This window comes from Hyla sarda, chromosome 3 (genome assembly GCF_029499605.1).
Source record: "Hyla sarda isolate aHylSar1 chromosome 3, aHylSar1.hap1, whole genome shotgun sequence".
NCBI lineage: Eukaryota > Metazoa > Chordata > Amphibia > Anura > Hylidae > Hyla > Hyla sarda.
The window spans coordinates 180,123,722-180,267,900 of NC_079191.1; the positions used below are offsets into that span (position 1 = coordinate 180,123,722).

Below are 144,179 nucleotides of genomic sequence, written 5' to 3' on the forward strand. Positions count from 1 at the left end.
GGTCATTCGTACCCACACGCTGGGGTCCGGGACACTCAAAGTTTGTTTTAATTATCAAATAAAAAAATTAAGGCGTTGCTGGGCCTGGGTCTGGGAATTTCAAATTTTCTCATAGGTAGCACCCGCTATCCAAAATCTTTTTAAAAAATTTCTAAAATTGTGGTGTTTTTTCGAGGGGATTGTGAAGCCCTGCTGTGTACTCGTGCATCAGCCAACTCCAGGCTGTGTCATTCAGGCAATATTTGGTTTACTGATGCCGCTGTGGGGCCTGGGTCTGGGAATTTTAAATTTTCTCATAGGTAGCACCCGCTATCCAAAATCTTCGGTTTAAATTTCTTAATTCATCTTTTAATCTTAGGGATTGTGAAGGCCTAGTGCCTACTCATGCTGCTGGCAACTCCGGGCTGTGCCATTCATCCACTATATGGTCTCCTCATGCTGCCAACACCACGCTGTGCCATTGAGCCACTATATGGTCTCCTCATGCTAACACCTCCACGCTGTGTCATTCAGCCACTATATGGTCTTCTCATGCTGCCAACATGTCCGCACTGTGTCATTCAGCCACTATATGGTATCCTCATGCTGCCAACACCACGCTGTGCCATTGAGCCACTATATGGTCTCCTCATGCTGCCAACACCTCCATGCAGGGCCGGTTTTAGACTAAGTGTGGCCCTGGGCAAAAAAAAAAATGGGGCCCATGACCAAAGATCACCATGTTGAATTGTGCTGCATCTCAGCTGAAGGCCATAACACAAATGCATCATAGGGTCCAAATCTAAGCTATATAGGGGATGATTTATTAAAACCTGTGCAGAGAATCAGTGGTGGAGTTGCCCACAGCAACCGATCAGAAAAATCAGAAAAATGAGAGTATCATCCTCTATATAGGCTTTCATAAATCTCCCCCATAGTGAAAACTTTTTGTTTAAAGCGCAACTGTCACATAAAAATAGGTCAATAACCTGTCAGCACAGCACAAGCCGATCACTGGTATACTGCAGCCATACATTTGTTTTGGCACTCCTTGTCTTCTATTCTGTTTAAATGACATTTATCTACAGATGCCAAAAGTCAGAGAGGCGTAGTCAGGGATCTGCAATCTCTTTTCCGACATCACAGCACTGCCCCGGCACCACTCACTGACTGAGAAAAAAACTGAGCTGCATGCCAGTCAGTGCTGTGATGCCAGAGAAGAGAGGCTTGGCAGCCCAGGGTATTGTAGATATCTGGCCACTCCTCTCTGACTTTTGGCAACTGTGGGTAAAAGTAATTTTTACAGCATAGAAGACACAAAGTGCCAAAACAGAGAGATGCCTGCAGTATACCAGTGATCAGCTCGTAGGGCGCAGTATACCAGTGATCAGCTCGTAGGCCGGTATACCTGTGACCAGCTAGTAGGCTGCAGTATACCAGTGATCAGCTCGTAGGCTGCAGTATACTAGTGATGAGCTCGTAGGCTGCATTATACCAGTGATCAGCTCGTAGGCCGCAATATACCAGTGATCAGCCCGTAGGCCACAGTATACCAGTGATCAGGTCATAGGCTGCAGTATACCAGTGATCAGCTCGTAGGCTGCAGTATTATCAGTGATCAGCTCCTCGTAGGCTGCAGTATACCAGTAATCAGCTTGTAGTCTGCAGTATATAAGTGATCAGCTCGTAGGCTGCAGTATATCAGTGATCAGCTCGTAGGCTGCAGTATACCAATAATCAGCTCGTATTCTGTAGTATACCAGTGATCAGCTCGTAGGCTGCAGAATATCAGTGATCAGCTCGTAGGCTGCAGTATACCAGTGATCAGCTCGTAGGCTGCAGTATACCAGTGATCAGCTCGTAGGCTGCAGTATACCAGTGATCAGCTCGTAGGCTGCAGTATATCAGTGATCAGCTTGTAGGCTGCAGTATACCAATGATCAGCTCGTAGGCTGCAGTATATCAGTGATCAGCTCGTAGGCTTCAGTATACCAGTGATCAGCTCGTAGGCTGCAGTATACCAGTGATCAGCTCATAGGCTGCAGTATACCAGTGATCAGCTCTTAGGCTGCAGTATACCAGTGATCAGCTCGTAGGCTGCAGTGTATCAGTGATCAGCTTGTATGCTGCAGTATACCAGTGATCAGCTCATAGGCCGCAGTATACCAGTTATCAGCTTGTAGGCTGCAGTATACCAGTGATCAGCTCGTAGGCTGCAGTATATCAGTGATCAGCTCGTAGGCTGCAGTATACCAGTGATCAGCTCGTAGACTGTGCTGATGGTTATGGACTTATTTTTATATTACGCTTTAACCATTAAAATAAATGAGACCCTAAAACAGTCCAGTATTGTGTCCATGTTAGAGCAGCTCTCACCTGATCAGGAGCAGTCACAGCATACAGGACTATTAAATCCAGTGACCACAGGGGGCATCTTCTCTGATTGTATATGTTCTCTTTCCCATCCAGCCCAGGCAAATATGATGATGTCTCCTGATGACTAAAGACTATACCAAGACATCTGTGGCCCCTTCTGCAGTCTACCCAAAACTCTATAGTAACACAACCCCCATCCTTTACACGGACAACCTGCTTTGCTTGCTTCTGCCACATGACCATGTCTACAGCATACCTAGGGGACAGTGTAAAAATCTAATCGGTAGGATCCGACCACTGGAACCCCTGGGTGATTAAAGAAAAAGCACATGAACCCATGTCACTCCATTCATTCTCTATGGGGTCTCCATACATGTGAGTGCAGAGATCAGCAATGCTTATAAGTCCCATAGAGAACAAATGGAGCTGCAGGTGATCATGTGCTGCTGCTCCATTCATTTGGGGGACAAGGGACCTCTCTCATCATTGGTGGTGGTCCCAGGGGTCAGGTCTCACGTGATATTCTGTGTATTGGTGATAACCTTTGGTGTACAGACCCCAGACTGGACCAAAAGACCCTCCCCCTCCACACATTGCTCCCCATGGCCCTCTCTCATATATATACTTTTCTGTATGACCCCATATGTCACATATACTGCTCCGTATGACCCCTATCTCATATATACTGCTCAGTATGTCCCCTATCTCCCATATACTGCTCCGTATGTCCCCTATCTCCCATATACTGCTCTGTATGTCTGTCTATCTCACATATAATATTCTGTATGACCCCGTATTTCACATATACACTGCCCTCTATGACCTCCTATCACATATATACTGCTCCCTATGACCTCCTATCTTACATTTACTGTTCTGTATGACCCCGGATTTCACATATATACTGCTCCCTATGACCTTCTTTCACATATATACTGCTCCCTATGACCCCCTATCACATATTTACTGCTCCCTATGACCCCCTATCACATATTTACTGCTCTCTATGACCCCCTATCACATATTTACTGCTCTCTATGACCCCCTATCACATATTTACTGCTCTCTATGACCCCCCATGTTCTGCTCCCTATGGCCCCCTTCTCCCATTATACACTGCTTACTATGCTCCTCATATACTGCTACCTATAACCCCATATATTGCATATCACATTTTGTCCCATACGGGACCGCATACGGCAGTGGGAGCTGAAAACTTGCGCTCCCGTATGCGGTCCCGTATGTAATTCATTTCAATGAGCTGACCGGAGTGAAACGCTGACTCCGGACTCATTTTTGCCCTGTATGCGGTTTTCCACGGGACCTAAAATCGTAGTCGACCACGATTTTAGGTGCGGTGGGAAAACCGCATACGGGGCAAAAATGAGCCAACCGGAGTCAGCGTTTCACTCCGGTCAGATCATTGAATTGAATTACATACGGGACCGCATACGAAGGCATACGGGAGCGCAAGTTTTCAGCTGCCCCTGCCGTATGCGGTCCCGTATGGGACAAAACGTGATGTGAACCCAGCCTTACTTTACCCCCTATATATGCCCCTCATCACATGTACTGGTCTCCCCACCTTACCCCCTATATATGCCCCTCATCACATGTACTGGTCTCCCCACCTTCCTCACAGCCCCCTCCCCCATGCTTTTCCCTATTACCCCCTCCTATTCCTCTTTGTACACTGTATGAGAAAGGACCTGTGATGGCATTATCAGGAAGGTCCTTTACCATATACCTCAATTGCCCAGGTTGTCCCCCCCCCTAAAACTGGCCCTGCCTCCATGCTGTGTCATTCAGCCACTATATGGTCTCCTCATGCTGCCAACATGTCCACATTGTGTCATTCAGCCACTATATGGTCTCCTCATGCTTCAGCCTCATCCAAGCTGTGTTATTCAGCCACTATATGGTGTCCTCATGCTGCCAACACCTCCACGCTGTGCCATTCAGCCACTATAGGGTCTCATCATGCTGCCAACACCTCCACGCTATGTCATTCAGTCACTATATGGTCTCCTGACACTGATGCCACCACCAGGCTCTGTCATTGTGCTGCTGGGCGGCAGGGATTCAAAAAGCGATGCCGATAATCTGCATGTTATTCTGAATAACAGTATAATTTCACTACCCCAGCACACTCCATATGCGTTTTAGAACACAGCAAAGAAATAGCCTTTTTTAATATAGATTCGTCGCGAAAAAATTCGGATTGAAATAAACTTTTTAGGAAAATTCGGCGAATCGGCCGAATCGAATTTTTTAAAAGTTCGCTCATCTCCAGTTACCACCATTTGGATGGACATGGCTTGCGCCACTGGGGTAGGGATGGTTGGTGCCCATTGGGCATGCCAAACCTCCGCAACAGCATGAGTAGGCCGAGGCACTTCTGTACTGGACTTAGTTGCTCCTTGACTGGCTGCATATTTGGGAGTGTTCCACTTAAAAAGGAGGGGGGCTCAAGCTAATACAATAAGATATCGAAGAGGGGTGCAATCCGGCATACAAAACCATGAGGATGACAAAAGCAACCAGACTGAAATGCCATGAAAGGATGCACACCCTAAACAGTTGTTGAAGAATGAAAAAGCTTTATTATGACATCAATCAAAATAAATGATATGGGACAGCACAACATTAAAAACACTTAAAAAAGCTCCAAAGAGCCACACTACAACAGTGGGGCCAATGGTGGCCACCACAGGACATGGGTGTAAATATGAATTCCTCCTTGCACTCACGAAAAAATAATAACAAAATTAATGACAGTTAAGGAGTGAGCAAATCCAGTGTGCAAAATAACCCCTAAAGCCAAAATATGAATAATGCAAATGTAAAGAACAGGCATAGAGGGAAAAATAAACAGAAATTCAAACCATCAAAAAAATGAAGTGGAATAACTGGAAAGGCAGACCCCAGATGGAGGAAGGAGGAAAATAGCTCAATCAGCCCATGTCCACACAGAAAGTCCCAACGCGCTCCGTCACTGATGTGACTTCCTCAGGGATGTCAATATTTGGGCATATTTGGGAGTGGTCACAACCATCCCAGGTAGTAATGGCTCTTTTTCCAACCCTACCTTCGCCTTAGGAGGTAGAAGACCAAAGGGATCAGAGTCCCAATCCTCAGAAGGGAAAATAAACAAAGGAGAGCTGTGTAGGATTCTTGGGATGAGTCACAGCTCCTGCCCATTCCTCTCTGGCACTCTGTACAGGTGTGTACTCCCCTATCTCCCTGCTCTCTAGGGAGTGTAGATGGGATGGTAGATAGTCCCACAGGGGTTCTCATGCTTTATTCCTCGGTGGCAAACTCAGCCCAGGATCCCCAGGTCCGGTGGTGTGGAGACAACCGCACCAGTGAGTCCCCTCTGGATGAGAGCGGAGTCCCTCAGGGCATTCCGCTGACTGGAGTCGCTTGCCAGCTGCTGTCGCTCTCGGAGAGTGGAACTGTCATGACCAACTGGGGGAGAGTGAGCTCTAAGCTGTCCCTAGTAACACTCTCCCTGCCTACTTGCCCATACACCCTAAGCAGGAAATCGACAACTTGTAGCCGGTCCCTCCATGCGCTACAGTGCAGTGGCATAAAAACAAATAATATACATAATCGGTCACAGACCAGAAACAGAAAAGGAAAACTGCCAGACAACCAGATATACCAGACAGGATACAAATACTAACAGGGCAGAATATAGTATATCAACAAACATTTCATAAACCAGATATCAGATAAATGGCAGACATGATATAATTAACAAGATTAGGTATTGAACAGGTATACAGAAGAATCCAAGAAATGCAGGGGATGAACGGAAGAACTGAAAGCTAGACACTAAACTGATCAGGAACATAGAACACTGTTCACACTGGGACACAGAACAAACAAACTGGAACTTCATAAAAATGGATACAAGAAAACCAAATTCTACAATGTAGAGGAACACTGGTCAGAATACTAGACAAGATATTTCTCAATATTCAAAACAGGATATATTTCAAGATACAAGACAGGATGAATTCAAAACCAAACTTCACTATGTGGAGGGACAGGATTCTAACAGTGTGAACACAGACTAAGCAGAATAGACATACATCCCATAAACCGACAAATAACATAGGCTAAAATCTACAATAAACAAGACTATTCAAGGCTGGGTTCACATCACATTTTCAGCCATACGGGACCACATACGGCTGGGGGGAGCTAAAAATGGGCACTCCCGTATCACTGACGTATGCCGCCCGTATGTAATTCATTTCAATGAGCCGACCGGAGTGAAACACTGACCCCACTACAAGTCTCAGCCAAGGAAAAATGGAGATAGTCGAGGCTGGGATGGGCAGTTCTCTGCAATTTGAGTGCGAAAAGCACCTTTCTTCACTAATGTTTGTTTCTCTGAAGTAAAGTGACTGGTGTGCTGCTTTGTTTTCTCTATTTTTCAGTTTGCAACGTTAAAAAAACTGTGTCTTGTGCAACTTGCCAAGAACTTTTACAGTAACCCTATCCTTAAGTGTATGTACCTGGCTAAGGTCATGAACTACATAAGACTTACAGTACCTAGAACTTTCATAAGGTACTACATTGAATCACAAGGTAAAATATCAAAGATAAATAAATATATATCACCCGCGCTGGAGGATGCTGTGGGCTATATCCTTGCTGCGTTACTCCTGTACGCTTTTCTGTAAGGAGTACAGCTAATGAATGATACAATATTAGAAAAGGTAGGAGTACGCGCTTGGAAAAATAGCTAATTGTGGAATGACAAAATAAAATAAAAAAAAACAATATCCTATCTTCCAATTAGTAAGATTTCATAGAACTGGAACAATAGTCCTCTGAAATATGAATACAAGATTTTTAATGATTGAACGAGTGGTTACAATGAATGATGGAATAAATAATAACCATTCAGGTACCTGATGTAAGATATGCTGTATATTGCTAGCGAATATAATTGTATTGTGGCACTTTCTAAGAGCAAAAGGTAATGAATCTTTCCATAGTGGGCCCCTTTTAGGGGTGCTCCAGCGCTGCAATTGTAATAAAAAAGAGAGGTTCCTAAATGCCTTCGGCACAGGTAAATTGTAGCATTCTAGTAGGAATGAGTACCTGATGTCCGTTGCTGATCGGGAACGTCACTTTTCGGGGTGATGGTCCTCAAGCGGAGGTAGCAGGAGAACGCTCCGTCCGGTAGCGTCTCAACCAGCTTCCGTCCTTGTGGTAAGTAGCTCGGTGTTGTGAGCAGCTGATAGTGACGTCACTATGGGACGTAGGGACGAAGGAAATTCGAAAGTTTCCGAAACGCATTGAGAGTCTTATGGACTCTCTGTGCCCCCATAGTGATGTCACTATCAGCTGCTCACAACACCGAGCTACTTACCACGAGGACGGAAGCTGGTTGAGACGCTACCAGCCGGAGCGTTCTCGCGCTACCTCCGCTTGAGGACCATCACCCCGAAAAGTGACGTTCCCGATCAGCAACAGACATCAGGTGCCAAAGGCATTTAGGAACCTCTCTTTTAATTACAATTGCAGCGCTGGAGCACCCCTAAAACGGGCCTACTACGGAAAGATTCATTACCTTTTGGTCTTAGAAAGTGCCGCAATACAGTTATATTCGCTAGCAATATACAGCATATCTTACATCAGGTACCTGAATGGTTATTATTTATTCCATCATTCATTGTAACCACTCTTTCAGTCATTAAAAATCTTGTATTCATATTTCAGAGGACCATTGTTCCAGTTCTATGAAATATTACTAATTGGAAGGTAGGATATTGTTCCATTTATTTTATATTGTAATTCCACAATTAGCTATTTACTCCTACCTTTTCTAATAAAATATCAAAGATGTTGCAGAAGTGTGCGAACTTAAAAAGAAATCTATCTAAGATGATGGTTAAAGGGGTACACCGCCCCTAGACATCTTATCCCCTATCCAAAGGATAGGGGATAAGATGTCAGGTCGCCGTGGTCCCGCTGCTGGGGAGCCCCAGGATCGCCGCTGCGGCACCCCACTGTCATTACTGCGCACAGCGAGTTCGCTCTGCACGTAATGACGGGCAATACAGGGGCCGGAGCATCATTACGTCACGGCTCCGCCCCCTCAATACAAGTCTATGGGAGGGGGCGTGGCAGTCTTCACGCCCCCTGCCATAGACTTGCATTAAGGGGACGGGCCGTGATGTCACGAGGGGCGGAGCCATGACGTCACGCTGCTCCGTCCCCTGTATCACCCGTCATTACGCACAGAGCGAACTCGCTCTGTGCAGTAATGATAGCGCAGTGCCGCATCGGCGATCCCGGGGCTCCCCAGCAGCGGGACTGCGGCGATCTGACATTTTATCCCCTATCCTTTGGATAGGGGATAAGATGTCTAGGGGCGGAGCACCCCTTTAAGTGTGCCAAAATACATTTATATGGGCCAAATGATAAAAGTATTTAAAGGGGTTATCCACCATAAGGTGATTTTAGTATGTACCTGGCAGGCAGTAATGGACATGCTTAGGAAGGATCTGTGCTTGTTTTGGGGCTAAATGGCTATGTCGTGAGATTACCATAAGACTGTGGCTAGCTTTTTGTGAACTTGTATTTCCTGTTTGACTTTTCTTTTTTTGACTACAAATCCCACAGTTCCATTTTCCTCCCTCCCACACATCAGCCACCCCACCCATTGAAACAAAAGACCTGTGGTTTTCAATCAGGGTGCCTGTAGCTGTTGCATTAGTTGCAGTTGATCTCTCTCCCACCAGGCGATCGCTCCCCCCATTGAAGCAGACAGGCTCCCTGTCATCAGCTGACTAGGGAGTCAGGTCTCAGCTGCATTGCAAGCTGGGAAAAATCCGAGACAACAGTCATTTTGTATGCTATTAAAAATAAATAGTGGGGTGAAAATCACAGAAGAATTGTGAGAAAATCGTCACACACAGGTACATACACTATATTATAAACTACACTAACTTTACAGCCTCTGTAGCGCAGTCAAATAAAAAAAAAAATCCTGGAATACCCCTTTAAGATGGTGTTGATGATTGTAGTACTAATGGGCTAGAACTGTAAAAAAAATGTATATAAAATGTTTATGTAGACTTATAAAGTGTCTAATATCTTTATTTCAGCTGCACAGGGACAATTACCTGCTAGATATAGATAATGAATAGAACTATTGTATATATTTGTCAGTAATAAAATGTATATTACTATAGTAGGATTGCATGTCTATGGTTTCATGTATACTTATGTTGTTGTCAGTAATTGAAAATGTTCATAAGCTTTAAATGACAGTATCAGTAATACAAGGGTTAAGTGTTAGTATAAAGGTATCAATGACCCGTTACCAATGACCCGTTACTTTCCTTTTGCTTTACTACAAAGGACTTTGTTACATTCATCTGAAGTCTGTAAGGACATTTGTGATTAAAAGGCCACATTAACTCTTACAACTGTTTATACCCCTGAGAAGGACATTCTAATCAATGCCTCAGGAATTTCTTCATAGCCCTGTGGAGGATATTCTTACTAATGCCCCAGGAACAATTTTTGATTGTTTTAACTGGGCCCATTAGGCCACCTTATCACCATCCCTCCAGGACGTTATCACCATCCCTCCAGGACAGCTTATATTTAGAGAGGGAGTTTGGGGTGACCCAGTACAGAATAAAGCATCCTGCCCGCCCTGTGTGGCAGATGTTGCCTTCAGTGTCCGTCTTGGGCCCACACCACTCAGGACTCAATATATCATAATGTTATGCTATGGTTGATGTATTGGTATTTTCTATGTACCTGTTGCTTTAAGCCTGTTAAACCTTATGTTAGGGGAGTGTGCATGAGGTGCACCATGTGACTTATCTGCCCAATGGGAGACGTCCAAATCTGCTCTTTGTATAGTTTGGTAGGAGTTCAGAGTTCAGTTTATGCTGAGGTACAGTTTGGAGGAGCCTGAATTGATTCTGTGAGATATTCTGAGGAGACCTCAAGCTTAATCTTGCAACCAATCATCTGCTAAAGAATAACCCCATACCCAGGTGAATGTCAAGCCTAGTGGTAAGCACTTAACCCCTTAAGGACCAAGGACGTACCGGTACGTCCTTGGTCCTGCTATTCTGATATAACGCGGGGCTACACAGTAACCCCGCGTCATATCACGGCCGGGACCGGTCTCTAATAGCGCGCAGCGCCGATCACGGCGCCGCGCGCTATTAACCCTTTAGCCGCGCGCTCAGAGCTGAGCGGCTAAAAGTGAAAGTTCCCGGCTAGCTCAGTCGGGCTGTTCGGGATAGCCGCGGCTAATCGCGGCATCCCGAACAGCTGACAGGACAGCGGGAGGGCCCCTTCCTGCCTCCTCGCTGTCCGATCGCCGAATGACTGCTCAGTGCCTGAGATCCAGGCATGAGCAGTCATGCGGCAGAATCGTTGATCACTGGTTTCTAATGAGAAACCAGTGATCAATGATGAAGATCAGTGTGTGCAGTGTTATAGGTCCCTATGGGACCTATAACACTGCAAAAAAAAAGTGAAAAAAAAAAGTGAATAAAGATCATTTAACTCCTCCCCTATTAAAAGTTTGAATCACCCCCCTTTTCCAATAAAAAAAAAACACAGTGTAAATAAAAATAAAAATATACATATATGGTATCACCGCGTGCGGAAATGTCCGAATTATAAAAATATATCATTAATTAAACCGCTCGGTCAATGGCGTGCGCGCAAAAAAATTCTAAAGTCCAAAATAGTGCATTTTTGGTCACTTTTTATATCATTTAAAAATGAATAAAAAGCGATCAATAAGTCCTATCAATGCAAAAATGGTACCGTTAAAAACTTCAGATCACGGCGCAAAAAATGAGTCCTCATACCGACCCATACACGGAAAAATTAAAAGTTATAGGGGTCAGAAGATGACAATTTTAAACATATTAATTTTCCTGCATGTAGTTATGATTTTTTCCAGAAGTCCGACAAAATCAAACCTATATAATTAGGGTATCATTTTAATCGTATGGACCTACAGAATAAATATCAGGTGTTATTTTTACCGAGAAATGTACTACGTAGAAACGGAAGCCCCCAAAAGTTACAAAACAGCGTTTCTTTTTCAATTTTGTTGCACAATGATTTTTTTTTCCGTTTCACCGTAGATTTTTGGGCAAAACGACTGACGTCATTATAAAGTAGAATTGGTGGCGCAAAAAATAAGCCATCATATGGATTTTTAGGTGCAAAATTGAAAGAGTTATGATTTTTTTAAAGGCAAGGAGCAAAAAGCGAAAATGCAAAAACGGAAAAACCCCCGGTCCTTAAGGGGTTAAGTCCTGGGGATTCAAGTTATTCAAGTCAGTCATACTAAAGTCAAGCATGGGTTGCCATACAGCAAGTCAGTCATACACAGCAAGCTGATAAGCTTCCAAGATTCATCTTGCACCTCTCTTTATACCAATCTGAGCTGTAACATATTTTACCATCTATCCTGCCTCAGTAAAGTCAGTTTTTCCTTAACCTTGTGTCGGAGTACTTATTGCCCCATGCCTGGCCCAGGAGAAACTGGCTCAACCTCGGGTGGTGTATAGGTTAACCACGCCCTGGCATCACGAAAAGGTTAATTGCACATTACCGTTACCCCACACCACAGTGTAACAGTGATTTTGTAAGTACAATGCAAAGGGACAGGTAGGGAGAGGGCAGAGACTCGGGTTTAAGACAGAGGTGGCTTTTGGGCGTAGACCTACTGCGTGCAGGCAGAAGATGCCGGCTTAAGTGATGTCCCAACGTGTCTTTTCCTCTCCTTGCTGAGCACCCACCGACGAGGAGTGCAGCGCACAGCTAAAAGATTTTCGGTGCACTGCTAAGCTGTCTGCTTGTTGAAGAATAATTACAAGGAACTAGGTGCCAAGCTGAAGGGAAGGACCTCTAAGGTTGTGTTCTCTGGAATACTTCCTGTGCCATGCGCATCGCAGGAAAGACAGCGGGAGCTTAGGGAGTTAAATGCATGGCTTAATTCGTGGTGTAAGGGGGAAGGGTTTGGGTTTTTAGAGCACTGGGCTGACTTTTCATTGGGGTACAAACTCTATTCTACGGATAATTTGCACTGAATGGAAGGGGGTCCACTGTGCTGGGGGAGAGAATCCTGGAAGGGGTGGCTGAGTATTTAAACTAGGTGAGAGGGGGAGGATAATAAAGCAAAGAAAGCAGACAGTGGGATGAATACGTTAGAGAGGGGTCAGGACATAATGGTGGGTGGAGAGGAGTCCTGTGGGGGGAGGTTAAGAGCAGTGGATAAGGAGATCCATGGGTTACAAACCAGCCGTAAAAATAAATGTAGCCCGAAAAATTGTAATACCAATTATTCAAAAAATTCCATTAGCCCCAATAACTCAATAACTACAATAAGCCCCATTAACTCAAAAAATACCATTAGCCCCAATAACTTAAATAACAACGTTAAACCCAATAACGCAAAAAATACCATTAGCCCCAATAACTTAAATAATAACGTTAGACCCAATAACTCAAAAAATCCCATTAGCCCCAATAACTTAAATAGTACAATTAGCCCTTATAACTCAAAAAAATAACATTAACCCCAATAACTCTGATAATCCCATTAGTGAGACTATGGCCCTCATTTACTATTCTAAACCCGACCTCTTTTGTCGGGTTTTTTTGTCGCATCTTTGTCTGCGCCATGTCGCAGACATCGTGCGCCAGTCTGCGACACCATGCGACATTTTTTCCCGACGGACCCGATGTGGATTCTCCCAAACCCGAAAAAGGGGCGTAACCCGACATTTCTGAGCTTTCCCACGTATTTATAAAGGTTTCCAACCCGAATTTGTTGTATTGTTGTGGATTTTTTCCCGACAGCTCAGAGGAGTTGGAAACCAAAACCAACAAAACCCACGTGCGACAAATAGGATGTGACATAATAATAAATACCAGGGGAAAAAAGCAGTCGGGTAAGAAAGCAAGATAGACTTACAACCCGATTTTCTTAGTAAATGAGGGCCTATATGTGTAAAACTTAATGGAAATGTAAAGTGTATGTTCACAAATGCCAGAAGCCTAGCAAATAAAATGGGGGAGCTTGAGGCCTTGATACTGGAGGAACATATTGATATAGTTGGGGTCACTGAGACATGGCTGGACTCCTTGCTTGACTGGGCTGTTAATCTGCAGGGGTTTACATTGTTTCGCAAGGATAGAATGAAAAGAATAGGTGGTGGAGTCTGTCTGTATGTAAGAAGTGTTATGAAAGCCAGTGTGAACAATGCCATAGTGTGTGATGATTCTGAGGATGTGGAATCACTGTGGGTAGAATTACAAAAGGAGGGAAATACTGAAAAAATAATACTGGGTGTAATCTACAGACCCCCTAATATCACTGAAGAGATAGAAGGTCAGCTGTATAAACAAATAGAGAGGGCCGCCCGGGCAGGTACAGTGGTAATAATGGGAGATTTTAACTATCCAGATATAGATTGGGGCCGGGGGCTGGCTAAAACTACAAAGGGGAGAAAATTCCTAAATTTATTGCAGGATAATTTTATGGGCCAGTTTGTGGAGGACCCAACAAGAAGTGATGCCTTGTTGGATCTGATCATTTCCAACAACGCAGAGCTGGTTGGTAATGTAACTGTGAGGGAAAACCTTGGTAATAGCGACCACAATATAGTTACTTTTGACTTAAAATGTAGAAAACAAAGACAGGTGGGGAAGGCAAAAACATATAACTTTAAAAAGGCAAACTTCCCTGGGCTGAGAGCTGCACTACAGGACATAGACTGGGGGGAGGTGTTCTCAAATACTGATACAGAAGGTAAATGGGACATCTTTAAATCAACTCTAAATAACTATACAGCTAAATATATACCAAAGGGGAACAAATATAAACGATTAAAATTAAATCCTACATGGCTGACAAATGATGTTAAAAGAGCAATAAACAACAAAAAAATAGCCTTCAAAAAATTCAAATCTGATGGGTCAGCTATAACATTTAAACAGTACAAGGAGCTTAATAAAATCTGTAAAAATGTAATAAAAACAGCAAAAATTCAAAATGAGAGACAGGTGGCCAAAGAAAGCAAAACTAATCCTAAATATTTTTTTAGATATATAAATAAAAAAAAACAAGGACAGAGCATGTAGGACCCCTTAATAATGATAATGGGGAGGTTGTCACGGGCGATCAAGAGAAGGTGGATCTACTGAATGGGTTCTTTAGTTCTGTATATACTAAGGAAGAAGGAGCTGACATTGGACAGGTCAGTGCTGGTAACACATCATGTAATGTACTGAACTGGCTTAATGTAGAGATGGTACAAGGTAAGTTACCGTATATACTCGAGTATAAGCCGAGTTTTTCAGCACGATTTTTCGTGCTGAAAACACCCCCCTCGGCTTATACTCGAGTGAACTCCCCCACCCGCAGTGGTCTTCAACCTGCGGACCTCCAGAGGTTTCAAAACTACAACTCCCAGCAAGCCCGGGCAGCCATCGGCTGTCCGGGCTTGCTGGGAGTTGTAGTTTTGAAACCTCCGGAGGTCCGCAGGTTGAAGACCACTGCGGCCTTCAACATCATCCAGCCCCCTCTCACCCCCTTTAGTTCTGAGTACTCACCTCCGCTCGGCGCTGGTCCGGTCCTGCAGGACTGTCCGGTGAGGAGGTGGTCCGGTGGGATAGTGGTTCCGGGCTGCTATCTTCACCGGGGAGGCCTCTTCTAAGCGCTTCGGGCCCGGCCTCAGAATAGTCACGTTGCCGTGACAACGACGCAGAGGTGCGTCATTTGCGTCATTGTCAAGGCAACGCATCTATTCCGGGCCGGAAGCGCGGAGAAGAGGCGCCCCCAGTGAAGATAGCAGCCCGGACCACCTCCTCACCGGACCACCTCCTCACCGGACAGTCCTGCAGGACCGGACCAGCGCCGAGCGGAGGTGAGTACTCAGAACTAAAGGGGGTGAGAGGGGGGCTGGATGATGTTGAAGGCCGCAGTGGTCTTCAACCTGCGGACCTCCGGAGGTTTCAAAACTACAACTCCCAGCAAGCCCGGACAGCCGATGGCTGCCTGGGCTTGCTGGGAGTTGTAGTTTTGAAACCTCCGGAGGTCCGCAGGTTGAAGACCACTGAGGGCGAATGATGAGAAGAGGATGATGAAGGGGGGGTGTGGGGATGATGAAGGGGGGTGGGGATGATGAAGGGGGGGGGATGATGAAGGGGGGATGTGTGGGATGATAAGGGGATTATGAAGGGGGGATGTGCGGGATGATAAGGGGATGATGAAGGGGGGATGTGCGGGATGATAAGGGGATGATGAAGGGGGGATGTGTGGGATGATGACAAGGGGATGATGAAGGGGGGATGTGTGGGATGATAAGGGGATGATGAAGGGGGGATGTGCGGGATGATAAGGGGATGATGAAGGGGGGATGTGCGGGATGATGACAAGGGGATGATGAAGGGGGGATGTTGGATGATGACAAGGGGATGATGAAGGGGGATGTGTGGGATGATAAGGGGATGATGAAGGGGGGATGTGTGGGATGATAAGGGGATGATGAAGGGGGATGTGTGGGATGATAAGGGGATGATGAAGGGGGGATGTGTGGGATGATGACAAGGGGATGATGAAGGGGGGATGTGTGGGATGATGACAAGGGGATGATGATGAGGATGTTAATGACGGGTCTGGATGATGACAGGGGGGGATGAGGTATTTCCCACCCTAGGCTTATACTCGAGTCAATAACTTTTCCTGGGATTTTGGGTTGAAATTAGGGGTCTCGGCTTATACTCGGGTCGGCTTATACTCGAGTATATACGGTAAGTAAAGTAAATGTAAGCAAATCTCCAGGGCCAGATGGGTTGCACCAAAGAGTTCTTAGAGAGGTAAGTTCAGTAGTATCTGTACCCCTGTTCATGATATTTAGAGATTCACTGGTGTCTGGTATTGTGCCAAGGGACTGGCACAAGGCTAATGTGGTACCATTCTTCAAGAAGGGCTCTAGGTCTTCCCCAGGCAATTATAGACCGGTAAGTCTAACGTGCATTGTGGGTAAATTGTTTGAAGGACTTATAAGGGATTACATACAGGAATACATAGGGGATAATAGTATTATAAGTGATAGCCAGCATGGGTTTACTAAGGATAGAAGTTGTCAAACCAATCTAATTTGCTTTTATGAAGAGGTGAGTAGAAGCCTTGACAGAGGAATGGATGTGGATATAGTGTTTCTGGATTTTGCCAAAGCATTTGATACTGTCCCTCACAAACGTCTGACAGGTAAGTTAAGGTCTTTGGGCTTGGAAACTTTAGTTTGTAACTGGATTGAATACTGGCTCATGGATTGTACCCAGAGAGTGGTGGTCAATGATTCGTACTCTGATTGGTCCCCGGTAATTAGTGGTGTACCCCAAGGTTCAGTACTGGGCCCGCTGTTGTTTAATTTATTTATCAATTATATAGAGGATGGTATTAACAGCTCTGTTTCTATCTTTGCAGATGACACCAAGCTTTGTAGCACGGTACAGTCTATAAAGGATGTGCATAAGTTACAAGATGACTTGGATAGACTAAGTGTCTGGGCATCCACTTGGCAAATGAGGTTCAATGTGGATAAATGTAACGTGCATCTGGGTACTAAGAACATGCATGCATCGTATGTCTTAGGGGGGATTAAACTGGCAGAGTCACTGGTAGAGAAGGATCTGGGTGTACTTGTAGATCACAGACTACAGAATAGCATGCAATGTCAGGCTGCTGCTTCCAAAGCAGGCAGGATATTGTCATGTATAAAAAGAGGCATGGACTCAAGGGACAGGGACATAATACTCCCCCTTTATAAAGCATTGGTACGGCCTCACCTGGAATATGCTGTTCAGTTTTGGTCGCCTGTTCATAAAAGGGACACTGCGGAGTTGGAAAGGGTGCAGAGACACGCGAGTAAACTAATATGGGGCATGGAACATCTTAGCTATGAGGAGCGATTAAAGGAGTTACAATTGTTTAGTCTTGAGAAGAGACGTTTAAGGGGGGATATGATAAACGTATAGAAGTATATAAATGACCCATACAAAAAATATGGAGAAAAACTGTTCCAGGTTAAACCCCCCCAAAGGACGAGGGGGCACTCCCTCCGTCTGGAGAAGAAAAGGTTTAGTCTAAAGGGGCGACACGCCTTCTTTACCGTGAGGACTGTGAATTTATGGAACGATCTACCTCAGGAACTGGTCACAGCAGGAACAATTAACAGCTTTAAAACAGGGTTAGATACATTCCTGGAACAAAATAACATTAATGCTTATGCAGAATTATAAAACTACATCCCTTTCCCTTATCCCCTTACACCCTTCACTTCAATTCCCTGGTTGGACTTGATGGACGTATGTCTTTTTTCAACCATACTAACTATGTAACTATGTAACAGGTATTCACGTATGTGTGTTGTTATTAAGGCACTAAGAGTATATTAACAAAGGAAGCTGGGTGTGCTTGGGTGCATCTAAGGGTGTAGTTAGGGGCATGTCTGAGGGCATGATTGGGGCTATGGCCTCTAGCCCTGGGTCTTTTGGAGAACTAGCAATGCCCATGATTATGAATATGTTTGATATATGTATGTTTGGGAGCTTTCCCAGCCCATACACCAGTTTGGCAAAATAATCAAAATTATGCATTAAGCCTTAGAAACAATTTCAACAGAGCTGCCTTTAAGTTTCTAATTATCTTAATAAAAAGGCCAATAAATAGATGGAAAGTTTTCAGCAGTTTATTTACGTAATAAATACATTCAACATTAATAATTAAATTGCACAGTCGATTTGCATTCAACAAAAGCACTATAAATAATACACATTCCTCAAAGAATTGGTGGGGTAAAAAAAAAAAAACAGAACAAATACGTGTGTATGTTCATACATTCGACATATTAACCCACACTATGCATGTACATACTCTATGTACATATAGTTTATCCCTACATCCATATTGTAACCTTTGTCACACAACTTCTCATCCAAATCTACAAAAAATTATCTAATGTCTCTGAAACTATACCTGTTGAGCAATGCACATATGCAGTCTCTATTTAGAACATCTCCCAAAATTGTGTGCTGCTTCCAGGCACATTTCTGGAACTGACCTGTCTAGGTCTTGGAGGAGGTAGAACGTAGTTTTGCTTCTATACAACACATAAGCTAAATTGTGAAAGTAGGGCCCTCAAAAAGTCACATATTATATTGTTACAGGCACCTTAGGCGTCCTGTGTCCTTGCAGTGATAAGTGTAGCACAATACTGGGGGTTATGAAGTCCTCTAGTTTTGCAGTTAGTGTAACATCTAATTGTCGGCAAAAGCTTTGGTTAAAGTTATAATATTACATAGTCCCATAGTTGTCTAGAAACTAAATTGTCAAGAGAGTTTTTGGCACCAGAAAGTCTTGTAGAATCCCACAAAGTCTGCAGTTGTCTTGAGATGTTTGCCAGATGATTTCACTGTAGTTCTGTAGGAGTTCTGTACTATCCGAAGATGGTTGCAGTAAGCAGATATATCTGCCATGCCATAGTCTTGGTATAAGATGAGTTGAAACAAACTATTAGCTCATTGATTCTATCTTGAGGTTACGGCATTGCAGTGGCCAGGAAAAAAACTGATGACATCACAGTCTGGCAATTGTCTTGATGCTTACCAAGGAAAGATAAGTCCTTCATATGTCATAAATTGGTTACAATTTGAAGGTCCTGTAAAGTGGAGTAGATATGGCATCACATACCACTAATACAATAAATTCCATAGCCACGGTGGAATCAAATTCCAGCGGTTGTGTTCAAATACAACTTTTTGTAGTAATCTTCTCATCCCGCACTGAATAGAGTCCTCCTCTCTAGGTCTAGTAGCTCCATGTACTCCCAGGTTGTTCGTCAGCTGTATAAGAAATATAGTAATGGTTTATTTTAGATAATTAGATCAATGCAGTTTAATACAGAATGGCAACATATGATGGCTTTGTTAAAAAAAATTGCTGCTATCGGCAAAACCTTCCCTTATCCCTTGCACTAGTTTTAAGAAATCGCCCTATTCTCTGCACAAGTGAAAGGAATACAATTTCTAGCACTGGCGGTTGCACTGGTGTATAGACTCACCTTCGCAGTCACTGCAGCAAATGCTGTCTGGCATTTCAGTACACTCAGGATCAGAGCATTTCCATTTCTGCTTTTCACACTGAGGAACCCCATCCTATGAAGATAAATATAACTTTAGATTTAGCTTGTACTTTTTCTTCATAATAAGTCTCATTTCCCTTTTTATCTGCTTTATAAATCCCGTTATTTCTCCTCTCCCACCATTGTTTGCCATTCCTGCCTACTTACCACACAAACACAGGTAACACATTTCACCACACCATATGTTGGCACTGTAGGATTCCATTTTTCATTGTTTGCGTACAGCTGACCCATAACTTTGCACTGTCCTGGTTGATCAGATTGCATTCTGTCTGCCAAATCCAAGGGGTTTTTCTCGTCAACTATGGGGAGAAACAATATATTAGTCTCATATATTAGAAATATTTAGAAAAATTTGCAAGAAATTTGACTACAATACACAACTTTCATCATTTTGTTTTTACCTGGGCATTTCTTGCAGCAGTCCATTGGATTGGCACGGATAGGGTTGGCACAAGTCAGACGAGGACAGGTTTCTCGCACACAGTGCAAGTCTTGTGAGGAACTCTATAATAAGTAGATTAGGTCAGTGATGTCGTGGTACAAACTGCTGCAAAAAACATAGAGAGTAGTACAAAATCTCACCTTGCATGAACAAGTTGCACATAATACCAGGCCAAAGGGTTCAACCACAGGATGCCAGCGTGTGCCAGCTGCTCTCCATAAGCCATTAAAATAACAACCTAAAAGAGAATTGATGAGTTATGAGATGGATTGGTGTGGCAGAAATTACATATGGTTGAGGGGAATTTGAAAGGAGAAAATTAATAGCAGAAAATCTTTACCTTCATTTTGAGGTTTTCCATTTTTTTTTACTTCTTTGTTTTCTTTTTTCTCTGTAAAAAGAACATGAAAAATTGTTGATGTGCCATAAATTAATAAGATGGGAAAACAAGTAGTAAAATAGGCATTGGGATAGCACATCAAAAAGTAGACTTCTCAATATTTGCTAAACAAAAAAAGAAAAAAAAAAAAAAAGTTTCCTTGAAGTCCCAAGTAGAGAATGGCAACACTAACAAACAGGATCTTTATTTAACCAAGAATCAGTTCAGCCTCTATAGGCTCTAGTGTACAAGCCAATTTTTACAATTGAGTTGGTGCCCTTCTTTATATCGGGTCTTAGGCTATGTTCACACAGTGTTTTTATGCAGATTTCATTTGTAAAACAGGTGTCGCCAAAATTACATCTGCTTTTTTATAACATTAATGTGCTCTATATAAGTCTATGGGAAAGTGGTTGTCCGTGCACACATGCAGACAAATTTTTGTAGCCGTTTAAATGTGACATGTCCCTTATTTATCCGGCTGCAAAAAATTTTCCACATTTTTTTAAATATTGTGCACAGACAACCACTTTCACATAGACTTACAAATGTGGACACGATTTTGCAGACGTATTTCTTATAAATGAAAAACGCCTGAAAAAACACAGTGTCATCACTAGCCTGAAAATGGATGTATAATTTAAATCCTTTTATTTCACACTGTATTATTATACAAAAATATGGTTGCTAAATATCCCAGTATCTAAGTAATGTCAGGGTTCACTTACCTTCACAGACTGGGCAGCACTGATCAGGCAACTGGATGGACTGGGTGCAGTTTACAGGTTGGCAAACAATAGGGTCACAGATAACTGTGCGCTTCTGCACAAAAGGAGATAGAAAACTGTGTTTGTAAGGTATGTCGGATCATAGGAAATAAGAATAGCAATAATGTCATGCAAGCCTTAATATAATAGTGTATAGTGGTAATGTAAGCATATACTGTAGCTATTCTTACAATGCTAAAGAAAGTTAGCTTGAGAAATGAGAAAACATAATAACTATGTGCACAAGCAAAGAAACACCCAGACCATAGACCCAGAGACAAAATAAATCTATTGCACATATTTTCTCTCCATTTGGGGTTGGTCCCATATATATTGAGACATGGTAAATATTCTGTAATTGCATTACAGCACATTTAATGTATGCCAGATGCCTGTGCTGACCTGAGTGATGGGGCTTTTACAGTTTAGGAGAGAGAAGCAAAGCTGTTACAGATCACATGGCTCATTACTAATAACTGTATGCAATGAAAAGAGGCACCAAGTTACCTTTCAAAAGAGACACAGAATCATATGTAGATTTACAAAAGGAACAGCAATAGCTTATAGTTGGTTATTTGTATTTACTATAGCTGTAAGCAAAATAACAATTCCTGACTACAGTGCTTCTCCAGTATTGCAGACATGCAATGGTTAACTTGGGTGGATAAAATATATAGTCACATGGACCTCACATCCAGATGTCTGCCCTGAAATCCCTACTGTGATTCACACCAGGTTTGCCCCATTTATCATGATGACTATTCTGTAATTTGGCAGGTTTACCTCAGGATACTGTCTTTTTTGATACACTCAATAACATAGTTGTGACATATGGCTTTTGAATACTGTTGGCTATGAATTGTAGCAGTGTATAAAAAGATGTATATCACAACTGGAGTATAAATACTAAATCTATGCTTTTATTCACAACAGGCTTCCTTATACCATACCAATTCAGATACACAGTGCTGGACAATCCTTACCTGACAGCTGCATACAGAGCACTTTTTGTCATAGTCAGGGGCCCAACGACTTCCATGGGCCCTCAATTTTCCTTCAAAATGGCAGGATCTTGGATCTTTCTGGAGATCTTCAGGGTGGCGAACATTCACCTTTTCAGTTAACTCACGTTCTATATCTTCAGGAGACTGTGTTGCACCTCCTGATTCACAACTGTTCGCAATATGTACCTGTCATAATAAAAATAAAGGAGGGAGCATGAAGTACTAAATAAAGTCCAATGCTTTATTCACAAGTTTACATTAGAAACATTTCTGTTTTCCTGTGTCAGATAATGCAGCTCATTGACATTTACAAGACATGACTTAATATGTTGCCATTTGTAAAACAGGGAGCTAGTATATCAAGTGAAAACACTATATTATCCGAAAGTGTTACTCACCCGACCCCGAATCTCTCCTCGTGGGTTTAGTTTTGTGCTCACTTGAATGAAGGCTGTTCCATCGTTTAGGTGTCTAAAGAGCTGTAGATCAAGGTCCTTCACGCTGCCCTGAGCCTATAAGAAGTAAGCATTGTTATGTTTTCTGTAATCCAATAAATCAAACACTTACGAGTTAGGAATTCCCCAACATTTATTCTTGCTATGAGTTTCAACTCAACATCTTGCATTTCAAGATGTTAAATAAAGTTTCATTTGACAATTATGATAAAAAAAACTGCACAGAGAAATGTTATACCAAAACAACCGAATTAATCTTACCTCTGAACCATAGAAGCCTTTCAAAAGTCTCTTGTGTCCATGGGAGCTCTCACTGACCTCGCCCAGTTCAGCAAAGCCATGTAAGTGAGCATTTAGTGCTGCATCCTCCACACGTCCCAGGCCAGTGACTACAATCTGATAGTGCAAGTGACAATGCTCATCCAGAGATACCCATGCATGCCCGGCTGATCCTGTCTTGAGGGGTGGTGACACAAATTGTCCAGCCAAAGGTATTGGAAGTTCTGCATAAGGAAGAAAAAAAAAGATACAATAAACTCCAAGCACATAGATATTTCAAAACAATGACAGATAGTATGATTCTCATAAACAGTCATGCAAAGGGTTACATGAGAGAGACAGAATTCTTGTCATGGCCCACCTACCTCCCCATGTGAAGGACAAAGAATATGAGATTTGTGTAAAAAGGAAGGCTTGAAAAAGGAGGGAAAATGATGACCGTGTTAGGGAAGGGGTTAGGTAGAGAATGACTAGGAAGGAAAGATCACCAGATGGATAGCTAAGTTTACTTTAAGAAACGTTGTATAGTTTTTCAATCAAAAAAGTTGAGACACAATTGTGAAGGTAGGAAATGAAACTGAACCTGAGTGTAAAGTTCTTCAGGACCAGGATCACAGACACATGTGGCACAATACAATAAAGGAAAACACTTAAAACTTCATATAACTTGTAAGTGACTTCTTTATATATACCGATCTGGAAACTCACCTTCATGTCTGGCCCACAATCCACTGTACGTCAAAGGTGTAATCTGCCCCCTAAGTTCGCCTTCTGGGAAATCCTTTGTGGCTACATTTAAGAAAAGCTCGCTCTGGAGCAGCATATGCAGATCTCTGGCATTGGCACCTGTCCAGAATCCCCAAGCCTGTTTTGTAGAAGATACAAACATTATACATACTGGTATGCATCAACTGTGGTCTCAAGATCTGTAATTTCCACAGAAATGTATGCCTAATCTGTTTCATTTATTACCTATGAAACTGGCCTGAGTTTATATGAATTAGAGAAATCAAATAGTGAGCCCCACCTTAGACAGGAACTTAGGAGGGATAGCTGCCAATATATGGTATTACACAACAGCCATTAAAGCAGGTGTCTCAAACTCCCAGCCCGGAACGAAATTTTGCGGCCGAAATGCTGACGTCCTGCACGGCGCATGTGATGACGTCACCTAACGCGCACATCACCGCAAAGAAGGCTCGTTTTAGGCTGCAGCAGGGAGATGTAAGTACTGTAGCTGTGAAACTTAACTTGCCTAATTACTTGCCTAATAAGGGAGGACCTGCTTATCACCAGGGGCTAACTTATCTTCTTAGGGGGCATAATTTTTTAAATAGGAGCCCTACCTCCCGAGGGTAATATCTATGTGGGTGCCTGTTCACCTATTGGGAACCCCTACCTGATCATCAGGTAGGGCTCCCCAGTAGGTAGACAGGCCCCCAGATAGATATGATGCCCATCAGTGATGGGGATCACATCTTTCTGGGGCCTCTATACCTACTTGGGAGCCCTACCAGATGGGGGTCATATCTAAATGGAGGCCTATCTACCTACTGGGGAGCCATGGGGGCCTGTGTACCTATTGGGAGCCCTACCTGATGGGGGTCATATCTATATGGGGGCCTGTGTACCTTCTCGGGAGCCCTACCACATGGGGGTCATATCTATTTGGGGGCCTGTCTGGGGGCATAATGAGGGCATTATATGTGAGGAGCGCATGATGGGGGCATTATATGTGAGGGGCGCAAGATCTGGGCATTATATGTGAGGGGCGCATGATGGGGGCATTATATGTGAGGTGTGCATGATGGGGTCATTATATGTGAGGGGCGCATGCAGTCCAGCCTCACCCAGCCTCTATCTCCAGTGGCTCGCAGATAATTTGAGACCCCTCCCTGCATTAAAGTCTTGTGGATCGGCTCCCAAAGAGAGTCCCTTAGTAGGCTATATGGCCAGTGGTTGTACTTGGCAGACAACCCATTTACAGTAATTGTCACACCTTATGATCTATCAGATCGCTGAAGTTCCCAGTAAACCACTCTTTTTTTATTGTATTAAACTATACACCATCTGCTCTTTGCTTATACCTTTCCATCATGGTAGTCCTTCGTCAGATCATGCAGAATGTTTCTCTTAACTTTTCTTCTAGGCTTAGTCTCTAAGGTCACTGCTGTCACTACACTCATAATGCCAGCAACTTGAAGCTGTAAACAGACAAAATGAGAATTACTTCAAATTGTTACCCAGAGACAGTGGCAAAAAACATCAATTCTGTGAAAAATGTAATTTAATATAATTAAAAAGAAAAGCAGAGGCGTTCCATGTGGAGTATCGCTAGTATCCAATCAAGAGGGGTGAGGTTAGGCAACCGCTTACCAATACAGGTTGTGTACCCGCATACACAACTATGGAGAGCATTTGTATGGAAAGCACATTCCTGTCTGCAGCCTTTCTCATTGTAACGTATACCAAATAGTAGACCAGGACTTCAGAATGGTTTAGGAACTGTTCGTCACTGACCATGAAAATTATAGCGGGACACAGGATCGTCTGAATGAACACTTTAATAACCACAATGCAATGCGTTTTGCTGCGCATGCGCATTGAAACGCATAGGATTTTGTTCATTAAAGCATTCATTTGGACGATCCTGTGCTATATCCCTGCTATTTTTTTTCTTATGATGAACAGCTCCTAAACCATACCAGTCCTAGTCCCCTCTTTGGTATACATTTAATATAATTGACCATTAATCCTCAGATACACATCTACATAACATACCTGATACTCCAGTGTTCCATTTTCATGTAGCGTAACAGTTGCTGATCCCACTGATCCTGTCTTTGTAGGGTTCAAAGCATCCCCTCCTGACAACACACTCTGTAGCGCTATGGTAGAAGATAACATGCGTTAGTGTCTAAAGGTAACACTTAGCAACAAGGTCAATATGAGAATAAATACATAAATAAGACAGATGACGTCCTAATTTTAAATCATCAAACCGTTTTACAAAGGTACTAAACTTACTGTCACATGACTTTCTGACGGTGATAGGGCCGGATATACGTTGTCCGTGTCTTCCCTCTGTCTGTACTGCAATCTTCAGATGACCCTGAGCAAGCCATTGCATTTCACGGCTGGAGAGATCAGGTAAAACCTCTGCAAAGTCTGGCTCCTAGAATTGGAAATGCAAACATTGAGCAAAGTAAGAACAAAGAGGGAGATTGATCAAGACTTGTGCTGAGGAAAAGTGGACCAGTTGTCCATAGCAACCAATCAGATCGCTTCTTTCATTTTTGAAAAAGCCTCTGAAAATATAAAAGAAGCGATCTGGTTGGTTGCTGTGGACAACTGGTCAACTTTTGCTCAGCACTGGTCTTGATGAATCTACCCCAAAGATTTTATAAATCATACAAACCAAGTCTGAAACCTTTATTTGTATTTTGTAAAATTTGTGTTATATATGTATGCGTGTGTTTTACAGATGTATACATATTGGGGGAGATTTATCAAAACCTGCCCTGAGGAAAAGTTGCTGAGTTGCCTATATTAACCAATCAGATGGCTTCTTTCATTATTTACAGGCCTCTTTAAAAATGAAAGAAGCGATCTGATTGGTTGCTATGGGCAACTCAGAAACTTTTCCTCTGTACAGGTTTTGATAAATCTCCCCCAATATTATGTACACCATAACTTACAAAACCTGTGTATGACTTACCTGTGCTGTAATATTAGCATAGAGCTCTCGTATAACATGATTTTGATGAATAACTTGCACAGTTATTGGAATCCTTTCTGAAATGGAAAAGAAAAATCATGACTGTAACAACATACACACTAACCTTATCCTATTTATTGCTTGATCACATTTAGTTTTCAGTTCTATGATATAATATCAATCCACTCCAATATATATATATATATATATATATATATATATATATATATATATATATATTGATATAATATCAATCTACTCCAATATCAAAACGTCATCTTTTAGAAGCATCAGCATCCTATTAAGCCCCTACTACAGCAGGTACATTGTGCTGGCTTCCATAGATACCTTAATAAATAACATTTAAACAATTTTTACACTTCCAGTGCATAAATGCTGCATTCTCACCTTTTTCTCCTCCTTGCATTCCCCTGAGCATAAGGATAAAGTGCAGATTGTCATCCACATCACTTAGTGTCAGCATAGCAAGACCTCTCTGTATTGCCTCCTCTGTGGAGTCCGGTGTTAGAAGGGCACTAAAAGACTCTGTTAAGAGTAAATTACATTAATTTACATATTATCAACTACTTCTATCCCAGAACATTTATAGTCTATACTAATATTTCCAATTTTTTTTAATCTGTATTTTTATTTATTTTACATGAATATGCATAATGTCTAAATACCTGAAAACAGAGCTTTGTGACGAACAATCTTGCCGGAAATTTCAGATTCAGAAAGTGTTGTAACCAAGGAAACAAGAATGTGCCCCAAACGCAGAAGATGTAATGATGAGCGAGGGACAGACCTCCATATACCACAGATCTGGTTAAAACAATATGTAGTTAATGAGAATGAAGCAAGGTAAAGTAAAAAGGAAATAAAACAAAGAATATGTCATTTACTTACTGTGTCACTTTGCGGGTAGCCTACTCTGTGTACTGGATGCTCAAATAACACATTACCATCAGAATCCGAGAAACGGACACGGGAAAGGCTATCCATCCTACAGAAAGAAAATAGAGGACACCCAGTGTGAAAACAAAATAAGGAAATTCCCTTTCTATGTTTATGTTTAGAAATATTTGAATAATACCACCACTTGATAATGTGGAATAAGATGACACGACTGCAACCAATGAAAATCCTCCTGTGCTGTCACTAGAAATAGACAGCCTGGGTGCTAAGAGGCACTACTACCACATTCTTTTCGGCAGGGTTGTCAGGCAGCATATCCCTAGCAACCAATCTCACATTTTGCAGGTATTATTAAACCTTGGCTTAGTCAGTAGTCAAATTTGTCTCAAACTTTCAGACTTTTTCTGCCATTTGAAATGTTTTTTTTTTGTTTTTTTAGACAGTTTTTCCAGATTTTTTTTCATCATCATATTTTGTACTACAACAAATGCTAATATGCAAAAATGTGCCAATTGTTTTGGCTGTAAATGACCCATTCAACCCATATACCACAGTAAAATTTGCTAATTTCTTACATGTTGATCTTGCTGTCTTGTGTTGCAGATTTTCCATTTTGCAAGACAAAGAGCATTTAAAAAGAAAAAGAACTCTACTGATCTCTGCTGGCGTTCCCATCGCATCACTTTCCTGGATCCTGGGTGGTCTCTGTATAGTCAATCTTCAGCAATGATGCATCATCACATACAACCACTGTGATTGGCTGTGGCAGTAATATGTTGATAAGTCATCACTGTAGTGTACAGAGGCCAGCAGGGGCCAAAGAAGCATTGCCATGAAAGCACAGGGGGAAGTAAGTATAGTTTTTTTTTATTTTAAACTTTAAATAATTATAATTTTATTTTATATTTTACCTTCCAAAAATCTGCAGTGATTGGCCAAGATATACTATTGCATATGTCTTACAATTCTTGCACATTGCAAATTTATTGCACATTTATTTTGCGTTTTAGACACTTTTTACAGCTGCAAATAAAAGTGATCTAATGCATGTGTATTTGAATAAAAGAATACAAAAGATGATTATACCAGTACGTACCCTTTGTAGGTGATGGAGAATAGTAAATTGGAGCGCTGTAAGTTAAATTTAGCCTTAGCAACACCACTGTTAACTGGAGGCCACACCAGACTGGAAGCAGTCAAAAATGCCACATACTCTGTCAAAGTAAACACAAGCATGAATACAACACAACCTGTAAAAGCGTAGTACAACTGAAAAAATAGCAGTGCATTATATCATTGGATAACTTAAGAAGATTGAGGACATTTTAGTGTAAAATTCTAATTTGCCAAAATTATATTATTAAGAAATAAAAAGTAAAGCAACTTATAAAGAAAAAAGAACACTAATATATAACATAAAAACTTCAGTATCAGAATTGTTTGCTTAAAAAAGCACCAAAAGAGTTAATATATGGGATCCGAGCTCTGTTCACAAACCATTGTGCACATTTGGCTCTTGTCCCTAGGCCACACTCCATTTCTTAATAAGCTAAAGCTGTATTAAGTATGTATTCAGTTTAATCCATGAACTTGCATTTTTTTCCTCAACATCTTTGCCGGTTTTACCTGTGCGGCTGTCTTCCACACCGACATCATCCGAGCTTAGGTAGGAGCGATCATTATAAAGATCATCATCTTTTTCTTGGAAATACTCAAAGTCCTCAAATATAAATTCAGATTTTTTTTTCAGAGAAGGAGGGGGAGGAAGAGCTGAATAAAAAACAGGAAAATAAAGTTAACACTGAAAAAAAAGGGTTACACAAGTTGGCAAGAAAAAGACAGTACATAGTTCAAGAGAGAGGCATAGAGCAAAATGGAATGTAGGAAATTATAACAGAATGATGGAGCTAAAAGTACAGAGCAAATAAAGAGAATGTCAAAACTTTACAAATCTTACTTTTTGGGCACACCCGACAGCACTGTCCAGGGATTTCAATGGGATTAGCACAGGTAGGTGAAGGGCAGTGACTCTTAATGCTCTTACAGCTGATCTTCCCAGATTCTTTTCCCCAACGATTTCGTTGCTATAAAACAAATAAACTTTTTTCTTAATTTTTCATTTTTTGTATAATTAAGGTTCGTCCATGCCCTGCCTCGCTCTGTTGTATTGCTTCTGGCATGTTAATACTTTCAGTTTAAGCAGTAAACCCACAATGGCATAGGCTCAGATAGTAACTCCTTAGGGGATACCTTAGGGGAACTACTATGTAGAGAGAACACCATGGGATGGATGGATGTGACGTCATCCATCATGGAACCATGGAATACAAAGCACAGCAGAACACAGCTTTGGAGGGTGCATCTGAAGAATGAGCCAATTAAATGTTTTCTCTTCTAGCTATTCTAAGATTAAAGGTAAAAGAATAAAAGTCTCTGAAAACCCCTTCAAGTATAGAGTGAGACTAAAGGGGTGTCACATGAAAGAGAAGTGATGTGGAGTTGTCCTCTTGCCCAGCAGCAGGTCTTTGTTGAAGACCTTCCAGTATGCCATCTTTAACCAGGAGATAATAAGTTTATAATGACTGACTACATCTTCCTATTACCACTCACTAATTGCCATCACCTAAGCCTTTCAATATAGAATACAAAGCCTTCCTCCGCACACATTACTCATGCTCCTACCGTCCTCCTAATTCATTATGCATCTAGTAATTAACAATCAATGGCCATACCTTACTACGTTCTGAATAGCCCCAAACTACAAGTACCTGTGGCTACACGCTTATGTACATACAGGCATATAAATTCTGTCTGTCACCTGTACTGATGAATTCAACCAAGGAGTTATTAGATTTTTACGTTTTCCCCCACTGTCACCTTGCAGAATATGTCACCACCAGAACCGTTCCTTACCACTTCACACCGGCATACAACACAGTGAGCTACTCCAAATGGTTTTCCCAGGTCTGGATGCCATGTATCTTCCAGGGAGTACATTTTATCTCCAAGATAACAACCTAAAAGAATAAAATACATATATAAGGAAATACAGTAATGGTTCACAGTGTTGCATCATTTTGAACAGAAACTAAAATGTTGAAGTGATGGTTATTATTCCACACAATGCATTGAAGACCATAAACAGTCCCATAGAATAAGTGGCTTGTCTCCTTTCCCTTCTGGAATATATTACAGTGAGGTTGGCTGCTCTGTGTGCACTGATTCCTGGCAGAGATTGCGGGTGTGTGAAAAGAATATGCCAAAGCCTAGTGCTGCCTCTGAGGGTCTATAACCAAACAAAAAACAAAAACAAGTCACTGTGTAAGTCAGTGTTTCCTGACCAGAGCGCCTACAGCTGTTGCAAAACTTCAACTCATGGCATGCTGTCTGGGCATGATGGCAGGTGTAGTTTTGCAACAGCTGGAGGCACACAAGTCTGGAAACCCTGGGGTAACTTTATGCACAACCTGCCAGAGAACATGAATGCCCAAAACACAAAGCATATAACACAGTGTTCTAGAAAGATCCAATAAATCTAAAAAAAATGCCACCCAAAACTGCAAAACTATTTTCTAGAACATGGAACTTGTAGTTTAACAATATCTAGAGTCATAGATGCTCAAAATGGAACAGGATCATGCGAAAGGTGGAGAACATCCAATACCACCTGCAGTTTATGATATTTGTACAATTCTGTGAATCAGGCATTGCCTGTAGTTATGTTGTGTTACAAAATCGTGAGGAATTTGATGGGGAAAATGTGACACAAAGTGCAGAACCCCCGAATAACCGACTGGGACATGACTGAATGAAGCTCTGGCAGCTAAAGAGCTCTGTGTAATGGGGCTGAGTTACATAAATATTTCCTCATAGCAACTAAAAAGTAATGTTCTTCCTATGGGAGTCATTACTGTGACACAACATTCCGTGAGTCTCCTCAGTGCATTTGCTGCAGTATATGATATTCATATTAATAGTTATAATAATTCGAATAATTTAGAATAATTTCTGCTACATCCCCTGTCCTTCACAGGCTACAGCTCAGAGGCCACATTTGCCTCAGAACTCGTTAAGTTTACCTGCAGTCCTATGTAAAACCACATCTAACAAATTGTTATATTTGTAGGAGTTCTGTGGATGACAAACTCAGCTCTGCTGCATGTGTAAGCCAGTAGGCTGTTTCTCTTTTGTACAATACAACATAGAGGACTGTTAATATGTCAGCGCCCTAACATCACCTGCTGCACCTTACACATACACACACATAGTAACCCAACTTAACACAGACTTGTAGTGCCACTCACCGATCTGTGACTTGGATGGCAGATGATCCTGCTCAGGTTTAATGGGCAGAAAAAGCTTACGTCGTGAAGCATCAGCACATAGTATCCATAGAGTGAGCAGCAGCAGGAGATGGGCATAGGATACCTGCATTATACCCTGCTGCAATCAGCGTCGTAGCCCCTTGAATGAGTCCAGTACCCTGTACCCTTCCAGTTCTGTGCTCCAGTTACCAATGTGTGGGACACCTCTTCTCCTTGTCACTTTTTTCCAGCTCTGTTAGTGTCACTCTCCCTTGCACAGGTCACTCTTTAGAGGGCACAGTTCAGTCCAGTTGCCGAGGTACCTTCTGATAGCTGAGAGGGTCAAGAGCTGGATTTATAGGGAAGGGCACTGTTAGGAAACAAAGCCCCCCCAGCTGCCCGGCCCCCTTTGCAATCTTACAGAAGTATATTGCACTCACTCTGAGAGTTGATGAGATGCTCAGCAGGGTCTCAGCCTGAGGAAAGTGTCTGTTAACAACATTGAATAGCCCAGCGGGGACTCTAGGCTCCCCCCCAAGCTGACACACTCAGACACAGCATCCTGACTCAGCCTGGACCCACCCAGGAGAGAGGGAAGAGGATGAGCACAGAGGGGAGAGAGGGATGCACACAGACAGAGAGAGGAAGTACAGACACAGGGGAGACCACAAGTATGGGGAGACACATGGAATGGGGAAATAGTCAGCAAACAGAATGACAAGAATACTATGGGATACTCGAGAGACTTGCATATATTGTATGCACTTGAATAGTAACAGTTATTGATTTATAAAATGTATATAGCACCAACATATTCCAAAGCTATGTATATCCCTCACGGCTGTCTCTGTGTTTAGTACAGGAATAACCTTTAATACACATTAAATGAACTTTGGTGAAAATAGTTGATTTAACCATTACGAACATTTATTACATGAAATTTTGGCAAACAAAAGTTTTAGTTGACTGATGATAGACTGTCTTTGTCATGAGTTGTATGTGTTGGAAATTTTCATCTGATAGTTGGACATAAAATCTTCCACGCAAAATAATCAGCTACCCCTATGCCTGGTGGCACTTATCATGCATAGCCAATCTTAACAACAATAATGGCCAATGTAGAATAAAATGTATATGACTACATTGGCTAAACAATCATTCAGCAGACAATTAACCTACATATATCTTCTATGTGTGGCCATCTTTCTGGTCATAGAGAGAACTATGAGAGCACAATGAAAAGAGTATGTGTACATGTGCTATATAGTTAGTAGGGGATTCTTTGCCATATCTTCCTCTGGTAGGAACAGTGTTAAGATGCCCATAGACCCTCGGCTGATATCTATCTCATCCTAACATACACACAAATGATCAGCTTGGTCGAACGTTCATGTGTTGTAAATGGGCTACTAGACAGCTATGGCGGTTGCATATCTTCCCAAAAACAAATGGATCAGACAGTTGAAATCTAACTGTCTCCACAGACATATGGCAGTCGGCTGATCCTGCTGAAAACAGGGGACTCAACTGACTTTACCCTACGACAAATGAAACTTGGTTACATTATCATGTTGCACCAGTGTGACCCCAAACATTTATGATGCTAACTAAAGAGATGACGGCATTTTGAAGACATTACTTCCTCCTTCATTTTAGACAACAATAAGTGAATGATAGTTGTATGTAAAATAAAACAGCATCAGACACATATTCCAATATGTCTCATACTATTTTCATAACTCCTGCAAAGATTTGGTCAAGCCATTGGGAAACTTTGGAAAGATTCCTGATGTCTACCAGTTAATGTATGATGTAGATAATCCCTAATAATGCCATACAAAAGAAACCACCAGATTATGTGGGGGCTGACAGGAAAGGTGCACTATTTGTACCAGGGGGATCAATGATTGAGACAGGGAAATTATATATAAAGAGATTAGAGGTTTTTGAAGAATGGCTATTGTGCCCGCTTTCTTAATACTAGCCTCATCAGCATTGCTAAACACGTATGATCTGTTTGGAGACAAATCATTGGACCCCCTTTCTTAGTCTACTTTCACACTATGTGAAAGGCTCCGTTACAAACGGACGTTAAGGGCTCTTTTTCCCCCCTTTGACCGCCATTAATGTCCGTTTTTGTAACGGAGCCTAACGGGAGGCATAACGGGGGCAGAGGACCCCATTCACTTGAATGGGATTCTCTGACATCCGTTATTACTGCCTGTATTCTGCCAGAAGATAGCGGGAGAAATAGACGTTGCAAGCAAAATTTTTCTCCCGCTATCTTCCAACGGCCGTCACCCTGCCAGGCACAAATGGCAGTGTAAAAGGAGCCTTAGAATGAGGGTTTCTGGTTATCTACGTAGTCTATAATAGAAATGAAAACAGCTAAACAAACTGACTTAACTGTGTCTAACAGCGTAAAGGACATTGCACCTATGTTCTTGAGATTGTTGGGGTTCTAGAGGTAAGATCTCCACCAGTTAGACCCTGATGACATATCACATATAAAGCCAAGATCCTCATTTAAGACCCATATACATTGTTAAGCCTTGGCACTTTAATTATCACTGGAAGACTAGCAATATACAGTATAGTTCTGTGCTAAGACTCAACACACAAAATTCCCACAGATCTTCTGCCATATCTTCTGAACTGGTTTTTGCATTTCTTGTCTACTTTCATATATTTTATTGTTTTCTACAAGTTATTACTATCAGCTTAACATATACATTATCTCTTTTAACTAGAAGCAGTAAAACATTATGAAACTGCATAACATCCAGATAGGCTGATAATTTATTTGGTAGCATGAGAACGTGATTTATATATAGTGACAAACATATGGAAGTGTTTGGATGAGAGATTAGTGCTGTGGTGGTGGCAGACTTGTCTGGAAGTAACTTGTTATAGAGAAGTATTAGAATTGCTGCTGCTACTTCCAGGTAGAAAAGAAACTGTTTCCATGTGAATGACTTTTATCTGTGTTACATGAAATACATTTAATGAGGCCAAGTTCAGATGATAGCTGGTAAAATCTACAATGGGAGCTGATCTGTGGCTTTGTGGAATCTATGGGAATAACAATCATGTTGTGGATTATAAATGGTGGATTTTTCTGGAGCATGAAAATTCCCATTCACATGCATTCTGTCCAGATTTCGGAATGTAATTTACCCGATAAACTGGGCAAAATCCAAAAATGTGCACATAGACTAATTGTTTTTATTGGCCAATCTTTGCCATGAGTTAAATCAGTTGTCTAGAACAGACATACATGCTACAATATCTTTTCACCTTTTTACATAACTATTTTTGAGAGCTTGGATGCTTGTTGAAATGCACTCAGAAAAATGACTCCTAAAATCATGGAGTATAAAAAGAGCTAGAATTGTACTTAAAGGAGGCTTCCATCTAAGGCTGGGTTCACATATGTCCGGCATCCGGCCTCGATGCAATTGATGCCACAACTGATGTCAACTTGTCGTCAGTTGTGTGGCATCCAACGTCCATTTTTTTGGGGCAAAGGACAGAGGAACGCAGCAAGCGGCATTCCCCTGTCCCGTGCCCTCTGGTGTGTCCAACCATCAGGCATCAAAATTAAGATGCTGGATAATTGTGAACTGTCCCATTCAAATGAATGGGATAAGTTCTAGCATCAGTTTCCCTCTGCACACCGGAGGGAAACTGTGCAGGACACCGGACATATGTGAACCCAACCCATATGTGAACCCAGCCATTTCCTGGATAACCTCAGAATCTGCCATTACTATCTGATAGATGGAAGTTTCATCTCACCACGTGAACCTCATCTCTTGGGTAAACAGTGATTCCATGTCCCATTAGAATGTTCAAAAAATTGAATGGAGACAGCCATGCACATTTGAAGGCCAATTCTTTATACAAGCTTGACCTAGATGTGGCTATTGTATAATGGTATATTGGTCTCCCACCTGTCTGACAGTTATGACATGAACCATGCATATGTAATAAATGTCTAAGATGTGAATAGTCCTCTAAAAGTTCTTTGATGATGATAAGACGTTCGATTTTTTTGTAAGGATTCATTGCTTTTTATGTTGTTTGAATATGTTTGAAATCCTCAAGTGGAGACTGTATTTTGGTAGCAAAAGATAGGAACCAACTTGTACTCTTCATTTGTATGTTACAGAACCTAAGTGCTCTGTACAGAGTATACTTCTTGTAACTCACTGATGTCTCTGTATGTTTCCAATTACAGAATCTAAAATGTAAATCCATTAAAATAGGGATCTTCAAATTCCTCATGTTACAATGGAATCACACTCGCTTTGGGAACTATTACTTTGACTGTAGCTTCTAATCTTATGAGGAATATATACATACAAATATCTGTACTTTTATTATATGGTAAGAATGTTAATTTATACTTCCAATAGCAGATTTCTTTCATATGAACACTCTGAATCTTTATAAAATGAATTTGTAATTGTAGACAAACTCCTATATATGAGATTTAGCAAACCAATTTATTTATAGAGCGCCAATAGATTCTGCAGCACCCTCAATGGAACACATTATTAGTTTACAAAAACTGCCACTTTTTATATCTATTTTATTGGAGTATTTTTATTTTCATTTTACACTATATGAGCCCAGTCTTAGGGTCTATTCACCCGGCAGAATTTCCGCTTGCGGGATTCCACCTCACATTAAAACCCGTAGACTTCTAAGGGATTCTGCACTCCCATTCCCCCTTCTGAATTTCCACTTGCGGAAATTCAGAAGTGTGAATGGGAGTGCAGAATCCCATAGGAGTCTATTGGCTTTAATTTGAGGCGGAATTCCGCAAGTGGAAATTCTGCCGTGTGAATAGACTCTTAGAGAACTGATGTTTATCCAGTTGCCTGTTGATCAAGGTGCCTATAAACTTCCCTGTAATTTTCCCAAAGAAAAAGCACCCTGAAATGTGTTGTATAATGCAACACTATAATAGATTGGAGAAAAATATCAATTTATTTATCCCAGTTTATGTGCATAAAAACGTTGATTAATATGATGTTTCAGAGTCACATGGCATGCAATGCATATCTCAATATATTTCACCACCGTTTTTCTAATAAGCCAGGTGAGACTAAGAGAGTGTTCACATCTTCTTCAGGTTTTTAAATTGTAATTATTGAATACAAAGCCAGGAACAGATCATATATTGAGGACATGTATACAGGAAAGACTAAAGCTTCTTTTCTAATCCATTCCTGACTTTGTATTCAACCATTGCAATTAAAAACCTGAATGTGTGAACGCACCCTTATAGCTCTAGAAGAATCAAATAATGCCTTAAGCAGCCATTGGGGGATATGTGGATTGCTGATTGATTGCTGATTATCACTCTGATTATCACACAATAACACAAGTTTAACCACCAACCACTGTTACTTAGCACAATGACACTTACTTTCACATACATCTGAACACTCATCTAAAACACATTGAGCAATACACACCCCATCATACACTCATCTGATAGAAGAAATAGCACTAATCACACTGTCAGTGATGTACACCTCAACACAATAAGTCCATTATCACACATTAACATAGCAATGGCCGCATTGAAACCAAACTCTTTGTAGTGTCTACTGAGGAACATAGATTTCTTGCTCCTTATCTCCTCTGTTTCTTCTTACTTTTAGAGTTCTTCTGTTCTGTATTGTGCTATCTGTATAGTTCTATATCTGATAAAAGCTATACCGCTAACATAACCTAAGCTTTGAGGTGTAGCAATGAATCCGATCTTCTTGGGATCATGTGAAACATGTTTGCCTTGGCCAGTGATTCTACATATAGAGACTGACATGGGTTGGCTGTAGTTATCATTCATTGGGCCTGACCAATAATGTTCCTGTTGCATTGGGCTCAAAAGTGCTGCAATTCTGGGCAGCTTGCCAGCACAGATGGAGGTGTAAGATTTTGGAATTCATCCAAATGTCTAGGCTATACATTTGGCCTATAAATTACAAGATTATCCTGGATGTGCACTGTGAATGCAGTGTGAATAGAACCTAAGTAGCGAAGAACATGTGCTAATAAAACAGAACGCTGTGACCAATCATCAATGGTGTGCAACACATAAAGAGGTTATCTAAGATTAGAAAAATAAAATTGGTTTCTTCCAAAAACAGCGCCATACCTGTCCTCAGGTTGTGTGTTTGGTCTTAAAACATGGCACCATTCACTTTAATAAAACGAAGCAGTAATACCATACACAAGCTGAGGACAAAAAACTGGCACTGTTTCTGGGAGGAAGCAGATATACTTTTCTAATCCTGCATAATCTCTTACTGCTTCACCCCCCCCCCAAAAGAAAAATGGTACGAAGCTGTTTAATGTGAAAAGATGATTGTGGAACAGTATATTTTCTCATCTTATGGTGTTGTTTTAATGTAAAAGGGTTATTAACAACTGATTGGATAATCGATAGAATGTAGCCTTTCCATACCTGTAATAAATAGATGGTGACCATTGTGGACAGCCAATATATAAGATATGAGCCCAATTTTTTTCCTTAGAAGACATACCATAAAAGTTTGATTGGTGGTTTGACCTTTAGGACACACTGATGGCAAGAAGACGGTACAAAGCCCCCTTTCTGGCAACAGACACATCTCAACAGATCTCATCTTCATGATCATTTTTCAATAAAGTGAATGGGTCATTCAGAAACAGCTTACTTGGCAGTTACCGGATCTCTACTTGACTATAATGGTACCCACTTGGACCAGACTTTTATTGCATCTAGTTTACTTACTATAAATGTACTTGGTTTTTCATCTAAAGTTATTTAAGAACAATAATCATTACATCAATACTATGTTCATTACATGAAGATATTAAATCAAATGTTATTGTTGCTTCGTATGGTTGCTTACAAATAGTAGATTAAGCTACACATGTAAACTCTTTGCCTATGCTACTACATGTCTGTGTGTATTGCTTCCACTCGGTTAGATTGGTCAGAATCACTACACTTTGTGCTTGTTTATTACCTTAAGGCTTTGTTAGCAGAGAATCTTTGTCTCTTCGTCAGGAAGTGATCCCACTACACACCTAAACTTCGATCCCATTAGAGCCTCAATCATTATGGCCCTTACTGTGACGTATAATCCTCTATAAATATACATACACAACTGAACAATGCCATTTCCTATTTATGTTATATACATGTTTACACTTTCCCGCTATACAAGCATCCAGTTAAAAGTGAATTTCAATGTAAATGTTGTGCTTAACAGCCAATTGAACTTCAATGACAATGGAGAGTTAGAGTCTTTTGATGGCCAATAGCCTGATCTACATGCCATTGTCCTATTCAATAGAAAAGCTTAAAATCAAATTTGCACATCATTTTAATATCCTTCATCTCCCTCAGATTAATTCCTCAGATAAGTGTATTTCAGCCACATTTCTGCCACAGGGACAAATTATGGGTGTAATGTCCCAGTCCAACATTATCAAATCTGAAGACTAGCCGGGATGTTGTGGGCATAATGCAGATGTAGAAATGTGGCCATATTATGCTTGTATGAAACTGGCCCTACAGGAATGTATGTAAAATGATACTTTCATTCATCCTGAAATTATTATTTTTAAATCATAATATACTTTACAGTCTATAAAGGTTTACACAGGACCAGCTTCTTAAGGATTGTAAAGGAAGGAATTTTAAGGAAAGACTAGTGCATCTTCCTATGCATTCGTTGTTTTGATTAAAAACCAAAAAAAAACTATAAAACTGCCCATTTGTCACTCTTTTCTATAACTTTCCTTTATATGCTTTTACCCTTTACGGTCTGGCCCTAAAACAGACCTAAAAACTGCTTGTGTGGATCGAATTTTCTTGTATGAACATGGCCATTGCACTAAAGCTAGCTATAGGCTTTATCTTACCTTATCTGACATAGCTTGGGCTTGTGTAGTGGAAAAAAAAAATTCTTACAATTAAAGAGGATTATAATAAATCACAAGCGAGGAGTATGATACAAAATCTACAAGCAGCGAATAACAATTCTTGAATTACTAACTGATGCGTGGTGCTTATGACCAAGAGTGCTCACAACCAACAACATTGGGGGACATTTATCAATGTTTGCTTATGTATTCATTTTTTTTAGATATTTTTTTCTTATGTGCGACTTATTTATCAACTGGTTTCAGCCTGTTGATAAATTTCTTTCCCATAAGCATTTTTTTTTTTTTTTTTTTGGTAGTGGCTTTTTCTGTTCCATGTCTGAGCTGGAGTAAATTTAGTAAGTTTTTTCATGCCATGCTACTTTTTTTTGCGACTTTCGCACTTGATAAATCTCTGACCACTGCAAATTTTTGCGACAATTTTAACCAAACAAAAATCTACCAAATGCTTTGCTAAATGTCCCCCATTAAGTTTTGGTGTTATTTTGTATACTACAGGTCCTTAAATGGGGCGTATAATTTTACACTAAGTTTTGGTTAACAAAACCTTTTGGACATAACATATATTGATAGGTGCCGAAACTCACTGGGAGGATGGGCTCACTGAGTTGAAGCACGGGCACCATAATCTCTTCACCTTGTGGCACTCACCTCTTGATTCCCGGCCTTCTGGCTAGGATCAGAGAAATTTTTATAGATCCGGCCGGATGTCCGGGCAGTATATCTGCACACATTCACTTATTTATTTCTTTTTGTCTCACTGTGTCACTTTTTGCGTGTTGTATGTTCACAGGATTTGTCAGGATGCGGTAGCCCTTCTGGGTGTCCCTCCTGGCGGTCTAGGGGAGGTGTGTGTGGCCATTAGGTTCCGCACCTCCCTGCAAACACCCCGGGTACTCCTGCTTTGGCAGGGTACCTACCGTTATCGGCTCTGCGGGCAGATACCTTGGCTAACGCCAAGGGGGATGCCGGGAGCATTTGTGGTCCCCTAGTAGCTTCGTCGAAAAGGGACATCGAACCTGGAACCTCGCAGGTACCTTTTGGTCCGGAGGCGAAGGGTAAGGTTTGTTGGGGGGCCTCTCTCCTATTAGAGAAGGGCTTGCGATAGACCGCATCCTTTGTGCACATTTTTTTAGTGTAACACGTTTGCACTTTTTCTTGCACTTTGGGTGAATCGAGAGCACGTTCCTCGGCTTTAAAAAACAAAACAAAAAAAAAAAACATATATCTTTGATAATTTCCAAAATTGCTATTTTATGCAGCATTATATCTATTATATATTACATTGCTTATTATTGTAGATTTCTTTTAAGCCTTGAATGTAGCACCCTGCCATTTACTTTCCTACATACAATGTTAATGTAAAGTCTGATCTACCTGTAAACAGACAGAATGCATGGTAAATATTTAATGGGGTGAGTCTACCAGCATGATGTTATATCCTCACAGAACTCCTTGGTGACTTGTAAACTTCTGTCTTGTAGAATACGTAGTGGCTTGTGTTGTCAATATTATATTCAGGATCCCTTCCTTTATATGACGATTGACTTCTTATAGTATGAAAGAACAAATAGTGACACCAAGTAAGGCACAATTGTTCTAGCTGTTGTCCCTCTTTTGTTTATCTATATGCTTTTGCTCAGAAATGACCACAGTAAGTGAACGTTTTTTCCATGCGTCCTCTTAACTACTTAACTACTTTTAGTCGTTTTATTACCAGCAGCATCAGCTTTTTCACAAACAACATTTTGTGGCTTTGTTCTTGGGAATCATACCCATATGGAGCACTTTTATTGTGAGACCTCTGCTCAGATTATTTACTGCCTGTTCAAAAATCCAATGTAGGAATGAACCTAGAATGACATCATTCACCTGAACAACTTCCTGCATTCATAGGGTTCATTAGTATCTATGGGATTTGTATTGTGAGTAGGGTAGAGGCAAGGACAATAAATATATATATATATATATATATATATATATATATATATATAATGCAAAATCCTCTGTAAAAAGCTTGTCTCTACAAAATCTTGTTAGTCCAATAAAAAAGGTATTACAAGATACTGCAACTACCGATGATTTAGCATTTTGCATCACTGGACTAATACGGCTACTCCTGACTACTATATATATATATATATATATATATATATATATATATATATATATCTATCTATCTATATATATATATATAGTGGTCCCTCAACATACGATGGTAATCCGTTCCAAACGGACCACCGTTTGTTGAAACCATCACATATTGAGGGATCCGTGCAATGTAAAGTATAGACCAGTGGTCTACAACCTGCGGACCTCCAGATGTTGCAAAACTACAACACCCAGCATGCCCGGACAGCCGTTGGCTGTCCGGGGATGCTGGGTGTTGTAGTTTTGCAACATCTGGAGGTCCGCAGGTTGAAGACCACTGTTAGAGGAAGTTGTACTCACCAGTCCCCGCCGCTCCGGACCGTCACCGCTGCCCTGGATGTCGCTGTCCATCGATGTCGCCGCGTGCCCGAGGTGTCCCCGACGCTCCGGCAAGGCCTCTGCTTCCCCGCCATCCGCGTGCTCCGTCGCTGCCATCACGTTGTTACGAACGCCACTCTTATTGGATGACGGGACGGCGTGCACAGCAACGTGATGACGTCGCTAGAGAGCGCCGACGATGCAGGGGATCCCGAAGAGGACGTGCCGGAGCCCCGAGGACAGGTGAGTGACACCCACCGGACCACACGGGGCACCGTAAACGGCTATCCGGTGGCAGCTGAAGCAGTCTGTCCTACCGGATAGCCGTTTATACGATGGCCCCGACATACAAAAGCATCGTATGTTGATGCTGCCTTCAACATGCAATGGCCTCTGAGAGGCCATCGCATGTTGAAATTATCATATGTCGGGGCCATCGTAGGTCGAGGGGTCACTGTATATATATATATATATATATATATATATATATATTTTTTTTTTTTTCATTCTTTCATTTACTAGTTTTTTCTTTTAGCACTATCTATTGACTGTGCTCTAATCAAGGTAAAAGGACTCTTATTCACAAGATGAAAACTGTTGTTCACTTACTTCATGCCCAATACAATGTCAGGTCTACATGCTGCAAATATTGCATATTTTGGCCATTTCAACTCAATAGGAATAGTTTCTACCTAATATGCATAGAAAAAGTATGTGGCTTTGCAATGTGAAAATCACATGTATGTTGGGCATAATTTTCTCTATAATTTTTTTAGGCATTTTTATTTGTGCTCTGGAATGTGTCCAACGCGGGCAATGAGGAGCAGAGCAAAACGTCCATTAGGCTACATATGCAGTGGGTGTTATTTGTATTGGTATGTTTTAGTCATTTGTACTCTACTGTTATATTATCTCTTTGTATGCAGTACATTTCTTGTCTGCCTTCATTATATTACACAGCTGATACATCTTAAGGGTAAGTTCACACGTACAGGATCTGCTGCATATTTCTGCTGCATATTTTGGGCAGCTGATTTTGCTACTTATTATCTTTAATTGGTAGAAAAATCAGCTGCACAAAATATGCAGCAAAAATATGCAGCAGATCCTGTATGTGTGAATGTACTCCAAGGGTACATTCACACGTACAGAATCCTGCGCAGATTTGATGCGCAGGATTTTCTGCTGCAGATTTCAATGTAAACTAAATGACTGAGCACAGCTTCTAATCTGCAGTTACAAATCCTGCTCATAAAATCTGCGCAGGATACTGTACGTGTGAACGCACCCTATGGGTTGGTTCACACATGCATATTTTTGCTGCAGATTTGCTGTAGCAGATGTTGCTACCCATTGAAGTCAAAGAGCAGCAAAATCTGCAGCAGATGTGCAGCAAAAATATGCACATGTGAACATTTCTAAAACTGTGTATGTGGTCTTAGCCGTAGTTTATTTGCCTTACCCCTTGTATTCTCTACTATGAATGTATTATGATGTCTAAATTTTTTTCATGCATTCTAACCTACTTTTTATGTTCCGTCTGTAGCTAATAAAGCTTAATACATTTGTATTTTTGTGGGTGGCGCCTTCTATTTTGAAGTCAATGCATCCAGGCATGTAATATTGTAATGTGAAGAATAGAGACATTTATTGAAGAAAATACAATATTCAAAGAATACGTAGAGAAGAGACATGGAGAATTGGCACCACCTGTTATAAGGTGCAGGAGGAGACAACTTCATGCAGGAGGTCGGTGCTCTGTGGATAATAGATAGTAGTAGCTTGTAAACAGGATTGTAGAATAAGCAACGACACTCAAGTTATCTGATGCACTTAAAAGTTATTTATTGTTGCACACATATTACAGAGGAGAGATGTGAGATGTACTTAGTGCGTCTCACATCTCTCCTCTGTAATATGTGTGCCGCAATAAATAACTTTTAAGTGCATTGGATAACTTGAGTGCTGTGGCTTTCTCTGTAATCCTGTTTACAATATTAGAAAAAGAGAAGTTTAACTTTCTGGCACCAGTTGACCAGTTGATTTAAAGAATTTTTTTTCCAGCAGAGTACACCTTTAAGATGTCTGAGTACCCCTTTAAGATGTATGCAAACCCCCCCGATCTCCGAGCTGCACCTGGCATTCTGTGCTGGGTGCTGCTCCAGTTTCAGAAACGCTGGGTTTCCGAGATGGAGATGTGACTTAACACCACGTCCCCTCATGATGTCGCGCCACACACCCTCCACTCATGTCTATTAGAGGGGCCTGACGTCACACTACTCCCCCTCGTGACACCACACAAACATTCATGTCTATTGGAGGCATGATGGCCATCACACTACCTTCCATAGCCATGAATGGAGGGGCATGGTGTGACATCAGGAGGGGGTGTGGCGAGAGTTCCCATCTCCATCTCGGTAACCCAGCGTTCTGCACGGAGATCACGGAGGGTCCCAGCGGTGGGACCACACATCTTATCCCCTATCCTTTGGGGGCTGAAAACCCCTTTAAAGAGAAGTTATCATTGGTAATGCATGTGCATTCTAGTCCACTCTCCTTGCCTGCCAAGTTATAGCACTGTTGTTCAAAGCATTCTAGTTATATTAACAGAGTCTGGATACTTTACAGACAGACCTCGAATTCTGGAAACTAATAAGGCAGAAACTAATTTTAATATTGGACCATGTCCTATATAGTTTTTATCCATTGACTTGCACACAGTACTGCACATATAAAAATGTCTGTCACCTATTTACAAGATGATTCCCAATGCGTGCAGCCGACCCAGGAGGCCATTGACCACTTTCTTTCTTCCCTCAAACTCCCCAAACTATCACCAGCTGCTTTAGCCTCTCTGAACTCACCAATATCTGACTTAGAAATTACAGCTGCTGTTAAATCTTTACCCACTCATAAGGCGCCTGGTCCGGAAGGACTGCCCAATGAATACTATAAACATTTCTTAACGCTGCTTAAACAACATTTACTACCAGTATTGACCATAGCTGCTGAGTCTGGATCTCTGCCCCCGGACATGCTAGATGCCCTTATAACTACGATCCCCAAACCAGGGAAACCCGCCGACCAGGTGACCAATTACCGTCCCATCTCGCTCCTTAATGGAGACATCAATATTTATGCCATAATTTTAGCTCTCCGTTTGAACCCATACTTACCAACGCTACTGGGCTGTGATCAGGTGGGATTTACAATGGGGAGACAAGCCCCAGACAACACGCGCAGGATTATTTCCTTACTGCAACACTGTGAGACAACGGGGACCCCAGCCGTTTTTCTTACCTTGGACGCTGAGAAAGCGTTTGACAGGGTGAGCTGGTCCTTTGCTTTCTCAGCCCTGGAGGCTTTTGGCTTTGGTGGCTGGATCCTGACTGCCATACGAGCACTATACTGTAACCCGGTGGCAAAGGTGTTCACTAACGGTGCACTTTCGGACCAGTTTGCCCTGTCAAATGGCACCTGTAAAGGCTGCCCCCTCTTGCCCTTAATCTTCTCACTAACGATCGAACCGCTGGCTCATGCAATTCACTCACATGATGATATCAGGGGGATCGAGGTTGGCAATGTTGAATACAAATTAGCCCTCTTCGCGGACGATGTGATGCTGTCCTTGACAGACCCACAGCAGTCTTTAACGTCTTTGTTCACGGTTATAAAAACCTTCGGTGATCTATCCTATTACAAATTGAATGTATCCAAATCGCAGGCGTTAACCACGGGTATCCCACCCCGACTCCTAGATAGCCTAAAACCCCAGTTCCCCTTGGACTGTCAGCATCACTCTATTACCTACTTAGGCATACAACTAATGTCCCCCTCATCTACCCTTTTTCATGCTAACTTTGCATCACCCTTTTCTACCCTATCGTCTTCTATAACAACCTATGGTAAACAAATGGTCTCCTGGTTCGGTAGGCTCGCATCGTTCAAGATGCTCTTGCTCCCGAAATTGTTATACCTTTTCCGCACACTACCCATAGCCATCCCTACATTGTTTTTTCAAAAAGTCAACAAATTCCTTCGTGACTATATTTGGGCGAATAAATGTCCCAGAATTTCCAAACAAGTAATGACTCATCACAGGTTCTCGGGTGGGCTAGGTAGTCCGAATATTGAAGATTACTATAGGGCGTGCATCTTAGATCAAAGTAGACATTGGTGGGCGGACAACACAGCTAAGATGTGGATTTCCATAGAACAACATTATAGCCCGGAATGCTCCTTGAGATCCCGGATGCTAGCCTCGTTCTCTCGCAATAAACTTAAGAAAACAGGTCTCACGGCAATAGACACCACAGACAATATTCTTAGATCTAGTCTTAAGGACGCTCCTAACTTTATTCACTGCCCCCCCCCAAATACATTCCTGTTACGCCGAGCGCTCCGGGTCCCCGCTCCTCCCCGGAGCGCTCGCTACACTCTCGCTCCCGCAGCGCCCCGGTCAGATCCACTGACCGGGTGCGCTGCGATACCGCCTCCAGCCGGGATGCGATTCGCGATGCGGGTGGCGCCCGCTCGCGATGCGCACCCGGCTCCCGTACCTGACTCGCTCTCCGTCGGTCCTGTCCCGGCGCGCGCGGCCCCGCTCCCTAGGGCGCGCGCGCGCCGGGTCTCTGCGATTTAAAGGGCCACTGCGCCGCTGATTGGCGCAGTGGTTCTAATCAGTGTGTTCACCTGTGCACTCCCTATGTATACCTCACTTCCCCTGCACTCCCTCGCCGGATCTTGTTGCCATCGTGCCTAGTGAAAGCGTTCCCTTGTGTGTTCCTAGCCTGTGTTCCAGACCTCCTGCCGTTGCCCCTGACTACGATCCTTGCTGCCTGCCCCGACCTTCTGCTACGTCCGACCTTGCTTTTGTCTACTCCCTTGTACCGCGCCTATCTTCAGCAGTCAGAGAGGTTGAGCCGTTGCTAGTGGATACGACCTGGTCACTACCGCCGCAGCAAGACCATCCCGCTTTGCGGCGGGCTCTGGTGAACACCAGTAGTGACTTAGAACCGGTCCACTAGTACGGTCCACGCCAATCCCTCTCTGGCACAGAGGATCCACCTCCTGCCAGCCGGCATCGTGACAGTACTGGGACACAGGCTAGGAACACACAAGGGAACGCTTTCACTAGGCACGATGGCAACAAGATCCGGCGAGGGAGTGCAGGGGAAGTGAGGTATACATAGGGAGTGCACAGGTGAACACACTGATTAGAACCACTGCGCCAATCAGCGGCGCAGTGGCCCTTTAAATCGCAGAGACCCGGCGCGCGCGCGCCCTAGGGAGCGGGGCCGCGCGCGCCGGGACAGGACCGACGGAGAGCGAGTCAGGTACAGGAGCCGGGGTGCGCATCGCGAGCGGGCGCCACCCGCATCGCGAATCGCATCCCGGCTGGAGGCGGTATCGCAGCGCACCCGGTCAGTGGATCTGACCGGGGCGCTGCGGGAGCGAGAGTGTAGCGAGCGCTCCGGGGAGGAGCGGGGACCCGGAGCGCTCGGCGTAACAATTCCCCTGGACCTCTTAACTCTTCACATACCTGACCTTGACCTGTCTCCTTGAACAAATGCTGGCATAACTACCGTCGCAGACATTTTAGATGACACGGGATGTATACATTTCCCATCCCTGATGGGGAAATTCTCACTGCCTCATAGGGAGTTCTATAAAAGCTAACAAATCAGAAGTTTACTGAACACCGGTTGGTTGACCACCTTCCGCATGCCGGCTAGACTGTTAGGAACATTGGCACTTCATTTAATGGCATCACCTTTTTCTGTGATCTCCTGGGCGACAAAACTAGCTTCACTACCTTTCCCTTCATGGACAGTTGGGAGAAAGACCTACAGTGCACTATCACCCCTGAACAATGGCAAACATCATTTCACAACATCCGATTCATTTTTAGGTGTGCAAATCATCAGGAGGCCATTTTCAAAACCATCCATAGATGGTACTACACGCCCCATAGATTGCACATAATTAACCCCACACATTCTGACGCCTGCTGGAGGAACTGTGAACAGGTCGGAACTTTATTGCACACCTTATGGAGTTGCCCTGCTCTCCAAACGCTCTGGTCAGGTATCAATCTGATTATCACTAGGCTAACAGGTATCCAGACACAAATAACTCTGTGTACTGCGCTACTGATGATAGAGCTTGACCTTTTCCCCGTTACATCTAGAACGATAATTGCCCATATCCTTATGTCCACTAAATTATGCCTTGCGAGGAAATGGAGGTCCCCATCAATTCCAACTTTGTCTGAGATTCTCTCCAACGTGAACCTAACATGTAAATACGAACGGGTCCATGCCCTAGCGAACCATCGTGAAGCAGGCTTCCTGAATCATTGGGACCTCTGGCTCCACAGTCCTCACCATGTACCCTTATACTTACTACAAAGCCATTAGGACCCTCTACACCCCCCCTTCCTCTGGCATTTCTATATCCCCCTCTCTCTTCCCCCGTCTCTTTTCTCTCTTCTTGGGAGGAGTATGGTCAGCCACAGCGCTCTGACACGCTTTCTCCCTTCCCACAGGCTCTTTATTTACAATTTTTTGGTTTGTCAGATGATTCTCTCCTATTTACTTTATTTTTTGTTTTTGTTGTTGTTCTTGATGTTGGGACTTTGCATATTACGAGAAAGACTATTTGACTACCCAACTGGATGGACACTCTACACCAAGCTTTGACTACCTACGTGATTATACCCCTTCTGTAAGGTCCCCACAAGAATTTTGTTTTGTTTTGTGTTATTCCCATTCTGTATTCTGTTACTGGGAATGTTGTGAATTTTCATGTTTCCTATTTTTGAAAATCCAATAAAGATTTAAAAAAAAAAAAAAATGTCTGTCACCTTTCTTGGCGCCTGCTACTTCAAGGATTTTTCTGGGAATTTTATATTGATGTACTACCTTTAAGATAGACCACCAATACCAGATCAATAGAAAAAGCTGCAATTCCAGTAACAGCCACTACTAGATGACACTACTGGATACAGAGTTGAGATGGGTAAGCAATAAAAAAGGCTACAGTGCAGTGGTGTGTCTGCTAAAAGTCGGACCTTCACCTATCTGACATTGATGGCCTTTCCTAAGGATAAGCTATTAATATGTAAGTAAACACATTGTGCAATAGATGATAAATGTCAATATATTAGCGCAGCATTATCTTAGACAATGACTAAAATAACTCCATTTATAATAAATAAATATATATGATTATTTGCAGTTCAATTTGAAAAAAAGTATTCTAGTTAAAGGAGTACTGCAATGTAAGACAATTTATCCCCTATCCGAAGGAAATCGCTGGGACTCCCTGCCATCTCCTGCAAAGCGCTCCCCAGGCTTTCCTATGCACAGAGCTGTGTCAACCGCCGCTTCATACACGCCCCCTCCATGTATCTCTATGGGAGAGCTGGAGATACACGAACACTGTATTTCCGGCTTTCCCATAGAGATGCATGGAGGGGGCATGTCAGCTTCATTCAGGGCGTTATTCAGGAGATCATGGAGGGTCTCAGCAGTCAGACCCCCAATGACTAGACACCTCCTTTGAATAGGGGATACAATGTCTTACATAGAAATGCCCCTTTAAGTTCTCTCCAGAATAATATATAGTTTACTACTAGCTTTCACAAGAAGAGAGGATAAGTGTAACCAACCATATCACAAGTAAAACAGGTATCAAAATAAATACTTTGGACTTTAACTCTTTAATAAAATTTAAGTACATCAATGTATTCCGGCACATCAAATGGCAAAAGCACATTCTTTGGCATATGTTGTGCTAAGGATAGTCAATGGATACATTAGATATATATGTTTTTAGAATGTCCCAGTGCGCAGGCCCAGCGGCCCACCGGGATACCGGGATCTATCCCGGTGGGCCGCTGGGCCTGGGGCCGCTTTAGGGCCGGATTAACGTAGGGGCTCCAGGCCCCTACATGAAAATAGGACCAGCGGGCTGCACAGGCGGCCGCATAGGCCGCCTGCATGCCCGGCTCTATAACTAGGCGGACCAAGCGCCCGCTTAGGGGCGGCCAGGTCCACAGTCCGGGGGGGCTGAAAATTTGCTGCCCATTCCGGTCTGTGTCAACCCGCTCTGTCTGCCACCCTGTCCACTCTGTCTGTCCGTAGCCCTGGGAGCGCAGGGAAGTCACGTGTGACGTCACGTGCTGCGTCATTCCCCCCTGCGTCTTCACGCCGTAAAGCTGGGAGCCCGGTACTGCTTCTGAGCACGGGACAAATCTGTGATTAAGGTAAGACTGAGGGGGGGGGGGTGTTGTATATGTATTATTGATGAGGGGGAGGCTGGGGGTGACGAACAAGGAGGAAGGGGTGTATAATTATGATTGATGGGGGGAGGCTGGGGGGTTAGCACCAAGGATGAGGAGGGGGGGGGTGAGGACAAAGGATGAGGAGGGGGGGTGTATAATTATGATTGATGGGGGGAGGCTGGGGGGTTAGGACCAAGGATGAGGAGGCGGGGGGGGGGGGAGTTAGGACCAAGGATGAGGAGGGGGAGTGTATAATTATGATTGATGGGGGAGGCTGGGGGTTAGGACCAAGGATGAGGAGGGGGGGTGTATATTTATGATTGATGGGGGGGGGGGTTGGGGGGTTAGGACCAAGGATGAGGAGGGGGTGTATAATTATGATTGATGGGGTGAGGCTGGGGGGTTAGGACCAAGGATGAGGGGGTTGTATAATTATGATTGATGGGGGGAGGCTGGGGGGTTAGGACCAAGGATGAAGAGGGGGAGTGTATATTTATGATTGATGGGGGGAGGCTGGGGGGTTAGGACCAAGGATGAGGGGGGGGGGTGTATATTTATGATTGATGGGGGGGAGGCTGGGGGGTTAGGACCAAGGATGAGGGGGGGTGTATATTTATGATTAATGGGGGGGAGGCTGGGGGGTTAGGACCAAGGATGAGGGGAGGGTGTATATTTATGATTGATGGGAGGCTGGGGGGTTTAGGACCAAGGATGAGGGGGGGGGTGTATATTTATGATTGATGGGGGGGAGGCTGGGGGGTTAGGATCAAGGATGAGGGGGGGGGGTGTATATTTATGATTAATGGGGGGGAGGCTGGGGGGTTAGGACCCAAGATGAGGGGAGGGGTATATATTTATGATTGAAGGGGGGGGGGAGGCTGGGGGGTGTTGGTGAGGATAACAAGGATGGGGGGGTTTGGGGAGGTGTGAGGCTGAGGAAACCAAGGATAAGGGGGGAGGTGTATATGCATGATTGATAGAGGCGGGGTCCAAAGAATATGGGATAAGTTATAGATTGTGGGGGGGTCCAAGCGCTGGGACCCCCGCGATCTCCAGTACTGGCCTTGGCAGTCACCTGGAAAAGAGGTATGCCGACCCTGCACGAAGTGCCGGCCGACACACCACTCCATATACTCCATAGAGATAAATGGAGGGAGCGTGCCGACCACGGCTTCCTGTGGGGTCAGACGTCGGCTTCTGGCATAATGACTGGGCCCCCGTGCAGGAGATCGTGAGGGGTCTCAATGCTTGGACCCCCGCAATCTATAACTTATGCCCTGTCCAAAGGCTAATCCAAAGACTAATGGCAGTATTATGTTTAGGGCACAGTGCATGGTAGTATTATATTCAGGGCGCAGTGTATGGCAGTATTATATTCAGGGCGCAGTGTATGGCAGTATTATATTCAGGGCGCAGTGTATGGCAGTATTATATTCAGGGCGCAGTGTATGGCAGTATTATATTCAGGGCGCAGTGTATGGCAGTATTATATTCAGGGCACAGTGTATGGCAGTATTATATTCAGGGTGCAGTGTATGGCAGTATTATATTCAGGGTGCAGTGTATGGCAGTATTATATTCAGGGCGCAGTGTATGGCAGTATTATATTCAGGGCGCAGTGTATCTCAGTATTATATTCAGGGCTCAGTATATGCCAGTATTATATTCAGGGCACAGTGCATGTCATTATTATATTCAGGGCACAGTGTATGGCAGTATTATATTCAGGGCGCAGTGTATGGCAGTATTATATTCAGGGCGCAGTGTATGGCAGTATTATATTCAGGGCGCAGTGTATGGCAGTATTATATTCAGGGTTCAGTGTATGGCTGTATTATATTCAGTGGGTACAGTGTGTGGCAGTATTACATTCAGTGGGTGCAGTGTGTGGCAGTATTTTATTTAGGGCACAGTATCTGGCAGTATTATAATGATTATTGTCGTCATACAGAGGATGAGGATCTGCTGACATAGTGAGGAGACAATGAAGTTTGGGCCTCAGACTCTGCAGAGAAGATGGAGCTGGAAGAAGATCTGGCGTCTGGACCAGAGGAAAAGGAACGACAACAGAGAAGACATCACTCAGGTCAGTGATATCATTGTGTATTCTCCTGACTGTCCCATCACTGCTGTAATTTGTAAGTCCTGCAGTGATGATGGGGACACTATACTCCAATCTGTGGCCTTCAGCTGTTACAAAACTGCATACCATAATGCCTGAGGCTCCAGACATGATGGGAGATGTAGCTTTGCAACAGCTGGAGAGCAACTTGAAGCGAGGTGATTGGTGGAGGTCCCAGCATTCAGACCCCACCAAAAAAAAAAAAAAAATGGACTGCTTATTCTTAAATGTCAGAGTGTATTTTTGGTCCCAGTCCAAACCCCCTTAAAAAAAGTTGCAAATTTAAGCCAGGTCAGACCTGTCTTACAAAACGTGCTGTAGCATTTTAAAAAAAGGTGCACAAAAAGTCGCAAACTGCTACTTTTTGTACAACTTTTTGTGAAGCTCCGCTCCCCGGCCATCTGCCCGCATCTACCTCCCACTGGCTAGCTGGTAGAACCACAACTCCTAGCATGTCCTCACTGTAAGAGCATGCTGGGAGTTTCGTCTTCCAATAGCTAGCTGGCAGGTGGGAGATGCGGTCGGGGGGGGGGGGGTCTTTGTTTTTCTACTTGAGGATTGGGGGGTGGGACTGTCCTCAGTGTACAGAGCCCTGCTTGTCCTCAGTGTACAGGGCCCTGCTTGTCCTCAGTGTACAGAGCCCTGCTTGTCCTCAGTGTACAGGGCCCTGCTTATCCTCAGTGTACAGAGCCCCGTTTGTCCTCAGTGTACAGAACCCCGCTTGTCCTCAGGTACAAAGCCATGCTTGTCCTCAGTGTACAGAGCCCTGCTTGTCCTCAGTGTACAGAGCCCTGCTTGTCCTCAGTGTACAGAGCACTGCTTGTCCTCAGTGACTGCACCTAATGTGGGGAACTATACTGAACCTAATATGGGGACTGTACTGAACCTAATGTGGGGAACTGTACTGCACCTAATGTGGGGGAACTGTACTGCACCTAATGTGTGGGGAACTGTACTGCACCTAATGTGGGGGGAACTGTACTGCACCTAATGTGGGGGAACTATACTGCACCTAATGTGGGGGAACTATACTGCACCAAATGTGGGGGAACTATACTGCACCTAATGTGGGGGGAATTATACTGCACCTAATGTGGGGGAACTATACTGCACCTAATGTGGGGTAATTATACTGCACCTAATGTAAGGGGACCAAACTGCACCTAATGTGGGGGGAACTATACTGCACCTAATGTGGGGGGAACTATACTGCACCTAATGTGGGGGAAACTAATATGCTTTAAAATGCATGATTTTACCTTTTATGAAAAAGAAAATGATGACGTGCTGGTATAATGACGGAACACTATGGGGCTGGTATGTAATTTTTTCCAGGGCTGGTTTTCACACCCAGTCCGGCCCTGCCAGTGCGTATGCTGAATGGGATGAGCAAATCGAATCTGATGAATCTGAATTCATTATACATTTCAGGAAAAATTTGCTTCGCAACAAATCCGAATATCGCCGCGACTCGATCACACGAATCACTTCATTAAACTCCATTTAGTGCGGTCCAGTCTCCAGGGCATCTAAAATGGTGGATCCACATGTGAGGACATGGGGCAAGGAACTCTGGGAAGGCGGGAACAAGGGTCGGCGGGATGAACCTGAATTACATGCAGCATGCAGCCTATTAGCAACCAGCCACCCCTGTGATGTCACCGCCATATACAATTGGCAGCCATCTTGCAGCCAGTCACTTCAGCGTTTTTTTTCAGAGAGAGCATTTCATTGCAGGGAGAGATAGAGCATTTTGTGTGTTGCACAGAAAAACAGCTTGACAGTAGCGATTCACCACAAGCCAAAATCACTGCATAAAAGCACTGACAGAGAGAGAGAAAGTACACTTTTGGGTGTAATACACAGCGACTCCACTGCTACAGTGGTGTACAGAAACTCTAAAGCTCATAGGGGCCAGTTAGGCAGAGCACAAAAAGCCATTGTCACCTGCTATTAGTACCTAATAATACTGTACTGGGCTCTACTACACAGCGATTCTGTACTGCTGCAGTTGGATGTACAACAACCGTAAAGCTAACAGAGGCCAGTTAGGGTGACCACGAAAAGCCATAGTAACCTGAATACAGTGCCTAATACAGGTTGTGTAGTGGAACATATTGTCCTCTCATAAGTGTAACTTGTGCGTACATAGGTGGTGTATGTTTTTTTTCCCTGAAAAACTAATTTTGGCCTAGTTACTGTGAAAGGCCAGCCAAAGCTACACCCTTGTTTCTGTAGCCTTATACAGTTTTAAGCGGAGCGTATTGTCCAGCTCTCATAAGTGTAAACTGTACATACACCTACGTGGTATACGTTATTTTTTTTCCTGAAAAAATTATTTTGGCCTAGTTACTGTGAAAGGCCAGCAAAAGCTGCACCCTTGTTTCTGTAGCCTTATACAGTTAAGCTTAAGTTTTATTGTTCAGCTCTCATAAGTGTAAACTGTATGCACACCTACGTGGTGTATGTTTTTTTTTTCCTGAAAAACTAATTTTGGCCTAGATACTGTGAAAGGCCAGTACCCCATGTTTCTGTAGCCTTAGGCCCCTTTCACACTACAAAATTACTCAGTTTTAAAGATCTGTTCTGTCTAAAAATCAGCAATAAAACTGCAGTTACAAAATCCTATACGGCAGCTAGAAAATCCAAATCTAGTGTAAGGAATTTTTCTAATAGCCATTTTAACCCGTTATAGCCCGTTATTAATAACGGCCATTATTTTGTGACGGAAGATAGTAGTGGGAGAAATAGTGCATGCCCTTTTTTTTCCTGAAAAACTTTTTTGGGCCAAGTTACTGTGAAAGGCCAGCCAAAGCTACCCACTTGTTTCTGTAGCCTTATACAGTTTGTAGTGGAGCGCATAGTCCTCCTCTCATAAGTTTAAACTGTACGTACACCTACGTAGTTTCCTTTATATATTTTCCTGTTAAACTAATTTGGGCCTAGTTACTGTGAACGCATTGTCCTCAATTGTAACATATACGCACTCAGCTGGTGTATAAGTATGTCAGGCAGAGAAGTGCCAAGATGTGCACAGAGGAGTGGCAGAGGCCTAAATTCATCAGGCCCAGGCAGAGGTCGCAGCAGAGTAGGGGCATGTGGCAGCGGGAGTTGCAGCGAGAGGTCTGAGCTCCCGGTGTCAGCTAGCAGTCGTGTCTCGACCAGCAACCCAGCAGCCATGATTGATTGGTTCACTCGGTCATCCACTTCATCCCAAGTGACATCCGACACCCCCAGTCAACAGTCGGTGGGTTCCTCAGACTCAACCATCATGCTGATTCTGCCACCTCCAGGCTCTGTCATTGTGCCGCCATATGGTCTCCTCATGCTGATGCTGCCACCTCCAGGCTCTCTCATTGTGCCGCCATATGGTCTCCTCATGCTGATGCTGCCACCTCCAGGCTCTGTCATTTTGATGCCATATGGTCTCCTCATGCTGATGCTACCACCTCCAGGCTCTGCTGATGCTACCACCTCCAGGCTCTCTCATTGTGCCACCATATGGTCTCCTCATGCTGATACTACCACCTACAGGCTCTCTCATTGTGCTGCCATGGATACTGCAAAACATAATTAAGGTGCTAGTCCCCAGTTACAGAAATTTCTCCGCATTAGACCACAAGTAAGTACTGAGGATATGCATTAGTCAAAACTTAACTTTTCTTAGGATAAAATATATGGACCAGAAATATTTTTGAAATCTAACAAAAGGAAAGGTGTGAAAAAACACCATGTGCCACCTACACCACCAAGTATTGAAGTGATGCAAAGACCTCTAAAAGGTGGAAGGGATCAACGTATAGTCCATTGTAACAGTTGGGGGGTAAAAACTTCCCTATAAGACCCTACTCTCCCACTATTAATTCCCTTTATGGCAAGTGTTACTCGTCCTAGAAAGGGCAGCCCCACACAGGAAACTCTCCCTATTTCCAACTAAAAACCCAATAAGGTAATTAACCCCTTAGCGCAAATGGACGTTTATAAACGTCCTTATATGCGTCCCCATATCACGAGGTGAGCGCACATCATACCCGGTGGGTATGATCCAGGCATGGGCAGTCAAGCAGCAGAATTATTGATCAATGGTTTCCTATGAGAAACCATTGATTAATGTAAAAGATCAGTGTGTGCAGTGTTATAGCCCCCCTAAAAAAGTGAATAAAGATCATTTAACCCCTTCCCTAATAAAAGTTTGAATCACCTCCCTTTTCCCATTAAAAAAAAAAACAGTGTAAATAAAAATAAACATATGTGAAATCGCCGGAATTTTTTCACCAAAAAAGGATGCAAGTAATGCCGAAAATTTACCACCAAAATTAAGTAGAATATGTCACGAAAAAACTATCTCAGAATCAGAATATTCGGTGAAAAGGTGAAAAAGGGCTGCGTCCTTAAGGGGTTAAACGGCACGGTCAATGGTGTACACGCAAAAAAATTCAAAAGTCCAAAATAGCGTATTTTTGGTCACTTTTTATATCATGAAAAAATGAATAAAAGCGATCAAAAAGTCCGATCAATACAAAAATGGTACCGCTAAAAACTTCAGATCACGGTGCAAAAAAATTAGCCCTCATACCATCCCGTACGCGAAAAATAAAAAAGTTATAGGGGTCAAAAGATGACAATTTTAAACAAATACATTTTCCTGCATGTAGTTATGATTTTTTCCAGAAGTACGACAAAATCAAACCTATATAAGTAGGGTATCATTTTAATTGTATGGACCTACAGAATAAAGAGAAGGTGTCATTTTTACCAAAAAAATTACTGCGTAGAAACGGAAGCCCCCAAAAGTTACAAAATGGCTTCTTTTTTTTCTTCAATTTTGTCGCACAATGATTTTTTTTTTGTTTCACCGTAGATTTTTGGGTATAATGAATGATGTCATTACAAAGTAAAATTGGTGGTCCAAAAAATAAGCCATCATATGGATTTTTAGGTGCAAAATTTAAAGGGTTATCATTTTTAAAAGGTAAGGAGGAAAAAACGAAAGTGCAAAAATGGAAAAAATCCTCAGTCCCCAAGGGGTTAAATCTTCAGTTTTCTTTAATCTTTTCAATTGTGAGGCCCTATGGTCTCATCAGGCTGTTGCCACCTCCAGACTGGGTCATTGTGCTGCCATGTGGTCTCCTCATGCTGCTGACACATTAAATGAAACTTTTTAGGTTCATCTATTTGAAATGTTCAATTAAAATTTGTGGAATTACCACAAAAATCTAATGAAACCCGTCGGAGTGACAACAATAAAACCATAACTGATTAAATGAAACATTTGCACCTTCATAGTCGGGGGGGGGGGGGGGGCGCTGAGAGGCAGGGGCTGGAACAGGTGGTAGCTCGCCTTGCGGAGGACCACCAACTCGATTTTCACTGCAGCCACTTCTAGCTTTATGTGCCCACTTATCCAACGGCACAGAAGCTGAATGTGTTCCTGTCCATGTTGCTGGTACTGCAGTCCCTCCCTTTTCAAAGGGAAACTCAGAGCATGGGGGTGTGCTGAGAGGCAGGGGCTCGAACAGGTGGTAGCTCGCCTCGTGGGGACCGCCAGCTCGATGCTCACCAGAATTAGTCCTCAAAAAAGGATTTAAAAAAATTAAAATAAATTCAAATTAAACTAAATGAAATTATATTAAACAATCTATTTAATCTCTTCAGTTGTGATGCCATATGGTCTCCCAACCCTGCTGCCACATCCAGACGCTCTGCGGCAGTTATTCTAATAGCGATGCCTGTAATCTGCATGTCATACTGAATAACAGTATTATTTCACTAACCAAGCACACTCCCTATGCGTGTTACGACAAGACAAAGTGTTCTACACCCCTATTGAGGCTCTCTGTAGCCCAGAAATATCCATTTTTAATAGCGATTCGCTGCAAAAAATTTGATACGGCCGATTCCTCGAATTATATAAACATATTATATATATTTTTTTTTTATACATATTTTTATATATATTTTTATGTATTTATATATTTACATTTATTTATATATGCAAAGCCTCATTCACACGTACTTTTAGACACACATTTTTCATACAGACATTTTTGACATTACATTTTTCAAATATTTTTTTGCCTCCTAGGGTGGGCTAAAAAGAAAAGCAACATTTTTTAAATAGACAGTGGGAAAACAACAAAAACATAAAAAAAATGCTATCTGAAAGCAAAAACAATACTGTACTCTGTTTCTCACCTTTCTTAGACTCCAGACTTGCATAGAGAGCTGGGAGAATTCAGCTGCTTAATTCAAGAAACAAAGAAAACATGTCTGGCATAGAATGGTTTAGTACAGTTAGGGTCTATTCACATGGGAGGAATTTCCGCATCAATTCAGCTTCTGCTTCCTTCAATGGTTTCTGGCTTGTGCGGATTTTGTGTGGAATTGGTGCATAATTGGTGCAGAAATTTTGCATGCGGAAATTCAGAAGTGTGGAATCCCATATGTCTATTGGGATTCCATTTCAGGCAGAATTCTGCAAGCAGAAATAATATTTAGATATTTACAGTTATTTATATATGCAAAGCCTCATTCACACATGTATTTTTAGACACACATTTTTCATACAGATATTTTTGACATTACATTTTTCAAATATTTTTTTCCCTTATAGGATAGGGTATGGAGAAAAGCAACATTTTTTATAAAGACAGTGGGAAAACAACAAAAACCTTTTATTTAAAAATGCTATGTTAAAGCAAAAACAATACTCTGTTTCTCACCTTTCGGAGACTAAGTCTCTACTTGTTTTTTTGTCCTGCGTTTTTTGGTTTGAAAAAAACGCAAGAAAAAACGCCAGTGCAATTTCCTGCCTCTGGTGTTTTTCCTGGCGTTATTTCATTTGTGTGGAAATAGCATTTTTGGCCCCTTTGCCATTTTTTTTTCGTACCCAAAATTTGTTGGGTACCAATAAAAAAAAAATAATTATGCAATAGTGATGGAAAAAATATATATTTAACAAAATTTGTATTTTTTATAACAAAACTTAAATACATTTTTAATAAAGTGTGTGTTTCCCTTTTTTCTCTCTTTTTTGTCATTTTTTAGGTAGTACTACTACTCCCAGCATGGAACTGACTGTTCCATGATGGGAGTAGTAGTACCTGTACTAATAGACATATTGCCCGATGCGATCGTCCATAATATAGCAGAGATGTGGAGCAGCTCTATACAGCGCTCGCATCTCTGCCCTGTACTCCGGTGTATATATACGGCAGTGCAGGGAACCATAGAAGAGCGGCCGGCTGCATCTATAAATTATACAGAAGGATTGAAACGGACCCGGGGCGATCTGTCAATTAGTACAGGAACTACTACTCCCATCATGGAACAGTGTGTGTTCCATGCTGGGAGTAGTAGTACCACCTAAAAAATAAAGAATAAAAATTGAAAAACACACACACTACATTTTTATTATTGTCGACTACATTTTTAGTGCCCTGCCCGCCAACATAAATTGATCCCTGTTTAAAAATTAATAAAAATTTTGTTAAAAAAAAGATACATTTCGTTAAATACAATTTTTTCCATCACTACTGTATCTTTTTTATTATTATTTTTTTAATGGTACACTACGAAATTTTATTAAAAAAAGGTATCTTCATCACTTTTTTGGATCGCTTAAGTCCAAAAGAGAATAAAAGCCGCCTGCAAAAATGCCAAAGTTAAAACCCACGTGTCATTTTTCTTGCCATTTTTTTTCTCCCATAGACTTCTATGGGAGAAAAATGCCACGATTTCAGGGAAAAAAAACGCCATAGGCTCAACATGCTGCAATTTAGCAAAACCACAAAGGAGCTGAAAAACACCAAAAAAAGAGTAAAAAAAAAAATGCCAGAAGGATTAAAAAAACGCCAAATTGAAAGACGCCAAGTGGAAAAAGTTATTATTTTTTTAATGGTACCCTACGAAATTTTATTAAGAAAGGTATCTCCATCACTTTTTTGGATCGCTAAAGTCCAAAAGAGAATAAAAACCGCCTGCAAAAATGCCAAAGTTAAAACCCACATGGCATTTTTCTTGCCATTTTTTTTCTCCCATAGACTTCTATGGGAGAAAAATGCCACGATTTCAGGGAAAAAAAACGCCATAGGCTCAACATTCTGCAATTTAGCAAAACCACCAAGGAGCTGAAAAACATCAAAAAAGAGTAAAAAAAAAAATGCCAGAAGGATTAAAAAAACGCCAAACTGAAAAACGCCAGGTGGAAAAAGAATTTAGCAATTTTCATTGATTTACAGCTAACATCTGGCCGCAGCATTTTTTGGCCAAAAAAACGCCATGCGGCAGAATTGGCGTTTTTCTTGGCGTTTTTCCCCAAAAAAATAAAACAAATACAAACTTAGCCTTAGACTCTAGACTTGCATGGAGAGCTGGGAGAATTCAGCTACTTAAAGGGGTAGTCCAGTGGTGAAAAACTTATCCCCTATCCTAAGGATAGGGGATAAGTTTGAGATCGCGGGGGGTCCGACCGCTGGGGCCCCCTGCGATCTCTCTGTACGGGGCCCCGGCTCTCCGCCGAGATAGCGGGTGTCGACCCCCGCACGAGGCGGCGGCCGACACGCCCCCTCAATACATCTCTATGGCAGAGCCGGAGATTGCCGAAGGCAGCGCTTCGGCCCTGCCATAGAGTTGTATTGAGGGGGCGTGTCTGCCGCCGCCTCGTGCGGAGGTCGACACGCCCCCTTCCCGCGGGCTGTCGGGGCTCCGTACAGGAGATCGCAGGGGGCCCCAGCGGTCGGACCCCCCGCGATCTGCAACTTATTGTCACGATGCCGGCTGGCAGGTAGTGGATCCTCTGTGCCAGAGAGGGATTGGCGTGGACCGTGCTAGTGGACCGGTTCTAAGCCACTACTGGTTTTCACCAGAGCCCGCCGCAAAGCGGGATGGTCTTGCTGCGGCGGTAGTGACCAGGTCGTATCCACTAGCAACGGCTCACCTCTCTGGCTGCTGAAGATAGGCGCGGTACAAGGGAGTAGGCAAAAGCAAGGTCGGACGTAGCAGAAGGTCGGGGCAGGCAGCAAGGATCGTAGTCAGGGGCAACGGCAGAAGGTCTGGAAACACAGGCAAAGAACACACAAGGAACGCTTTCACTGGCACTAAGGCAACAAGATCCGGCAAGGGAGTGCAGGGGAAGTGAGGTGATATAGGGAAGTGCACAGGTGAACACACTGATTGGAACCACTGCGCCAATCAGCGGCGCAGTGGCCCTTTAAATCGCAGAGACCCGGCGCGCGCGCGCCCTAGGGAACGGGGCCGCGCGCGCCGGGACAGAACAGACGGAGAGCGAGTCAGGTAGGGGAGCCGGGGTGCGCATCGCGAGCGGGCGCTACCCGCATCGCGAATCGCATCCCGGCTGGCAGCGGAATCGCAGCGCCCCGGGTCAGAGGACGTGACCGGAGCGCTGCCGCGGGGAGAGTGAAGCGAGCGCTCCGGGGAGGAGCGGGGACCCGGAGCGCTCGGCGTAACAGTACCCCCCCCCTTGGGTCTCCCCCTCTTCTTAGAGCCTGAGAACCTGAGGAGCAGACTTTTGTCTAGGATGTTGTCCTCAGGTTCCCAGGATCTCTCTTCAGGACCACAACCCTCCCAGTCCACTAAAAAAAAATTTTTCCCTCTGACCTTTTTGGCAGCTAAAATTTCTTTGACCGAGAAGATGTCCGAGGAGCCGGAAACAGGAGTGGGAGGAACAGATTTGGGAGAAAAACGGTTGAGGATGAGTGGTTTGAGAAGAGAGACGTGAAAGGCATTAGGGATACGAAGAGAGGGAGGAAGAAGAAGTTTATAAGAGACAGGATTAATTTGACACAAAATTTTGAAAGGACCAAGATAGCGTGGTCCCAACTTGTAGCTAGGGACACGGAAGCGGACATATTTAGCGGAGAGCCATACCTTGTCTCCAGGGGAAAAAACGGGGGGAGCTCTTCTTTTCTTATCCGCGAACTTCTTCATGCGTGATGAAGCCTGTAAGAGAGATTTTTGGGTCTCTCTCCATATGATGGAAAGGTCACGAGAAATTTCATCCACAGCGGGCAGACCAGAGGGCAAGGGAGTAGGGAGGGGGGGAAGAGGGTGACGCCGTACACCACGAAAAATGGGGATTTGGAGGAAGACTCAGAGACCCTGAAGTTATACGAGAATTCGGCCCATGGGAGGAGATCTGCCCAGTCATCCTGGCGGGAGGAAACAAAATGTCGCAAATAATCACCCAAGATCTGGTTAATCCTTTCTACTTGTCCATTGGACTGGGGATGATATGCAGAAGAAAAATTTAATTTAATCTTGAGTTGTTTACAGAGAGCCCTCCAGAATTTAGACACGAATTGGACGCCTCTATCCGAGACAATCTGCGTAGGCAACCCGTGAAGACGAAAAATGTGTACAAAAAATTGTTTAGCCAACTGAGGCGCAGAAGGAAGACCAGGAAGAGGGATGAAATGTGCCATTTTGGAGAATCGATCAACGACCACCCAAATAACAGTGTTGCCACGGGAAGGGGGTAAATCAGTAATAAAATCCATACCAATCAGAGACCAAGGCTGTTCGGGGACAGGCAGAGGATGAAGAAAACCAGCGGGCTTCTGGCGAGGAGTCTTATCCCGGGCACAGATAGTGCAGGCTCGCACAAAGTCCACAACATCCGTCTCCAGAGTCGGCCACCAATAGAAGCGGGAGATGAGTTGCACAGATTTCTTGATACCCGCATGACCTGCGAGATGGGAGGAGTGACCCCATTTGAGGATTCCGAGGCGTTGGCGAGGAGAAACAAAGGTCTTTCCTGGAGGAGTCTGCCTGATGGAGGCAGGAGAAGTGGAGATCAGGCAGTCAGGTGGAATGATGTGTTGCGGAGAGAGTTCAACTTCTGAGGCATCCGAGGAACGAGAGAGAGCATCGGCCCTAATGTTCTTATCGGCAGGACGAAAGTGAATCTCAAAATTAAATCGGGCAAAGAACAGAGACCACCGGGCCTGGCGAGGATTCAGCCGTTGGGCAGACTGGAGGTAGGAGAGGTTCTTGTGGTCGGTGTAGATAATAACAGGAGAACTTGATCCCTCCAGCAGATGCCTCCATTCCTCAAGTGCTAATTTAATGGCTAGAAGCTCTCGATCCCCGATGGAGTAGTTCCTCTCCGCTGGAGAGAAGGTCCTAGAGAAAAAACCACAAGTGACAGCATGCCCGGAAGAATTTTTTTGTAGAAGAACAGCTCCAGCTCCCACTGAGGAGGCATCAACCTCCAATAGGAAGGGTTTGGAAGGGTCAGGTCTGGAGAGGACGGGAGCCGAAGAAAAGGCAGACTTGAGTCGTTTAAAGGCGTCTTCTGCTTGAGGAGGCCAGGACTTGGGATCAGCATTTTTTTTGGTTAAAGCCACGATAGGAGCCACAATGGTAGAAAAATGTGGAATAAATTGCCTGTAATAATTGGCGAACCCCAAAAAGCGTTGGATAGCACGGAGTCCGGAGGGGCGTGGCCAATCTAAGACGGCAGAGAGTTTGTCTGGATCCATCTGTAGTCCCTGGCCAGAGACCAAATATCCTAGAAAAGGAAGAGATTGGCATTCAAACAGACATTTCTCAATTTTGGCATAGAGTTGGTTGTCACGAAGTCTCTGAAGAACCATACGGACATGCTGGCGGTGTTCTTCTAGATTGGCAGAAAAAATTAGGATATCGTCCAGATATACAACAACACAGGAGTATAACAGATCACGAAAAATTTCATTGACAAAGTCTTGGAAGACGGCAGGGGCGTTGCACAGTCCAAAGGGCATGACCAGATACTCAAAGTGTCCATCTCTGGTGTTAAATGCCGTTTTCCACTCGTCCCCCTCTCTGATGCGGATGAGGTTATAGGCGCCTCTTAAGTCCAATTTAGTGAAGATGTGGGCACCTTGGAGGCGATCAAAGAGTTCAGAGATGAGGGGTAAGGGGTAGCGGTTCTTAACCGTGATTTTATTAAGACCGCGGTAGTCAATGCAAGGACGTAGGGAGCCATCTTTTTTGGACACAAAGAAAAATCCGGCTCCGGCAGGAGAGGAGGATTTACGGATAAAGCCCTTTTTTAGATTCTCCTGGACGTATTCGGACATGGCAAGAGTCTCTGGGGCAGAGAGAGGATAAATTCTGCCCCGGGGTGGAGTAGTGCCCGGGAGGAGGTCGATAGGGCAATCATAAGGCCTGTGAGGAGGTAGAGTCTCAGCTTGTTTTTTGCAGAAAACATCCGCGAAGTCCATATAGGCCTTAGGGAGACCGGTTACTGGAGGAACCACAGAGTTACGGCAAGGGTTACTGGGAACCGGTTTTAGACAGTTCTTGGAACAAGAGGACCCCCAACTCTTGATCTCCCCAGTGGACCAATCCAGGGTAGGGGAATGAAGTTGAAGCCAGGGAAGTCCAAGGAGAATTTCCGAGGTGCAATTGGGGAGGACCAAAAGTTCAATCCTCTCATGATGAGATCCGATGCTCATAAGAAGGGGCTCCGTGCGGAAACGTATGGTACAGTCCAATCTTTCATTATTTACACAATTGATGTAGAGGGGTCTGGCGAGACTGGTCACCGGGATGTTGAACCTGTTGACGAGAGAGGCCAAAATAAAATTTCCTGCAGATCCAGAGTCCAAGAAGGCCACTGTAGAGAAGGAGAAGGCAGAGGCAGACATCCGCACAGGCACAGTAAGGCGTGGAGAAGCAGAGTAGACATCAAGGACTGTCTCACCTTTGTGCGGAGTCAGCGCACGTCTTTCCAGGCGGGGAGGACGGATAGGACAATCTCTCAGGAAGTGTTCGGTACTAGCACAGTACAGGCAGAGGTTCTCCATACGGCGTCGTGTCCTCTCTTGAGGTGTCAGGCGAGACCGGTCGACCTGCATAGCCTCCACGGCGGGAGGCACAGGAACAGATTGCAGGGGACCAGAGGAGAGAGGAGCCGAGGAGAAGAAACGCCTCGTGCGAACAGAGTCCATATCTTGGCGGAGTTCCTGACGCCTTTCGGAAAAACGCATGTCAATGCGAGTGGCTAGGTGAATAAGTTCATGTAGATTAGCAGGAATTTCTCGTGCGGCCAGAACATCTTTAATGTTGCTGGATAGGCCTTTTTTGAAGGTCGCGCAGAGGGCCTCATTATTCCAGGACAATTCTGAAGCAAGAGTACGGAATTGTACGGCATACTCGCCAACGGAAGAATTACCCTGGACCAGGTTCAACAGGGCAGTCTCAGCAGAAGAGGCTCGGGCAGGTTCCTCAAAGACACTTCGGATTTCCGAGAAGAAGGAGTGTACAGAGGCAGTGACGGGGTCATTGCGGTCCCAGAGCGGTGTGGCCCATGACAGGGCTTTTCCGGACAGAAGGCTGACTACGAAAGCCACCTTAGACCTTTCAGTGGGGAACAGGTCCGACATCATCTCCAGATGCAGGGAACATTGGGAAAGAAAGCCACGGCAAAACTTAGAGTCCCCATCAAATTTATCCGGCAAGGATAAGCGTATCCCAGGAGCGGCCACTCGCTGCGGAGGAGGTGCAGGAGCTGGCGGAGGAGATGACTGCTGAAGCTGTGGTAGTAACTGTTGTAGCATAATGGTCAGTTGAGACAGCTGTTGGCCTTGTTGCGCTATCTGTTGTGACTGCTGGGCGACCACCGTGGTGAGGTCAGCGACAACTGGCAGAGGAACTTCAGCGGGATCCATGGCCGGATCTACTGTCACGATGCCGGCTGGCAGGTAGTGGATCCTCTGTGCCAGAGAGGGATTGGCGTGGACCGTGCTAGTGGACCGGTTCTAAGCCACTACTGGTTTTCACCAGAGCCCGCCGCAAAGCGGGATGGTCTTGCTGCGGCGGTAGTGACCAGGTCGTATCCACTAGCAACGGCTCACCTCTCTGGCTGCTGAAGATAGGCGCGGTACAAGGGAGTAGGCAAAAGCAAGGTCGGACGTAGCAGAAGGTCGGGGCAGGCAGCAAGGATCGTAGTCAGGGGCAACGGCAGAAGGTCTGGAAACACAGGCAAAGAACACACAAGGAACGCTTTCACTGGCACTAAGGCAACAAGATCCGGCAAGGGAGTGCAGGGGAAGTGAGGTGATATAGGGAAGTGCACAGGTGAACACACTGATTGGAACCACTGCGCCAATCAGCGGCGCAGTGGCCCTTTAAATCGCAGAGACCCGGCGCGCGCGCGCCCTAGGGAGCGGGGCCGCGCGCGCCGGGACAGAACAGACGGAGAGCGAGTCAGGTAGGGGAGCCGGGGTGCGCATCGCGAGCGGGCGCTACCCGCATCGCGAATCGCATCCCGGCTGGCAGCGGAATCGCAGCGCCCCGGGTCAGAGGACGTGACCGGAGCGCTGCCGCGGGGAGAGTGAAGCGAGCGCTCCGGGGAGGAGCGGGGACCCGGAGCGCTCGGCGTAACACTTATCCCCTATCCTTAGGATAGGGGATAAGTTGCTCACCACTGAATCACCACTGGACTACTCCTTTAATTCAAGAAACAAAGAAAACATGTCTGGCAAAGAATGGTTCAATACAGTTAGGGTCTATTCACATGGGCGGAATTACCGAATCAATCAATTCGGCTTCTGCTTCCTTCGGTGGTTTCTGGCTTGTGCGGATTTTGTGTGGAATTGGTGCGTGATTGGTGCAGAATTGGTGCAGAAATTTCGCATGTGGAAATTCAGAAGTGTGGGATCCCATATAAGTCTATTGGGCTTCCATTTCAAGCGGAATTCCGCAAGCGGAAATTCCACCCGTGTGAATAGACCCTAAGGCTTAACAGCCACAATACCTCAAGAAATAACTGTTGGTTCCTATTGTCATATTTTTCTATGCAGAAATAACAAAAGAAGTTCTACTTAGACCACTCTATGGGGGAGATTTATCATTGCTTTTAGAGCATTTTTTTTGTCTATGTTTTGGCGCAGTTCAGGCGCAAGCAGCATATTTTGAGGCTTTTATGCGTCTTTTGATATAGACAGTTTTACTCTTTTTGCCTACCCGTAGAACTTTTTCTTTTTGACCATGCAGTGGTCACGTATTTATCATTTGCGACTTTTGTCAAAAGTCGCTATTTTGTGCGCAAAGGTACTTTTTTAGGCGCAAAGCTACACCACCTACCAGTAGACGTGAGAATAATCTCTACTTTCCACAATTCAACCTTTAACCTCTTGTGGACGACAACATCCCACTCCCCTTTTATGACACGCGCTCAGGAGCTGAGCGTGGGTCATAGCTGGGTGGTCCCAGCAGCTATCTGCCACCAGGACCCATCTCTAATGCCAGACATCCCCGATCACGGTGATGCCTGGCTTTAACCCCTTAGACACCACAATCAAATTTGATTGTAGCATCTAAAATGCAAGTAAAGATGCCCAGGCAGCAAAATTCAGGACCCGGGAAAGTGTCTACTTCCCTCCCTCACAAGAAATAGTCTAGAAAAAGTGAATGTGGTAGAGCTTTTCCCACCCAAAGCAGAGCTGCGCAAAATTCATCATCCTGCTGCACCTTCTTGATAAATAAGATCCACGCTAGTCAAACCCTCCACTCAAATAAACGTGGGAAAATAGCTCTACCGTAGACATTCTTTGATCAATCTGGGCCTATGTGTTCTCTGTTTCTAAAAATGCTGTGTGTGACAGCATAACTGTAAAAGATTCTTCATAGTAACATTAAGAGGGAGGGTCATACACAGTGTTTGTAGTAGTTTTTGTTGCACTTTTTCACTTTTTTTAATCCAAAGCCATGAGTAGATCCAGCAGGTAAGGGAAGTATAAACGTCGCTGTATGCACTAGGTGAAATTCAGCCAACCCTGCTGAGTTTGGCAGGACCGGTCAACTAATGTGCATTGGGGCCTTTAAACTCTCCTGCGATGATTTCAGGGGAGAGATGTTGCATTTTAGCTGGCTGGTTTTACATCCCTGCTCCCCATTTACAACACAAGAACACTTAGCTGAGCCAATTGTTGATGTCTATGGGGGGAACGGGAGAGATCGGTGTTGACCAAATGTTTGGTTGACATCTAATAAAAAGGGTCGGGGTACCTTAGCTTCTTCCTTTATATTTCCCATAGCTTTTGAATACACTTCTGGCTTTGGCTCAAAAAACGTAATTAAAAACTTCCACAAAAAGCTAAGTGTGACCCTTATTAGGAATACAGTTCACCCATTAAGTAGCTCTTCATTGCCCAACTGTATATCAGAATAGATGGGAACGAAAGGCAGCATGTCTGTGGGGGTAGTACACAAAGAAGCACATTTGTTTAACCACTGAATGAATGTTTATTAGCTATTTGCAAATGTAAAATAAAAGTGTTGTGTGTATGGCAACAGAGGTCATATTCGCCCAGGTGTGTTGCCCCTCGATCAGGGGGTGGGTGTGTGAATTGCCTCATCCTCTTTGAGAGTGACAAGATGTACATTGCTGCGCTGCCTTCTCGTTATTCACTTCACACTCAACTAATTGGATGCAATTATGGTGATTGTCCTAATTAAAAGGGGATAGGACACTTCCACAGCAGAGGTTTTGGTCCTGTATCGTACCAAATTTTTAATCCCAGCAGTAGTTAGAAATGATTGTAATCTCTCTCAGTTCTTTGAGCTTTATAGGGTTCGTTCACACGGAGTAAATCAAGAGGAATTCACGCCAAAAGATTTACGGGTGGAAAAAATAATGTAATTTTCGCGCGGAATTTGCATGGAATTTGCGCAGAATTGCACGCGGAAATGGGGGAGAAAGAAGTGAAGGGTTTTTCAGCCATTTCCGTGCAACTTGCGCGTGGAAACGATGTCGGGCGGAATTTTTTTTTACCATTGGATTCTATTGGATTACTATTGGATTCTGCTCGCGGATTCCGCTTGAAGAATGAACATGCTCTTTTTTCAAGCGGAACGGAATTCAGCGTCGGAATTCCGCTAGCAGAATTTCCGCAGTGTGAACAGGACAGCGGAAAAAACATTTAAGTCAATGGGCAGAGGAGATGTGCATTAATTTGGAGAGGAAAATTCAAGGGGAATAACTCGAGTAAATTCCTCTTGAATTACTCTGTGTGAACGCACCCTTAGTGTAATGGACTATACCCTTGTAAAACATCAATAATCTGTGGTAAACTGCTGATAAGACAGTCAACTCTTACTAAATATTACCATATTTTTTGCCGTATAAGACGCACTTTTTCTTCCCTAAAACTGGGGGGGGGGGGGGGGGGGAGTTGGTGCGTCTTATACGGCAAATACACACCTATCGTGGTGGTCCCTGCGGCCATCAACGGCCGTGACCCGCGACTAATACAGGGCATCACCGATCGAGGTGAGGCCCTGTATTAACCCTTCAGACGCGGCGATCAAAGCTGACCACCACGTCTGAGGCGAAAGTGACACTAACCCGGCTGCTCAGTCGGGCTGTTCGGGACCGCCGCGGTGAAATCTAGGTTTTGCACCTATAAAATTGGGTGCGTCTTATATGCCCGTGCGTCCTATAGGGCGAAAAATACAGCATAAACTTGACATACCAAATCCCTTCATAGACCTGAGAAGACTCTACAAGCTAGAGATCAAATTGTGTGTACTCCAGTGGAAAACAAACCAGTTTTCAAATCAACTGGTGCCTGAAAGTTAAACAGATTTGTACATTTTTAAAAATCGTAATCCTTCCAGTACTTATCGGCTGCTGTATGCTGCAGAGGAAGTTGTATAGTATTTTTCTTTCTGACCACAGTGCTGCCACCACTGTCCATGTCAGGAATTGTCTAGAGTAGAAACAAATCCCCATAGCAAACCTCTCCTACTCCAGATAGTTCTGGACACGGAGAGATATGGCAGAAGAGAGCACTATAGTCAGACTGGAAAGAACTACACAACTTTCTTTGTAGTATACAGCAGCTGATAAGTACTGGAATGATTAAGATTTTTAAATAGAAGTAATTCACACCTTCACACCTTCTTGATAAATAAGATGCACGCTAGTCAAACCCACCACTCAAATAAACATGGGAAAATAGCTCTACCGTAGACATTCTTTGATAAATCTGGGCCTATGTGTTCTTTGTTTCTAAAAATGCTGTGTGTGACAGCATAACTGTAAAAGATTCTTCATAGTAACATTAAGAGGGAGGGTCACACACAGTGTTTGTAGTAGTTTTTGTTGCACTTTTTCACTCAGTTTTTTTTTTAAATCCAAAGCCAAGAGTAGATCCAGCAGGTAAGGGAAGTATAAATGTTGCTGTATGCACTAGGTGAAATTCAGCCAACCCTGCTGAGTTTGGCAGGACCAGTCAACTAATGTGCATCGGGGCCTTTAAACTCTCCTGCGATGATTTCAGGGGAGAGATGTTGCATTTTAGCTGGCCAGCCCTTTTGTTTCATGAGAGATAAGCCACCTCAAGAGCTGTCTGGCAATGTTTTACATCCCTGCTCCCCAATTACAACACAAGAACACTTAGCTGAGCCAATTGTTGATGTCTATGGGGGGAACGGGAGAGATCGGTGTTGACCAAATGTTTGTTTGGTTGACATCTAATAAAAAGGGTCGGGGTACCTTAGCTTCTTCCTTTATATTTCCCATAGCTTTTGAATACACTTCTGGCTTTGGCTCAAATAACGTAATTAAAAACTTCCACAAAAAGTTGATGTATCGTACCAAAGTTTTAATCCCAGCAGTAGTTAGAAATGATAGTAATCTCTCTCAGTTCTTTGAGCTTTATAGGGTGCGTTCACATGGAGTAAATCAAGAGGAATTCACGTCAAAAGATTTACGGGTGGAAAAAGTTATGTAATTTTCGCACAGAATTTGCATGGAATTTGTGCAGAATTGCACGCGGAAATGGGGGAGAAAGAAGTGAAGGGTTTTTCAGCCATTTCCGTGCAACTTCCGTGCAGAAACGATGTCGGGCGGAATTTTTTTTTACCATTGACTTCTATTGGATTCTGCTCGCGGATTCCGCATGAAGAATGAACATGCTCTTTCTTCAAGCGGAACGGAATTCAGCGTCGGAATTCCGCTAGCAGAATTTCCGCAGTGTGAACAGGACAGTGGAAAAAACATTAAAGTCAATGGGCAGAGGAGATATGCATTAATTTGGAGTGGAGAATTCAAGGGGAATAACTCGAGTAAATTCCTCTTGAATTACTCTGTGTGAACGCACCCTTAGTGTAATGGACTATACCCTTGTAAAACATCAATAATCTGTGGTAAACTGCTGATAAGACAGTCAACTCTTACTAAATATTACCATATTTTTTGCCGTATAAGATGCACTTTTTCTTCCCCAAAACTGGGGGGGGGGGGGGGGGAAAGTTGGTGCGTCTTATACGGCAAATACACACCTATCGTGGTGGTCCCTGCGGCCATCAACGGCCGGGACCCGCGACTAATACAGGGCATCACCGATCGCGGTGATGCCCTGTATTAACCCTTCAGACGCGGCGATCAAAGCTGACCACCACGTCTGAGGCGAAAGTGACACTAACCCGGCTGCTCAGTCGGGCTGTTCGGGACCGCCGCGGTGAAATCTAGGTTTTGCACCTATAAAATTGGGTGCGTCTTATATGCCCGTGCGTCCTATAGGGCGAAAAATACGGCATACACTTGACATACCAAATCCCTTCATAGACCTGAGAAGACTCTACAAGCTAGAGATCAAATTGTGTATACTCCAGTGGAAAACAAACCAGTTTTCAAATCAACTGGTGCCTGAAAGTTAAACAGATTTGTACATTTTTAAAAATCGTAATCCTTCCAGTACTTATCGGCTGCTGTATGCTGCAGAGGAAGTTGTATAGTATTTTTCTTTCTGACCATAGTGCTGCCACCACTGTCCATGTCAGGAATTGTCCAGAGTAGAAACAAATCCCCATAGCAAACCTCTCCTACTCCAGATAGTTCTGGACACGGAGAGATGTGGCAGAAGAGAGCACTATAGTCAGACTGGAAAGAACTACACAACTTTCTTTGTAGTATACAACAGCTGATAAGTACTGGAATGATTAAGATTTTTAAATAGAAGTAATTCACAATTTTAACTTTCTGACACCAGTTAATTTGAAAACATTTGTTTTCCACCGGAGTGCCCCTTTATGTGGAGGGAACAAAATGTTTACCAGTGGTTTTCTAGTCTAAAAAAAAAAAATACAGCATTGTTACAGAGTAAAGCTGAGATCACATATTGGCCCAGATTTACTTAAACTGTCTAACTCTTAGACAGTAAGCTTAGATCCGACGGTTTAAGAATGCACTAGATTTGTTAGAGAGGTTTGGCTTATTTGATAAAGCTGTTGCATTTTTAGGCTACATTCACATTGCCATTTGTCTCTGGCAGTGTGAAGCCCGTCTTTTTAGGATGGCGAAAAGCGGGAGGAAAAATAGTGCTTGCACCTCCTTTTTCTCCCGCTATTCTCTCTGAAAATAGCGGCGCCCGACAGACCCCATTGACTATAATGGGGTTCAATGGGACCCGTTATTGCCCGTTATGACCCGTCAAAATGACAGCCATGAAACTCCCCCCCCCCCCCCCCCAAAAAAAAAAAAAAATAGAGAGTTTGACGGCTTTTGTTTGTCCAATTACACTAGTAAAATGGAAGTGTGGTGGCCCAGTACGGGAGGTGTTACCCCGTATCCTTGCTCCCCTGTCAGACAGCCTTCCTACAGTGTCCCCTGGGCCCCATTGCATCTGTCCCCCTCTTGTAAATATGTTTCTAATGTATTATACGCTGTTATGTGTTCAGAAAGCATTGTCACTTTAAGACTGTTTACCATGTGACTTGTTATGTGATTGTTACTCAGTAGGTACCAGTGACCAGGTGATCCCAGGGGTGACCTATGGGCTCCCTGCTAGTCTCCCACATATAAGCCCTGGGTGGAGCTAGCTCTCGCTTTTTCCTTACAAGTCTTTGCTGAGGTCAAGTCGAGTCCTAGAGAGTGTCCAGAGTCATTGGAGGTCTCAAGTCAAGTCTGCAGCCACAGTCAATTGCAAGTAAGCTACAATCATAGCTTTGTCAGTCAAGTCAAGTCAGTCCCTGTCAGCAACTGTCAAGTCAGCGTGGCCTGCATTAAATTGTTCTGTCCTACTACAAGTCCCAACAAGCCCTTAAGGTCTCTGAGTCTCTGTTCACCTCCATGGGCCCTGGCTGAACTGTAGACTTTACCATCAGTCTACCCTCAGTAAAGCTACCGTTATCAGTAACTTGGCGTCGGAGTCATTATTGCCCCCGTGCCTAGCCCAGGATCTAGCAGTATACCTTCGGGTGGTATCGAGGATAAACCACGCCCTGGCATTATGAATACTAGGGGTTAATGCCATCTGCCTCTAGGGTAACAACATTTGCCCTCATCACACCCCGTTACCACAAATTTTGGTGTCACGAATAGGATACGGGTGTGCGCCTTATGTAACAAGTCCTCCCCCAGTCTGAACTGTGTCCAGTATTGTCAGAAAATCGCATGCTGATGCATATAAAAGTTGCGCTAGAAAGTGTACGGGACTTTATCAGTGGAAAGTGTAATGCACGTGGCGATTGAGAAATAGAGGGGGAGGTGAAGAAAAAGACTGTTATCTGCTACTGTGAACTGTGTGAACTGTATAGAGTCGGTACCTGAAAGGGTTAACTTGGTCCGGTGTTTCCCGTGCGCGCGAGCAGCTCTGCCCTGTCAGTCCCCAGCAGTGACGTCTCTTCAGTACTGTGAGGAGGAACCAAAGAGCCGCCCTCTGTTGCACAAGGGAAGATTTGGCAGACCGGACCAAAACAGGATGTTCCCTGGGCGCAGCCATATTAGAAGCTTCGGCTGCTGTGCTCGTCTCTGTTACCTGTCAAGCACCCACTGCGCAGACTCTGCAAACACCCACGATTGCCAGTATCCAGTCTCCAGTGCCAGTAGCTATCGGTATTAACCCCTTTAGTGCCCACAAGTCTGGTCACAAGACGGATTACAACCTGGTGCATAAAAAATAGAGGGGGAGCATTCATTACAGTATCCCCATCAATCAAGTCAAAGCCACCGCTGCGTTACAGTAAGCATCTTAAAGGAGAACACACCTTATTTCCCTTAAAGCTACAGCACACTCAAAATTCAACAGCATGTCAGAACCCATCTCTCCAGATCAACCTGGCGACAGAGCCCCTAATCTCCAGCAGCAAGGTTATCACCTTCCCCAGCAGCCAGGATCTTGCCAGCCCTGCCTGCAGTCAGCATCAACAGTCCTGGTGTTCTAGCGACTGCACCAGTATTAATGGGAAACCCTGTCCTCCCTACCTACAATGGAGATCCCTTCACCTTGAGGGATTTCAGAGAGGATCCAGAGTTTGTCTGTCTTTTACTCTTTCCCTCCTAACCAACAGGTGCTCACAGGACAACTACAGGGACCAGCGTTAGAGGAAGTCCACACCTGGCCTGTCTCCGAGAAGGCGACTGTAGAGCAGATCTTTGAAAGACTGTGCCAGGGATTGAGTCACACTCTCTGTCAGAGGTACGTCTCTGTCTGTATGAAAGGCGACAAAAGCCAGGTGAGACCTTGAGAGCATATGCCGTAGCCCTACAGAATGCCCTAGAGACTGTCCAAAAATTAGATGGTAGAACTCCGAGCAGGGCAACAAGGTGTTAATGGACAGATTTATTGATGGGGCGCATAATAAGTGGGACAAGCCCAGCTGAGAATGTTAGCGGTCCAAAACCCCAGCATGTCATTCCCACTTTCAAAAGATTGGCTATCCAAGTGATTGAGTCCGGGACTGAATCTGAGGAAGTTTGTACACCCCTTACACTTGTTCTAGAGCCACTAGGGGCGGTAGCCAGACCTATACCACCACCGTCACCAGCCCCCACCCCAGTGTCATCTACTTTGACAGTCACCGCAGCCTCAGATTTACAGAGTGTTAGGCAGGACATTGAACAACTGACTAAGGCTGTGAAGGAGCTTGCCACCTGGGCCGTTCCACCTGACCGTGAACTGCCCCTGCCTAGGAAACCTGCCCCTGCTTCTCCTCCACGCAATTTCAAGTACTGCAATCCTCCACCCAATAGACCCTCGGGGACTCAAAGACCCTTTTGCACTTACTGTAATAAGTCAGGACTTTGGAAAATGCAATGCTGGGATTTAATCGGATTTCCCCTGAGGTCGCGGACCGGCTCTCAGGAAAACAGTCATCAGGTCCAATCCCCGAACGACCTAAGTGAGGACTCACACTTTATGTCGCCTCCTGCCCCTATGTAAAAGTTATTGTAGAAGGTGTACTGTTGGAGGCATTGATAGATACAGGGTCGCAAGTGTCTACTATACCTAAAAGTGTTTTCTATCAGCATTGGGATGCTAGTTTATTGTGTGAGCCTGAAGATGTTAACTTCCGAGTAGTTGCGGGTAATGGGAAACCAGTCCCCAGACATGGATACTGGGAGCCAACCATTCAGTTGGGAGAGCAGGTACTTAGCGGGCCGGGAGTGATTGTAACTAATGTGACAGATAAGGGGTCTCCTGAGTTTATATTGGGGATGAACATTATGAAGAATTGTTTCACTGAAGTGTTAGATGCCTTGTATGCCTCTCTTCCCCATAAGTCCCCTTCAGGCCAGCGGGCTGAGCAGCACCACTAGATAGTTCTACAGGCAGAGCAGAAATTTGCCAACAAGCAAGGTGAAATCTGCAGAGTACAAATTCAAGATATCTTGTCCATGACCTTTCAACCCAACCCGGAGACCATCATCTGGTGTTGTGCACGTCTCAGAGTCAAGAATAGGGACTACCAAACCCTGCTGGAACCTGTGCAATTGGAAGATCATCCTCTTGTTTGAGCTGCCAGAAGCCTTGTCACTGTCACCAACGGGAGAGTCCCGGTGCGGTTAGTAAACTTGTCTGATTCTGCTACTGTCTTGCCCAAATACACTCCTGTAGCCCAGCTGTACCTCCTTGAGTCGAAAGACATTGTGACAAAACATCTGGTGACCCAACAGCGTGCAGCTCAAATGGCCGAAGGATCCAGGGTGAGCCCTCCAAAGCCCTGGTGGGCGCAACTCCAGGTTGGAGACGACACTACTCCAAGGGACCACGTCAATGGAATCATCCATGTTGCCAAGAGGTACCATGAAGCTTTCAGCATGCACCCAGACGTCGGGCAGACTTCAATGATTCAGCACCAAATCCTCACAGGTGACAACCCACCTATCAAGGAAAGACACTATCCGGTCGAGTCCGTCATGTATCAGACTGTCAAGAAGATGCTGGCCGCCATGAAAGAGGCAGACGTAATCCAGGAAAGTCAGAGCCCCTGGGTGGCACCACTTGTCCTAGTCAAGAAAAAGGACGTAACCATCCGCTTCTGTGTCAACTACAGGAAATTGAACAATGTCGCACACAAGGACGCTTATCTATTGCCAAGGATCGAGGAGTCACTCACTGCCCTCGGGTCGGCTGCTTACTTCTCCACCCTGGACTTAACCAGTGGATATTGGCAAGTGCCCATGGCCATGGAGGATAGGGAAAAGACCACCATTGTGACACCCATGGGGCTGTTCGAGTTTAAAAGTATGCCATTTGGGCTGTGCAATGCCCTGCTACGTTCCAGCGTCTGATGGAAAGGTGCCTGGGCCATCTGAATTTTCATAGTGTTCTATTGTACCTGGACGATGTCACTGTGTATTCCAAGTCCTACCAGGAACACCTTAGTCACCTGTCAGACGTCTTCCAAGTCCTGATCAAGCATGGGCTGAAGATCAAAACATCAAAGTGTCACTTGCTCAAACCTCAGGTCGACTACTTGGGTCATGTTGTCAGCGCAGAGGGAGTCCAGCCTAATCCTGAAAAGGTGGAAGTTGTCAAGAACTGGCCAACCCTGCACACAGTTAAAGATGTCAGGAGCTTCCTGGGGTTTGCCGGCTACTACTGCTGTTTCATTCACCACTTCGCCCAGATTGCAGAACCCCTCACAGCTCTCTTGCGGGGTACGGCGAGGAGAACTACAATGGAAGAATACCTGTTGAATGGGCCGAAGAACAAGAGATGGCATTCCGAGCTCTCAAACGTCTGCTGACAGAACCACCCATCTTGGCGTATCCAGCTGTATACTGATGCCAGTTTTGAAGGTCTGGGAGCTGTCCTGTCCCACATCCAGGAAGGGAAAGAGCGAGTAGTTGCCTATGCCAGTCGTAACCTGCGAGGAGCAGAGAAGAACGATGCAAATTACAGCGCATTCAAGTTGGAACTGCTTGCCCTGGTGTGGGATGTGACCGAAAAGTTTGAAGACTATTTGGCTACCATGCCATTTACTGTCTACACGGATAATAACCCGCTGGCCTGCCTGAACACTGCCAAGTTGGGTGCCATCGAGCAGCATTGGGCTTTAAGATTAGCCAATTAGTTTCACCATCAAATCAAATGTCAATGCCAACGTACTGTCTAGGATGACCCCCGGTGAAGAACCTCCTGTCGAAGACATGTGGGAAGATGTGGAGATGCCCCCATTTTATCAATGGTTCATGAACCAGAATGTTGTGACCGCCCTCATGGTCGGTGAACCCCGGTCTGAAAAGGTTAAAGAATACATATACCCCTGGAAGACTCTTCAGTCATGGGGGATCTGTTGTACTACCTTCTGGCGAAAAAGGTACCAACCTGTCTACGCCGGGCCCAGTGTGACTACGAGCTGAAACGTCTGAGGCGACAGAGGAAGCATCTGATTGTGCACAATGGACTGTTGTACCAAAATTATTTGGATCCGGTCTCTGGTGATCGACATCATCAGATTCTGGTTCCCCAAAGAGATGCGGCGATGGTCCTCGACACATACCATGATCAGTCGGGACACTTTGGAGTCCACAAGATCGAAGCTACTGTCAGGCGAAGATTCTATTGAATCGGAATGCGGAGCGACATTGAGAAATGGTGCAGTGAATGTGCTGTCTGTAACGTCACCAAGAACTTGCATAAGGACGCAAGAGCACCCCTCCATTCCATCCAGAGTGAAAGGCCTAACCAGTTGGTCGCGCTAGACCATGTCAAGTTGTCTCCTACCCGGTCCGGGTACACTTATGCTCTCACCATGATGGATCACTACTCTAAATGGGTTGTTGCTGTCCCCATCAAAGATCTCACAGCCAAGACAGCAGCCCAGATGTTCTACTCTATTTGGGTGCATACCCTTGGGTGTCCGGAGTCTGTCCTAACGGACCATGGAACGGCCTTCGAGGCCCAACTCTTCCAAAAGCTGTGTCAATTCCATGCCTGCAAGAAACTCCGGACTACTGCTTATCACCCCCAGGGGAATGGGCTCTGTGAGCGCATCAACCAAGTCTTTATCCACATGTTGTGAGCAGCCTCTGTGTCAAGACAAGAAGAGTGGCCCCGACTGCTGCCCGGGCTATTGGAGATCTATAATAACACAGTCCACTGTTCTACGGGGTACACCCCTTTCTACTTGATGATTGGGCGACATGGGCAGCTGCCTAAAGACTGAACATTTGGGCTCTAAGCCCCGTTCAACAACTATCCGCAAACCTCCCTGGAGTGGGTCTCTGACCACCAGAGAAGAATCCAAGAGGCTAAAGAAATTGTCAGCAAGAAGATGGGCAAGGCCCAGCAGAGACAACAGGAGGACTATAACCATCATACTTCTGCCAAACCACTTCAATTGGGCAATAAAGTCTGGCTGCAGAAGTTTACAAGTTAGACTCTATCTGGGAGACAGGGCTGTACACGGTGAAGGCCGTACCCTATCCGGAATCTGATGTATACCGAATCAAGTTTTGTCTGAAAGAAGATCTACCAGTGCTCCCAGCACCACCTCCTCCAGCTGTCAGACCTGCGAGAGAGTACGCTCCAGGTGAGGGAATCCACCCATCCATGGATTTCCCTATGTTTTCTCCAACCCAGCCTGCGATCTTCTGTCTCTCACCAGCACCGGGGCTGGTTCAACCTACTCTAGTCTCTACACCAGTTCCAGTCTTGTCACCATTGTCTCCAGTCTATACACCAGTCTCTAGAGAACCAACTCTGTCCCCAGCCTCTCCAGCGCAGAGACCAGTGACTCTGGGCCCTACCAGTCCTGGACTAATACCAGCTCCTGAGTTCGCTGATGACGAACCAGCTGCGGCCTCGGAAGTTCCAAGAGCTTCAGAAGACGCTCCAGAAGAGTCCAGATTCCCCCGAGGTGGTGTTGCATAGATCCCAAAGGTCTACTCAAGGACAGCTTCCCGCTAGATATAGGGAGTAAAAATAGTACCACACATAGTCCAACTAATTTAGTCAGTCTATATAATGTGTATATGAGTTAGACAAAGTGTCTAGTTAGGACTGTTTCTAACGTGTCCATTACCAGTCCATATTGTCAACATGTTTATGTATCTAACATTTTTCCTGTCCCTGTGTACAGAGTGCTCTCCTGGCCAGAGGGTTCCCCTGCAACTTAAGTAAAGCATGCAGAGAGACAGAAATGCTGTATATAGAGGTAACAATGGTGTGGTGTACAGTGACCCCTCAACCTACAATGGCCCCGACATACGATAATTTCAACATGCGATGGCCTCTCAGAGGCCATCGCATGTTGAAGGCAGCATCAACATATGATGCTTTTTTATGTCGGGGCCATCGCATAAACAGCTATCCGGCAGCGCTGACTGCTTCAGCTGCCGCAGGATAGCCGTTTACGGTGCCCCGTGAGCTCCGGTGATGTCTCTTACCTGTCCTCGGGGCTCCGGCACGTCCTCTTCGGGATGCCCTACATCGTCGGCGCTCTCCATCGATGTCATCACGTCGCTGCGCATGCCGTCCCGTCATCCAATAGGAGCGGTGTGCGTAACAACGTGATGGTGGTGACGGACCGCGCGGATGCCGGGGAAGCAGAGGCCTTACCGGAGCGTCGGGGACACCTCGGGGAAGCGGCGACAGCGATGGACGGCGACATCCCGGGCAGCGGTGACGAGCGGTGACGGTCCGGAGCGGCGGGGACAGGTGAGTACAACTTCCTCTAACAGTGGTCTTTAACCAGCGGACCTCCAGATGTTGCAAAACTACAACACCCAGCATGCCCGGACAGCCAACGGCTGTCCGGGCATGCTGGGTGTTGTAGTTTTGCAACATCTGGAGGTATGCAGGTTGTAGACCACTGTCCTATACTTTCCATTGCATGGATCCCTCAACATGCGATGGTTTCAACAAACGATGGTCCGTTTGGAACGGATTACCATCGTATGTTGAGGGACCACTGTATAAAACATGTATAGAGTTCTGGGGAGAAGTGTTTTAGTACTGAAGGGCCCCAGTAGCTAAGGCATTCCAGAATCCGCCCATTTCTCACCACTGAAACTGCTAAAACTCTCATTATTGCTTTGATTCACTCCCGCCTCAACTACTGTAACTCTTTACTAATAGGCCTTTCTTTCTCCAAACTCTCTTCTCTTCAGTCCATCCTTAATGCCGCAGCCAGACTCATCTTCCTCTCCAGCCGCTACACCGACGCCTCCTCCCTGTGCCAGTCACTACACTGGTTACCAATTCAGTCCAGAATACAGTACAAAATCCTCAGTCTCACACACAAAGCTCTCCACAATACTGCACTTCCCTACATCTCCTCTCTCATCTCTGTCTACCATCCTACACGTTCTCTCCGATCTGCTAATGATCTCACACTAACATCTTCTATAATCCGAACTTCTCACTCCCGTCTCCAAGACTTCACTCGTGCTGCAACGGTTCTCTGGAATGCTATCCCTCAATCCCTCAGACTCAACAACAACATCCATAGTTTCAAACGTGGCCTGAAAACACATCTCTTCAGACAGGCCTATAACATTCTTTAATTGGCCTCAACATATCCTCAACATATCCCCACACCTCTTGTTTGAATAGTTATTGTGTAATATTATGTCTGAAAATTGTCTTTGTTTGTACCCCATAATTGTAAGCGCTGCGGAATCTGTAGGTGCTAAATAAATAAAATTATTATTATTATTATTAGATAGCCTCCGGCAGCCCAGTCCGCAATTTATGTGTTTCAGTGTCTAAGGTATGTTACCAATGCAGTTGCAAGTGTGATAAATCCCACATGGTTACCAATTCATTTACCAAAGGATCATGTATGGACATTTCTAAAGTGCTACATGGACTCATCCCCTGTTTTTTATTAACTATCCAGACCTCTGAAGGACATTTTATACCAATATGCTCCAGGAACTGTCACTATGCCTCAGTGGCCACTGTTAGTCATCCGTCCTCCAGGACTTGGCGCCGAGGATGGCTGTATTCAAGAGGGGGAGTTTGTAGTTGCCCAGTATGGGAGGTGTTGCCACGTACCCTTGCTGCCCTGTCCGGCAGCCTCCCTACAGTGTCCCCTGGGCCCCCTTGCATCTGTACCCCCCCCCTTGTAAATATGTTTCTAATGTATTATACCATGTAATGTATTCAGAAAGCATCACTTTAAGACTGCTTACCATGTGACTTGTCATGTGATTGTCACCCAGGAGGTCCCAGTGAGCAGGTTATCCCAGGAGTGACCTATGGGCTCCCTGCTAGTCTCCCACATATAAGCCCTGGGTGGAGCTAACTCTCGCTCTTTCCTTACAAGTCTTTGCTGAGGTCAAGTTGAGTCCTAGAGAGTGTCCAGAGTCATTGGAGGCCTCAAGTCAAGTCTGCAGCCACAGTCAATTGCAAGTAAGCTACAGTCATTGCTTTGTCTGTCATCAGTCAAGTCAGTCCCTGTGAGCAACTGTCAAGTCAGCGTGGCCTGCATTAAATTGTCCAGTCCTACTACAAGTCCCAGCAAGTCCTTTAGGCCTCTGAGTCACTGGTCAAATCCGTGGAGCCTGGCTGAACTGTATAGACTTTACCATCAGTCTACCCTCAGTAAAGCTACAGTTATCCGTAACTTGGCGTTTGAGTCATTATTGCCCCTGTGCCTAGCCCAGGATCTAGCGGTATACCTTCGGGTGGTATCAAGGATAAACCATGCCCTGACGTCACGAATACAAGGGGTTAATGCCATCTGCCCCTTTTTTGGTACAAATGCACCAGAAGCCTGTTGCATGTGCAATAGTAAATTTGGGCCATAGTTTTTTGTCAGTATTTTAAGCCAAAACCAGGAGCGGTTCCAAAACACAGAACAAGGTGTCAATCTTTCCGTTAAGCTATGCTCACATGACAGAATTTCAGCATTTTTCCTGAATTCTGCATCAGCATTCATTTGGCTTCAATTTTGCATCTGTCCACCATTTGCGGAATTCATGCAGAATTCGTGTGGAATTTCCGGATGCTTTCCGCATTATTCTGCAGCACAGTTATAAAAATGGAAGTTTAAATTACATGCAGATTTACATGTGGAATTCCATGCGGAAATTCTGCCCTGTGAACAAAGCCTTATAGTTTTTCTCTGACTAGGAAATACTGACTACAATAAATATGTACACCCAGCTATAAAGAGTGTACCTGCAAATGGAAAAAAGAAAAGAGACCGACAAGGGCGCCTTGTGCGTTACCACTATAACAGGATGGTAAATTAAGACAAGTTGACCACAAGTGGGCGTGGCTTGCCCCTAGGTAGTGGCCGCTCACCTTGAGCGAATAGAATATTCGCATATAACCCACGCCGTGGGTGGCAGAGAGACAGGAACAGCTGCTGGGCCTGGGTCCCAGGGAGAGGAATAATCCAATCCTGATAGAAGTGAAGGCAAAGAAGAAAATCTTTGACCCTTGCAAAGGCGTTGCTGGTTCCAAAATAACGTGGATGTCAAACCAAAGGTATTAGTAGAAACACCAGAAAGGTTTATTAGGACATAATAAACAATAAAGTACAGGGATGATGCGTTTCGGGGGAGCAACTCCCTACCTCAGATCAGTGTGATGGAGGGAAAAAGGGGGTGGCTCCCCCGAAACGCGTCATCCCTGTACTTTATTGTTTTTTATGTCCTAATAAACCTTTCTGGTGTTTCTACTAATACATTTGGTTTGGCATCCACGTTATTTTGGAACCAGCAGCGCCTTTGCAAGGGTCAAAGTTTTTCTTCTTTGCCTTAGCTATAAAGGGTTGAACTGTCCTGTGCGGTGTCCTGTCTAGACAACACGCTATACCTCAGCTACCTGCAAACTCAAAAGTAAAAGAGGTTAAATAGACAAACCCCAAAAATTTTGAAAACCTATATGAAAGCCATGCAACCCCATTTTGGCAGGACTTGCCAGCTATCTAATATAAATGTGGACCTCCTGACTTTACTTTTATGGTACATGTCAGGGGAAAGAAGCATCGGCATATAAGACTGGTAAAACCATCCATGCACCTTTATGATCATGTGACAGCTATTTTAGGTGTTTAGCCAACAGGGTTGATGAAAACCACAATGGTTGACAGAAATCACAAGCATACCACTGATAACCAATCAGAAATATACAACTTGACGCTAAAACAATAAAAGATTGGACACCAAAACATGACATTCTAAACTACGGCACAAGGGACTGAGAAACTTATCTACATCATCAATATCCAAGAAAAAAAAAATAGAGCAAAGCGGCACCCAATATTCCAATGTAAAAATAGTGATAGTTATCCACACATCCTATCAATACAAAAAACTGCAAAGTTTAAACCTACCCCATGAGGCTGGCCTCATAAAGTAGGTTAAAACATTGAACTTTGCTCTCTTTTTTCTTAGATATTGGAGTTTTTAGTCAGCTGAGCACCCAGATTGCCATATGCTGCCCATATACAATACTTTCTTTCAACTACATCAGTTGCTTGGGCAGTAAACCACATTATACCAGACACTAAACCACTAAACCTCAGTTTTTGGGGAAAATAAACTACTGGAGAGCAGCACCAGATTATCTTGTCCATTGTAGGGTAGAGTGGGAGTCCAGGTTCTACAGCATTAAGTTTACAGTATTTGTTGAGACCAGTTTATCTACACCTGATACTTATTTTATTTGTCTTCTCTTTCCTATTTATAAGGATGTTTAGTAAATGTTATTTGCCTTTTGAAATGAAAGAATATGGATAATTTCTAAAAATCTTCTAGTTTTCATCTATATTTCTTATGTGTCTTTTTCTATTTAGTATATAATGGCAGGCCAAAATGTCTTGTTGAAGAGAATGGTTTTACAGTTCCTAATTTTATTTGTTTTCCATTACATAATCTCAGTTGCGGTTATGTTTAGTTTATTATACTATAGGGATCATTACTTTTAGAACTCTATTAAATGCTACTAGTTCCTTTTAGGTCTGAATGTGAGTATTCACACCATTTCATATGTAAAGAATGGTATCGGTAAAGAAATGGTATTCCAATGTAACCCATCACGTGAAAACATAAAAATCCCTATTGGACCATCTTGCCCAAATATCAGTGTTAGTTAACAAGAAATGCCTTCTCTATAAAGAGATTTACATGCGCAGTGCCATGGGACATAGTTAAATGACATAATCCTGTCCTTGGACGTGTAGTTTCAATTCAAGAACAATTTGTACAGCACTGTTATACTATGAGCTTTCATTCATGGACAGAGAGCACATACTTAGGAGGGGTTATGTGCACTGAGGGACAGAAATAAACAGCTTTATTAAGATAATGCTACATTATCATGACTCAGTTTATGCTGTCATTTGTGTAATACAGAAATGTTTACGTGAGTAATTATTTAGAAAAATGTTTTGAAGCCTTCCTATTGGTTAATTTAAGATACTTACCCTCTAAGTAAGTAATTATTTCAATGTTATTAAAGACCTACCTGATAACAGTCTAGGCCATTAAATGGAAAAAAATAATAAGGGGCATTTATCAAGCCATGCCAGTGTTGCAAACCCTTTACAGCTGCCAAGGGGTCGTGAAGGAGGTTGGGAGATGGAGGCAGCCTCGCATGAAGGCATTGTGCCAGAAGCACACCTTCTTCACATGTGACTTTAGGTTAGTCTTGCAACATTTAAAGTTGCATAAATATTCACCACCTCAATAGGTGGAGTATATTTGTTTGCCAGGCATAACAGCAGCCACAGAGCCACTAGATTTACTAAGAGGTGTGTGCCTCTTAGTAAATCCAGCAGACCGGATTGGGTGGGTCTTTACTAACATACACCAAACAAAAACAATGCAGATAGTACATTTCCCCTAATGACTCACACTAAGCCTTTCTTAATAGTGTTGCCCTGTTTCCGATTCTGAGTTAGCCCTGTAGAAGCTGCGGTCACTGTGACCGCAGCGTCTATTAGGGTAACAGAGGGAGGGAACTCCCTCTGTCACCGATCGGCGCTCTGCAAAGTGAAAGCAGAGTGCTGATGGTTGCCATGGCAAGCAGAGCGCTGATGGTTGCTATGGCAACAGGAGGCCTGACAGTGCCTCTGTTGTCATACCTAACGTAGAAACTGATCTATCCTATGTCTGTCAGTGTAAAACTGACAGACATAGGCATAATTCAATGGAGTACAAATGTGTAAAAAAAAATGTGAAAAAAATGTGGAAAAAAATTAGAAAAAAAATTTTAAAACGTGAAAAATAAAATAGAAAAAAGTGAAAATATATAAAAAATAATACAATAAATTATATATATATATATATATATATATATATATATTACACCCCGAAACACACCCCAAAACGCCAACATGTGCCGCAAAAATAGAGTCCTCACACAAAAGTTATGGCTCACAGAAAAAGGCGACTTACAAACATGAATTTTTTTTTTTTTTACAAAAATAGTTTTTATGCTGTAAATGAACTAAAATATAAAAAAGTATATACATTTGATATCGCCATAATGGTATCAACCTACAGAGTAAAGGCAACATGTCATTTATACTGCATGATGAACGAACTAAAAAACATTTTTTTTATTATAAAAAAACAACAACCGCAGAATAGATTTTTTTATGTAAAGCACCTCATAAAAAATGAAATAAAAACTGATCAGAGTGTCACATGTACCCCAGAATGGTACCAATGAAAGTGTCAACTTGTCTCCCAAAAATGTTTTTGCCCTCCAAGGCCACTGCGACTTTATATGAACTCCATATGTAATTCGCCTTGAACATTTTCCAGGCAGCATTAAGGTAGCACCTGTGAGGCCATGCACCTATATTAGCCAACTTAGGTGGGGCTTGCAGTTTGCTTCCCTCCTCCCTTTGTATGTGTGCTTAGCCATGCTGGAGGGTACCTGGGAGGACTCTGTGAATTGACCTAATGCTGCCGTAATTGCCCACTGGCCCCTGTTTTGCTTATCACGCACAGGTAGGTTTAGTGTTAGGTCCCGTGCCATTTGAGAAACCTTGGCATTGATGTGTGGGCTCTGGTATGTCCTTCATATAAGGATATACTGGCGAATGTCTCAATATTAACATCAGTGTTGAGGGATTAGCCAATGTCATTGTATACATCTACCACAGTAGTGCACCTAAATTCTTGTATTGTATTGTTGTAATTGTTACACATCCACACCGTCTATCTGGTGTAGGATTCTATTGTGGCACTTGTAGTCCGCTGCAGGCATCCTCCATTGTACGCATTTTTATGCTGGGGATCGCCCCTAGCAACGTACTACAAGGGCAGGATCTGCTCCCCCAGTATAAATGCACAACCGCATTTGGGGTTGAGCACCTCCAGCCATTTGAGACCACGTTTTTTGTTGACTTTATGTGATGCCAGCAAAATATCCTACACTAAAAGGAGGCCCCAAAATTCACACAGCCCGCCTTCATGTCTGAGGCCTGTGTGTGAGTCACGTAGCGCATAAAGGCCACTTATGGGATATTTCTAAATACATCAGAATTTGGGGAATATATTTTGAGTTGTATTTCTTTGTCAACACCTGCTGTGGTACAGAAAATAATGGATTAAAATGAAAAATCTGCCAAAAAATTTAAATTTCAAAATTCGGCCTCCACTTTGCCACCTTGCTTTCATTTCTGTGAAACACCTAAAGGGTTAATAAACTTCCTTAATGTCATTCTGACTACTTTAAGGGGTTCAGTTTTTAAAACAGAGTGATTTATGGGGGTATCTAATGTACAAGCCCCTCAATTCCACTTCAGAACTGAACTGGTCCCTGAAAAATCACATTTTGAAATTTTCTTGAAAATCTGGAAAATTGCTGCTAAACTTATAAACCTTTTAAAATTCTAAAAAAGTAAAAGAATGTTTATCAAATGATGGGAACATAAAGTAGACATATTGTAGATGTGAATTAATCCTTAATTTGGTGCAACATGACTATTTATCGTACGAGCAGAAAATTCTGCAGTACAGATCCCAGCAGTGTGATTGTACTACTGACTGAGCCCAGCCATATAAAGATTTACACACTTTAGCAATCAGTACAGTATTAGCAATCAAATGATTGCTATAGATTGTCCCCTATGGGGACATAAAAAGTGTAAAAAGAAAAGTTGAAAAATTTAAAAAAAAAAAAACATTTCAAAAGGGAAAAATCCCCTTCCCCAATAGAAATTAAAATTGTCAGTTTTTCTCATTTTACCCCCAAAAAGCTTACCGTATATACTCGAGTATAAGCCGAGTTTTTCAGCACGATTTTTCGTGCTGAAAACACCCCCCTCGGCTTATACTCGAGTGAACTCCCCCCACCCGCAGTGGTCTTCAACCTGCGGACTTCCAGAGGTTTCAAAACTACATCTCCCAGCAAGCCCGGGCAGCCATCGGCTGTCCGGGCTTGCTGGGAGTTGTAGTTTTGAAACCTCCGGAGGTCCGCAGGTTGAAGACCACTGCGGCCTTCAACATCATCCAGCCCCCTCTCACCCCCTTTAGTTCTGAATACTCACCTCCGCTCGGCGCTGGTCCGGTCCTGCAGGACTGTCCGGTGAGGAGGTGGTCCGGTGGGATAGTGGTTCCGGGCTGCTATCTTCACCGGGGAGGCCTCTTCTAAGCGCTTCGGGCCCGGCCTCAGAATAGTCACGTTGCCGTGACAACGACGCAGAGGTGCGTTCATTGCCAACGTACTCCTGCGTCATTGTCAAGGCAACGCCTCTATTCCGGGCCGGAAGCGCGGAGAAGAGGCGCCCCCGGTGAAGATAGCAGCCCGGACCACCTCCTCACCGGACCACCTCCTCACCGGACAGCCCTGCAGGACCGGACCAGCGCCGAGTGGAGGTGAGTACTCAGAACTAAAGGGGGGGAGAGGGGGCTGGATGATGTTGAAGGCCGCAGTGGTCTTCAACCTGCGGACCTCCGGAGGTTTCAAAACTACAACTCCCAGCAAGCCCGGACAGCCGATGGCTGCCCGGGCTTGCTGGGAGTTGTAGTTTTGAAACCTCTGGAGGTCCGCAGGTTGAAGACCACTGAGGGCGAATGATGAGAAGAGGATGATGAAGGGGGGTGGGGATGATGAAGGGGGTGTGGGATGATTACAAGGGGATGATGAAGGGGGGATGTGTGGGATGATAAGGGGATGATGAAGGGGGGGATGTGCGGGATGATAAGGGGATGATGAAGGGGGGATGTGTGGGATGATAAGGGGATGATGAAGGGGGGATGTGTGGGATGATGACAAGGGGATGATGAAGGGGGGATGTGTGGGATGATAAGGGGATGATGAAGGGGGGATGTGTGGGATGATAAGGGGATGATGAAGGGGGGATGTGTGGGATGATAAGGGGATGATGAAGGGGGGATGTGTGGGATGATGACAAGGGGATGATGATGAGGATGTTAATGACGGGTCTGGATGATGACAGGGGGGATGAGGTATTTCCCACCCTAGGCTTATACTCGAGTCAATAACTTTTCCTGGGATTTTGGGTTGAAATTAGGGGTCTCGGCTTATACTCGGGTCGGCTTATACTCGAGTATATACGGTAATTTTTTTTATAAACATATTTGGTATCACCGTGTGCGTAAATGTCTGAGCTATCAAAATTTCATGTTATTGATCCTGTACGGTGAATGGCGTAAATGTAAAAAATAAAAAGAAGTCCAAAAATGCTGCTTTTTAGTCACATTTTATTTCCCAAAAAATTATAAAAAATTATCTAAAAGTTTTATATATGCAAATGTGGTATCGATAAAAAGAACAGATGACGGCACAAAAAATGAGCCCTCATACCGCCCTATATACGGAAAAATTTAAAATAGGCTTTAGATTACTGATTTTGTACAAAAAGTTTTAGATTTTTTTAAAGTAGTACAAAAATATAAAAGTATCTAGCCATGGGTATCATTGTAATCGTATTGACTCACATAATAAAGAAAACATGTCATATTTACCGTAAAGTGTACAGTGTGAAAACGAAACCCTCCAAAATGTGCAAAATTGGGGTTTTCATTTAAATTTCCTCCCTAAATTTTTTTTGGGGGGTTTGCCGTACATTTTATGGTAAAATGAGAGGTTTAATTGCAAAGAACAATTGTTCACTCAAAAAACAAGCCCTTATATGGGTCTGTAGATGGAAATATAAAAGAGTTATTGATTTTAGAAGGCGAGGAGGAAAAAACAAAACCGCAAAAATAAAATTGGCCTTGTCCTTAAAGGGGTACTCTGGTGAAAACCTTTTTTCTTTTAAATCAACTGATGGCAGAAAGTTAAACATATTTGTAAATTACTTCTATTAAAAAATCTTAATCCTTCCTGTACTTATTAGCTGCTGAATACTACAGAGAAAATTCTTTTCTTTTTTGGAATGCTCTCTGATGACATCACGACCACAGTTCTCTCTGCTGATGTTATTATAATAACGCTTTATTTATTGTTGTCCTTAGTGGGATTTGAACCCAAGTCCCCAGCACTGCAAGGCAGCAGTGCTAACCACTGAGCCACCATGCTGCCCTTAGCATACATCTGCTATGCATGGTTGCTAACATGCAGAGAGCACTGTGTTCGTGATGTCATCAGTGTTCCAAAAAGAAAGGAATTTCCTCTGTAGCATTCAGCAGCTAATAAGTACTGGAAGGATTAATATTTTTTAATAGAAGTAATTTACAAATATGTTTAACTTTCTGCCACCAGTTGATTTAAAAGAAAAAAGGTTTTCACCGGAGTACCCCTTTAAGGTTAAAATGGACTTGGTTAATTCCTTTAGAACACGAGTGTGAATGTTATCTGGACCTTTTTTTAGGCAGCACTGCACTTCTTCCTGGGTTAGACAGGTGACATGTACTGAGGAATTTACCTTATTCCACTGTAATTTACCTGCAATTTTATTTTCCTCTGTGAATGCAGTGGGAAAAAACTGTGATTAATATATTAGTTTTTAAGAAAAGAGTTAATTTTACCTTAAAAAAAATCTTAAAAATTGCCACCCCTAAGGGTCATCTATGTACCTCCACACCAACAACTCTGTATTTTACAGTCATAAGGCAAGCTGGTACCCTGTATAGGAAATACGCGCAGTGCAGGCTCGCTCCTGACAGACTACTCTTCAGGTATGGTTGTCCCTGATTGACTGAGGCTGCACACACCTCCCTCATCTATATTCACTGCTTCCCTAAACATGTGACTGGCTCAGCTCTCCAGGCAGCAGCTAAAAGAGGCATGAAGGCACAGTTTTCAAGTGAATCTTAGCAGAGTATCTAAGCATAATATGTGCAATACTGCCTGCAGCTTAGTATGTGCGATACTGACTTTACTACAGTGTATCTAAATATATATGATACTGCCTGCAGTCTATTGTTACACACCGCGTTCTGGCCGCAAGAACCGGTCATCAGCGCAGTGTCCCTGACCGCCGGCGGGGCCGGGATTCACATCGTGGGATGCGCCCTCATGCAAATCCCAGCCCGTCTCCTACCACACTCCGCTCCTGCAACTTCTTCTGTCTCTCAGCTCTGGCACGCGCGTCTCCGTATCTTAGGGTGCGCGCGCACCGGAGCTCTGAAATTTTAAGGGCCAGTGCGCCAATAATAAGTGAATACACCTGACACCACATTATAAGTTGTTTGCACCTCCCACACTTCCCTGCCAGATCTTCAGTGCCAATTGCCTGAGAGACAGCGTTCCTATTGCCTGTTTGCCATATTTGTGTATCCAGACCTTTCTGCCATGTTTTTTGACTACGAACCTTTGCAGCCTGCCTTAACCTGCTGCTACTTCTTCCTTCGGTACCTCGCCTTGCTCAGTTATCTGTGTGGTCAAGCTGTGTCGGGGATAGCGACCTGGGTGTCACCATCCTGCCTTGCAGCGGGCTCTGGTGAAGACCAGCGGCACCTTAGACTCTGCTCCCCGATATGGTGAGAGTCATCAGCCACACAGGTAGAGGATCCACATTCAGCTCCGTTAAATCTATTACATGTGATACTGCAGGATCTCAGTGTATCTATGCATAATATGTGTGATACTGCCTGCAGCCTAGTATGTGTGATACTGAAAGCTCCCAACTGTGTTTGTAAAACACTGTGTTAGAATATGACACATATGGTCAAAAAGAACAGATAGAAAATGTATACATAAAAAACTACTGTACTTATCACTAAACCTGCACACTAATTCAAGAAGATCTATTATTATTTTTACACATTTTACCCTGTTATACACTCACCATAGCGTCTTAGGTATGCTGCAGGTAAACTCCAATAATCCTTCTCTCTGTGTAACATGTACAGCATGAAAACATGCTGTGCTAAATTTACGGCAGCAGCGGGAGATACGCTGCGTATTCCTTGCTCACTATACACACAGGGCTTTCCGGCGGCAGCCCTATGTGTGTAGTGAGTTTTGGAGGCGGAGCCATGTGCCGGCGTGACTGTGACGAGCGGCTCTGCCTCCAAAACTCACTACACACATAGGGCTGCCGCCGGAAAGCCCTGTGTGTATAGTGAGCAAGGAATACACAGCGTATTTCCCGCCACTGCCGTAAATTTTGCTCAGCGTGAAATACGCTGCGTATAGGCCAAGTGGGAATGCACCCTTACAGAGCAGCCTTCAGTGATTGGATGAAGAGACCAACCATAGTACAGCAGACTCAAGGAGGAAGAGGAGTTATACAGAGTGGGGGAAGAGACAGACACCCCCCTCCACAATAGAAGATGAAAATGCAAGTGAGAAAGAGAAGGAAAGTATTTGTGAGAGAAATATAGGTGCTAGACACATAAAAATTGTATGTACATGATCAGGTACTGAGTAACCTTATTCTTTTTTGGATTTCACCCAGAAATGCATTGCTGTCTTTGAGATGGTGCATTTTACAGTGGTCCTAGTGCCCCTCGGATTATACAAATGTGCAGAATGTCTGAACATTTTACGCAGTGTTAACGCGGCCTAAGCGAACAGACTTGTCTGCCAGGAACGTGGAAAAACTGAAATGTATGAGTGTCACGATGCCGGCTGGCAGGTAGTGGATCCTCTGTGCCAGAGAGGGATTGGCGTGGACCGTGCTAGTGGACCGGTTCTAAGCCACTACTGGTTTTCACCAGAGCCCGCCGCAAAGCGGGATGGTCTTGCTGCGGCGGTAGTGACCAGGTCGTATCCACTAGCAACGGCTCACCTCTCTGGCTGCTGAAGATAGGCGCGGTACAAGGGAGTAGGCAAAAGCAAGGTCGGACGTAGCAGAAGGTCGGGGCAGGCAGCAAGGATCGTAGTCAGGGGCAACGGCAGAAGGTCTGGAAACACAGGCAAGGAACACACAAGGAACGCTTTCACTGGCACTAAGGCAACAAGATCCGGCAAGGGAGTGCAGGGGAAGTGAGGTGATATAGGGAAGTGCACAGGTGAACACACTAATTGGAACCACTGCGCCAATCAGCGGCGCAGTGGCCCTTTAAATCGCAGAGACCCGGCGCGCGCGCGTCCTAGGGAGCGGGGCCGCGCGCGCCGGGACAGAACAGACGGAGAGCGAGTCAGGTAGGGGAGCCGGGGTGCGCATCGCGAGCGGGCGCTACCCGCATCGCGAATCGCATCCCGGCTGGCAGCGGAATCGCAGCGCCCCGGGTCAGAGGACGTGACCGGAGCGCTGCCGCGGGGAGAGTGAAGCGAGCGCTCCGGGGAGGAGCGGGGACCCGGAGCGCTCGGCGTAACAGTACCCCCCCCCTTGGGTCTCCCCCTCTTCTTAGAGCCTGAGAACCTGAGGAGCAGACTTTTGTCTAGGATGTTGTCCTCAGGTTCCCAGGATCTCTCTTCAGGACCACAACCCTCCCAGTCCACTAAAAAAAAATTTTTCCCTCTGACCTTTTTGGCAGCTAAAATTTCTTTGACCGAGAAGATGTCCGAGGAGCCGGAAACAGGAGAGGGAGGAACAGATTTGGGAGAAAAACGGTTGAGGATGAGTGGTTTGAGAAGAGAGACGTGAAAGGCATTAGGGATACGAAGAGAGGGAGGAAGAAGAAGTTTATAAGAGACAGGATTAATTTGACACAAAATTTTGAAAGGACCAAGATAGCGTGGTCCCAACTTGTAGCTAGGGACACGGAAGCGGACATATTTAGCGGAGAGCCATACCTTGTCTCCAGGGGAAAAAACGGGGGGAGCTCTTCTTTTCTTATCCGCGAACTTCTTCATGCGTGATGAAGCCTGTAAGAGAGAATTTTGGGTCTCTCTCCATATGATGGAAAGGTCACGAGAAATTTCATCCACAGCGGGCAGACCAGAGGGCAAGGGAGTAGGGAGGGGGGGAAGAGGGTGACGGCCGTACACCACGAAAAATGGGGATTTGGAGGAAGACTCAGAGACCCTGAAGTTATACGAGAATTCGGCCCATGGGAGGAGATCTGCCCAGTCATCCTGGCGGGAGGAAACAAAATGTCGCAAATAATCACCCAAGATCTGGTTAATCCTTTCTACTTGTCCATTGGACTGGGGATGATATGCAGAAGAAAAATTTAATTTAATCTTGAGTTGTTTACAGAGAGCCCTCCAGAATTTAGACACGAATTGGACGCCTCTATCCGAGACAATCTGCGTAGGCAACCCGTGAAGACGAAAAATGTGTACAAAAAATTGTTTAGCCAACTGAGGCGCAGAAGGAAGACCAGGAAGAGGGATGAAATGTGCCATTTTGGAGAATCGATCAACGACCACCCAAATAACAGTGTTGCCACGGGAAGGGGGTAAATCAGTAATAAAATCCATACCAATCAGAGACCAAGGCTGTTCGGGGACAGGCAGAGGATGAAGAAAACCAGCGGGCTTCTGGCGAGGAGTCTTATCCCGGGCACAGATAGTGCAGGCTCGCACAAAGTCCACAACATCCGTCTCCAGAGTCGGCCACCAATAGAAGCGGGAGATGAGTTGCACAGATTTCTTGATACCCGCATGACCTGCGAGATGGGAGGAGTGACCCCATTTGAGGATTCCGAGGCGTTGGCGAGGAGAAACAAAGGTCTTTCCTGGAGGAGTCTGCCTGATGGAGGCAGGAGAAGTGGAGATCAGGCAGTCAGGTGGAATGATGTGTTGCGGAGAGAGTTCAACTTCTGAGGCATCCGAGGAACGAGAGAGAGCATCGGCCCTAATGTTCTTATCGGCAGGACGAAAGTGAATCTCAAAATTAAATCGGGCAAAGAACAGAGACCACCGGGCCTGGCGAGGATTCAGCCGTTGGGCAGACTGGAGGTAGGAGAGGTTCTTGTGGTCGGTGTAGATAATAACAGGAGAACTTGATCCCTCCAGCAGATGCCTCCATTCCTCAAGTGCTAATTTAATGGCTAGAAGCTCTCGATCCCCGATGGAGTAGTTCCTCTCCGCTGGAGAGAAGGTCCTAGAGAAAAAACCACAAGTGACAGCATGCCCGGAAGAATTTTTTTGTAGAAGAACAGCTCCAGCTCCCACTGAGGAGGCATCAACCTCCAATAGGAAGGGTTTGGAAGGGTCAGGTCTGGAGAGGACGGGAGCCGAAGAAAAGGCAGACTTGAGTCGTTTAAAGGCGTCTTCTGCTTGAGGAGGCCAGGACTTGGGATCAGCATTTTTTTTGGTTAAAGCCACGATAGGAGCCACAATGGTAGAAAAATGTGGAATAAATTGCCTGTAATAATTGGCGAACCCCAAAAAGCGTTGGATAGCACGGAGTCCGGAGGGGCGTGGCCAATCTAAGACGGCAGAGAGTTTGTCTGGATCCATCTGTAGTCCCTGGCCAGAGACCAAATATCCTAGAAAAGGAAGAGATTGGCATTCAAACAGACATTTCTCAATTTTGGCATAGAGTTGGTTGTCACGAAGTCTCTGAAGAACCATACGGACATGCTGGCGGTGTTCTTCTAGATTGGCAGAAAAAATTAGGATATCGTCCAGATATACAACAACACAGGAGTATAACAGATCACGAAAAATTTCATTGACAAAGTCTTGGAAGACGGCAGGGGCGTTGCACAGTCCAAAGGGCATGACCAGATACTCAAAGTGTCCATCTCTGGTGTTAAATGCCGTTTTCCACTCGTCCCCCTCTCTGATGCGGATGAGGTTATAGGCGCCTCTTAAGTCCAACTTAGTGAAGATGTGGGCACCTTGGAGGCGATCAAAGAGTTCAGAGATGAGGGGTAAGGGGTAGCGGTTCTTAACCGTGATTTTATTAAGACCGCGGTAGTCAATGCAAGGACGTAGGGAGCCATCTTTTTTGGACACAAAGAAAAATCCGGCTCCGGCAGGAGAGGAGGATTTACGGATAAAGCCCTTTTTTAGATTCTCCTGGACGTATTCGGACATGGCAAGAGTCTCTGGGGCAGAGAGAGGATAAATTCTGCCCCGGGGTGGAGTAGTGCCCGGGAGGAGGTCGATAGGGCAATCATAAGGCCTGTGAGGAGGTAGAGTCTCAGCTTGTTTTTTGCAGAAAACATCCGCGAAGTCCATATAGGCCTTAGGGAGACCGGTTACTGGAGGAACCACAGAGTTACGGCAAGGGTTACTGGGAACCGGTTTTAGACAGTTCTTGGAACAAGAGGACCCCCAACTCTTGATCTCCCCAGTGGACCAATCCAGGGTAGGGGAATGAAGTTGAAGCCAGGGAAGTCCAAGGAGAATTTCCGAGGTGCAATTGGGGAGGACCAAAAGTTCAATCCTCTCATGATGAGATCCGATGCTCATAAGAAGGGGCTCCGTGCGGAAACGTATGGAACAGTCCAATCTTTCATTATTTACACAATTGATGTAGAGGGGTCTGGCGAGACTGGTCACCGGGATGTTGAACCTGTTGACGAGAGAGGCCAAAATAAAATTTCCTGCAGATCCAGAGTCCAAGAAGGCCACTGTAGAGAAGGAGAAGGCAGAGGCAGACATCCGCACAGGCACAGTAAGACGTGGAGAAGCAGAGTAGACATCAAGGACTGTCTCACCTTTGTGCGGAGTCAGCGTACGTCTTTCCAGGCGGGGAGGACGGATAGGACAATCTCTCAGGAAGTGTTCGGTACTAGCACAGTACAGGCAGAGGTTCTCCATACGGCGTCGTGTCCTCTCTTGAGGTGTCAGGCGAGACCGGTCGACCTGCATAGCCTCCACGGCGGGAGGCACAGGAACAGATTGCAGGGGACCAGAGGAGAGAGGAGCCGAGGAGAAGAAACGCCTCGTGCGAACAGAGTCCATATCTTGGCGGAGTTCCTGACGCCTTTCGGAAAAACGCATGTCAATGCGAGTGGCTAGGTGAATAAGTTCATGTAGATTAGCAGGAATTTCTCGTGCGGCCAGAACATCTTTAATGTTGCTGGATAGGCCTTTTTTGAAGGTCGGGCAGAGGGCCTCATTATTCCAGGACAATTCTGAAGCAAGAGTACGGAATTGTACGGCATACTCGCCAACGGAAGAATTACCCTGGACCAGGTTCAACAGGGCAGTCTCAGCAGAAGAGGCTCGGGCAGGTTCCTCAAAGACACTTCGGATTTCCGAGAAGAAGGAGTGTACAGAGGCAGTGACGGGGTCATTGCGGTCCCAGAGCGGTGTGGCCCATGACAGGGCTTTTCCGGACAGGAGGCTGACTACGAAAGCCACCTTAGACCTTTCAGTGGGAAACAGGTCCGACATCATCTCCAGATGCAGGGAACATTGGGAAAGAAAGCCACGGCAAAACTTAGAGTCCCCATCAAATTTATCCGGCAAGGATAAGCGTATCCCAGGAGCGGCCACTCGCTGCGGAGGAGGTGCAGGAGCTGGCGGAGGAGATGACTGCTGAAGCTGTGGTAGTAACTGTTGTAGCATAACGGTCAGTTGAGACAGCTGTTGGCCTTGTTGCGCTATCTGTTGTGACTGCTGGGCGACCACCGTGGTGAGGTCAGCGACAACTGGCAGAGGAACTTCAGCGGGATCCATGGCCGGATCTACTGTCACGATGCCGGCTGGCAGGTAGTGGATCCTCTGTGCCAGAGAGGGATTGGCGTGGACCGTGCTAGTGGACCGGTTCTAAGCCACTACTGGTTTTCACCAGAGCCCGCCGCAAAGCGGGATGGTCTTGCTGCGGTGGTAGTGACCAGGTCGTATCCACTAGCAACGGCTCACCTCTCTGGCTGCTGAAGATAGGCGCGGTACAAGGGAGTAGGCAAAAGCAAGGTCGGACGTAGCAGAAGGTCGGGGCAGGCAGCAAGGATCGTAGTCAGGGGCAACGGCAGAAGGTCTGGAAACACAGGCAAGGAACACACAAGGAACGCTTTCACTGGCACTAAGGCAACAAGATCCGGCAAGGGAGTGCAGGGGAAGTGAGGTGATATAGGGAAGTGCACAGGTGAACACACTAATTGGAACCACTGCGCCAATCAGCGGCGCAGTGGCCCTTTAAATCGCAGAGACCCGGCGCGCGCGCGTCCTAGGGAGCGGGGCCGCGCGCGCCGGGACAGAACAGACGGAGAGCGAGTCAGGTAGGGGAGCCGGGGTGCGCATCGCGAGCGGGCGCTACCCGCATCGCGAATCGCATCCCGGCTGGCAGCGGAATCGCAGCGCCCCGGGTCAGAGGACGTGACCGGAGCGCTGCCGCGGGGAGAGTGAAGCGAGCGCTCCGGGGAGGAGCGGGGACCCGGAGCGCTCGGCGTAACAATGAGGCATGTATTAATGAATAATTTAAAAGTCCTGTGCCTGATGCCACTGATTAGATAGTGCTACCACCACCCCTGCTGTTTCCTCGCTAAAGCTACGACTAATTGACCAATTGGATAAATAAAGGTGATTGGACTAATAAAGGTGAATGAAATAATTTGGTGAATTACAGCTTTCTTCATTCTTTAATCATCTACAGTTGAATTTGACTTTGATAATTGCTGAGTACCACAGACACCTATCAGTGCTTTAATGTTGAAGTTGCATATAACTGGGATTAGCACCACAGGATTGCAGAGAGTTATCTTTAACTCTTTAGTGACTAGTCAACCACTGGCTGCTGTTTGCTGACTACGACAACTATCACTTGTCTACCACTGCCTGCTGTCCATTGGCTACAACTATCACTAGTCCATCACTGCCTGCTGATTGCTGGCTACTACTCTACCACCAGTCCACCACTTCCTACTGTCCGCTGGCTACAACAATAACTTGTCCACAACTGCCTGCTGTCCTCTGGCTACTATATTATTACTAGTCCTCCCACCACTGGCTACTACAACTATCACTAGTCCACCCACCACTGCCTGCTGTCTGTTGGCTATAACTGTCAAAATATTCAGCAAAATATATGGGGCACAAAGACAGGGTTAACAAATATATATGGGGTGCTTTAAATATATATCCCCAAAGATAATTAAGCTAATAAATGAAAAACCACACAGTATAACTATATTAAATTCACTTTTATTAGTAGATAATTAAACCCCAAATACCCATAAAAACATTAACACAATCAATAGACATATTAAAATTTGATGGGGGAGCTAGGATCACATAACATGATTGATGTCAAAAATTACATACAAAAAGTATACATGATAGTTATAACAATAAATATGGCAGCCTTTATATTAGTACTGTATCTCTGTAAATGATATTGAATAATCAAAAATATTGAAGTGCATAAAGTGCATATAGTTATTATTGCACTCAACAGACTGACTATATATAATATAGCAGCAAATAGCATTAAAGTGCATATGTTGTTATTGCACTAAAAAACTGGCAGTATATGAAGTATAGCAGCAAATGGCATTGTGCATAAGGAGTTAATAAAGTGCATCAGTATGGCAGTGAACACAAGTTAAAAAACGCCCGAAAGGGAACAATAGTGTAAAGAGATACACGTAACAGTCCTCAGATGTCAATGATAATAAAGAAAGTGCTGACCAAGGATCCCAAGCTCCCCCACCTCCCCCTCCAACGCGTTTCGCCACTGCTTTGTCCAGGAGCGGTGAGGTGGGAGAGATAGGGGGGGGCCTTTTATACCTGTCTGGGGGTCCTGATGGCCAATCAATACGGCCGCTTATTCAGAGCTGCAGCACGCTGCGTCCCCCCCCCCCCCGCCCGGGCCGGGGACACGCACTTCCGGCATCGAAGAGGGCGAATAGATGCGCCGTCATCAAAGCTCGATCACGTGACCACGGCCAGGCAGGGCGGGCGCCTGCGCACTGCAGCGCACAACTTCCAGCGCCATCTTGAGTCAGGGTAAGTTTGCCCTGACTCTGTGAAAGTAAGTATACATAGTAAACAACGTTACATAGCAATAGAGGGGATGAAAGAACCTTTATACTTAATGCTGGTAAATATCATGTAATTAGTGAACATAAAAAAGATATAAAGTAAATGAATTTGAATACAAGTGCCTATTATTACATAATGATCAATATACTAATAAAATAAAATTACTAATAGATAAATAAATAATAATAATAACAATAATAATAATAATAATAAATAATCATGGGGAATGAATGAGTGATGATGTGAATTATACATAATGCATAATCATGTGAATAATAAAAGAGTGATAATGTGAATTAATAGTGAAACAATGATAAAATACATACATAGTGAATAATAATAATATAAATTCATAATAGATACCCAAATAAATAATGTGTGTATAATAAATAAAATAAATACATAAAAATATAATAATATGTAAAAATTAATAATTCATATAAATACCTGTGACTATATATAAATCAATGTAAAGAAAAATGAAATAAATTAAATTAAGTGACTAGATGTGTATGAATGTGAAAAAAGGTGAATTGAATAAGTAAAAAAATTATAAAATATGTGAAAAATATAAAAAATATAATATATATATGTATATATATATATATATATATATAATATGTGAAAATCACTGCAAAAATAATTGTTAACAATATATAACTCAGAAAAAAAATAATGAAAATAATTTGTGTATAAAAAAGTATATGTGCATGTAACAAATGTGTAATAAAATTAATGTGTTCTGCTAATGAATAAAATTGTGATGAATAAGAAAATATAATGAAAAATGTACGTAATATATGTATGTGATAATAAGTGAAAATTTATCATTCCTCAATCAATTGATTGATAATTAATAATATAAACATAAAATAATAATTAATTGACATGATACAAAAGTCCAAGTATTATTGACGCTTTCATCCGCTCCAAAACAGCATCCCATTATTAAAGATGAACCGCTGGAATCTAAACAACCAAACAAAAATATAAACATTAAATCATATGCAAAATGCAAGCTCAGAACCCCTTCAAGGCTTTAGAATGGATCTGTAAGCCTCCCCTAGATCACTCCCACCAATAAAAACATAAATAAGGAAAATTTAAAAGAGACCCTTAAAGTGATGGACTATAGGAAACATCCAAACCCTTACTGCTCGTTGAGTCCCACAGGGGACATTGCTTTTAAAGTGACTATCCACTTACATTCGACTTGCTCCAATTTCTTCTTAACATCTCCTCCTCTTTTTCCCACATAGGTTCGGTCAATGCCTCTAAATTTTAGTGATTTTGCCTGGCCATTATGGTGTGTCCTAAAATGTCTCGGTATTGGCTTTAGTTTTTGTATCCCTTCCACATCTGTTATTTCAACTTTCATTGCTGCTTTTATATCTCTCACATGTTCCTGTGCTCTTATTCGCAGCTCTCTTGTGGTCATACCAACATAAATTAACCTGCAGGGGCATGTTGCCTAGTAAATTATTGCGGTGGACTTACAATTAATATGATGAACAATTTTATATTCTCTGGAGTTGCTTGAATCCGAAAAGGTATTTGTTCTGACCATCTGTGGGGATATTGAACATTCTCCGCAAGGGACAGATCCCCATCTTGGGCACTGTGATGAAAAAATATATTTGTTAGGTGATACATAGTGACTCCTCAACAGGTAATCCCTCAACGTTTTGCTGCATCTCGCTGTCACAAGTGGGCGGGGAGAGATGATGCCTTTAATGTCGGGATCTTGAGACAATAATGGCCAATACTTTTCAAACGATTGTACCATATCATTCCACCTTGTGTGAAAACCAGTTATGATTCTCACCTGATTATCCATGTCTATCTTTCCTTCGCGTGGGGTTATTAATTGTTGTCTATTGGTACTTTTTGCCCTTGCATAGCCTCTTGAAACTACCCATGTAGGATAGCCTCTTCTTATAAATCTCCTATCCAATTGAAATGCCTGTCTATCAAATTCTTGTTCCGAATCACAGATCCTTCGTGCCCTGAGAAATTGCCCATAAGGGATTGCCCGTATTGTATGAGATGGATGTGAGGAGTTCGCATGAAGTAGTGAATTTACACTAGTTTCCTTTATGTGTATAGTTGTATGTATCCGTCCATCGGTATCTAAAAAAATCTTCAAATCAAAAAAATCAATTCAGTTGGCGCTGGCCATACTCGGAATCTCTAGACGGAATTTTTCCATCTGGAAATTCTACAGTGTGACCCCTGCCTTAGGGTCTATTCACAAGGCAGAATTTCCGCTTGCACAATTACGCCTAAAATTAAAGCCCATAGACTTCTATTGGATTCCGCACTCCCATTCACACTTCTGAATGTCCGCTTGCGGAATTCCACAAGCAGAATTTCAGAAGTGTGAATGGGAGTGCAGAATCCCATAGAAGTCTATGGGCTTTAATTTGAGGCGGAATTCCGCAAGCGGAAATTCTGCCGTGTGAAAAGACCCTTAGGCTAGGTTCACACTACGGAATCTCTGGGCAGAATTTCTGCTGGAGAGCAAGCCAGCGGCACTAGGACCGAGCGGACTGCATTCCAGTCCCCATAGATGGCAGTGCATTTCTGAGCAGATCTCCCAAAAGATCCAACCAAAAATGCATTGCCGTCCATGGGGGCAGCAATGCAGTCCGCTTGGTGAAGCACATAGTGGTTGCCAAACTTATAAAATCACATGTTTATTTCTCAGCCAGGTGTCAAAGAGGTAAAGCTGATCAAGTGCAAACTGGCATACCTCCCCACTAGCACTCACCTCCCAGCTCCTCCTTGATTAAAGTACAGGGCTTTGCTGAGGAGCTGTGCCAAGCTGCTGCAGTTGAACAGCTCGGCCCCGCCACCTTGACACTTGGCTTTGACAACACTGCAAAAAAAAGTGAAAAAAAAAAAAGTGAATAAAGATCATTTAACACCTCCCCTAATAAAAGTTTGAATCACCCCCCTTTTCCCATAAAAAAAAAACCCAGTGTAAATAAAAATAAACATATGTGGTATCGCCACGTGCGGAAATGTCCGAATTATAAAAATATATCATTAATTAAACCGCACGGTCAATGGCGTATGCGCAAAAAAAATTCCAAAGTCCAAAATAGTGCATTTTTGGTCACTTTTTATCAAATAAGTCCTATCAATGCAAAAATGGTACCGCTAAAAACTTTAGATCACAGCGCAAAAAATGAGCCCTCATACCGCCCCATACGTGGAAAAATAAAAAAGTTATAGGGGTCAGAATATGACAATTTTAAACGTATAAATTTTCCTGCATGTAGTTATGATTTTTTCCAGAAGTACAACAAAATCAAACCTATATAAGTAGGGTATCATTTTAATCGTATGAACCTACAGTAAATATAAGGTGTCATTTTTACCAAAAAATTTACTGCGTAGGAACAGAAGCCCTCAAAATTTACAAAATGGCGTTTCTTTTTTCAATTTTGTCTCACAATGATTTATTTTTCCGTTTCACCATAGATTTTTGGGTAAAATGACTGACGTCATTACAAAGTAGAATTGGTGGCCAAAAAAAAAAGCCGCCATATAGATTTTTAGGTGCAAAATTGAAAGAGTTATGATTTTTTAAAGGTAAGGAGGAAAAAACTAAAATGCAAAAACGGAAAAATCCGGAGTCCTTAAGGGGTTAAAATCACTCACCATTGGAAATAACTCTGCCAGTGATTTCACCCCCTAGATGCTCCATTCAATAGTAATTATGGCATATAGACAGTTATTTAACAGGTGACAGTTCTGTCGGTGCACTGATCACCCCCCCCACACACACACACACACTATACAGCCTGTACTAGTAGATTAGTAGATCACATAAATGAGAGTTCATCCCAATACAAAGCAAGTGTAAAAAAAAATGTACATTATAAAAAACCTTAATTAAAACTGTATATTATCCCCATCTTTTAAATTGTAAAATGTGCGAACTCTTCAAATATGCAAGAAATGTGCGCACTGTTAAAATATACTATTAATATAAGCAGGTGGAATGACTAATCAGTAACAGTCAATGATCTAAAAATTATTCATTTTATTACATTAAAGGGGTTGCATGTTTTATGCATATGCAGCAGTGTCTAACCTCAGCCACTGATTGGCTGAACAGGCTTGTAACATCATGTGTCCAAACCCATAAGGCTAAGTTCAGACTACGGAATTTCCGCCTGCAATTCCGCTTTGAAATTGCAGGCGGAAATTCCGCTTGCTAAAATGTCTAGTGTAGTGAATGGGTTTCCGTTCACAAATTCACACTTTGGAACTTGTGAAGCGGAATTTGTGAACGGAAAATCCGCTTGGAAATTTCCGCCTGAAGAATGGCGTTGCTCTTTCTTCAGGCGGAAATCCGCGCGGAACACATTGCAGTCTATTGGAGACTGCAGTGTCCGCGTGGTCCTAGCGCCGACTGATTCACTCGGAATCTGCCCGGAGATTCCGTAGTCTGAACCTAGCCTTAGCGTCACACAGAAGGGACCAGAGCTTTGTAATACCAGCAGCATGGGAGGGAGGGAGGTGTGTGTTTTTTTTCTCTTTTTTTCTACCCCCTCCCTGAGCATATTTTTTCCAGTTTTTTTTCCTCTAGTTTTTCCTCCTCCTAAATCCTTTCCTCCACTATCACTTTGCTTTTTTCTTTCTTCAATTTTCCTCTACACTCCATTCTTTTTTAACAACTATTAAGACTGTTTTTATGTACATTTTTTGGTGTGCAAGTTTTTCATTTTTGTATTTTCCTTTTTCCCTGCGGCCTAGTAATAGCCATAACTCTTTACATTTTCCACCTACGGCCCAATGTGAGAGCTTGTTTAGGGGGAATCAATTACATTTACAGAGAAGCAAAAGGAAAATTATTTGTGGGGCAAAATGGAAAAAAATAAAATGTTGCCTCTTTTGAGGGTTTCGTTTCTGTGTGGTGCACTTTACTGTTAAAATGAAATGTTATCTTTTTTCTGTAGGTCAATATGATTACAATAATTAATGTATATAGGTTTTGTTTTATTTTACTACTTTTAAAAAATTATATCTTTTAGTAATAAAATGAATATGCTTTAAATTGCCCTGTTTTGACCCCTATAACTTTTACATATTTTTTTTGTATACATTTTCTTCTGATATAAAGTGACCAATTCTGGACATTGATATTTTTTTTTCACGTTTACGCCATTCACCATACAGTTTCATTACTTTCACTGCAGATGTTTTCACATGCGGTGATACCACATATGTTTTTGTTTATCTTTGTTTACATTTTTTTTTTGAAAAATGGTAACTTTTATTAGGGGCGGGGGATTATTCATATTTCTAAACACAATTTTTTTAACCCTTTAAAGGGGGTACTCCTGTGGTAAACTTTTTTTTTTTTAAATCAACTGGTGCCAGAAAGTTGAACAGATTTGTAAATTACTTCTATTAAAAAATCTTAACCCTTCCAGTACTTATTAGCTGCTGAATACTACAGAGAAAATTCTTATCTTTTTGGAACACAGAGCTCTCTGCTGACATCTTGACCACAGTGCTCTCTGCTGACATCTCTGTCCATTTTAGGAACTGTCCAGAGTAGGAGAAAATCCCCATAGCAAACATATGCTGCTCTGGGCAGTTCCTAAAATGAACAGAGGTGTCAGCAGAGAGCACTGTGCTTGTGATGTCAGCAGAGAGCTCTGTGTTCCAAAAAGAAAACCATTTCCTCTGTAGTATACAGACCCTAAAAATTACTGGAAAGATTAATTTTTTTTTTTTTTTTTAAAGTACTTTACAAATCTGTTTAACTTTCTGGCACCAGTTGATTTGAAAAAGAAAAAGTTTTCCACGGGAGTACCCCCTTTAAGGATAATGGATGTAAATGTATGTCCTGGTACTTCTCACACCAGGATGTACTTTACTGTGATTTATACTGGTCACAGTATTTGAAGGATTCCAGGGGCTTTGAATGGCTCATTGGACCACCCGCGCCACGACTGCGGAAATCCGATAAGTCAAGATGGTGGCCGGAGGTCTCATCATCTGCCCCCTGTGGCTCTCAGGGGATCCTCTTCTCTGGTCTGCCTTCTGGTAGATTGCATGTTATACTGATCAGTGCTATGTCAGTGCAAAGCACTAAAGAATACTTTAAAGAATAATAGCAATGAAAATATTGCTATAAATAGACCTCTATAGGGACATAAAATATTTAAAATGAATAGTATAAAATGTAAATAAGCCCCTCTTCTAACTTTTTAACCCCTTAAGGACCAGGCCATTTTACACCTTAGGACCCAGCCATTTTTTGCACATCTGACCACTGTCACTTTAAACATTAATAACTCTGGAATGCTTTTAGTTATCATTCTGATTCCGAGATTGGTTTTTTTGTGACATATTCTACTTTAACATAGTGGTAACATTTTGTGGCAACTTGCATCCTTTCATGGAGATAAATCCCAACATTTGATGAAAAAAATGGAAATTTTGCATTTTTCTAACTTTGAAGCTCTCTGCTTGTAAGGAAAATGGATATTCAAAATAAATTTTTTTGGATCACATATACAATATGTCTACTTTATGATTGCATCATAAAATTGATGAGTTTTTACTTTTGGAAGACACCAGAGGGCTTCAAAGTTCAGCAGCAATTTTCAAATTTTTCACAAAATTTTCAAACTCACTAGTTTTCAGTGACCAGTTCAGTTTTGAAGTGGATTTGAAGGGTCTTCATATTAGAAATACCCCATAAATGACCCCATTATAAAAACTACACCCCCAAAGTATTCAAAATGACATTCAGCAAGTGTGTTAACCCTTTAGGTGTTTCACTGGAATAGCAGCAAAGTGAAGGAAATCTTCATTTTTTACACTCGCATGTTCTTGTAGACCCAATTTTTGAATTTTTGCAAGGGGTAAAAGGAGAAAAATTTTACTGGTATTTGTAGCCCAATTTCTCTCGAGTAAGCACATACCTCATATGTCTATGTAAATTGTTCAGCGGGCGCAGTAGAGGGCTCAGAAGGGAGGGAGCGACAAGGGGATTTTGGAGAGAACATTTTTCTGAAATGGTTTTTGGGGGGCATGTCCCCTAGGGTGCCAAAACAGCAACAACAAAAAACCCACATGGCATACCATTTAGGAAACTAGACCCCTCGGGGAACGTAACAAGGAATTAAGTGAGCCTTAATACCCCACAGGTATTTCATGACTTTTGCAAATGTAAAAAAAAAAAATAATAATTTACATAAAATGCTTGTTTTCCCCAAAATTTTTCATTTTTACAAAGGGTTAAAGCAGAAAATACCCCCCCAAAATTTGAAGCCCAATTTCTCCCGATTCGGAAAACACCCCATGTGGGGGTGAAAATTGCTCTGCTGGCGCATTACAGGTCTCAGAAGAGGAATAGTCACATTTGGCTTTTTGGAAGCAAATTTTGCTCTGGGGGCATGCCGCATTTAGGAAGCCCCTATGGTGCCAGGACAGAAAAAAAACCACATGGCATCACATTTTGGAAACTAGACCCATTGGGGAACGTAACAAGGGGTAAAGTGAACCTTAATACCCCACAGGGGTTTCACAAATTTTGCATATGTAAAAAAAAAAAAAAAAAATGTTACTGAAAATGCTTGTTTCCCCAAAAATTTTACATTTTTACAAAGGGTTAAAGCAGAAAATACCCCCCCCCCCCAAAAAAAAATTTGAAGCCCAATTTCTCCCGATTCGGAAAACACCCCATATGGGGGTAAAAAGTGCTCTGCTGGTGCAGTACAGGTCTCAGAAGAAGAGTAGTCACATTTGGCTTTTTGGAAACAAATTTTGCTCTGGGGGCATGCCGCATTTAGGAAGCCCCTATGGTGCCAGGACAGCAAAAAAAAAACAACACATGGCATTATATTTTGGAAACTAGACCCCTTGGGGAACGTAACAAGGGGTAAAGTGAACCTTAATACCCCACAGGGGTTTCACCACTTTTGCATATGTAGAAAAAAAAAATATGTGTGTTTCCCCCCAAAGTTTACATTTTTACAAGGGTTAATAGCAGAAAAGACACCCCACAATTTGTAAATACATTTCCTTGGAGTAAGGACATACCTTATTTTTTGATTATTTAGGCTTGGCGGGTGCACAGCAGGTTTTGCTTGAGTGGGAGCGCAGACAGGGACCTTGAGCTTGATATGGAGCCAGGATGTGGGACCCCCCCTCAAGGAGCGCTAATGGGGGGAGCACTGAGCCCTAAAATAGGGGAACACTATGGGGGACAACAGGCCGTAACTGGGGTAGACAGGTGGGGTACAGAGGCCCGTAATATGGGGTACAGTGGGCCAGAAAGTTATAAAACATAATAAAACAGGATATGTTCCCAGAATGATGACCCAGAGCATAGCCAAAACAAAAAAAAATATGCCCGCCCCAAACCCTATGCTCTGAGTCATCATTATGGGAATGTGATGTGTGTGGCCGTCCCTAACCTGTTGCCTCAAATGTGCACCCGCTCAGGTGGAGAGAGAGCGCTGCGCATTTGAGGCAACATAAAAAGTCCCCGATGATAGTGACTCAGTGACCTATGACCCATTTTTGAAAAAACACCCCCAGAGGTCTTATTAGGTTTTGGTTTTTTTTTTTCAGGTTTTTTGGGGCAATTTATGGGGGGGGGGGGGATTTTATGGGGTTAAATTTTGGAATGTACTCTGGACTTGGTACATTGGTCAAATTATGGAAAATTCTAATGAAAAGGGAAAATTTAGTGCTCAATGGAAGTGTGATACTCCCTGAAGCAGCCTATGCAGAGGCCCGGATTATCTGGGCAAGTGTCTCATTGATATGTGGTGTCCTTGCGCATCCCCTTCCTGAAACACACTCCGCATTTTTTCTGGGTTCGTCACTTCTTTCCAGTGGGGGGGATCACACTTGGAAAGTGCTGGCCGGGGACAATCCTGGGCTCCTGGAAGGGGATTTAAAAATGAAAGTTTACACAGCAGTATATACATCGTAGGGGAGCGGAGCATGCTGCCAGCTCCCCTGCTTTATAACTGCTAATCACATCGGGTCTCAGGAGTGAGAACCAGTGCGATCAATCCCTTATCCCCTGTACTACTCCTCCCAACATGGAACAGACTCTGTTCCATGATGGGGGTAGTAGTACAAACACTAATGCAGCCTCCCCAGCCACCTGCAGACTCCCGCAGCCAGGGAACTACTATTCCCATCATGGAAAGAAGTCTGCAGACAGCTGATACTAACGGATGAAAAACTGATGCAAACGGATGCCACTAAATTGCGTCCCTTTGCATCAGTTTGCATCTGTTGCTAGAATGGTCCATTTAGGAGGCAAAAACGGAAAAAATATGAACGGGGGACAACGGCCATGTGAGTGTAGCTTTATTTTTTTTCATAAACTAAAGCTGTTAGGCAATTTTTTTTGATTCCCAAGGTAGGGTTTCAATATTTAACCCCACCCCAACCCCCCATCATCCTGAATTTAGTATGAGATTTACACAGAGTCTGGAATTTTAATCTCCGCATTGTGTACAGTGGCAGAAGAATCCCATTGAAGACAATGGGAGGCTGCTGCACCAGAATGAGACCGTAAAATGAAGCAGAGAAGTAAACAAGAGGTCCGTGGTCACTCTGGAGGAGCTGCAACTGAGGTGGGAGAATTTGTCCACTGGACAACTATTAGTCAACTCCACAAATCTTACCTTTATGGAAGAGTGGTAAGAACAAAGCAGTTGTTAAAAGTTAACTCCAAGAAATCCTATTTGAAGTTGGCCACAAGCCATGTAGGAGACACTGTAACGTGTTGGCCACAAGCCATGTAGGAGACATGTGGAAGAAAGTGTTCTGGTCAGATAAGACCAAAATTGAACTTTTACAGTGGGGCAAAAAAGTATTTAGTCAGCCACCAATTGTGCAAGTTCTCCTACTTAAAAATATGAGAGGCCTATAATTTCCATCATAGGTATACCTCAACTATGAGAGACATAATGAGAAAAAAAATCCATAAAGTCACATTGTCTGATTTTTAAGGACCAGGCCATTTTTCACGGTAGGACCAGAGCGTTTTTTGCACACCTGACCACTTTCACTTTAAGCATTAATAACTCTGGGATGCTTTTACCTTTCATTCTGATTTCGAGATAGTTTTTTCGTGACATATTCTAATTTATGTTAGTGGTAAAATGTTGTCGATACTTGCATAATTTCTTGGTGAAAAATTCCAAAATTTGATGAAAACTTTGAAGCTCTCTGCTTGTAAGGAAAACAGACATTCCAAATAAATTATATTTTGATTCACAAATACAATATGTCTACTTTATGTTGGCATCATAAAGTTGACATGTTTTTACTTTTGGAAGAGATCAGAGGGCTTCAAAGTTCAGCAGCAATTTTCCAATTTTTCACAAAATTTTCAAAATCAGAATTTTTCATGGACCAGATTTGAAGGGCTTTCTTATTAGAAATACCCCACAAATGACCCCATTATAAAAACTGCACCCCTCAAAGTATTCAAAATGACATTCAGTAATTCAAAATCTTCATTTTTTACACTTGCATGTTCTTGTAGACCCAGTTTTTGAATTTTTACAAGGGATAAAAGGAGAAAAATCCTCTCAAAATTTGTAACCCAATTTCTCTCGAGTAAGGAAATACCTCATATGTGTATGTCAAGTGTTCGGCGGGCGCAGTAGAGGGCTCAGAATGGAAGGAGCGACAATGGGATTTTGGAGAGCAAGTTTTTCTGAAATGGTTTTTGGGGGGCATGTCACATTTAGGAAGCCCCTATGGTGCCAGAACAGCAGAAAAAAACCCACATGGCATACCATTTTGGAAACTACACCCCTCAAGGCACGTAACAAGGGGTCCAGTGAGCCTTAATACCCCACAGGTGTTTGACGACTTTTTGTTAAAGTCGGATGTGTAAATGAAAAAAAAAAATTTCCACTAAAGTGCAGTTTTTTCCGCAAATTTACCATTTTTATAAAGGGTAATGGGAGAAAATACCCCCCAAAATTTCTAACCCCATCTCTTCTGAGTATGGAAATACCCCATGTGTGGACATCAAGTGCTCTGCTGGCGCACTACAATGCTCAGAAGAGAAGGAGTCACATTTGGCTTTTGGAAAGCAAATTTTGCTGAAATGGTTTTTGGGGGGGCATGTCGCATTTAGGAAGCCCCTATGGTGCCAGAACAGCAAAAATACCCACATGGTATACTATTTTGGAACTACACCTCTCAAGGAACGTATCAAGAGGTACAGTGACCCTTAATACCTCACAGGTATTTCGTGACTTTTTGTTAAAGTTGGATGTGTAAATGAAAAAAAAATTTCCACTAAAATGCAGGTTTTTCCCCAAATTTTACATTTTTACAAGGGGTGATAGGAGAAAATTACCCCCAAAATTTGTAACCCCATTTCTTCTGAGTATGGAAATACCCCATGTGTGGACGTCAAGTGCTCTGCTGGTGCACTACAATGCTCAGAAGAGGAGGAGCGCCATGAAAGAGCTTTTGAAGAGTGAATTTGTTTGGAATGGAAGTCAGGGGCCATGTGCGTTTACAAAGCCCCTCGTGGTACCAGAACAGTGGACCCCCCACATGTGACCCCATTTTGGAAATTACCACTGTATAGTGGTCTCAAACTGTAGAACTCCAGATGTTGCTAGGCAACTTACCGGCTTCCGTCGGATCCAGGGAGCCAGCCGCACAACATGCCGCCCACGCCGATCACCGCAGCCGATCGCCGCCCGCAGCCTCGCAGGGTAAGTGGACTTCGGCGTCTGTCTTCTGTCGGTTCCCCGTTCTGCCCCACCTATTGTGAGTGGGCAGGACGGGGAAAACGAAAGTTAACCCCCCCCCCGCCCCCGATCTGCTATTGGTCGTCACTTCTGACGTCCAATAGCAGGGATAGGTGGGGTGGCACCCCTGCCACCTCATTCCTATCCCTTCAGGGGGATCGTGGGTGTCTTGGACAACCGCGATTCCCCTTATATTACGGGTCACCGGATCACCATAGACCCGTAATGACCTGGAATCGCGCAAATCCCAAGTGTGAATTCACTTGCGATTTGCGGCGATCGCTGACATGGGGGGATCTGATAACCCCCCTGGGCATTTGCGCAGGGTGCCTAATGAACGATATCAGCAGTCACCCCGGTCCGGTCCCCGCTCGGCGCGCGTCAGGGACCGAAATTCCCACGGACGTACGCGTACGTCCTTGGTCCTTAACTACCAGGGTACTTAGACGTACGCGTACGTCCATGGTCCTCAAGGGGTTAAAGAATTTATTTTGCAAATTATGGTGGAAAATAAGTATTTGGTCAATAACAAAAAAAGTTCATCTCAATAATTTGTTATATACCCTTTGTTGGCAATGACAGAGGTCAGACGTTTTCTGTAAGTCTTCACAAGGTTTTCACACACTGTTGCTGGTATGTTGGCCCATTCCTCCATGCAGATCTCCTCTAGAGCAATGATGTTTTTGGGCTTTCACTGGGCAACACAGACTTTCAACTCCCTCCAAAGGTTTTCTATGGGGTTGAGATTAGTGTTGCTCACGAATATTCGCAATTCGAATATTATTCGCGAATATTGCATATTCGCGAATTTCACGAATTTCGCGAATATAGCGCTATATATTCGTAATTACGAATATTCGTTTTTTTTTTCTTCACAGTACACACCACAGTGATCACCCCTCTCTGCTTCCAGCTTGTGTGGTGTAAAGAAGGCTGTAATACTACTGTGTGAGACTGGCGTGCGAACATTCGCATATGCGAAAATTAGCATATGCTAATTTTCGCATATGCGAATTTTCGCGTATGCAAATTTTGTATCTGCTAATATTCACATATGTTAATTTTCACACACGTTTCGCACTAGTTGAGATCTGGAGACTGGCTAGGCCACTCCAGGACTTTGAAATGCTTCTTATGAAGGCACTTCTTCACTGCCCGGCCAGTGTGTTTGGGATCATTATCATGCTGAAAGATCCAGCCACATTTCATCTTCAATGCCCTTGCTGATGGAAGGAGGTTTTCACTCAAAATCTCAAGATACATGGCCCCATTCATTCTTTCCTTTACACGGATTAGTTGTCCTGGTCCCTTAGCTGTATCATCTAAATGCTCTCTAGCAAACTTTAAACAGGCCCGGACATGTACTGGCTTAAGCAGGGGGACACGTCTGGCACTGCATGATTTGAGTCCCTGGCGGCATAGTGTGTTACTGATGGTAACCTTTTATTACTTTGGCCCCAGCTCTCTGCAGGTCATTAACTAGGTCCCCCTTGTGGTTCTGGGATTTTTGCTCACCTTTCTTGTGATAATTTTGACATCACTGGGTGAGATCTGGTGTGAAGCCCCAGATCGAGGGAGATCATCAGTGGTGTTGTATGTCTTCCATTTTCTAACAATTTCTCCCACAGTTGATTTAGTCACACCAAGCTGCTTGCCTATTGCAGATTCAGTCTTCCCAGTCTGGTGCAGGTCTACAATTTTGTTTCTGGTGTCCTTTGACAGCTCTTTGGTCTTGGCCATAGTGGAGTTTGGAGTGTGACTGTTTAAGGTTGTGGACAGGTGTCTTTTATACTGATAACAAGCCAAAACAGGTGCCATAAATACAGGCAACTAGTGGAGGACAGAGGAGATTCTTAAAGAAGAAGTTACAGGTCTGTGAGAGTCAGAAATCTTGCTTGTTTGTAGGTGACCAACTTATTTTCCACCATAATTTGCAAAAAAATTCTTTAAAAAATCTGACAATGTGATTTTATGGATTTATTTTCTCATTATGTCTCTCATAGTTGAGGTATACCTTTTTTGCCCCAATATATTTGTGTGGCAGAAGCCCAGCAATTCCCATTAAACCATCCCCACAGTAAAGTATAGTGGTGGTACCATCCTGCTGTGGGGATGCCTCCCATCAGCAGGTATGGGGAAACTGGTCAGAATTAATGGAATGATGGATGGAGCTAAATACAATCAGTGAAGAAAAACTGATGCAGTCTGCAGAAGACCTAAAGGGGTACTTTGCACCTAGACATCTTATCCCCTATCCAAAGGATGTCTGATCATGGGGGTTCCGCCACTGGGAACACCCACAATCTCTAGTGCAGCACCCCTGTCATCTGGTGCATGGAGTGAGCTTCACTCTATGCCCGATGACTGGCGATGCAGGGGACTGAGAACCGTGAGGTCAGGGCCCCATCCCCTTATGATGTCACACCCGCCCCATTAATGCGAGTCTATGGGAGGGGGCGTGGAAGCCCCCTCTCATAGACTTGCATTAAGAGGGCGAGGTGTGACATCACCATGGGGTGGGGCCGTGATGTCACGATCCTCCGGCCCCTGCATCGCCAGTCATCGGGCATGGAGCGACAAGGATAGCTTGCCATTTATTTATGCAAATCTCTGCTTGTTCTGGGCTAAGTAGTCAAGTGGGCAGTCCTACTCAGTGAATGACAGCTATCTTTGTATAAGTAAGCATATAGAGAGAGCTGTCAATCACTGATTAGGACTGCCGACTTGACTACTTAGACTAGAATCAAAGACAAGTTATCCTAGAACATTGTCCCCAAATCTATATATCATTCTGCCCAGCTGTTCCTGCTCTATAACATGATGCCTGCAGATTGGACTCCATTTTTAACGTGACAGGTTCCCTTTTAACCCTGCTTCACACCAAGGCTGATAACAGCAGCTTTTGGTCAGTAACTTTATTTTTTACATATTTAACTTACTGAAACCCAACATATTTAATGTTGCTGTTCATGATAGAGTTGCTTCATATTTTTACTGTTACGCCGAGCGCTCCGGGTCCCCGCTCCTCCCCGGAGCGCTCGCTACACTTCCCTCACTGCAGCGCCCCGGTCGGTTCCACGGACCCGGGGCGCTGCGTTACCACCTCCGGCCGGGATGCGATTCGCGATGCGGGTAGCGCCCGCTCGCGATGCGCACCCCGGCTCCCGTACCTGACTCGCTCCCCGTCAGTTCTGTCCCGGCGCGCGCGGCCCCGCTCCCTAGGGCGCGCGCGCGCCGGGTCTTTGCGATTTAAAGGGCCACTGCACCGCTGATTGGTGCAGTGGTTCCAATTAGTGTTTGCACCTGTGCACTTCCCTATATCACCTCACTTCCCCTTCACTCCCTCGCCGGATCTTGTTGCCCTAGTGCCAGTGAAAGCGTTCCTTGTGTGTTCCTTGCCTGTGATTCCAGACCTTCTGCCGTTGCCCCTGACTACGATCCTTGCTGCCTGCCCCGACCTTCTGCTACGTCCGACCTTGCTTCTGTCTACTCCCTTGTACCGCGCCTATCTTCAGCAGCCAGAGAGGTTGAGCCGTTGCTAGGGGATACGACCTGGTCACTACCGCCGCAGCAAGACCATCCCGCTTTGCGGCGGGCTCTGGTGAAAACCAGTAGTGACTTAGAACCGATCCTCTAGCACGGTCCACGCCAATCCCTCTCTGGCACAGAGGATCCACCACCTGCCAGCCGGCATCGTGACAGTAGATCCGGCCATGGATCCCGCTGAAGTTCCTCTGCCAGTTGTCGCTGACCTCACCACGGTGGTCGCCCAGCAGTCACAACAGATTGCGCAACAAGGCCAACAGCTGTCTCAACTGACTGTTATGCTACAACAGTTACTACCACAGCTCCAGCAATCATCTCCTCCGCCAGCTCCTGTACCTCCTCCGCAGCGAGTGGCCGCTTCTGGAATACGACTATCCTTGCCGGATAAATTTGATGGGGACTCTAAGTTTTGCCGTGGCTTTCTTTCCCAATGTTCATTACACTTGGAGATGATGTCGGACCAGTTCCCCACTGAAAGGTCTAAGGTGGCTTTCGTAGTCAGCCTGCTGTCTGGAAAAGCCCTGGCTTGGGCCACACCGCTCTGGGACCGCAATGACCCCGTCACTGCCTCTGTACACTCCTTCTTCTCGGAAATTCGAAGTGTCTTTGAGGAACCTGCCCGAGCCTCTTCTGCTGAGACTGCCCTGTTGAACCTGGTCCAGGGTAATTCTTCCGTTGGCGAGTATGCCGTACAGTTCCGTACCCTTGCTTCAGAATTATCCTGGAATAATGAGGCACTCTGCGCGACCTTTAAAAAAGGCCTATCCAGCAACATTAAAGATGTTCTGGCCGCACGAGAAATCCCTGCTAACCTACATGAACTCATCCATCTTGCCACTCGCATTGACATGCGTTTTTCCGAACGGCGTCAGGAGCTCCGCCAGGATATGGACTCTGTTCGCACGAGGCGTTTCTTCTCCCCGGCTCCTCTCTCCTCTGGTCCCCTGCAACCTGTTCCTGTGCCTCCCGCCGTGGAGGCTATGCAGGTCGACCGGTCTCGCCTGACATCCCAAGAGAGGACACGTCGCCGCATGGAGAATCTCTGCCTGTACTGTGCTAGTACCGAACACTTCCTGAAGGATTGTCCTATCCGTCCTCCCCGCCTGGAAAGACGTCCGCTGACTCCGCACAAGGGTGAGACAGTCCTTGATGTCTACTCTGCTTCTCCACGTCTTACTGTGCCTGTGCGGATGTCTGCCTCTGCCTTCTCCTTCTCTGCTGTGGCCTTCTTGGACTCTGGATCTGCAGGAAATTTTATCTTGGCCTCTCTCGTCAACAGGTTCAACATCCCGGTGACCAGTCTCGCCAGACCCCTCTACATCAATTGTGTAAACAATGAAAGATTGGACTGTACTATACGTTTCCGCACGGAGCCCCTTCTAATGTGCATCGGATCTCATCACGAGAGGATTGAACTGTTGGTCCTCCCCAATTGCACTTCTGAAATCCTTCTTGGACTTCCCTGGCTTCAACTCCATTCCCCAATCCTGGATTGGTCCACTGGGGAGATCAAGAGTTGGGGGCCCTCTTGTTCCAAGGACTGCTTAAAACCGGTTCCCAGTAAACCTTGCCGTGTCCCTGTGCTTCCTCATGTAACCGGTCTCCCTAAGGCCTATATGGACTTTGCGGACGTTTTTTGCAAAAAACAAGCTGAGACTCTACCTCCTCACAGGCCTTATGATTGTCCCATTGACCTCCTCCCGGGCACTACTCCACCCCGGGGCAGAATCTATCCTCTGTCCGTCCCAGAGACTCTTGCCATGTCTGAATACGTCCAAGAAAATTTAAAAAAGGGCTTTATCCGTAAATCCTCCTCTCCTGCCGGAGCCGGATTTTTCTTTGTGTCCAAAAAAGATGGCTCTCTACGTCCTTGCATTGACTACCGCGGTCTTAATAAAATCACGGTTAAGAACCGCTACCCCCTACCCCTCATCTCTGAACTCTTTGATCGTCTCCAAGGTGCCCATATTTTTACCAAACTGGACTTAAGAGGTGCTTATAATCTCATCCGCATCAGAGAGGGGGATGAATGGAAAACGGCATTTAACACCAGAGATGGACACTTTGAGTATCTGGTCATGCCCTTTGGTCTATGCAACGCCCCTGCCGTCTTCCAAGACTTTGTTAATGAAATTTTTCGTGATCTCCTATACTCCTGTGTTGTTGTATATCTGGACGATATCCTGATTTTTTCTGCCAATCTTGAAGAACACCGCCAGCATGTCCGTATGGTTCTTCAGAGACTTCGTGATAATCAACTCTATGCCAAAATAGAGAAATGTCTGTTTGAATGCCAATCTCTTCCTTTTCTAGGATACTTGGTCTCTGGCCAGGGACTACAAATGGACCCAGATAAACTCTCTGCCGTCTTAGATTGGCCACGCCCCTCCGGACTCCGTGCCATCCAACGTTTTTTGGGGTTCGCCAATTATTACAGGCAATTTATTCCACATTTTTCTACCATTGTGGCTCCTATTGTGGCTTTAACAAAAAAAAATGCCGATCCCAAGTCTTGGCCTCCTCAAGCGGAAGACGCCTTTAAACGACTCAAGTCTGCCTTTTCTTCGGCTCCCGTGCTCTCCAGACCTGACCCATCTAAACCCTTCCTATTGGAGGTTGATGCCTCCTCAGTGGGAGCTGGAGCTATCCTTCTACAAAAAAACTCTTCCGGGCATGCTGTTACTTGTGGTTTTTTTTCCAGGACCTTCTCTCCGGCGGAGAGGAACTACTCCATCGGGGATCGAGAGCTTCTAGCCATTAAATTAGCACTTGAGGAATGGAGGCATCTGCTGGAGGGATCAAGATTTCCAGTTATTATTTACACCGATCACAAGAACCTCTCCTACCTCCAGTCTGCCCAACGGCTGAATCCTCGTCAGGCCAGGTGGTCTCTGTTCTTTGCCCGATTTAATTTTGAAATTCACTTTCGGCCTGCTGATAAGAACATTAGGGCCGATGCTCTCTCTCGTTCCTCAGATGCCTCTGAAATTGATCTCTCTCCTCAACACATCATTCCTCCTGACTGCCTGATTTCCACTTCTCCAGCCTCCATCAGGCAAACTCCTCCAGGAAAGACCTTTGTTTCTCCACGCCAACGCCTTGGGATCCTCAAATGGGGTCACTCCTCCCATCTCGCAGGTCATGCGGGCATTAAGAAATCTGTGCAACTCATCTCTCGCTTCTATTGGTGGCCGACTCTAGAGACTGATGTGGTGGACTTTGTGCGAGCCTGCACTATCTGTGCCCGGGATAAGACTCCTCGCCAGAAGCCCGCTGGTTTTCTTCATCCTCTACCTGTCCCCGAACAACCTTGGTCTCTGATTGGTATGGATTTTATTACTGACTTACCCCCATCCCATGGCAACACTGTTATTTGGGTGGTCGTTGATCGATTCTCCAAAATGGCACATTTCATCCCTCTTCCTGGTCTTCCTTCAGCGCCTCAGTTGGCTAAACAATTTTTTGTACACATTTTTCGTCTTCACGGGTTGCCTACACAGATCGTCTCGGATAGAGGCGTCCAATTTGTGTCTAAATTCTGGAGGGCTCTCTGTAAACAACTCAAGATTAAATTAAATTTTTCTTCTGCATACCATCCTCAATCCAATGGACAAGTAGAGAGAATTAACCAGATCTTGGGTGACTATTTACGACATTTTGTTTCCTCCCGCCAGGATGACTGGGCAGATCTTCTACCTTGGGCCGAATTCTCGTATAATTTCAGAATCTCTGAATCTTCCTCCAAATCTCCGTTTTTCGTGGTGTACGGCCGTCACCCTCTTCCCCCCCTCCCTACCCCCTTGCCCTCTGGTCTGCCCGCTGTGGATGAAATTTCTCGTGATCTTTCCACCATATGGAAAGAGACCCAAAATTCTCTCTTACAGGCTTCTTCTCGCATGAAGAGATTCGCAGATAAGAAAAGAAGAGCTCCTCCCATTTTTTCCCCTGGAGACAAGGTATGGCTCTCCGCTAAATATGTCCGTTTCCGTGTCCCGAGCTATAAGTTGGGACCACGCTATCTTGGTCCTTTTAAAGTTTTGTGTCAAATTAATCCTGTCTCTTACAAACTTCTTCTTCCTCCTTCTCTTCGTATCCCTAATGCCTTTCACGTCTCTCTTCTTAAACCTCTCATCCTCAACCGTTTTTCTCCTAAATCTGTTCCTCCCACTCCTGTTTCCGGCTCTTCGGACATCTTCTCTGTCAAAGAGATCTTGGCCTCTAAAAAGGTCAGGGGAAGAACTTTTTTTTTAGTGGATTGGGAGGGTTGTGGTCCAGAAGAGAGGTCCTGGGAACCTGAGGACAATATCCTGGACAAAAGTCTGATCCTCAGGTTCTCAGGCCCCAAGAAGAGGGGGAGACCCAAGGGGGGGGGTACTGTTACGCCGAGCGCTCCGGGTCCCCGCTCCTCCCCGGAGCGCTCGCTACACTTCCCTCACTGCAGCGCCCCGGTCGGTTCCACGGACCCGGGGCGCTGCGTTACCACCTCCGGCCGGGATGCGATTCGCGATGCGGGTAGCGCCCGCTCGCGATGCGCACCCCGGCTCCCGTACCTGACTCGCTCCCCGTCAGTTCTGTCCCGGCGCGCGCGGCCCCGCTCCCTAGGGCGCGCGCGCGCCGGGTCTTTGCGATTTAAAGGGCCACTGCACCGCTGATTGGTGCAGTGGTTCCAATTAGTGTTTGCACCTGTGCACTTCCCTATATCACCTCACTTCCCCTTCACTCCCTCGCCGGATCTTGTTGCCCTAGTGCCAGTGAAAGCGTTCCTTGTGTGTTCCTTGCCTGTGATTCCAGACCTTCTGCCGTTGCCCCTGACTACGATCCTTGCTGCCTGCCCCGACCTTCTGCTACGTCCGACCTTGCTTCTGTCTACTCCCTTGTACCGCGCCTATCTTCAGCAGCCAGAGAGGTTGAGCCGTTGCTAGGGGATACGACCTGGTCACTACCGCCGCAGCAAGACCATCCCGCTTTGCGGCGGGCTCTGGTGAAAACCAGTAGTGACTTAGAACCGATCCTCTAGCACGGTCCACGCCAATCCCTCTCTGGCACAGAGGATCCACCACCTGCCAGCCGGCATCGTGACATTTACAGTGAACATAACACAGTTATATAAAAGTATTCTCTACAATCTGGTAATGATTTTTATAGAAAGTGAGCCATATAGTTCACATCACATTCCATTCACAACCTTTCCAACCTGCTAAATTCAAAAAGGTTCAAATATGTGCAGAATCCCAAAGTATTCTGATTTACTAAATATATCACAATGTTTTTTATGACTTACTTTTCAAGTCTGCACTAATAAAATTGAAATGCTATTTTGCTGAATTCATGAGTTCAGTGTGCAGTTACTTCCTGTTTCCCAAGCTTTATTGTTGGAGATCTTTGTATCATGACTCCCCTGTGAATTTTGAAAGATTTATGTTTTTCTATCCCCACCTCATACCTTCCAATATTTCAAATGGCCAAGGACACTTAAAGGGGAACTGTATGTTTAACGTTTTGCTTGGAATAACCAGAATCCTCTTACATTTTGCAATCTTTATGTACTAGTCACTTTAAGCAATCTATTTGATAACGTTTTACACAGAGCCTGTTCATGCCAGTGGTGTTATTACTAACTATAGCAGCTTTTAGTATCATAGAGTTTACTTAAAAAGATTCTAGATAGAAGCATAAAGCGTACCTTTCACTCTAAAAAAAACCTTTACATATCACAGAGACATGTCAAAAGTTTGGATCTATTGGGGTGCTGAGACCCCCTCTGATCTGGAGAACAAGCGGGGACAGGGACGTAGCAAAGTGCATTACTCCCCTGCTCTTAACAATTTATGTCTCGCTGCTTCATAGATTTATAATGTCCTTAAAGGGGTGTTCTGACATTTAAAACAAATAATATGTTGTTGCTAGGGCCATAGCTACAGTCTTCTGCTGCTACAGTCTTCTGCCGCTTCTACAGAGGAACGGACAGCGGTATTGGTGCACCTAGGGGTAAAGTAATGTCCCCAGGTGTATGAGCGGCCTAATTTGCATATAAATAAAACTGATTTAAAAGAGAAACGTCCCTTATTAACCTACACCAGCAGGTAAGGATGACTTAACCTGTTCAAATATTTCCTTTAATATGTTACTGGGGCCATACAAAAAAAGCAAAACAAAAGCTATACTTACTTACTCCAGGTCCGGCACAAGTCCCGATGCAGTCTCTGCTTGGCTCTTCTGATCTTCCACTGCTCCTATCTTCTGCTTGATTCTGAGCCAAGAGCTTAGCAAATCACTGGCTGAAATGGAAAACCACTGCAGCAATATTAACAGGTAACATAATCCTCGCTGTAACATCCCCTATTAATCTACACCAGCAAGTTAGGACGACCTAAGCTGTTTATAGATTTCCTTTATTATTTTACTGGAGCCTTACAAAAAAAGAAAAAAAAAGCTATGCTTACTTACCTCTGGTCTGACACAAGTGTCGGAGCAGCTCCTGTTTGTCTCCTTCTGATCTTCCTCTGCTCCTGTCTTCCTCTTGCTTCGAGAGCTCAGCAAATTACTGGCCAAGATGGAACACTACTGCAGCCAGTGAGTGGCTAAATGGGAGGTCCTGCTCTGAAGCCCTTTAGAAAACAGCTATGGACTCAACAATTTCTTTTTCCTGTTACTGTGTTTCAAACAAAAGGTTTTTATTTTCCATCAGCATAGCTGTATTGTTACGCCGAGCGCTCCGGGTCCCTGCTCCTCCCCGGAGCGCTAGCGGCGTTCTCCTCTCTGCAGCGCCCCGGTCAGACTCGCTGACCAGGAGCGCTGCACTGACACTGCCGGCGGGGATGCAATTCGCATAGCGGGACGCGCCCGCTCGCGGATCGCATCCCAATCTACTTACCTGTCCCGATCCCCGGCTGTCACGTTCTGGCACGCGCAGCTCCGCTCTCTAGGACGTGCACGCGCCAGCTCTCTAAGATTTAAAGGGCCAGTGCACCACTAACTGGTGCTTGGCCCAATCAGTGTAATTAGCTCCCACCTGCTCCACGCCTTTATAACCTCACTTCCCCTTCCCAGCATTGCCGGATCTTGTTGCCTTGTGCCTAGTTAAAGCGTTCCTGTGATTGCCTTACCAGTGTTACCAGACCTTCTGCCGTTACCCTTGACCATGAACCTTGCCGCCTGCCTTGACCTTCTGCTACGTCTGACCTCGCCTCTGTCTAGTCCTCCTGTCCCACGCCACTCTCAGCAGTCAGCGAGGTTGAGCCGTTACCGGTGGATACTACCTGGTTGCTACCGCCACAGCAAGACCATCCCGCTTTGCGGCGGGCTCTGGTGAATACCAGTAGCAACTTAGAACCGGTCCACCGGTACGGTCCACGCCAATCCCTCGCTGACACAGAGGATTCACATCCAGCCTGCCGAATCCTAACAGTAGATCCGGCCATGGATCCCGCTGAGGTCCCGCTGCCAGTTGTCGCTGACCTTACCACAGTGGTCGCCCAGCAATCTCAACAGATAGCGCAACAAGGACAACAGATCGCCCAACAAGGACAGCAGCTGTCACAGTTGTCCGCCATGCTACAGCAACTTCTGCCACAGCTACAGCAACTATCTCCTCCGCCAGCTCCTGCACCTCCTCCGCAGCGAGTGGCCGCTCCTAGCCTCCGCTTGTCTCTGCCGGACAAATTTGATGGGGAATCTAAACTCTGCCGTGGTTTCCTGTCTCAATGTTCACTACACTTGGAGATGTTGTCGGACCAATTCCCCACAGAACGGTCTAAGGTGGCTTTCGTAGTTAGTCTTCTGTCTGGAAAGGCCTTGTCATGGGCCACACCGCTCTGGGACCGCAATGATCCTGCCACAGCCACTGTCCAGTCCTTCTTTGCTGAAGTCCATAGTGTCTTCGAGGAGCCATCCCGGGCCTCCTCTGCCGAGTCTGCTTTGCTGAACCTAGTCCAAGGAAGTTCTTCTGTAGGCGAATACACCATCCAGTTTCGTACCCTCACCTCTGAGCTAGCCTGGAACAACGAGGCCCTCTGCGCGACCTTCAAGAAAGGCTTATCCAGCAACATCAAAGATGTACTGGCCGCATGAGAAATTCCTGCTAACCTGTCTGAACTTATCCATTTGGCCACCCTTATCGACAAGCGTTTTTCTGAAAGACACCAGGAGCTCCGCCAGGATAAGGACCTTGATCTCTGGGCACCTCTCTCCCAGAATCCTTTGCAATCTACCCCTGTGCCTCCGGCCGAGGAGGCTATGCAAGTGGATCGGTCTCGCCTGACCCATGAAGTGAGGTCTCGTCGCAGAGATAAAAATTTATGCCTGTACTGCCCTAGTACCGAACATTTCCTAGTGGACTGCCCTATTCGTCCTCCGCGTCTGGGAAACGCACGCACCCAGCTCACGTGGGAGTGGCGTCTCTTGTTATGAAGTCTGCTTCTCCACGTCTCACTGTGCCTGTGCGGATTTCTCCTTCTGCCAACTCTTCCTTCTCAGCTGTGGCCTTCTTGGACTCTGGTTCTGCAGGAAATTTTATTTTGGCCTCTTTCGTTAATAGGTTCAGCATCCCAGTGACCCGTCTCATCAAGCCGCTCTACATTTCTTCTGTCAACGGAGTAAAATTGGACTGCACTGTGCGTTACCGCACAGAACCCCTGCTTATGAGCATTGGACTGCATCACAAAAAAATTAAATTTTTTGTTCTGCCCAACTGCACCTCTGAAGTCCTCCTCGGTCTGCCATGGCTCCAACGTCATTCTCCCACCCTTAACTGGTCCACCGGGGAGATCAAAAATTGGGGTCCTTCTTGTCACAAACGATGCCTCACATCTGCTCCCACTTGTCTAACTCCTGAGATTCCACCCATACCGGCCCCTCCCAAGGCTTACCAGGATATTTTCGGCAAAAAGCAAGCTGAGATTTTGCCTCCTCATAGCCCCCTTCCTGGTAACACTCTGCCCCGTGGCAAGCTTCACCCTCTGCCCCCCTCCCCATTCCCACTTCTTCTGGATTGCCTGCCGTTGATGAAGTTACCCAGGACTTCTCTGTCATCCGGAAGGAAACTCAAGAGTCGCTCCCAATGGTCTCGTCTCGTATGAAGGGACAAACTGACAAAAAGAGGGGGAGATCTAAGGGGGGGGTACTGTTACGCCGAGCGCTCCGGGTCCCTGCTCCTCCCCGGAGCGCTCGCAGCATTCTCCTCTCTGCAGCGCCCCGGTCAGACCCGCTGACCAGGAGTGCTGCACTGACACTGCCGGCGGGGATGCGATTCGCATAGCGGGACGCGCCTGCTCGCGAATCGCATCCCAATCTACTTACCTGTCCCGGTCCCCGGCTGTCACGTTCTGGCGCGCTCGGCTCCGCTCTCTAGGGCGCGCGCGCGCCAGCTCTCTGAGATTTAAGGGGCCAGTGCACCACTAATTGGTGCCTGGCCCAATCAGTGTAATTAGCTCCCACCTGCTCCACGCCTTTATAACCTCACTTCCCCTTCCTAGCATTGCCGGATCTTGTTGCCTTGTGCCTAGTGAAAGCGTTCCTGTGATTGCCTTACCAGTGTTACCAGACCTTCTGTCGTTACCCTTGACTACGAACCTTGCCGCCTGCCTTGACCTTCTGCTACGTCTGACCTCGCCTCTGTCTAGTCCTCCTGTCCCACGCCACTCTCAGCAGTCAGCGAGGTTGAGCCGTTACCGGTGGATACGACCTGGTTGCTACCGCCGCAGCAAGACCATCCCGCTTTGTGGCGGGCTCTGGTGAATACCAGTAGCAACTTAGAACCGGTCTACGCCAATTGTTTGGTGATGACTCGGACGGTATAGGGGAGTGGAGTCTAAGGTGCTACTGGTCTTCACCAGAGCCTGCCGCAAGGCAGGATGGGCTTACTGCGGCAGGTGACACCCAGGTCGCTACCCCCAACACGGCTCGACCACACAGGTAGCTGGGCAAGACGAGGTACCAGAGGATGAGGCAGAAGCGTAGTCAAACTTAGCAGGAGGTCAAGGCAGGCAGCAAAGGTGCGTAGTCAAATAACGTAGCAGGAAGGTCTAGATACACAGGAAGAGGCAAACAGGCAAAAGGAATGCTTAATCTCAGGCTAGGGGCACTGAAGATCTGGCAGAGAAGTGGGGGAGGAGCTGGCATAAATAACATATGGGATGGACCAGACAGCAATTAGTGGTGCGCTAGCCCTTTAAATCTAGAGAAGGTACCGTGCATGTGCCATAGGATGCAGGGGGCGTGCACGCGGGGAAGCAGAGAGCCGGGCAGCAGGAAGTAAGCAGCGTGCCGCGGCCGCGTGCCGCGATGTGAATTGCTGCCCCAGTGAATTGCTGCCCGGGCACTCACGGTCGGAGTGCGGGACCGGAGTGCTCGCCGTGACAGTACCCCCCCCTTTTGGTCTCCCCCTCATTTTTGAAGACAAAAATTTGTGGATAAGGTCAGGGTCTAAAATATTGTCCTGTGGCTCCCAATACCTTTCCTCTGGGCCAAATCCTTCCCAATCCACTAGGAAAAAGCATTTACCTCTGATAAACTTAGAGTCCAAAATCACTTTAACGACATAAACATCAGAGGTACCTGAGATGGGAGTAGGTGAGATGTTTTTATTTAAAAAGTGGTTGTGGATGACAGGTTTCAAGAGTGAGACATGGAAAGAATTCGGGATCCAGAGTGAGGACGGCAGATGGAGAGAATATAACTGGGTACCTTAAAGCGGATATACTTTGAAGACAGACAGACTATCACCAGGAGAGAACTCGGGAAGAGATCGCCTTTTCTTGTCCACTTGAGACTTCATAAGTGAAGTGGCATAAAATAGAGATTGACGAGTCTTCTGTCAGATGGTAGAGAAATTCCGCACTTGCTAATCAACCACAGGAACTCCAGAAGAAGAGGAAAAGGGAAGAGGAGGATGACGATGAAGCCCATGAACCACAAAGAACGGTGATGACCCAGAGGATTCAGAGTACCTATGATTGTGTGAGAACTCTGCCCAAGGGAGTAGATCTACCCAGTCATCTTGACAAGATTGGGGATGGTATGCTGAGGAGAAATTGAATTTAACTTGGAGACGAGAGCAGAGAGCTCTCCAGAATTTGGAAACTAATTGAACACCTCGGTCAGAGACAATAGCAAAGGAATAGCTTGGCAAGCTGCTATGCTGATGGTAAACCTGGTAGAGGCACAAAATGAGCCATTTTAGAGAATCGGTCCACCACAACCCAAATGACCATATTGCCACCAGAAGAAGGAAGGTCTGTAATAAAGTCCATAGCAATATCAGTCCAAGGCTGCTGTGGCAGTAGCAAAGGCTGTAGTAGACCAGTAGGCTTGAAACGGGGGTCTTGTCTCGGGTGCAGATTGAACAAGCACAGACAAAATCAATGACATCCTGCTTTAAAGTGGGCCACCAGTACTGTCGGAGGATGAGCTGTAAGGATTTACGTATTCCCGCATGACCAGCTAGAAGAGAGGAATGACCCCATTTCAGGACTCTGAGTCTTAAACGAGGAGGTATGTAAGTCTTCCCAGGAGGCAAGGGCTGAAGACATGCTGGCGCTGCAGAGATGAGACGATCAGGAGGAATAATATGTTGAGGATGGGACTCCTGCTCTTGTACATCTGAGGATCTGGACAGAGCATCAGCACCAAGATTCTTCTCAGCAGGGCGAAAGTGGATAAAGAAATGAAATCTGGAGAAGAACAGAGACCAACGAGCATGTCAGGAGTTGAGATGATGGGCCGAATGGAGATAGAGCAAGTTCTTGTGGTCTGAATAGATAGTTAGAAGATGTACAGAGCCTTCCAAGAGGTGACGCCATTCTTCTAAGGTCAACTTTATGGCCAAGAGCTCACGATCTCCGATAGTATAATTTCTCTCTGCAGGGGAGAAGGTCTTTGAGAAGAATCCGCAGGTTACAGTTTTTGGGGTTAATACTGCACCTGCTCCAACCGAAGAAGCATCTACTTCTAAGATAAATGGCTTGCTGGGATCGGGTCTAGATAAAACAGGAGCAGAAGTGAAGGCGGACTTTAACTGTTTGAAAGCTTCTTCAACCTCTGGAGTCCAGACTCTAGGATTAGCAGTCTTCTTGGTAAGCGAGATGATGGGAGCAAACAAGGTGGAGTAGTGAGGAATAAACTGTCAATAGTAATTAGCAAAGCCAAGGAAGTGCTGAATAGCTTTCAAACCAGTGGGATGTGGCCAATCCAGCACTGCGGACAACTTGTTGGGGTCCATTTGAAGACCTTCACTGGTGACAATATACCCCAGGAATGGAAGGCTGTTTTTTTCAAAGGTACACTTCTCAAATTTAGCATAGCGATGATTTTCTGATAAAACCTTTCTTTAAATTTTCTTGTATATAGTTAGACATGGCCTGAGTTTCTGGAACAGACAAGGGGTAAATTCTGCCCCGAGAAGGTGTGGTTCCAGGCAATAAGTCGATAGGACAATCGTGAGGACGATGTGGAGGTATAACTTCAGCTTGTTTCTCGCTGAAGACGTCAGCAAAATCCTGAAGAAAAGATGGCAGACCGGGCAGAGGGGGGAAAGGAGACACCAACTTGGACAGAAGGGTATGGGAACAGTTGTTATAGCAGTAAGTTCCCCAACTAAGTACTTCTCCAGTCTTCGAGTCAAGATGCAGGGCATGTAGTTGTAACCAGTGAAAGCCTAGTAGAAGAGTGGAGGGACAATGTGGAAGTACATAGACGGACAATTTTTCCTTATGCAGAACTCCAACCTGCATAGACAAGAGTACCGTGCGGAATAAGATAGTACAGTCCAGATTTTCTCCGTTGACCGAAGAGATGTACAATGGCTTCAGAAGGCGGGTTACCGTCAGACGATACCTATGCACTAATGAGGCATCGATAAAGTTCCCCGCAGTCAAGGAAGGCCAGAACAAGGATAGTCTCTTTGGAAGGTAGAGACAGCTGGACCATCAAATTCAAGCATGTAGAGGAGGTATTCACACTTAGGGAGGCCTCTCCTACAAACCCTAGGTGCGAGCATTTCCCTGTGACTGTGGATGCAGAGGACAAACTCTGAGGAAATGATCTGCACTGGCGTAGTATAGGCAGAGGTTCTCAGCTCGTCGGCAGGTCCTTTCCTGCAGGGTCAGGCGAGACTGATCCACCTGCATAGCCTCCACAGCGGGAGGAATCGTAGAAGGTTGTGGTGGTTGCTGGAAGATGGGTGCCAGACGAGGAAAGCGCAGAGGTCGTGCAGACTCCCTTTCTTGGTGAAGTTCCTGACGTCATTCAGAGAAACGGATATCTATCTGAGACGCCAACAGTATGAGTTCATTCAGGGTAGCGGGCAGATCCCGGACGGCAAGCACATCCTTGGTATGGCTAGAAAGTCCTCTCTTGAAAGTGGCACATAGAGCTTCATTTTCCCAAGATAATTCAGATGCCAGGGTACGCAATTGAATGGCATACTTGCTTGCAGAGGAGTTGCCCTGCGAAAGACTGAGAAGTGCCGTCTCAGCGGAGGAAGCTCAAGCTGATTCCTTAAAGACATCACGAAATTCCATCAGGAAAGCCTGGAGATTGGTTGTGAGAGCATCACTGCGGTTCCAAAGCGGAGTTGCCCAGGCCAAAGCCCTTCCAGTAAGGAGACTGATGATGAAGGCCACCTTTGCATGTTCCATAGCGGACTGTTCCACTATGAGTTCGATGTGCATGGAGCACTGAGTCACGAAACAACGTCAGGACTTGGGATCCCCCTCAAATTTCTCTGGAAGAGACAAGCAGAGTTTTGTTCCAGAAGAGACTGCAACTGCGGGAGGCAGCACGGGAGCAGGAGGAGACTAAGGCTGTTGCAGCTGTTGTTGAGCAGTTATTAGCCACGGGCTATGCCCCCCTCCCATGTGAATGTACAGGGTACATTCACACAGGCGGGTTAACAGTGAGTTTCCTGCTTCAAGTTTGAGCTGCTGCAAATTTTCCGCCACAGCACAAACTCCTAGCGGGAAACTCACCATAAACTCCTGCCTGTGTGAATGTACCCTAAAAATACTACACTACACTAACACATAATAAAGGGTAAAACACTACATATACACCCCTTTACACTGCACCCCCCCCCCCCAACAATAAAAATGAAAAACAGATTGTATGGCAGTGTTTCCAAATCGGAGCCTCCAGCTGTTGCAAAACAACAACTCCCAGCATTTCCGGACAGCCACTGACTGTCCAGGCATGCTGGGAGTTTAGCAACAGCTGGAGGCACCCTGTTTGGGAATCACTGGCGTAGAATGCCCCTATGTCCACCCCTATGCAATCCCTTACTTAGTCCTCAAATGCGCATGGCGCTCTCTCACTTTGGAGCCCTGTCGTATTTCAAGGAAACAGTTTAGGGCCACATATGGGGTAATTGCCTTATGAAAAGTAAAAGCTGGGGTCTACACCAGCCTGTTAGTGTAAAAAACTAAAAATGTTTACACTAACATGCTGGTATTGCCCCATACTTTTTATTTTCACAAGAGGTAAAAGAAAAAAAAGACCCTCAAAATTTGTAATGCATACAGAAATACCCCATATGTGGGCGTAAAATGCTCTGTGGGCACACAACAAGGCTCAGGAGTGAGAGCGCAAAAAAAGAAATACCCACATGTGACTACATTTTGGAAACTACACCCTTCACAGAACGTAGCAAGGGGTATAGTGAGCCTTAACACCCCACAGGTGTTTGATGAATTTTCTTTAAATTTGGATGGGAAAATGAAAAAAAAAAAAAATTTTAACTAAAATGCTGATGTCATCCTAAATTTTTCATTTTTGCAAGGGACAATAGGGGAAAAAAAAGCCCCCCAAAATGTGTAACCCCATTTCTTCTGAGTAAGAACATACCCTATACGTAGATGTAAAGTGCTCCGGGCAAACTACAATGCTCAGAAGAGAGGGAGCGCCATTGGGTTTTGGAGAGAAAATTGGTCCGGAATTGAAAGCCACGTGTGTTTACAAAGCCCCCATAGTGCCAGAACAATGGAACCCCCACATGTGACCCCATTTTGTGGGGTGTTAAGGCTCACTGTACCCCTTGTTACGTTCCCTGAGGGGTGTCGTTTCTAAAATAGTATGCCATGTGTTTTTTTTTTTTTTTGCTGTTCCGGCACCATTAGGGCTTTCTTAATGTGACATACCCCCCAAAAACCATTAAAAAAAAACTCACTCTCCAAAATCCCATTGTCACTCCTTCCCTTCTGAGCCCTCTACTGCACCCGGCAAACACTTCACATACACATATGAGATATTTCATTACTCGAGAGAAATTTAGGGTGATTTCACTCCTTTTACCCCTTGTAAAAATTCGAAAACTGGGTCTACAAGAGCATGCAAGTGTAAAAAATAAAGATTTTGAATTTTCTCCTTCACTTAGCTGCTATTCCTGTGAAACACCTAAAGGGTTAACACACTTACTGAATGCCATTTTGAATACTTTGAGGGGTGCAGTTTTTATAATGGGGTAATTTATGGGGTATTTCTAATATGAAGGCCCTTCAAATTCACTTCAAAATTTAACTGGTACCTGAAAAATTCTGATTTTGAAAATTTTGTGAAAAACTGGAAAATTGCTGCTGAACTTTGAAGCCCTCTGTCTTCCAAAAGTAAAAATATGTCAACTTTATGATGCAAACATAAAGTAGACATATTGTATATGTGAATCAATACATAATTTGTTTGGGATGTCCATCTTCCTTATAAGCAGAGAGTTTCAAAGTAAAAAAAAAAAGCCAAATTTTGAAATTTTTTTGTATTGATGACATTTTACCACTAACATAAAGTAGAATATCCAAACAAGAGAAGAAGGTCGGACGGCAACTCACTGTGTTCCACGGAGCTTTATTCAGAGAATCAGGGTGCAATAGACAAACCGGATAACAGAATAGAGCGACGTTTCTGCCTGTTTTTCAAAATTAGAATCGTGACGAAGAGTTGTCCGTACGCTTGGTTGAGAGAGGTTGCCCTTCAAATGAAATCAAGTTGGCATTAGATAGGGTGAGACCCAAACAGCAACATCTTCTCCTCACACATAAAAAATCAATTACTGAAGACAAAAGATTTGTCTTTTCATTTCAACATTCACCCATGAACACTATCACACAGTCTGCAATACGCCGCCATTGGCATCTGTTGGAAAATGATGCTGATTTGAAGGATGTAGCACTCGGCAACGCCTGTTTTCTTATAGGGGCACGTGCACGCTGGGCAACCAGCTTAGTTGCACGCACTAGTTGAGAATAACTGGCTAGAAAGAGTGCCCCCCAGAGGCAATTTTAAGTGCAGGCATTGCTCAATGTGTAGGTTTAATGGTGAACTTAAATGTTGCAATTTGGGAGGTATTAACTGGAAATTGTCTCAACTTATTACATGCAAAATAAAATATGTGGTTTATGTGATGCTGTGTCCGTGTGGCCTGTTTTATATAGGCAAGTCCATCCGATGCCTATACATGCGGATACAGGAACACATTAGATCAATAAGAACAGGCCACGGTTGTCCACGTTTAATTGAACATGTAAGAAATGCCCATGTAGGTAATGCCAATGTATTATCATTTTCAGGACTGGAGGTGGTACATATACCTAAAGACGGCGGTGATCGCCATAAGATGTTACTACAGAAAGAATCCTCCTAGATCATGAAGACTAATGCATTGGGAGCCTCAGGGCTGAACGATAAAAATGATATGAGCGTATTTTTATGATAATTGCTGCAGTTCTCTTTGCATTTTTCTAATGTTTTTATGTTGCATATACAGTGATCTGTCAGTAGCGCTGTTGTGCGCATGCGCCGGCATATGTTTGGCTGGTTGCCGTGGCGACGCCGTTGGGCTGACGTATATCAGCGGCGACGCAGCCACGTCACAGTATTTAGCCGGAAGAAGCGTATACCGCGAAACGTCGCTTTATTCTGTTATCCTGTTTGTCTATTGCACCCTGATTCTCTGAATAAAGCTCCGTGGACCACAGTGAGTTGCCGTCCGACCTTCTTCTCTTGTTTGGATTGCTACCTTTGCCTTTGGGACGCCGCACCACTCTCTCCACTCACAGAGATAAAGCAGTAGCAGCGCATTATTGGGGGATACTGCACGTCAGGACTTCATAAGGTAGTGCCAGCTTTACCTCTTACCTTGTTGTTCAATAAAGTAGAATATGTCCCAAAAAAATAATCTCGGAATCAGAATGAAAAGTAAAGGCATTCGAGTGTTATTAATGCTTAAACTGACAGTGGTCAGATGTGCAAAAAATGCCCGGGTGGTTAAAGGGGTACTCTGGTGAAAACTTTTTTCTTTTAAATAAACTGGTGGCAGAAAGCTAAACATATTTGTAAATTACTTCTATTAAAAAATCTTAATCCTTCCAGTACTTATTAGCTGCTGAATGCTACAGTGGAAATTCCTTTCTTTTTGGAACACTGATGACATCACGAGCACAGCGCTCTCTGTTGACATCTCTGTCCATTTTAGCAACCATGCATAGCAGATGTATGCTAAGGGCAGCATGGTGGCTCAGTGGTTTGCACTGCTGCCTTGCAGTGCTGGGGACTTGGGTTCAAATGCCACTAAGGACAACAATAAATAAAGCGTTATTATTATAATAACGTCAGCAGAGAGAACTGTGCTCATGATATCATCAGAGGGCATTCCAAAAAGAAAAGAATTTCCTCTGTAGTATTCAACAGCTAATAAGTACAGGAAGGATTAAGATTTTTTAATAGAAGTAATTTACAAATATGTTTAACTTTCTGGCACCAGTTGATTTAAAAGTAAAAAGGTTTTCACCGGGGTACCCCTTTAAGGTGAAAATGGGCCAGGTCCTTAAGGGGTTAAAGGGGTACTCCAGTGGAAAACTTTTTTTTAAAATAAACTGGTGCCATAAAGGTAAACAGATTTGTAAATTACTTCTATTAAAAAATCTTAATACTTCCAGTACTTATTAGCTGCTGAATACTACAGAGGAAATTCTTTTCTTTTTGGAACACAGTGCTCTCTGCTGAGATTATGAGCACAGTGCTCTCTGCTGACATCTCTGTCCATTTTAGGAACTGTCGAGAGCAGCATATGTCTTCTTTGGGGATTTTCTCCTACTCTGGACAGTTCTTAAAATGGACAAAGATGTCAGCAGAGAGCACTGTGCTCGTGATGTCAGCAGAGAGCTCTGTGTTCCAAAAAGAAAAGAATTTCCTCTGTAGCATTCAGCAGCTAATAAGTACTGGAATGATTAAGATTTTTTTTAATAGAAGTAAATTACAAATCTGTTAACTTTCTGGCACCAGTTGAGCATAAGTTTTCCACCAGAGTACCCCTTTAACTGCCTTTACTGAGCTTGTGAAGTTGGTATAACACAAACAGCTGGCCTTAGTGTGAGAGTGCAGCATATCCCTTGCGAGCCTTGTTGTCATTGGGACGGAATTGTAGAATTTGTGGTTCTGGTAGCTAGGGTCCTTCCAAGGCACTGTAGACTATTCTGCAGGGACATGTACTCCACCCGTGAGTGACACTTGTAGGATGACCAGTAGTAACTTGAAGCTGAAAAAGGCCACTGCTTAGGACATATGACACCACCCACATGAGCTTGGCTGTTGCGCAGGAGCAGGGACATCTCTTTAAAACAGCAGCAGTGGTCGCCGGGAGGAACGTCCGCTGCGCTCTGCACGCTGATGCCGACCCTGACCTCACGTGACTGCAGTAGCATTGTGGCGGAGTCGGGAAGAGGAGGCCAGCGGTGTGGAGCAGCAATCTGACTGCCGGCTACAGAGTGGAGCAGTGCAAAGGAAGAGCCTGCCCTGAGGAGGACGGCGGGACGGCACAAACCAGAGGTTGATAAGTAAAAAAAAAAAAGGTGAAAAAAATATATGACTAGAGCTGGGGCAGAACTATATGGTGGGGCCTGCAGTCTGGGAGGCAAGGACTGAGGCCTACAACTATATGGGGCAACAGTTAGCAGCAGAGAGGGGCCTACAGCAACTATATGGGGGCAAGTTGCCCCCATATAGTTTTTGTAAGCCTTTTTAGCTAATAGTTGCCCCCCATATAGTTGTAGGCCCCTTTGAGAGGGACCTACAACAACTATATGGGGGCAATTTAAACATGGGAGCCTACCCAAACTATATGGGGCCCCCATAAAGTTTTGGTGGGCCCCTCTACTAATAGCTGCCCCATAAAGTTTGGGTAGGCCGCTCTGTTAATAGTTGCCTCCATAATGGAACAATATGAAACAACACCGAGAGCAGCCAGGACCCACGGTTAATGCCGAGCATTCCCAAACGGGCTGAAGCATGGCATTAACCCCCTTTAGATGCCGTGATCAAAGTTGTGACTATATGTGAGAGTTAACAGTGCCTTGTGCTTTTACGGGTTTTTTGTTGTTAAGTGTGCTAGGGTAAGATAGATAGGGCAGATTAGAAAAGTTTATGTAGTTTGTTAGCGTAGGGTCCTGCCTAAAAGAGTCTACCGTCTTATGGTGGCAGGCTTCAAATTTTTTGGTCAAAAAATTATTCCTTACTGAAATCACTGGTGACGGTCTGACAAATTTTTTTACTGTCTTTGTAGTTCTAAAAAAAAGCCAGGCCAGGCCTTGAGATGTGTAAGGGGCCCCAACATTTTGTGATGGCAGCCCTGCTCAGGAGTCTTGCTGGAACTAGACTGACTAACTCCCCTGCATCTCACTTTACATAGGAAACTTTTGGGGTCTCATTGGCTCACATGGTCACATGGGGTTCACTGCTCACATTTTTAAAGGCACAGTAACATATTAAACTTACGTACATGGAACAATAACAAATTTAATTTAAAGAAATGATATTATTTTATATTACACTATTCACATAATTGATATACTAAAGAACGTCAGTGGGCAAAACACTCTGCTGCCAAGCTGCCCGAGTCAGTCCTCAACCACAAGACAGCCACTTGTGCTGGGACAACCCAAATTGACCATTCTAAATGGACAGTTATTCCAGCTATTAACACCTTTCACAGATCTGAACTGTCTGTAGCATTGTATGTTCAGCCTGGTTACAATATTTCAGAAAAGATGCTTGTGACAGGGAGCTGGTGGGGACGTCCTGACATAGGTGTCGTTTCTCTCTGGTTCTGCTCCCCCTCCTGCCCTCTGCTCCCCGTACCAACCAATGGAAATGTGAGGCTGCCACATATACCTGGGTCCCGCTGGCTTGTGGGCTCTGCTCTATCTGGAGTTGTCTCGCCTGGTTGATGCCTTCTCCCTGTTTGCTGTGGGTGACCCTGTCCTGGGAAGGAAGGGGGTCCCTGCTTTTGGATTTGTGCCCCCTTGTTGGTATAACACTCATGTTTCTGAAGACAGGAACCCCGGTGGATGTGGATCCGATGGACCTGTGTGGCAGATGACGCGGACTGAACCAGGGAGCGGAGTCTAAGGTGCCGATGGTTTTCACCAGAGCCTGCCGCAAAGCAGGATGGACTTGCTGCAGCAGGCCGCACCCAGGTCACTACCCCTGGCACGGCTCAACTACAGGCAGCTGAAGAGATGCGAGGCACAGGAGGGATAAGGCAGCTCATAGTCTGGATAGCAGAAGGTCAGGGCAGGTGGCACAGTAGCCTAGTTGATGCAAAGCAGGAGTTCAGTAGGCAGGCGGCAGAGGAGCAAGGTCAAGTCACAAGAGCAAGATATCTGATGCACGGCAAGGCAATACTGTGGAACGCTTTCTCAAAGACACAAGGCAACAAAGATCTGGCAGGGAACTGAGGAGGGTGGAGGAGTTTATAAATGAGCCACAGGTGGATTACACTAATGAGCATACTGGCCCTTTAAATCTTAAAGCTCCGGCACGCGTGTGCCCTAGGGGACGGGGACACGTGTGCCGGAGCAGAGAGGCAGGAGAAACACCCGGAGAGTGACGGACTGGGGTTCGCATGGGGGGTGCGTCCCGCGATGCGAGTCCCAGCCCCGTCGGCAGCAGAAGGTAAGGGGACCAAGTGCTCACGGCCAGCGTGTGTGGCCGGAGCGCATAACATAACAGTACCCCCCCCCTTTGGTCTCCCCCTCCTTTTACGAGAGAGAAAACTCCTGAGAAGGTCACAGTCCAGGATATTCTCCTCAGGCTCCCAAGATCTCTCCTCAGGACCGTAACCCTCCCAGTCGACCCAAAAAAATTGTTTACCTCTCACAGTTTTTGCAGCAAGAATCAGTTTAACTTTGTAGACATCAGGTGAGCTGGAGACAGGTGTGGGGACAAGATTCTTCTGAGAGAACCGGTTTATGACAAGAGGCTTGAGGAGAGAGACTGGAAGGAATTGGGAATACGTAATGTAGCAGGTAGACAGAGTTTGTAGGAGACAGGATTGATCTTTTGTAGAATCTGAAAGGGACCAAGGTAGCGGGGACCGAGCTTGTAACAGGGGATCTTGAAGCAGATGTACTTGGATGACAGCCACACCGTGTCACCAGGAGAGAAGGACGGAGGAGGTCTTCTACCTTTATCCGCTTGCGCCTTCATGCATGAAGAAGCCTGGGACAACGACTGTCGGGTCTGTTGCCAGATGGTGGAGAAGTCACGGACCAGCTCATCAACAGCAGGCATACCGGAGGAGACTGGGAGAGGAAGAGGGGGACGACCTTGTGGACTCGTAATCCTTATTGTTATATGAGAATTCAGCGTAGGGGAGAAGGTCGACCCAATCATCTTGGCAAGCTGAAACAAAATGCCGAAGATAAGACCATGTAAACGAAAGACATGCGACAATAAGTACTTCGCCAGCTGCGGGGCAGAAGGAAGACTTGGTAGAGGAATGAAATGAGCCATCTTGGAAAACCGATTTACAACGACCCAAATGACAGTGTTATTATGAGTAGGTGGCAAATCGGTGATGAAATCCATGGTGATATGGGACCAGGGAGTCTCTGGAATGGGTAAAGGCTGTAAGAGTCCTGCTGTCAAGGAGGGCACAAAGGGTTTTCCCGGAGGAACTTGCTGAATCTCAGCAGGAGTGGCAGGAATCAAACGGTCAGGAGGAATAATATGCCTAGGCGTGGAGTCCAAACCAATGACGTCAGAAGACCTGGAGAGAGCATCAGCCCTGATGTTCTTGTCTGCTGGACGGAAGTGAATGAAGAAGTTGAACCTAGAAAAGAACAGTGACCATCTTGCCTGGCGGGGGTTCAAATGCTAAGCAGACTGAAGGTATAGAAGATTCTTATGATCGGAGTAGATGCTGACCGGATGATAAGAACCATCCAATAAATGTCATCATTCCTCCAAAGCTAGCTTGATAGTGAGGAGTTCACGATCTCCAATGGAGTAATTCCTCTCAGCAGGAGAGAATGTCTTGGAGAAGAACCCACAAGTTACACTCTTGCCCTTGGCGTTTTTCTGTGTGAGAACGGCACCCGCTCCAATAGATGAGGCATCAACCTCCAAAGCAAAGGACCTCTTCGGATCAGATCTTGTACGCACGGGAGCAGAGGCAAACGCAGACTTTAAATGGGAGAAGGCCTCTTCAGCCTCTTGAAGCCAAAATTTGGATTAGATGCCTTTTTAGTGAGAGCCACAATAGGAGCAACCAAGGATGAAAAATATGGGATAAACTGACGATAATAGTTGGCGGATCACAGAAAGCGTTGAATAGCACGTAGGCCCAAAGGACGAGGCCAATCCAATACTGCAAACAACTTATCTGGATCCATCTGAAGGCCCTGATGAGAGACAATGTAGCCAAGAAACGGAAGACTAGACAGGCATTTCTCCAGTCGCTGAAGAACCAGACGAACATTAGTACGATGCTCCTCTAGGTTGGAAGAGAAGATCAGGATGTCATCTAGGTATACGACAACACAGGTGTAGAGAACATCACGGAAGAGATCATTGATAAACTCTTGAAAAATGGCTGGAGCATTGCAGAGACCAAAAGGCATTACAAGAAACAAAAAATGTCCGTCACGAGTATTGAAGGACGTTTTTCCATTCATCTCCCTTACGGATATGAATGAGGTTATACGCACCGCGTAAGTCCAACTTGGAGAAGAACTTGGCACCACGTAGATGGTCAAAAAAGTTCTGTGATAAGAGGTAGAGGGTAACGGTTCTTGACCGTGATTTAGTTAAGTCCCCTGTTTGTTAAGCACGCCACCTCGCTGGCCATGTGGTCTGAAAGTTGGGAGCGAAAGTTAGGACCCCTGGAGGACTCCCACTGGATAGAAAAACATAAAAATGTTAACATTGTCTCAATCAACTATAATTACAGAACAATTAAATTTAAAATTCTATAACACATATTGTACACCTAGGAAGCTGGTTAAAATTAGGTGTGATGGAGAGAGGAGATGTAATAGATGCCATAATCTGGATGCTGATTTTATCCATATGATTTGGGAGTGTGCTAGTTTAACCTCTTAATGACAATTGACGTAAATGTATGTCATGGTGCGGTGGTACTTAACACACCATGACGTACATTTACGTCATGTACATGACCGCGAGCACCGGATTGGTGCTCGCATCATGCACGGCCGGTCCTGGCTGCTGTCAGCAGCCAGGAATCCGCCGGTAATGTCGGACATCAGCGATCGTGCTGATGTCCGCCTTTAACCCCTCAGATGCTGTGATCAATACAGATCATGGCATCTGCGGAAGTGCAGCACTTAAAATGGATAATCGGGTCGCCCTCATATGCATAGCACTGAACAGTATTAGCAATGAAATGAGTGCTATAAATAGTTCCCTATGGGGACATAAAAAAATGTAAAAACAAAAAAGAAAAGTAAAAAATGTGAAAAAAAACCTTCCCCCAATAAAAATTCCCTTTTCCCCATCTTACCTCTAAAAAGTGTTAAAAAAAATTAATAAATATATTAGGTATCGCAGCGTGTGTAAATGACCTATCAAAATATAATGGTAATTATCTCGTATGGTGGATGGCGTAAACGTTAAAAAAAAGTCCAAAATTGCAGCTTTTTTGTCACATTTTATTCCCAAAAATGTATAAAAATGAGTCAAAAGTAAAACATAAGCAAAAGTGGTACCAATAAAAATTACAGATCACGGTGCAAAAAAATTAGCCCTCATACTGCCCCGTATATGGAAAAATTAGAGAGTTATAGGTGGTCAAAATAGGGCAGTTTTAAACAAATTTTGTTAAAATAGTTTGAATAGAACAATTAAGGAAAAGCATTTAACATGGGTATCATTTTAATTGTATTGACCTACAGAATACAGAAAACATGTAATTTTTACCCTAAAGTGTACAGCGTAAAAAGAAAACCTTCCAAAATGTGCTAAATTGTGGTTTTCTTTTCAATTTGCCCATATAAATAATATTTTTTGGGTTGTGTATGGTAAAATGAGTGATGTCATTACAAATTTGTCAAGCAAAACACAAGCCCTAATATGGGTCTGTGGATGAAAATATAAAAGAGTTATGATTTTTAGAAGGCGATGAGGAAAAATCAAAAATGCAAAAATGAAATTTGCCGGGAGGGCCCTTACCTGCCTCCTCGGTGTCCGATCGACGAATGACTGCTCCGTGCCTGAGATCCAGGCAGGAGCCATCAAGCGCCGATAACACTGATCACAGGCGTATTAATACACGCTAGTGATCTGTGTAAGAGATCAGTGTGTGCAGTGTTATAGGTCCCTATGGGACCTATAACACTGCAAAAAAAAAAGTTTAAAAAAAGTGTTAATAAAGGTCATTTAACCCATTCCCTAATAAAAGTTTGAATCACCCCCTTTTCCCATAAAAAAATAAATAAAACAGTGTAAATAAAAATAAACATATGTGGTATTGCCGCGTGCGTAAATGTCCGAACTATAAAAATATATCATTAATTAAACTGCACGGTCAATGGCGTACACTTAAAAAAAATTCCAAAGTCCAAAAAAGCGTATTTTGGTCACTTTTTATACCATTAAAAAAAGAATAAAAAGTGATCAAAACAAAAATTTTACCGATAAAAACTTCAGATCACGGCGCAAAAAATTAGTCCTCATACCACCCTGTACGTGGAAAAATAAAAACTTATAGGGGTCAGAAGATGACATTTTTAAACGTATAAATTTTCCTGCATGTAGTTATGATTTTTTCCAGAAGTGCGACAAAATAAAACCTATATAAGTAGGGTATCATTTTAACTGTATGGACCTACAGAATAATGGTAAGGTGTCATTTTTACCGAAATATGCACTGCGTAGAAACAGAAGCCCCCAAAACTTACAAAATGGCGTTTTTTCTTCGATTTTGTCGCACAATGATTTTTTTTCCATTTCGCCGTGAATTTTTGGGTAAAATGACTAATGTTACTGCAAAGTAGAATTGGTGATGCAAAAAATAAGCCATAATATGGATTTTTAGGTGGAAAATTGAAAGGGTTATGATTTTTAAAAGGTAAGGAGGAAAAAACGAAAGTGGAAAAATCCTGAGTCCTTAAGGGGTTAAAGATACAACATTCTTATATACATAACAGTGGGGATAATATACAATTACAGTAGAACAGATGCATGGGGGTGCAGGGGACACTGCAGTGAGGCTGCCTGACAGGGCAGCAAAGGGTATGAGGTAACAACTCCCGTACTGGGCTACCACACAATAAAAACAAAAAGAGTGAAAATCTTAAGGGAAAGGCAATAGACAAAATCCAGAGGTCCAAACAAAAGACAGGCAATGTAGGAATGGCAGACTAATGGCAATAACTAAAGGCACTGATCAGGAAGCCATTGCTTGTTAAAATAGTCCATCAAGATTGAATAGTTTTTGGTTGCCCTGGCAACACAGTGCAGCCACTAACTGGAGGTGGGGAGTGCTGAAACAAGGTGCAATACATAACAGTATAGCCCTTTTAGGGCCTCATCCAGTGTGGCCCTTGTTAGAAGAATTGGACTGTTTTTTTTTAACATATTTCTTGGTGGGAATCATGGATCTATCCTCTGGATCATACTCCATGTAAGCAATTAATAAGTAAATTCAAGGATCTGATTATACTTGGTTGAGAGACATGGAGAAGAGTCTATGACTAAAGTGTCAGGCCTGTCGCGCACTTCTCCATGCTGTGGAATAGGACTAGTGGGCTAGGTTTTATAACTTTGAATATAGACTTCAACTAGAGGGTGTGCAGCTCAAAGAATGAATTAGATTATAAACAGAGATGAGCAAATCGAAGCAGACAAATCTAAATGTGTTTTGAATTTCAGGATTTATTCGATTTGCAACGAATGCAAATACTGCCACGATTCTATCGGGCGAATCGCTTCATTAAACTCCATTTTACAGCGTTTCAGGCTCTAGGACACCTAAAATGGCAGATCCACATGTCATTACACGGGGCAGGGGATGCTGGGAAGGCGGGAATGCGATGCGGGAAGCGAGGTAGGCGTGATGACCCTGAATCACATGCGGGATGCAGCCTATCAGCATTCATTGACCCCTGTGATGTCACATCCCTATATAATCGGCTGCTCATTTCATGCCATATACACTGCAGAGATAGGACAGACTGCGTGTCTGTGTGTGTTACACAGAGACGCTGAAAATACATTTTCCAAGTGTACTGTAGCGCATTTTTCTGCCCTCATCAGTGCATACCACATACCTAAATCTAAGTAGTGTACTTTTTTGTACCTGTTAATCTGTAACAAGCCTGCATACAGTGAAAGGCCAGGGAAAACTAATCACTGGCTGTTGTTTCATTAAAATACGTTTTACAAGTGTACTGTAGCGCATTTTTTGCCCTCATACGTGCATACCACATACGTACATCTAAGTAGTGTACCATTTTGTACCTGTTAATCTGTCAAGGGCCAACATACTGTGAAAGTCCAAGCACTAGTACTCACCGGCTGGTGTTTTTCAAAAATATAGAGTTTTTTATGCGTATTGTAGCGCATTTTTCTGCCCTCATCAGTGCATACCGCATACATACATCTAAGTAGTGTACTATTTTGTACCTGTTAATCTGTCAAGGGCCTACATACTGTGAAAGAAAAGCCAAAAGTAATCACCGGCTGGTGTTTTACAATAATTTCAGGAATTACTTGGCTTACTGATGCTTCTGGGCTTGGGCCTTAAATGTTTGGATGTTTAGCACGAGATAAAAACATGCTTAATAGAAATTTCAACATTGATATTTCAATGTAAAGGGGTTCCAATCTGTGTCATTCAGCCACTATATCTTCTCCTCATGCTGCCAACACCTCCACGCTGTATCATTCAGCCACTATATGGGCTCTTCATACTGATGCCACCTCCAGGCTCTGTCATTGTGCCGCTCTGCGGCAGTGATTCTAAAAGCGATGCCGGTAATATGCATGTTATTCTGAATAACAGTATTATATATATATATATATATATATATATATATATATATATATATATATATATATATATATAAACACAGGGGTGCAGTCCTCAAGTATTTTCTTCTAACACAGCTCGCAGTGCCATGATAGCTCAATCAAGCTATCAGTGGCATTGCAAACTGTGATAGAAGAAAATCCTTGAGGACTGTACCCCTATGTTTATATTGAATAGAGATTTACTTGAACCTAGGAATAAGTCAGTTATGCTGGTGCACATTGATGTAGGTTTTTAAACCTGGTTACTATTATAATGAACTTTAAGTTGTATTTGATCTCTATTATCATGACAATTTATTTGGATTATTTTTTGTAATTTACTTTGTACTCAGATCGGCTATGTCACCAGAAATATATTTAGTAACTGTATGACTATTATTTAGAGGTATGTTAATCGGTCAAAAATTTGCCCTGGAGCCCACACTGGACAATGAAAATGAATCTGTCAAGAACCTGTCCAACACCACCCATGTTATAGAGGTACCTTGGGCAATAATCGTTGATAACGTGTATAGAAGTGTAAGGTCAGAGCTATGTTTGAATGGCCATTAGAAGCAGAAAACTTGAGGTTCTCTGACAGAAAGACTTGACTTAGATGGATTGATCACGCCAACACTAAGTCCTAAATATTTCATCTCCAATGGGGCCACCAGTAAAAAAATTTTTAACCTCTTAAGAAAGCAGGGCATACTTGTAGGCCCTGCGCCAGGTCCCGGTATAAAACGGGGGTCACGCCGTCGTCGGTCCGGCGGCTAATGACAGCCAGGACCCTGGGCTATTAGCACAGATTGTTGTGCCGAATGCTATTAACCCTTTAGGCGCAGCGTTCAAAGTTGATCGCTGCGTCTAAAATGAAAGTAAAAGCTTCCCGGCAGCTCAGTTGGGCTGATCGGGACCATCGCGGTGAGATCGCGATGTCCCAGTCAGCTAGAATGCAAATGGAGGTCCCCTCACCTGCCTCCATCGCGCTTGATCGGCGATTGATTACTCCAAGCCTTGTTTTCTTTTTATTTGCAGCCTGGACCAGATAAAATCAGAAAAGTGCGCGCCGGACTATTCCTTTAACACCCCACAGGTGTTTGCCGAAATTTTTTTTTTTTTTTGGGGTAGGGGGTGTTTCTAAACTCCTATATTAGATGGTCTAAGTCCATTAAATTTTTTTGTTCTATTTTGTTGCTTAATTCCCATTAAATCTTGTGTTTTGCTTGTTTGGTTTGGCACAAGCTATTGGAGATTTGTATTCTATACCCATGTTTTTTTCTTTTAACTCGGAGTATGTGCGACACATTTTCCCGTGCGACACAAAAAAAAACATGCGACAGAAAATGAACCGACACGTGCAACACATTAGTAAATCAGCTCCCAGAAAAAGAGGAGTGAAATCTAAAACACTCCAGGAAGAACACTTGGATTTTAGTAAATCAGGGCCATTGTGTGTAAGTTGTGTTTTTAAATGATCTTTTTACACTTTTTT

At 44.3% G+C, this 144,179-nt stretch overlaps 1 protein-coding gene and 1 long non-coding RNA gene across 4 annotated transcripts; one reads left to right on the forward strand and one right to left on the reverse strand.

Annotated features, from left to right (window-relative positions):
* Positions 1-18,119: 18,119 nt before the first annotated feature.
* On the reverse strand, positions 18,120-88,396 carry CHRD (chordin). Of its 3 annotated transcripts, none has more exons than XM_056563235.1 (23): positions 88,378-88,396; positions 30,456-30,559; positions 29,500-29,626; positions 29,169-29,312; positions 28,639-28,756; positions 27,534-27,630; positions 27,311-27,449; positions 27,033-27,170; positions 26,625-26,701; positions 25,934-26,081; positions 25,688-25,794; positions 24,994-25,110; positions 23,615-23,771; positions 22,889-23,130; positions 22,571-22,684; positions 22,152-22,358; positions 21,130-21,223; positions 20,363-20,413; positions 20,163-20,260; positions 19,982-20,084; positions 19,725-19,879; positions 19,497-19,590; positions 18,120-19,278 (listed from the first exon to the last, which is right to left on the reverse strand). In XM_056563235.1, exons 2-23 carry the CDS (start codon positions 30,537-30,539, stop codon positions 19,244-19,246), a joined length of 2,646 nt encoding a protein of 881 aa, XP_056419210.1. In that variant the 5' UTR covers positions 30,540-30,559; positions 88,378-88,396; the 3' UTR covers positions 18,120-19,243. The 3 variants fall into 3 exon arrangements, with proteins under 3 accessions (XP_056419210.1, XP_056419209.1, XP_056419207.1); XM_056563234.1 differs by lacking the exon at positions 88,378-88,396 and adding an exon at positions 33,026-33,306; XM_056563232.1 differs by lacking the exon at positions 88,378-88,396 and adding an exon at positions 31,847-32,692.
* On the forward strand, positions 25,955-29,465 carry LOC130360685 (uncharacterized). The gene is made up of 4 exons (XR_008890760.1): positions 25,955-26,056; positions 27,356-27,488; positions 28,146-28,392; positions 29,293-29,465. It is a non-coding gene; the product is annotated as an uncharacterized LOC130360685 (long non-coding RNA).
* Positions 88,397-144,179: the final 55,783 nt, after the last annotated feature.

Excerpts from the sequence above, each read along its gene's own strand:
- CHRD (XM_056563232.1), bottom strand. The coding sequence starts at position 31,976 with ATGCAGGTATCCTATGCCCATCTCCTGCTGCTGCTCACTCTATGGATA. Across the intron at positions 30,560-31,846 it reads GCCATCCAAGTCACAGATCG|GTTGTTATCTTGGAGATAAA; the intron begins GTGAGTGGCACT and ends TTATTCTTTTAG. Across the intron at positions 19,880-19,981 it reads CTGCTGCAAGAAATGCCCAG|TTGACGAGAAAAACCCCTTG; the intron begins GTAAAAACAAAA and ends TTCTCCCCATAG.